This window comes from Oncorhynchus kisutch, unplaced genomic scaffold (genome assembly GCF_002021735.2).
Source record: "Oncorhynchus kisutch isolate 150728-3 unplaced genomic scaffold, Okis_V2 scaffold601, whole genome shotgun sequence".
NCBI lineage: Eukaryota > Metazoa > Chordata > Actinopteri > Salmoniformes > Salmonidae > Oncorhynchus > Oncorhynchus kisutch.
In genome coordinates, this window is record NW_022262546.1 from 144,027 (window position 1) to 287,806 (window position 143,780).

A 143,780-nucleotide genomic window follows, 5' to 3' on the forward strand; every position below is an offset into this window, starting at 1 on the left:
ATATGTTTCTGACTGCCTGGAGAACCACACCTAAACCACAGGTCCTTGTTTACATGGCTTATCTCCTATTACTCTCTCTGAGGGAGGGAGGGAGTGAGGGAGGGAGAGAGAGACCATGCCTCAGGACTACCTGGCCTGATGACTCCTCTCTGTCCCCAGTCCACCTGGCCGTGCTGCGGCTCTAGTTTCAACTGTTCTGCCTGCGGCTATGGAACCCTGACCTGTTCACAGGACGTGCTACCTTGTCCCAGACCTCCAGAATACCCCTTATCCCCCAGAATACCCCTTATACCCCAGCATACCCCTTATCCCCCAGAATACCCCTTATCCCCCAGAATACCCCTTAACCCCAGAATACCCCTTAACCCCAGAATACCCCTTAACCCCAGAATACCCCTTATCCCCCAGAATACCCCTTATCCCTCAGAATACCCCTTATCCCCAGAGTTTAACCGCGCAGCAGCCAGGAACTACTGCAGTTATTTCACTACGGACAGCCTGCCTCTCCGCTGCCACATTCTGATTATTAAATGACACATTTCACAGAGCTCACACACACACACACACACACACACACACACACACACACACACACACACACACACACACACACACGAGGACAACAGGAAAATGACAGGTTGACGGGAACGCAACACACTGCATTAACGGCCAAGCGTTATACTGTATGTAGAACCTCCCTCGACCCTTACTGAAAGCCCCGCTCGACTCTTCCAGAAAGCCCCCCCCCGACCCTTCCAGAAAGCCCCCCCCTCGAGCCTTACTGAAAGCCCCGCTCGACCCTTCCAGAAATCCCCCCTCGACCCTTCCAGAAAGCCCCCCTCGAACCTTACTGAAAGCCCCCCCTCGACCCTTACTGAAAGCCCCCCCTCGACCCTTACTGAAAGCCCCCCTCGACCCTTACTGAAAGCCCCCCCCTCGACCCTTCCAGAAAGCCCCCCCTCGACCCTTCCAGAAAACCCCCCTCGACCCTTACTGAAAGCCCCCCCTCGACCCTTACTGAAAGCCCCCACGACCCTTACTGAAAGCCCCGCTCGACCCTTACTGAAAGCCCCCCCTCGACCCTTACTGAAAGCCCCCCCTCGACCCTTACTGAATGCCCCCCCTCGACCCTTACTGAAAGCCCCCCCTCGACCCTTCCAGAAAGCCCCCCCTCGATCCTTCCAGAAAGCCCCCGCATCACCCTTCCAGAAAGCCCCCCCCCTCGACCCTTCCTGAAATCCCTCGCTCGACCCTTCCAGAAAGCCCCCGCTCGACCCTTCCAGAAAGCCCCCCCTCAACCCTTCCAGAAAGCCCCCCCTCGACCCTTACTGAAAGCCCCCCCTCGACCCTTACTGAAAGCCCCCCCTCGACCCTTCCAGAAAGCCCCCCCTCGACCCTTACTGAAAGCCCCCCCTTCAACCTTTCCAGAAAGCCCCCCCTCGACCCTTCCAGAAAGCCCCCGCTCGACCCTTACTGATGAAAACGTTCTAGAATTCCCGGTAACATTCTAGAACTGCTCAATATTCTACAACACAGAGCGGGAGGTTTGTGAAGTGTAGTGGACTTATCCACCTGTTTAACAGAACAGCATATTGAGGGCGGGCGGAGCGGGGATAACTTCCCCCAAGCAGCATTTAAGAAATGAATGCATAGCGCATGCCAAGACTACGCTCCTGCCTAGCAACACCCCGAGGAACCACCAAAAATAAAGAGGGGCAACGCCACCTTTAACGGTCCATTAGAAAGAGGTCTTACCAGTGTGGGTCCTCAGGTGGGCTTTCAGATGGGAAGACTTGGTGTACACTTTCTTACATCCTGGAAAACAATACACACAGAAGAACAAATTATCAGGATGATGATAATAGGCACAAGTTCAGGAATATGCACAACATACATCAAATGTTCTGTTCCACAATACGAGCCCTCTGATCCACAATACGAGCCCTCTGATCCACAATACGAGCCCTCTGATCCACAATACGAGCCCTCTGATCCACAATACGAGCCCTCTGATCCACAATACGAGCCCTCTGATCCACAATACGAGCCCTCTGATCCACAATACGAGCCCTCTGATCCACAATACGAGCCCTCTGATCCACAATACGAGCCCTCTGATCCACAATACGAGCCCTCTGATCCACAATACGAGCCCTCTGATCCACAATACGAGCCCTCTGATCCACAATACGAGCCCTCTGATCCACAATACGAGCCCTCTGATCCACAATACGAGCCCTCTGATCCACAATACGAGCCCTCTGATCCACAATACGAGCCCTCTGATCCACAATACGAGCCCTCTGATCCACAATACGAGCCCTCTGATCCACAATACTCTCTACAGTATGTGTTCTACAATCTCTCAATGGAATGATGTTATACAATACTATTTGTTCAATACTATGTACATCTGTGGATTCTGCTGTCCTAGAATACTATATATCTGTGGATTCCGCTGTTCTAGAATACTATATATCTGTGGATTCCGCTGTTCTAGAATACTATACATCTGTGGATTCCTCTGTTCTAGAATACTGTATATCTGTGGATTCCGCTGTTCTAGAATACTATACATCTGTGGATTCCTCTGTTCTAGAATACTATACATCTGTGGATTCCGCTGTTCTAGAATACTATACATCTGTGGATTCCGCTGTTCTAGAATACTATACATCTGTGGATTCCGCTGTTCTAGAATACTATACATCTGTGGATTCCGCTGTTCTAGAATACTATACATCTGTGGATTCCTCTGTTCTAGAATACTATATACATCTGTGGATTCCGCTGTTCTAGAATACTATACATCTGTGGATTCCGCTGTTCTAGAATACTATACATCTGTGGATTCCGCTGTTCTAGAATACTATACATCTGTGGATTCCTCTGTTCTAGAATACTATATACATCTGTGGATTCCGCTGTTCTAGAATACTATACATCTGTGGATTCCTCTGTTCTAGAATACTATACATCTGTGGATTCCGCTGTTCTAGAATACTATACTGTGCATTCGGAAAGTATTCAGACACCTTGAATTTTTCCACATTGTTAAGTTACAGCCTCATTCTAAAATATAGAGATTTTTTAAATTCTCAATGGACACACACTACCCCATAATGCAAAAAAAGGTTTCGACATTTTTGCTAATTTATATATAGATAAAAATTATCTGTGTATTCAGACCCTTTAGTCAGTACTTTGTTGAAGCACCTTTGGCAGCGATTACAGTTACAAGCCTTCTTGGGTATGACAACACAAGCTTGGTACACCTGTATTTGGGGAGGTTCTCCCATTCTTCTCTGCAGATCCTGGTTGGATAGGTAGCGTCACTGCACAGCTATTTTCAGGTCTCTCCAGAGATTTTTGATCGGGTTCCAGTCCGGGCTCTGGCTGGGCCACTCAAGGACATTCAGAGACTTGTCCTGAAGCCACTCCTGCGTTCCTCTTGGCTGTCTGCTTAGGGTTGTCGTGCTTTTGGAAAGTGAAGCTTTGCCCCAGTCTGAGGTCTTGAGTGCTCCCAGTCCCTGCCGCTTAAAAACATCCCCACAGCATGATGCTGCCACCACCACCATGCTTCACCGTAGTGATGCTGCCACCATCATGCTTCACCGTAGGGATGGTGCCAGGTTTCCTCCAGATGTGACGCTTGGCATTCAGGCCAAAGAGTTCAACCTTGGTTTCATTAGACCAGAGAATCTTGTTCCTCATGGTCTGAGAGTCTTTAGGTCCCTTTTGGCAAACTCCAAGTGGGTTGTCATGTGCCTTTTACTGAGGAGTGGCTTCCGTCTGGCCACTCTACCATAAAGGCCTGATTGGTGGAGGGCTGCAGAGAGGGTTGTCTTGGTGGGTCCATTTAAGAATGATGGAGGCCACAGTGTTCTTGGGGACCTTCAATGCTGCAGAAAGGTACTGGTATCCTTCCCCAGATCTGTGCCTCGACACAATCCTGTCTCGGAGCTCTACGGGCAATTCCTTCGACCTCATGGCTTGGTTTTTGCTCTGTCATGCACTGTCAACTGTGGGACCTTATATAGACAGGTGTGTGCCTTTCCAAATCATGTCCAATCAATTAAATTTACCACATGTGGACTCCAATCAAGTTATAGAAACATCTCAAGGATGATCAATGAAAACAGGACGCACCTGAGCTCAATTTCGAGTCTCATAGCAAAGGGTCAGAATACTGTAAATAAGGTATTTCGGTTTTTAAATTAGCAGACATTTCTAAGAACCTGTGTTATCTTTGTCATTATGGGTTAAAGAGTAGATTGATGAGGAAATGTTTTTTATTTTAATAAATTAGCAAAAATGTCTAAACCTGTTTTTGCTTTGTCATTATGGGTTATACAACAGTCTCCCTGTTCTGCAACACCGTCTCCCAGTTCTGCAACACCGCCTCCCTGTTCTGCAACACCGTCTCCCTGTTCTGCAACACCGTCTCTATGAGTTCTGCAACACCGTCTCTATGAGTTCTGCAACACCGTCTCCCAGTTCTGCAACACCGTCTCCCAGTTCTGCAACACCGTCTCCCAGTTCTGCAACACCGTCTCCCAGTTCTGCAACACCGCCTCCCTGTTCTGCAACACCGTCTCCCTGTTCTGCAACACCGTCTCCCTGTTCTGCAACACCGCCTCTACCGAGTTCTGCAACACCGCCTCTACCGAGTTCTGCAACACCGCCTCTACCGAGTTCTGCAACACCGCCTCTACCGAGTTCTGCAACACCGCCTCCCTGTTCTGCAACACCGCCTCCCTGTTCTGCAACACCGCCTCTACCGAGTTCTGCAACACCGCCTCTACCGAGTTCTGCAACACCGCCTCTACCGAGTTCTGCAACACCGCCTCTACAGAGTTCTGCAACACCGCCTCTACAGAGTTCTGCAACACCGCCTCCACCGAGTTCTGCAACACCGCCTCTACCGAGTTCTGCAACACCGCCTCTACCGAGTTCTGCAACACCGCCTCTACCGAGTTCTGCAACACCGCCTCTACCGAGTTCTGCAACACCGCCTCTACCGAGTTCTGCAACACCGCCTCTACCGAGTTCTGCAACACCGCCTCTACCGAGTTCTGCAACACCGCCTCTACCGAGTTCTGCAACTCCGCCTCCCTGTTCTGCAACACCGCCTCTACCGAGTTCTGCAACACCGCCTCCCTGTTCTGCAACACCGTCTCCCTGTTCTGCAACACCGTCTCCCTGTTCTGCAACACCGTCTCTATGAGTTCTGCAACACCATCTCCCAGTTCTGCAACACCGTCTCCCAGTTCTGCAACACCGTCTCCCAGTTCTGCAACACCGTCTCCCAGTTCTGCAACACCGTCTCCCAGTTCTGCAACACCGCCTCCCTGTTCTGCAACACCGTCTCCCTGTTCTGCAACACCGTCTCCCTGTTCTGCAACACCGCCTCCCTGTTCTGCAACACCGCCTCCCTGTTCTGCAACACCGCCTCTACGAGTTCTGCAACACCGCCTCCCTGTTCTGCAACACCGCCTCCCTGTTCTGCAACACCGCCTCTACCGAGTTCTGCAACACCGCCTCTACCGAGTTCTGCAACACCGCCTCTACGAGTTCTGCAACACCGCCTCTACGAGTTCTGCAACACCGCCTCTACGAGTTCTGCAACACCGCCTCCCTGTTCTGCAACACCGCCTCTACCGAGTTCTGCAACACCGCCTCTACCGAGTTCTGCAACACCGCCTCTACCGAGTTCTGCAACACCGCCTCTACCGAGTTCTGCAACACCGCCTCCACCGAGTTCTGCAACACCGCCTCTACCGAGTTCTGCAACACCGCCTCTACCGAGTTCTGCAACACCGCCTCTACGAGTTCTGCAACACCGCCTCTACGAGTTCTGCAACACCGCCTCTACCGAGTTCTGCAACTCCGCCTCCCTGTTCTGCAACACCGCCTCTACCGAGTTCTGCAACACCACCTCCCTGTTCTGCAACACCGTCTCTATGAGTTCTGCAACACCGTCTCTATGAGTTCTGCAACACCGCCTCTACCGAGTTCTGCAACACCGCCTCTACGAGTTCTGCAACACCGCCTCTACCGAGTTCTGCAACACCGCCTCTACCGAGTTCTGCAACACCGCCTCTACCGAGTTCTGCAACACCGCCTCTACGAGTTCTGCAACACCGTCTCCCTGTTCTGCAACACCGTCTCTATGAGTTCTGCAACACCGTCTCTATGAGTTCTGCAACACCGTCTCTACGAGTTCTGCAACACCATCTCTATGAGTTCTGCAACACCGTCTCTACGAGTTCTGCAACACCGTCTCTATGAGTTCTGCAACACCGCCTCTACCGAGTTCTGCAACACCGTCTCCCTGTTCTGCAACACCGCCTCCCTGTTCTGCAACACCGTCTCTACCCGAGATCTGCTACCATTTACAACACGCCAGTCCAGACATGCTGAGGAGTTGAGTAACCCTCCAATCCCAGAGCCAGAGGCTATCTGACATCATCTAACATTAGTGAGAGACATGCTGAGGAGTTGAGTAACCCTCCAATCCCAGAGCCAGAGGCTATCTGACATCATCTAACATTAGTGAGAGACATGCTGAGGAGTTGAGTAACCCTCCAATCCCAGAGCCAGAGGCTATCTGACATCATCTAACATTAGTGAGAGACATGCTGAGGAGTTGAGTAACCCTCCAATCCCAGAGCCAGAGGCTATCTGACATCATCTAACATTAGTGAGAGGGCAAGCAGGAGGAGCACATGAGTATTATATTAGCCCAAGAGGAGTTTGTTTATGTGTGTGTGTGTGTGTGTGTGTGTGTGTGTGTGTGTGTGTGTGTGTGTGTGTGTGTGTGTGTGTGTGTGTGTGTGTGTGTGTGTGTGTGTGTGTGTTTCAGTGGACTGACTGGTGTGTTTTTCTAGCTGTGAAACACTGTCAGTTTGATGCAACCAATAAGAATCTGTCTCGGTCGTCCATTTCCTGTGTTTCTCTGACAGATCTCTAGAGCTTGGTTTCATCCAAAACGACACCCTGTTCCCTATATAGTGCACTACTTTTGACCAGGATTCTGGTCACAACGAGGGCACTATGTAGGGAATATGGTGCCGTTTGGGATACATCTTAGAGCTGGCTAAAAGCCTGTCGATTACTGAATTATTCAACATCATTCAGAGGCAACACACACAGAGAATAGTAATGTTTACTAAATTCACTGAGTCAGACCACCGCCCATAACACAGGACACTGAGCTAATCAGACCACCACCCATTACACAGGACACTACAGACACTGAGCTAATCAGACCACCACCCATAACACAGGACACTACAGACACTGAGCTAGTCAGACCACCACCCATAACACAGGACACTATAGACACTGAGCTAATCAGACCACCACCCATAACACAGGACACTACAGACACTGAGCTAATCAGACCACCACCCATAGCACAGGACACTACAGACACTGAGCTAGTCAGACCACCACCCATAACACAGGACACTATAGGCCTACAGACACTGAGCTAATCAGACCACCACCCATAACACAGGACACTGAGCTAATCAGACCACCACCCATAACACAGGACACTGAGCTAATCAGACCACCACCCATAACACAGGACACTGAGCTAATCAGACCACCGCCCATAACACAGGACACTACAGACACTGAGCTAATCAGACCACCACCCATAACACAGGACACTATAGACACTGAGCTAATCAGACCACCACCCATAACACAGGACACTATAGACACGGAGCTAATCAGACCACCACCCATAACACAGGACACTATAGACACGGAGCTAATCAGACCACCACCCATAACACAGGACACTACAGACACTGAGCTAATCAGACCACCACCCATAACACAGGACACTGAGCTAATCAGACCACCACCCATAGCACAGGACACTGAGCTAATCAGACCACCACCCATAGCACAGGACACTACGGACACTGAGCTAATCAGACCACCACCCATAACACAGGACACTACGGACACTGAGCTAATCAGACCACCACCCATAACACAGGACACTATAGACACGGAGCTAATCAGACCACCACCCATAACACAGGACACTACGGACAATGAGCTAATCAGACCACCACCCATAACACAGGACACTGAGCTAATCAGACCACCACCCATAACACAGGACACTGAGCTAATCAGACCACCACCCATTACACAGGACACTATAGACACAGAGCTAATCAGACCACCACCCATAACACAGGACACTACAGACACTGAGCGAATCAGACCACCACCCATAACACAGGACACTGAGCTAATCAGACCACCACCCATAACACAGGACACTGAGCTAATCAGACCACCACCCTAACACAGGACACTATAGACACGGAGCTAATCAGACCACCACCCATAACACAGGACACTACAGACACTGAGCTAATCAGACCACCACCCATAACACAGGACACTATGGACACTGAGCTAATCAGACCACCACCCATAGCACAGGACACTGAGCTAATCAGACCACCACCCATAACACAGGACACTATACACACAGAGCTAATCAGACCACCACCCATAGCACAGGACACTACAGACACTGAGCTAATCAGACCACCACCCATAACACAGGACACTATGGACACTGAGCTAATCAGACCACCACCCATAACACAGGACACTATGGACACTGAGCTAATCAGACCACCACCCATAACACAGGACACTATGGACACTGAGCTAATCAGACCACCACCCATAACACAGGACACTATGGACACTGAGCTAATCAGACTACCACCCATAACACAGGACACTGAGCTAATCAGATCACCACCCATAACACAGGACACTGGGCTAATCAGACCACCACCCATAACACAGGACACTGAGCTAATCAGACCACCACCCATAACACAGGACACTACAGACACGGAGCTAATTGATGGTAAACAACGTATTGCATGTGAGCTAGGAACAAGCACAACATCTTCATGATAAACTGAAATAGACGAGCAACACACAGAAAGTAAACCTAAAGTAAAGCTCTGCAGCTGAGAGAGGGAGGGAGGGAGGGAGGGAGGGAGGGAGGGAGGGAGGGAGGGAGGGAGGGAGGGAGGAGGCCTGACAGTAGAGGGAGGGAGGGAGGAGGCCTGACAGTAGAGGGAGGGAGGGAGGAGGCCTGACAGTACAGGGAGGGAGGGAGGGATAAGTCCTGACAGTAGAGGGAAGGAAGGAATACGTCCTGACAGTAGAGGGAGGGAGGGAGGGAGGGATACGTCCTGACAGTAGAGGGCGGGAGGGTGGGTGGGAGGAGTCCTGACAGTAGAGGGAGGAGGCCTGACAGTAGAGGGAGGGGTCCTGAGAGTAGAGGGAGGGGTCCTGAGAGTAGAGGGAGGGGTCCTGAGAGTAGAGGGAGGGAGGGATAAGTCCTGACAGTAGAGGGAGGAGTCCTGACAGTAGAGGGAGGGAGGGATACGTCTTGACAGTAGAGGGAGGAGTCCTGACAGTAGAGGGAGGAGTCCTGACCTGGGAAGTCACAGTGGTGTATCCTCCTCTTCTCCAGGTCTGGGTTGGTCCTGCGGTTGTAGCGGACCTGCATGGACTGGTTCAGGCTTGGAGCTGGGCCGGAGCCTGGGGCTGGAGTTAGACTTGAGGCTGGGGGCCGAGCCACACCGGTGGGGGAAAGACTGGGGGAGACGCTGACTCCCAGCTTGGAGGCGATAGTGGCGGCATAGGAAGGGGGAGGGGAGAGGTTCTGAAGGAGGTCCTTCTGACGATCTGGGGAGCTGGGCTCTGAGCTGGGAGGAGAGGGGGGCAGGTAGGGGGCCTTGGCCTGATGGTGCTGGGGCTGCTGGAGGAAGTGAGGGTGAGGGTAGGCCCCTCCCACGTTGTGCAGCCCACCACAGTAGCTTGCCTTGGCACTCTGTAGTTGTTGGTGTTGCTGCTGGGCCTGGGCGGCTAAGTGTAGGTCGTGGAAGGTGTGCATGATGGGCGAGGGACCGGAACCTCCGTGATGCTGCCCCGCCCGGTGATGAGCATTGTTGCCATGGTGATGCATGGGCGCGAGAGGGGCGGAGTCCAGCTCCGCAGAGAGCAACTGGAACAGAGAGTCGTCGTGAGGCAGATCGAACGACCCCAGCTCCTCCTTCACGTAAACAGAACCGCCCGTTGCCACGGCGTCAGAGGTCGGGTCACCACCACCCGACGGGCTGAACACGCTAGTGAACTCTGGTAACGAAGAAGACACCGACGTTACCGTGGAAAGGCTGATGCTGTTACTGTGGACGCTACTGCTGGGGCAGTGAGGGTGAGGATGGGTGAAGGGAGAGGAGGCAGGGGGTTCTGTTTTGACCTGCTGGCCCATGCCTCCACCGTTACCCCCAGGCCCTGGGCGTGCCGGCCGACACAAGCCCATCCTCAGGTATGCCAGGTCGGGTAGGAAGACGTTCATGTTGATGCTGTAAGGAGATCCGCCCTGGTCGTCGCCAAAGAAGTGATCCATCACAGAGGCACTGTCCCGCCGAGACTTGTTCTGCTCTGGAGGGTCAGGATGGGACATCAGGAGCGGCGTCTGGGGGGAGAGGTACTTATCCAGTTCACTCTTCCCTGTCTGAGGAGAAAAGACAGACTTACTTAAAAAGGTTGGCTCATTATTAATTCTGAACCAAATCTCTATTTTGGATGTAAATGGTATAAATATTATAACAAATAATCACGATGTTTATGGCAATTTCACTTTGTTTTAATGAACTTAGTAGTGGAAACAATCCTTTAATTGATTGTTTTAATGAACTTAGTAGTGGAAACAATCCTTTAATTGATTGTTTTAATTAACTTAGTAGTGGAAACAATCCTTTAATTGATTGTTTTAATTAACTTAGTAGTGGAAACAATCCTTTAATTGATTGTTTTAATTAACTTAGTAGTGGAAACAATCCTTTAATTGATTATGTTTTAATTAACTTAGTAGTGGAAACAATCCTTTAATTGATTGTTTTAATTAACTTAGTAGTGGAAACAATCCTTTAATTGATTGTTTTAATGAACTTAGTAGTGGAAACAATCCTTTAATTGATTGTTTTAATGAACTTAGTAGTGGAAACAATCCTTTAATTGATTGTTTTAATGAACTTAGTAGTGGAAACAATCCTTTAATTGATTATGTTTTAATGAACTTAGTAGTGGAAACAATCCTTTAATTGATTGTTTTAATTAACTTAGTAGAGAAACAATCCTTTAATTGATTATGTTTTAATGAACTTAATAGTGAAAACAATCCTTTAATTGATTGTTTTAATGAACTTAGTAGTGGAAACAATCCTTTAATTGATTATGTTTTAATGAACTTAATAGTGAAACAATCCTTTAGATTTTTTCTTACATCTTTGATCATCACGTGATACTAATCAGTATGATCAACATGCTGCATTCTGGACGGGAAGAATACGTTCAGGTATCGACTTCAATCATTTACAGTTCAAATGTGTTGGTATCCGTACAGCTCATTGAAATATGGCTTCATTCCTCCTGAAAAGAGGTGAAACTAAAAGCTATTTTATCACGATTACTCGCCTTTGGTGTGTCAGAATAAAGCATAGAAGCTGTGAAAAAGAGATGAATTATCGATTATTCTACAAATATATATATCTTTAAAATGGCCTGGACACATTTGTTGGTACCCCTTAGAAAAGATAATAAATAATTGGATTATAGTGATATATAACTATTTTGTTTCTTTAATTATCATCACACACACACACACACACACACACACACACACACACACACACACACACACACACACACACACGTCTCCAATCATCTTAGTAATCAGTCATTCAGCCTATTGAAATGGAGTAAAGTAGTCACTGTGCTGTTTGGTATCATTGTGTTGCACCACACTGACCATGGACCAGAGTAAAGTAGTCACTGTGCTGTTTGGTATCATTGTGTTGCACCACACTGAACATGGACCAGAGTAAAGTAGTCACTGTGCTGTTTGGTATCATTGTGTTGCACCACACTGAACATGGACCAGAGTAAAGTAGTCACTGTGCTGTTTGGTATCATTGTGTTGCACCACACTGAACATGGACCAGAGTAAAGTAGTCACTGTGCTGTTTGGTATCATTGTGTTGCACCACACTGAACATGGACCAGAGTAAAGCTACGGAGAGATTTGTCTGAGATCAGAAAGACAATAAAAGACAAGCCTGGTAAAAGGCTACGAGACCATCTCCAAGCAGCTAGATGTTCCTGTGACAAACAGTTGGAAATATTATTTAAGAAGACGTTTAAGGTCCGTGGAACTGTGGAACAACCTTCCTGGGCGCGGCAGCAAGAGGGAGAAATCGACCTCAGATTGATCAGGATTGTGGGAATGGTAGAAAAGGAAGAACCAAGGATAACTGCCAAATAGATACAAGCTGAACTCCAACATGTTTCGCTTTTTTTGAGCCAAAGTAGGTTCCATAGAAGAAGCCAGACTGGAATTTGCTAAAATGCATATTGACAAGCCACAATCCTTCTGGGAGAATGTCCTTTGGTACAGATGAGTCAAAACTGGAGCTTTTTGGCAAGTCACATCAGCTCTATGTTCACAGATGAAGAAATGAAGTTTTTAAAGAAAAGAGCACCACTCCTACAGTGAAACCTGGAGGAGGCTGGGTTATGTGTTGGGGCTGCTGTGTTGCGCCTGGCACAGGGTGCCTGGAATCTGTGCAGGACGCAATGAAATCTCAAGACTATCAAGGCATTCTGGAGCGAAACGTACTGCCCAGTGTGAGAAATCTCTGTCTCAGTCTGAATCCTACAGTCTGGAGAAAGCACCCATCAAACCTGAGACAGCTGGAGCAGTTTGCTCAGGAAGAGTGGGCCGAACTACCTGTTAACAGGTGCAGAAGACACCCATCAAACCTGAGACAGCTGGAGCAGTTTGCTCAGGAAGAGTGGGCCGAACTACCTGTTAACAGGTGCAGAAGACACCCATCAAACCTGAGACAGCTGGAGCAGTTTGCTCAGGAAGAGTGGGCCGAACTACCTGTTAACAGGTGCAGAAGACACCCATCAAACCTGAGACAGCTGGAGCAGTTTGCTCAGGAAGAGTGGATCAAACTACCTGTTAACAGGTGCAGAAGTCACCCATCAAACCTGAGACAGCTGGAGCAGTTTGCTCAGGAAGAGTGGGCCGAACTACCTGTTAACAGGTGCAGGAGTCTCACTGAGAGCTACAGAGAACATTTGATTGCAGTGATTACCTCTGAAGGTTGTGCCACAACATATTAGGTTGAAGGGTCCCATCATTTGTGTCCATGTCATTTTCATTGTGTTTTATTATGTACAATATTCTGTTGGAAACAAAACGAATAAAAAAACTGTCTGATTTCTATTAAATGAATAATTAAATATGGAATAATTACTTTAGTAAATGTCAAGTTATTTCAGAGAAAATGTTACCTTTTGGTTTTTTTGTGAAGAGGTACCAACAAACCTGAACATGTCTGTAATACAACTTCATCTATCATGTCAAACCTGAACATGTCTGTAATACAACTTCATCTACCCTGTCAAACCTGAACATGTCTGTAATACAACTTCATCTACCCTGTCAAACCTGAACATGTCTGTAATACAACTTCATCTACCCTGTCAAACCTGAACATGTCTGTAATACAACTTCATCTATCCTGTCAAACCTCATACAGATGGAGGATCATAATTTGACCTATATTGTCACAGCAAAATAATCCTGCAGCAATAGGATCTGAACGTTTGGTCCATAATGTTACTTGATTGGTTGATAGGCTATTAGCTGGCCAGAAAAGCAGACAAATATAATCGTGTGTTAAGTAGTATGGGTTTAGTATGGGTTTAGTATGGGTTTATCGATGGAGGGGGAAATTCTCCGCAAGAAAAGAGAGATCAAATTAAGATACTACATCTGTACAGTCCATTTATTAAGAGTTCAGAACCAGTGTTTGACTGTGTCATGCTGAAACTATGTGGTGGCCAGTGGGATGAGGAGTCCGGTAGTAATGTCTGATAGGACAGACAGAGTCACCAGGCAGACATTTATCAAGTAGCCTTCAGTGAGCTGCTGCCACATTCCCCCCTCAGCTGTAAACTGTACTCACACCAACCAGACCAGAGGGCTTAAAACAGGCACTATCTGCTTCCCAAACGGCACCCACAGGGCTGTGATTAAAACTAGTGCACTACATAGGGAATAGGGTGCCATTAACTTCGGGTTAAAAGTAGTGCACTACATAGGGAATAGGGTGCCATTAACTTCAGGTTAAAAGTAGTGCCCTACATAGGGAATAGGGTGCCATTAATTTCGGGTTAAAAGTAGTGCACTACATAGGGAATAGGGTGCCATTAACTTCGGGTTAAAAGTAGTGCACTACATAGGGAATAGGGTGCCATTAACTTCGGGTTAAAAGTAGTGCACTACATAGGGAATAGGGTGCCATTCACTTCAGGTTAAAAGTAGTGCACTACATAGGGAATAGGGTGCCATTTGGGACAGCAGACTACTGACAGGTGGTCATGATGAAGGAATGAACCTGACTCTCTCTCTCTCTCTCCATTCCCTCTGCTCAGGAGAAAAACAAAACACACACACACCATAATAAATACTATTCGGGCTCCACATAAATAACTCATTAAAGATCATCCAACTAATGGAGGAAATGGTTACTGGACATTGGGAAGGAAAATCACCCTCCCTGTTGGTGCTTCTCCTGTCCCGCAAAGTAACTGCTCTGTCCAGTTCTTTACGCAGAGCTGGCTGAAGGGAAGGTTTTCTATTTCTGTCGTTTAGATCGTCCAGCTGTTAACTGGTCATGTATATGTGCCACAAGTGTTCCGATTAAGGCGGTCGGGCTGTCTGTCTGTCGACATTGCTGGGAAGTTTCTACCTACTATATCGGGTTGGGTCCGGACTCGCACCGTGCGTTAGAGAGTAGATGGGATCGGACGGAGTCAGTTGTTGATGGGAATGGTAGCCAAGAAACCAATTGTGAGCGTGTGAGCAACTGGCACTGTCTGGCATAGCTGCCTGTCCTACCAGTTCCAATGAACTATGAGCTAAATGCGTCTTGCTATTTTTTTTAAACTAGGCAAGTCAGTTAAGAACACATTTTTATTTACAATGACGGCCTAGGAACAGTGGGTTAACTGCCTTGTTCAGGGGCAGAACGATAGATTCAATCCAGCAACCTTTCAGTTACTAGTCCAACACTCTAACCACTAGGCTACCTGCCGTTCCGACGATGTCTCTCGTTCCCAATCATGTAATCTTCCTGCTGTGTCCCGACCCATAGGCCTACACATCGAATGATAAAATACTTACGACCATAACAACATCAGGAGACGTTATTATTACGCACAATTAAAGCGCCAATCTCCTCTACATTTTGTATAATACTATAGAATTCCCCACATCACAGCAACACGAACAGCCTTAGTGCTTTGCAACATGCCAACCAACCTCGCCCATTCTGAGATAAAGAATAGCCTACACCGGGGAGAACATCTCAACACTGACAAACTGCATTACCTGGTGCGCGTATTCACTCTGTCCACTCCTTTCCGTCAGTAGGTTCTTGGTATCGAAACCGAACAGAGCCGATTCCTCGGCCGGGAAGCCTTCCGAAAGCATGGGCTTGAGCAGGGTGTAGAACATCTCGTCCTGCCCGGTCCCGGTCCCAGCGCTCATCGTGATCAGCGTCGCGGCCATATAGATTTACTCCCCACCGGAATAACAAGGTGCGAGCGGCCGCAATAATAATCATATAATAACGACAGAGGCGACAGATGAAACGGGACGGTGCATGAGAGGACTGACTGTAGCGATGTATTCGAGTCTGTGTGTAGTCTAATTAGCGATCTCGTCTGACTGGGTTATCCACTCCACTTGTCTCCCTTCGGTAGGACTGGAGTCTGTTGGGACAGTTCAAAGCTTCTGCTCTTTTCTATCCATGTCAACTCATGCGATGAGAGGAAGCGAGGCGGGCGTGGGGCAGGTTCAGTCGGTTTAGTGTTTCAAAAAAAAAAAGAGTCAGGGCGTGGCCAACAAATAAGACAGAACAGAACGCCTCATACACCGTCAAAAACGCCTTTTGTACAACAACAGTAAACAGCTCCCCGGCACCGAGACCCTTTTCACAGAGGGCTTCTCTCTCCCTAAAGCCCAGTTTACTAAATATGTAGCTAGGTTACACACATACCAAGGAACGCTCATTATTACCCTTATACTCACCATGTTTCGTGTTCTCAAGCTTTGACCTGCATCATTTCACAGGGTTCCCCCCCTGTGCTTCAAGAACATTTTCAATCAAAACCAAATAAAATCATGTTTTATTTATCAAATCAAATCAAATGTATTTATAAAGCCCTTCGTACATCAGCTGATATCTCAAAGTGCTGTACAGAAACCCAGCCTAAAACCCCAAACAGCAAGCAATGCAGGTGTAGAAGCATACATGTATGTACATTCTGTGGAATGTGCCTCTACTGGGAATATTAAACTATAGTCGACACGTTTATTTTCATCCCTTAATTTATTCATATTCTGAATGATTCTTCTCAGAAGTTTACGTCATACATATTTTTATATTGAAGGTATTTTCAAGGTTCATTGTTAAAACTGGACGAAGTTCAGAAAGTGAGTGGCTGACCAGGGTGATACACCCGCTGACCAGGGTGATACACCCGCTGACCAGGGTGATAAACCCGCTGACCAGGGTGATGGAACCGCTGACCAGGGTGATGGAACCACCGACCAGGGTGATAAACCCACCGACCAGGGTGATAAACCCACCGACCAGGGTGATGGAACTGCTGACCGGGGTGATGGAACCGCTGACCAGGGTGACAAACCCACTGACCAGGGTGATAAACGCGCTGACCAGGGTGATAAACCCACTGACCAGGGTGATAAACCCACTGACCAGGGTGATAAACGCGCTGACCAGAGTGATGGAACCGCCGACCAGGGTGATAAACCCGCTGACCAGGGTGATGGTACTGCCGACCCGGGTGATAAACCCGCTGACCAGGGTGATAAACCCGCTGACCAGGGTGATGGAACCACTGACCAGGGTGATAAACCCGTTGACCAAGGTGATAAACCCACTGACCAGGGTGATAAACCCGCTGACCAGGGTGATAAACCCGTTGACCAAGGTGATAAACCCACTGACCAGGGTGATAAACCCACTGACCAGGGTGATAAACCCGTTGACCAAGGTGATAAACCCACTGACCAGGGTGATAAACCCACTGACCAGGGTGATAAACCCGTTGACCAAGGTGATAAACCCACTGACCAGGGTGATAAACCCGCTGACCAGGGTGATAAACCGCTGACCAGGGTGATAAACCCGCTGACCAGGGTGATAAACCCACCGACCAGGGTGATGGAACCGCTGACCAGGGTGATAAACCCACTGACCAGGGTGATGGAACCGCTGACCAGGGTGATAAACCCGCTGACCAGGGTGATAAACCTGCTGACCAGGGTGATAAACCCGCCGACCAGGGTGATAAACCCACCGACCAGGGAGATGGAACCGCTGACTCCAGGGTGATGGAACCGCTGACTCCAGGGTGATGGAACCGCTGACTCCAGGGTGATGGAACCGCTGACTCCAGGGTGATGGAACCGCTGACTCCAGGATGATGGAACCGCTGACTCCAGGGTGATGGAACCGCTGACCAAGGACCGCAGAAGTCTAGGAAGGGAGTGGACCAGGGTGATGGAACCGCCGACCAGGGTGATGGAACGGCTGACCAGGGTCTGCAGAAGTCTAGGAGGGGAGTGGACCAGGGTGATGGAACCGCTGGCCAGGGACCGCAGAAGTCTAGGAGGGGAGTGGACCAGGGTGATGGAACCGCTGACCAGGGACTGCAGAAGTCTAGGAGGGGAGTGGACCAGGGTGATGGAACCGCCGACCAGGGTGATGGAACCGCTGGCCAGGGACCGCAGAAGTCTAGGAGGGGAGTGGACCAGGGTGATGGAACCGCTGACCAGGGTGATGGAACCGCTGGCCAGGGACCGCAGAAGTCTAGGAGGGGAGTGGACCAGGGTGATGGAACTACTGACCAGGGTCTGCAGAAGTCTAGGAGGGGAGTGGACCAGGGTGATGGAACCGCCGACCAGGGTGATGGAACTGCCGACCAGGGTGATGGAACGGCTGACCAGGGTGATGGAACGGCTGACCAGGGTCTGCAGAAGTCTAGGAGGGGAGTGGACCAGGGTGATGGAACGGCTGACCAGGGTCTGCAGAAGTCTAGGAGGGGAGTGGACCAGGGTGATGGAACGGCTGACCAGGGTCTGCAGAAGTCTAGGAGGGGAGTGGACCAGGGTGATGGAACGGCTGACCAGGGTCTGCAGAAGTCTAGGAGGGGAGTGGACCAGGGTGATGGAACGGCTGACCAGGGTCTGCAGAAGTCTAGGAGGGGAGTGGACCAGGGTGATGGAACGGCTGACCAGGGTCTGCAGAAGTCTAGGAGGGGAGTGGACCAGGGTGATGGAACGGCTGACCAGGGTCTGCAGAAGTCTAGGAGGGGAGTGGACCAGGGTGATGGAACGGCTGACCAGGGTCTGCAGAAGTCTAGGAGGGGAGTGGACCAGGGTGATGGAACCGCTGACCAGGGACTGCAGAAGTCTAGGAGGGGAGTGGACCAGGGTGATGGAACCGCCGACCAGGGTGATGGAACCGCTGGCCAGGGACCGCAGAAGTCTAGGAGGGGAGTGGACCAGGGTGATGGAACCGCCGACCAGGGTGATGGAACGGCTGACCAGGGTCTGCAGAAGTCTAGGAGGGGAGTGGACCAGGGTGATGGAACGGCTGACCAGGGTCTGCAGAAGTCTAGGAGGGGAGTGGACCAGGGTGATGGAACCGCTGGCCAGGGACCGCAGAAGTCTAGGAGGGGAGTGGACCAGGGAGGTGGAACCGCCGACCAGGGACCGCAGAAGTCTAGGAGGGGAGTGGACCAGGGTGATGGAACGGCTGACCAGGGTCTGCAGAAGTCTAGGAGGGGAGTGGACCAGGGTGATGGAACGGCTGACCAGGGTCTGCAGAAGTCTAGGAGGGGAGTGGACCAGGGTGATGGAACGGCTGACCAGGGTCTGCAGAAGTCTAGGAGGGGAGTGGACCAGGGAGATGGAACGGCTGGCCAGGGACCGCAGAAGTCTAGGAGGGGAGTGGACCAGGGAGGTCGCCATAAACCCAAAGTTACCCGACTGGCACAGACCATATTCATTTCAAAACAATCCTTCACCTCCAATACACAGAATAAGTTAATGATCCTTCACCACCAATACACAGAATAAGTTAATGATCCTTCACCTCCAATACACAGAATCAGTTAATGATCCTTCACCACCAATACACAGAATCAGTTAATGATCCTTCACCTCCAATACACAGAATCAGTTAATGATCCTTCACCACCAATACACAGAATCAGTTAATGATCCTTCACCACCAATACACAGAATCAGTTAATGATCCTTCACCTCCAATACACAGAATGTTCTGGAATGGATGCTAAGCTCAGAAACATAGAAAGAAAGGAACATTGAGAGGCGGGAGGGAGGGAGGGAGGGAGGGAGGGAGGGACGGAGGGAGGGAGGGAGGGAGGGAGGGACGGAGGGAGGGAGGGAGGGAGGGAGGGAGGGACGGAGGGAGGGAGGGAGGGAGGGAGGGAGGGACGGACGGACGGACGGACGGAGGGAGGGAGGGAGGGAGGGAGGGAGGGAGGGACGGAGGGAGGGAGGGAGGGAGGGAGGGGGAGGGAGGGAGGGAGGGAGGGACGGAGGGAGGGAGGGAGGGAGGGAGGGAGGGAGGGACGGAGGGAGGGAGGGAGGGAGGGAGGGAGGGAGGGAGGGAGGGAGGGAGGGACGGACGGAGGGAGGGAGGGAGGGACGGAGGGAGGGCGGAGGGAGGGAGGGAGGGAGGGAGGGTAGGAGGGAGGGAGGGAGGGAGGGAGGGAGGGAGGGAGGGAGGGAGGGAGGGAGGGAGGGAGGGAGGGAGTAATTTAAGCAATTCAGGCGGACAGACGGGCTCAATAATATGACACCGATAAGAGTCATGAGTCTGAAAACATCAAGGTATGCCTACCATTTCTATTTTTAAAGCCAATGCCTTCTTGCCTTTCGTCTAACAAATCAAATAGCGGAGAGGAGGAGGAGCTACTGCCTGAGCTGCTGTCCCCTCTACTAGATGACTGCTGTCCCCTCTACTAGATGACGGCTGTCCCCTCTACTAGATGACTGCTGTCCCCTCTACTAGATGACGGCTGTCCCCTCTACTAGATGACTGCTGTCCCCTCTACTAGATGACTGCTGTCCCCTCTACTAGATGACTGCTGTCCCCTCTACTAGATGACTGCTGTCCCCTCTACTAGATGACTGCTGTCCCCTCTACTAGATGACTAACAGTCAACCTACTGTCTGAGCTGCTGTCCCCTCTACGAGATGACTAACAGTCAAACTACTGTCTGCTGTCCCCTCTACTAGATGACTAACAGTCAACCTACTGTCTGAGCTGCTGTCCCCTCTACTAGATGACTACTGTCCCCTCTACTAGATGACTGCTGTCCCCTCTACTAGATGACTGCTGTCCCCTCTACTAGATGACTGCTGTCCCCTCTACTAGATGACTACTGTCCCCTCTACTAGATGACTGCTGTCCCCTCTACTAGATGACTGCTGTCCCCTCTACTAGATGACTGCTGTCCCCTCTACTAGATGACTGCTGTCCCCTCTACTAGATGACTGCTGTCCCCTCTACTAGATGACTGCTGTCCCCTCTACTAGATGACTAACAGTCAACCTACTGTCTGAGCTGCTGTCCCCTCTACGAGATGACTAACAGTCAAACTACTGTCTGCTGTCCCCTCTACTAGATGACTAACAGTCAACCTACTGTCTGAGCTGCTGTCCCCTCTACTAGATGACTACTGTCCCCTCTACTAGATGACTGCTGTCCCCTCTACTAGATGACTGCTGTCCCCTCTACTAGATGACCTCTAGGGTCAGGGTTGATTCAGGAGGGCTAGGGTCGGGGTTGATTCAGGAGGGCTAGGGTCACCTCTAGGGTCAGGGTTGATTCAGGAGGGCTAGGGTCAGGGTTGATTCAGGAGGGCTAGGGTCACCTCTAGGGTCAGGGTTGATTCAGGAGGGCTAGGGTCAGGGTTGATTCAGGAGGGCTAGGGTCACCTCTAGGGTCAGGGTTGATTCAGGAGGGCTAGGGTCACCTCTAGGGTCAGGGTTGATTCAGGAGGGCTAGGGTCACCTCTAGGGTCAGGGTTGATTCAGGAGGGCTAGGGTCAGGGTTGATTCAGGAGGGCTAGGGTCACCTCTAGGGTCAGGGTTGATTCAGGAGGGCTAGGGTCACCTCTAGGGTCAGGGTTGATTCAGGAGGGCTAGGGTCAGGGCTAAGGTCAATGCCAAGCAACACAGAGATGTGAAGACGAGTAGAGTGTAGTTTTGACAGATGTTTAATACAAAACATAGCAAGTCAACCGATTACAACAGTACAGCACAACATACACACATCAACTATTACCAGTAGTGTAAATAAAACCATTGGTCATTCAGGTGGCAACTTGACTTTCCTGTACCATTCAGGAGCTTCCTTATTGGTCTGGAAGAGAGAGAGAGGACATGAGTCAGTCCAGGGGTAATGTCACCTTATTTGTAATACGGCTGGTGATGCATTGAGCTTTGTATTACTCAACAATAACAAATCGGATACGGAAGTCACTAGTTTATACCATAATAAATTGGTAGATTTGGTCCTTGGAGACGAATTCTCCACGTAATTGTCGTAACACGGCGGAGCTGAGAATACCAATATCAGCACCAACTAGATGACGAGCACCAGGAAGCTGACAGAGAGGTTGGGGAGAAATGGGTCCACTGGAGGACTGGTCTACTGGAGGACTGGTCTACTGGAGGGTTGGTCTACTGGGGGGTTGGTCTACTGGGGGGTTGGTCTACTGGAGGACTGGTCTACTGGGGGGTTGGTCTACTGGAGGACTGGTCTACTGGAGGACTGGTCTACTGGATGACTGGTCTACTGGAGGGTTGGTCTACTGGAGGACTGGTCTACTGGAGGACTGGTCTACTGGAGGACTGGTCTACTGGAGGACTGGTCTACTGGAAGACTGGTCTACTGGAGGGTTGGTCTACTGGAGGGTTGGTCTACTGGAGGGTTGGTCTACTGGAGGGTTGGTCTACTGGAAGACTGGTCTACTGGAGGGTTGGTCTACTGGAGGACTGGTCTACTGGAGGGATGGTCTACTGGAAGACTGGTCTACTGGAGGGTTGGTCTACCGGAGGACTGGTCTACTGGAGGGTTGGTCTACTGGAGGACTGGTCTACTGGAGGGTTGGTCTACTGGAGGACTGGTCTACTGGAGGGTTGGTCTACTGGAAGACTGGTCTACTGGAGGGTTGGTCTACCGGAGGACTGGTCTACTGGAGGGTTGGTCTACTGGAGGACTGGTCTACTGGAGGGTTGGTCTACTGGAAGACTGGTCTACTGGAGGGTTCGTCTACTGGAAGACTGGTCTACTGGAGGGTTGGTCTACCGGAGGATTGGTCTACTGGAGGATTGGTCTACTGGAGGACTGGTCTACTGGAGGATTGGTCTACCGGAGGATTGGTCTACAGGAGGACTGGTCTACTGGAGGACTGGTCTACTGGAGGTGTTGGTGAGGAGATGGATGTTAACAATCACAAATAGCACCCAAAATGTTGCCCAAATGGCCCCCTATATAGGGCCTTGGTCTAAAGTAGTGCACTATATAGGGAATAGGGTTCTATAGGGCTCTGCAGTGTTAATCTGTGTGGGTGTGTACAGTATCTGTGTGGGTGTGTACAGTATCTGTGTGGGTGTGTACATGGGTGTGTACAGTATCTGTGTGGGTGTGTACAGTATCTGTGTGGGTGTGTACATGGGTGTGTACAGTATCTGTGTGGGTGTGTACAGTATCTGTGTGGGTGTGTACAGTATCTGTGTGGGTGTGCGTGTGAAGGGTTATCACTCACGAACACGGTGGGTTTGGGTCTGTGTCTGTGAGGGTTCTGCTCATCCTCCTCTGTGGTTCTGCTGAGGTTTTTGGGTCTGCTGAAGGCCATCCCCTCCCCAGCCCCGTCAGGATCCAGGAATGGCTCAGTCTTTCTGGACCTCATACTGAGCAGAACCTGCTTCATCACAGATAACTCCTAGAGAGGACAGAGGGGGAGGGGTCAGTCTTTCTGGACCTCATACTGAGCAGAACCTGCTTCATCACAGATAACTCCTAGAGAGGACAGAGGGGGGAGGGATCAGTCTTTAGAGAGGACAGAGGGGGGAGGGGTCAGTCTTTAGAGAGGACATAGGGGGGAGGGGTCAGTCTTTAGAGAGGACAGAGGGGGGAGGGGTCAGTCTTTAGAGAGGACAGAGGACAGAGGGGTCAGTCTTTAGAGAGGACAGAGGGGGGAGGGGTCAGTCTTTAGAGAGGACAGAGGGGGAGGGGTCAGTCTTTAGAGAGGACAGAGGGGGGAGGGGTCAGTCTTTAGAGAGGACATAGGGGGGAGGGGTCAGTCTTTAGAGAGGACAGAGGGGGGAGGGGTCAGTCTTTAGAGAGGACAGAGGACAGAGGGGTCAGTCTTTAGAGAGGACAGAGGGGGGAGGGGTCAGTCTTTAGAGAGGACAGAGGGGGGAGGGGTCAGTCTTTAGAGAGGACAGAGGGGGAGGGGTCAGTCTTTAGAGAGGACAGAGGGGGAGGGGTCAGTCTTTCTGGACCTCATACTGAACAGAACCTGATTCATCACAGATAACTCCTAGAGAGGACAGATGGGGAAGGGATTACAATAGACAATAGGAGACCAGATTACAATAGACAATAGGAGACCAGATTACAATAGACAATAGGAGACCAGATTACAATAGACAATAGGAGACCAGATTACAATAGACAGTATGAGACCAGATTACAATAAACAATAGGAGAGTCTACATGACAGGAGACCAGATTACAATAGGAGACCAGATTACAATAGACAATAGGAGAGTCTACAGGACAGGAGACCAGATTACAATAGACAATAGGAGACCAGATTACAATAGACAATAGGAGAGTCTGGAGAGAGACAGCAAACCAGAATACAATAGACAATAGAAGACCAGATTACAATAGAGATTACAATAGGATTACAATAGGTAATAGGCAAGTCTACATCACAGCAAACCAGATTACAATAGAGATTACAATAGGATTACAATAGGAGACCAGATTACAATAGAGATTACAATCGGAGACCAGATTACAATAGACAATAGGGGAGTCTACAGGACAGGAGACCAGATTACAATAGACAATATAGGAGACCAGATTACAATAGACAATAGGAGAGTCTACATGACAGGAGACCAGATTACAATAGACAATATAGGAGACCAGATTACAATAGACAATAGGAGAGTCTACATGACAGAAGGCCAGATTACAATAGACAATAGGAGACCAGATTACAATAGACAATAGGAGACTAGATTACAATAGACAATAGAGAGTCTACAGTGTAGTGACTACTAGCTAGTTGGTTACAGAGCAGTGTGGTGACTAGTAGCTAGTTAGTTACAGAGCAGTGTGGTGACTAGTAGCTAGTTGGTTACAGAGCAGTGTGGTGACTAGTTGGTTACAGAGCAGTGTGGTGGCTAGTAACTAGTTAGTTACAGAGCAGTGTGGTGACTAGTAGCTAGATGGTTACAGAGCAGTGTGGTGACTAGTAGCTAGTTGGTTACAGAGCAGTGTGGTGACTAGTAGCTAGTTGGTTACAGAGCAGTGTGGTAACTAGTACCTAGTTGGTTACAGAGCAGTGTGGTAACTAGTACCTAGTTGGTTACAGAGCAGTGTGGTGACTAGTTGGTTACAGAGAAGTGTGGTGGCTAGTAGCTAGTTGGATATAGAGTAGTTTTTTAGTTAGTTGGCTAGTAGCTAGTTGGTTACAGAGCAGTGTTTTAGCTAGTTAGTTACAGAGCAGTGTTGTAGCTAGTAGCTAGTTGGTTACAGAGCAGTGTTTTAGTTAGTGGTTAGTAGCTAGTTGGTTACAGAGCAGTGTTTTAGCTAGTTAGTTACAGAGCAGTGTTGTAGCTAGTAGCTAGTTGGTTACAGAGCAGTGTTTTAGTTAGTGGTTAGTAGCTAGTTGGTTACAGAGCAGTGTTTTAGCTAGTTAGTTACAGAGCAGTGTTGTAGCTAGTAGCTAGTTGGTTACAGAGCAGTGTTTTAGCTAGTTAGTTACAGAGCGGTGTTTTAGCTAGTTGGCTAGTTGGTTACAGAGCAGTGTTTTAGCTAGTTGGCTAGTTGGTTACAGAGCAGTGTTTTAGCTAGTTGGTTACAGAGCAGTGTTTTAGCTAGTAGCTAGTTAGTTACAGAGCAGTATTGTAGCTAGTAGCTAGTTGGTTACAGAGCCGTGTTGTAGCTAGTAGCTAGTTGGTTACAGAGCCGTGTTTTAGCTAGTAGCTAGTTGGTTACAGAACAGTGTTTTAGCTAGTAGCTAGTTGGTTACAGAGCAGTGTTTTAGCTAGTTGGTTACAGAGCAGTGTTTTAGCTAGTTGGTTACAGAGCAGTGTTTTAGCTAGTTGGCTAGTTGGTTACAGAGCAATGTTTTAGCTAGTAGCTAGTTGGTTACAGAGCAGTGTTTTAGCTAGTAGCTAGTTGGTTACAGAGCAGTGTTTTAGCTAGTAACTAGTTGGTTACAGAGCAGTTTTGTAGCTAGTTGGTTACAGAGCAGTGTCTAGTTGGTTACAGAGCAGTGTTTTAGCTAGTAGCTAGTTGGTTACAGAGCAGTGTTTTAGCTAGTAGCTAGTTGGTTACAGAGCAGTGTTTTAGCTAGTAGCTAGTTAGTGGCTAGTAGCTAGTTGGTTACAGAGCAGTGTTGTAGCTAGTTGGTTACAGAGCAGTGTTTTAGCTAGTAGCTAGTTGGTTACAGAGCAGTGTTTTAGCTAGTTAGTTACAGAGTGGTGTTTTAGCTAGTAGTTAGTTGGTTACAGAGCAGTGTTTTAGCTAGTAGCTAGTTGGTTACAGAGCAGTGTTTTAGCTTGTTAGTTACAGAGTAGTGTTTTAGCTAGTAGCTAGTTGGTTACAGAGCAGTGTTTTAGCTAGTTAGTTACAGAGCAGTGTTTTAGCTAGTAGCTAGTTGGTTACAGAGCAGTGTTTTAGTTAGTGGCTAGTTGGTTACAGAGCAGTGTTTTAGCTAGTAGCTAGTTGGTTACAGAGCAGTGTTGTAGCTAGTTGGCTACAGAGCAGTGTTGTAGCTAGTTGGCTACAGAGCAGTGTTTCAGGAAAGTTGTGGCTCCGGGTCGGTTGGCTACAGAGCAGTGTTTTAGGAACGTTGTGGCTCTGGCTCGGTTGGCTACAGAGCCGTCAGGAACGTTGTGACTCCGGGTCGGTTGGCTACAGAGCCGTCAGCAACGTTGTGGCTCCGGGTCGGTTGGCTACAGAGCCGTCAGGAACGTTGTGGCTCCGGGTCGGTTGGTTACAGAGCCGTCAGGAACGTTGTGGCTCCGGGTCGGTTGGCTACAGAGCCGTCAGGAACGTTGTGGCTCCGGGTCGGTTGGCTACAGAGCCGTCAGGAACGTTGTGGCTCCGGGTCGGTTGGTTACAGAGCCGTCAGGAACGTTGTGGCTCCGGGTCGGTATCAGCCCTCTATTTCTCGCCATGTGGACACATGCCCTGGCTGTCCCTCTGGCATTTCAAACAGCCAGGCCCTCTCTAATACGCCAGGCCTAATATGAGGAGCAGCTGTCTGCCAGGCCTGAGGGGTACATACTTGATGCCAGTGGGCCAGTGGTAGAATGCTGCGGTTGTGAATAGCGAAGCAGAACATTTCTTGAATCAAGTTCCGTTATCAGCTCTGCGTCTGCGCTGAAATGGAAGGATATGATACGAGAGGCGTCTTGTCAGCATGTCTTATGGGGGGAAACTCGATGGAGGTCGAAAACAATCTGTGTCGTTCTGATGAACTGTGGACGTTTTTATTTTGTCAATTCAAGTGAGAGCAATTACAATTTAAATTCACTCCGAATTGACCCTACGATGGGATTGATATTTGAGATATCAACATAATGTGATACTTTAGTTACTGTACATCATTAGGCAGTAGGCTGTACACTGAGCGGACAAAACATTAAGAACACCTGCCCTTTCCGTGACATACCAGGTGAAAGCTATGATCCCTTACTGATGCCACTTGTTAAACCCACTCCCACTAAGGATGTTTAATCCTTCAGACACGTGGAACATGGACTGTGTGTGTCTGCCGTTCAGAGGGAAAGACGAAGGACTGAAGCAGTAAGGACTGTGTGTGTCTGCCATTCAGAGGGAAAGACGAAGGACTGAAGTAGTAAGGACTGTGTGTGTCTGCCATTCAGAGGGAAAGACGAAGGACTGAAGTAGTAAGGACTGTGTGTGTCTGCCATTCAGAGGGAAAGACGAAGGACTGAAGTAGTAAGGACTGTGTGTGTCTGCCGTTCAGAGGGAAAGACGAAGGACTGAAGTAGTAAGGACTGTGTGTGTCTGCCGTTCAGAGGGAAAGACGAAGGACTGAAGTACTGTTGAACAGGGTTTCGGCAGTAGACGCCAGGCACTGTGTAGTCTAGTGCATTAGACGCCCGGCACTGTGTAGTCTAGTGCAGTAGAGTGTAGTATAACAGTAGACGCCAGGCACTGTGTAGTCTAGTGCAGTAGAGTGTAGTATAACAGTAGACGCCCGGCACTGTGTAGTCTAGTGCAGTAGAGTGTAGTATAACAGTAGACGCCAGGAACTGTGTAGTCTAGTGCAGTAGACGCCAGGCACTGTGTAGTCTAGTGCATTAGAGTGTAGTATAACATTAGACGCCAGGCACTGTGTAGTCTAGTGCAGTAGAGTGTAGTATAACAGTAGACACCAGGCACTGTGTAGTCTAGTGCAGTAGAGTGTAGTATAACAGTAGACGCCAGGCACTGTGTAGTCTAGTGCAGTAGAGTGTAGTATAACAGTAGAAGCCCGGCAATGTGTAGTCTAGTGCAGTAGAGTGTAGTATAACAGTAGATGCCAGGAACTGTGTAGTCTAGTGCAGTAGACGCCAGGCACTGTGTAGTCTAGTGCATTAGAGTGTAGTATAACAGTAGACGCCAGGCACTGTGTAGTCTAGTGCAGTAGAGTGTAGTATAACAGTAGACGCCAGGCACTGTGTAGTCTAGTGCAGTAGAGTGTAGTATAACAGTAGACGCCAGGCACTGTGTAGTCTAGTGCAGTAGAGTGTAGTATAACAGTAGACGCCAGGCACTGTGTAGTCTAGTGCAGTAGAGTGTAGTATAACAGTAGACGCCAGGCACTGTGTAGTCTAGTGCAGTAGAGTGTAGTATAACAGTAGACGCCAGGCACTGTGTAGTCTAGTGCAGTAGAGTGTAGTATAACAGTAGACGCCAGGCACTGTGTAGTCTAGTGCAGTAGACGCCAGGCACTGTGTAGTCTAGTGCAGTAGACGCCAGGCACTGTGTAGTCTAGTGCATTAGAGTGTAGTATAACAGTAGACGCCAGGCACTGTGTAGTCTAGTGCAGTAGAGTGTAGTATAACAGTAGACGCCAGGCACTGTGTAGTCTAGTGCAGTAGAGTGTAGTATAACAGTAGACGCCAGGCACTGTGTAGTCTAGTGCAGTAGACGCCAGGCACTGTGTAGTCTAGTGCAGTAGACTCCAGGCACTGTGTAGTCTAGTGCATTAGAGTGTAGTATAACAGTAGACGCCAGGCACTGTGTAGTCTAGTGCAGTAGAGTGTAGTATAACAGTAGACGCCAGGCACTGTGTAGTCTAGTGCAGTAGACGCCAGGCACTGTGTAGTCTAGTGCAGTAGACGCCAGGAACTGTGTAGTCTAGTGCAGTAGAGTGTAGTATAACAGTAGACGCCAGGCACTGTGTAGTCTAGTGCATTAGACGCCCGGCACTGTGTAGTCTAGTGCATTAGAGTGTAGTATAACAGTAGATGCCAGGCACTGTGTAGTGTAGTGCATTAGAATGTAGTATAACAGTAGACGCCAGGCACTGTGTAGTCTAGTGCAGTAGAGTGTAGTATAACAGTAGACGCCAGGCACTGTGTAGTCTAGTGCAGTAGAGTGTAGTATAACAGTAGACGCCAGGCACTGTGTAGTCTAGTGCAGTAGACGCCAGGAACTGTGTAGTCTAGTGCAGTAGAGTGTAGTATAACAGTAGACGCCAGGAACTGTGTAGTCTAGTGCAGTAGAGTGTAGTATAACAGTAGACGCCAGGCACTGTGTAGTCTAGTGCAGTAGAGTGTAGTATAACAGTAGACGCCAGGCACTGTGTAGTCTAGTGCAGTAGAGTGTAGTATAACAGTAGAAGCCCGGCACTGTGTAGTCTAGTGCAGTAGAGTGTAGTATAACAGTAGACGCCAGGAACTGTGTAGTCTAGTGCAGTAGAGTGTAGTATAACAGTAGACGCCAGGCACTGTGTAGTCTAGTGCAGTAGAGTGTAGTATAACAGTAGACGCCAGGCACTGTGTAGTCTAGTGCAGTAGAGTGTAGTATAACAGTAGACGCCAGGCACTGTGTAGTCTAGTGCAGTAGAGTGTAGTATAACAGTAGACGCCAGGCACTGTGTAGTCTAGTGCAGTAGAGTGTAGTATAACAGTAGACGCCAGGCATTGTGTAGTCTAGTGCAGTAGAGTGTAGTATAACAGTAGACGCCAGGCACTGTGTAGTCTAGTGCAGTAGACGCCAGGCACTGTGTAGTCTAGTGCAGTAGACGCCAGGAACTGTGTAGTCTAGTGCAGTAGAGTGTAGTATAACAGTAGACGCCAGGCACTGTGTAGTCTAGTGCATTAGACGCCCGGCACTGTGTAGTCTAGTGCATTAGAGTGTAGTATAACAGTAGATGCCAGGCACTGTGTAGTGTAGTGCATTAGAATGTAGTATAACAGTAGACGCCAGGCACTGTGTAGTCTAGTGCAGTAGAGTGTAGTATAACAGTAGACGCCAGGAACTGTGTAGTCTAGTGCAGTAGAGTGTAGTATAACAGTAGACGCCAGGCACTGTGTAGTCTAGTGCAGTAGACGCCAGGAACTGTGTAGTCTAGTGCAGTAGAGTGTAGTATAACAGTAGACGCCAGGAACTGTGTAGTCTAGTGCAGTAGAGTGTAGTATAACAGTAGACGCCAGGCACTGTGTAGTCTAGTGCAGTAGAGTGTAGTCTAGTGCAGTAGACGCCAGGAACTGTGTAGTCTAGTGCAGTAGAGTGTAGTATAACAGTAGACGCCAGGAACTGTGTAGTCTAGTGCAGTAGAGTGTAGTATAACAGTAGAAGCCCGGCAATGTGTAGTCTAGTGCAGTAGAGTGTAGTATAACAGTAGATGCCAGGAACTGTGTAGTCTAGTGCAGTAGACGCCAGGCACTGTGTAGTCTAGTGCATTAGAGTGTAGTATAACAGTAGACGCCAGGCACTGTGTAGTCTAGTGCAGTAGAGTGTAGTATAACAGTAGACGCCAGGCACTGTGTAGTCTAGTGCAGTAGAGTGTAGTATAACAGTAGACGCCAGGCACTGTGTAGTCTAGTGCAGTAGAGTGTAGTATAACAGTAGACGCCAGGCACTGTGTAGTCTAGTGCAGTAGACGCCAGGCACTGTGTAGTCTAGTGCAGTAGACGCCAGGCACTGTGTAGTCTAGTGCATTAGAGTGTAGTATAACAGTAGACGCCAGGCACTGTGTAGTCTAGTGCAGTAGAGTGTAGTATAACAGTAGACGCCAGGCACTGTGTAGTCTAGTGCAGTAGAGTGTAGTATAACAGTAGACGCCAGGCACTGTGTAGTCTAGTGCAGTAGACGCCAGGCACTGTGTAGTCTAGTGCAGTAGACTCCAGGCACTGTGTAGTCTAGTGCATTAGAGTGTAGTATAACAGTAGACGCCAGGCACTGTGTAGTCTAGTGCAGTAGAGTGTAGTATAACAGTAGACGCCAGGCACTGTGTAGTCTAGTGCAGTAGACGCCAGGCACTGTGTAGTCTAGTGCAGTAGACGCCAGGAACTGTGTAGTCTAGTGCAGTAGAGTGTAGTATAACAGTAGACGCCAGGCACTGTGTAGTCTAGTGCATTAGACGCCCGGCACTGTGTAGTCTAGTGCATTAGAGTGTAGTATAACAGTAGATGCCAGGCACTGTGTAGTGTAGTGCATTAGAATGTAGTATAACAGTAGACGCCAGGCACTGTGTAGTCTAGTGCAGTAGAGTGTAGTATAACAGTAGACGCCAGGCACTGTGTAGTCTAGTGCAGTAGAGTGTAGTATAACAGTAGACGCCAGGCACTGTGTAGTCTAGTGCAGTAGACGCCAGGAACTGTGTAGTCTAGTGCAGTAGAGTGTAGTATAACAGTAGACGCCAGGAACTGTGTAGTCTAGTGCAGTAGAGTGTAGTATAACAGTAGACGCCAGGCACTGTGTAGTCTAGTGCAGTAGAGTGTAGTATAACAGTAGACGCCAGGCACTGTGTAGTCTAGTGCAGTAGAGTGTAGTATAACAGTAGAAGCCCGGCACTGTGTAGTCTAGTGCAGTAGAGTGTAGTATAACAGTAGACGCCAGGAACTGTGTAGTCTAGTGCAGTAGAGTGTAGTATAACAGTAGACGCCAGGCACTGTGTAGTCTAGTGCAGTAGAGTGTAGTATAACAGTAGACGCCAGGCACTGTGTAGTCTAGTGCAGTAGAGTGTAGTATAACAGTAGACGCCAGGCACTGTGTAGTCTAGTGCAGTAGAGTGTAGTATAACAGTAGACGCCAGGCACTGTGTAGTCTAGTGCAGTAGAGTGTAGTATAACAGTAGACGCCAGGCATTGTGTAGTCTAGTGCAGTAGAGTGTAGTATAACAGTAGACGCCAGGCACTGTGTAGTCTAGTGCAGTAGACGCCAGGCACTGTGTAGTCTAGTGCAGTAGACGCCAGGAACTGTGTAGTCTAGTGCAGTAGAGTGTAGTATAACAGTAGACGCCAGGCACTGTGTAGTCTAGTGCATTAGACGCCCGGCACTGTGTAGTCTAGTGCATTAGAGTGTAGTATAACAGTAGATGCCAGGCACTGTGTAGTGTAGTGCATTAGAATGTAGTATAACAGTAGACGCCAGGCACTGTGTAGTCTAGTGCAGTAGAGTGTAGTATAACAGTAGACGCCAGGAACTGTGTAGTCTAGTGCAGTAGAGTGTAGTATAACAGTAGACGCCAGGCACTGTGTAGTCTAGTGCAGTAGACGCCAGGAACTGTGTAGTCTAGTGCAGTAGAGTGTAGTATAACAGTAGACGCCAGGAACTGTGTAGTCTAGTGCAGTAGAGTGTAGTATAACAGTAGACGCCAGGCACTGTGTAGTCTAGTGCAGTAGAGTGTAGTCTAGTGCAGTAGACGCCAGGAACTGTGTAGTCTAGTGCAGTAGAGTGTAGTCTAGTGCAGTAGACGCCAGGAACTGTGTAGTCTAGTGCAGTAGAGTGTAGTATAACAGTAGACGCCAGGCACTGTGTAGTCTAGTGCAGTAGACGCCAGGAACTGTGTAGTCTAGTGCAGTAGAGTGTAGTCTAGTGCAGTAGACGCCAGGCACTGTGTAGTCTAGTGCAGTAGAGTGTAGTCTAGTGCAGTAGACGCCAGGAACTGTGTAGTCTAGTGCAGTAGAGTGTAGTATAACAGTAGACGCCAGGCACTGTGTAGTCTAGTGCAGTAGACGCCAGGAACTGTGTAGTCTAGTGCAGTAGGGGGGGGTCAACATTAGAGAGGTGTTGTTATACTCAGTGTATAGTAGGATGTACAGGGGGGGGGTCAACATTAGAGAGGTGTTGTTATACTCAGTGTATAGTAGGATGTACAGGGGGGGGTCAACATTAGAGAGGTGTTGTTATACTCAGTGTATAGTAGGATGTACAGGGGGGTCAACATTAGAGAGGTGTTGTTATACTCAGTGTATAGTAGGATGTACAGGGGGGGTCAACATTAGAGAGGTGTTGTTATACTCAGTGTATAGTAGGGTGTACAGGGGGGGACAACATTAGAGAGGTGTTGTTATACTCAGTGTATAGTAGGATGTACAGGGGGGGGTCAACATTAGAGAGGTGTTGTTATACTCAGTGTATAGTAGGATGTACAGGGGGGGGTCAACATTAGAGAGGTGTTGTTATACTCAGTGTATAGTAGGATGTACGGGTGGGGGTCAACATTAGAGAGGTGTTGTTATACTCAGTGTATAGTAGGATGTACAGGGGGGGGGTCAACATTAGAGAGGTGTTGTTATACTCAGTGATTAGTAGGATGTACAGGGGGGGTCAACATTAGAGAGGTGTTGTTATACTCAGTGTATAGTAGGATGTACAGGGGGGGTCAACATTAGAGAGGTGTTGTTATACTCAGTGTATAGTAGGATGTACAGGGGGTCAACATTAGAGAGGTGTTGTTATACTCAGTGTATGGTAGGATGTACAGGGGGGGTCAACATTAGAGAGGTGTTGTTATACTCAGTGTATAGTAGGATGTACAGGGGGGGTCAACATTAGAGAGGTGTTGTTATACTCAGTGTATAGTAGGATGTACAGGGGGGGTTCAACATTAGAGAGGTGTTGTTATACTCAGTGTATAGTAGGATGTACAGGGGGGGGTCAACATTAGAGAGGTGTTGTTATACTCAGTGTATAGTAGGATGTACAGGGGGGGTCAACATTAGAGAGGTGTTGTTATACTCAGTGTATAGTAGGATGTACAGGGGGGGGTCAACATTAGAGAGGTGTTGTTATACTCAGTGTATAGTAGGATGTACAGGGGGGGGTCAACATTAGAGAGGTGTTGTTATACTCAGTGTATAGTAGGATGTACGGGGGGGGGGTCAACATTAGAGAGGTGTTGTTATACTCAGTGTATAGTAGGATGTACAGGGGGGGGTCAACATTAGAGAGGTGTTGTTATACTCAGTGTATAGTAGGATGTACAGGGGGGGTCAACATTAGAGAGGTGTTGTTATACTCAGTGTATAGTAGGATGTACAGGGGGGGGGTCAACATTAGAGAGGTGTTGTTATACTCAGTGTATAGTAGGATGTACAGGGGGGGGGTCAACATTAGAGAGGTGTTGTTATACTCAGTGTATAGTAGGATGTACAGGGGGGGGGGTCAACATTAGAGAGGTGTTGTTATACTCAGTGTATAGTAGGATGTACAGGGGGGGGACAACATTAGAGAGGTGTTGTTATACTCAGTGTATAGTAGGATGTACAGGGGGGGTCAACATTAGAGAGGTGTTGTTATACTCAGTGTATAGTAGGATGTACAGGGGGGGGTCAACATTAGAGAGGTGTTGTTATACTCAGTGTATAGTAGGATGTACAGGGGGGGTCAACATTAGAGAGGTGTTGTTATACTCAGTGTATAGTAGGATGTACAGGGGGGGGGTCAACATTAGAGAGGTGTTGTTATACTCAGTGTATAGGTAGGATGTACAGGGGGGGGGTCAACATTAGAGAGGTGTTGTTATACTCAGTGTATAGTAGGATGTACAGGGGGGGGGTCAACATTAGAGAGGTGTTGTTATACTCAGTGTATAGTAGGATGTACAGGGGGGGGTCAACATTAGAGAGGTGTTGTTATACTCAGTGTATAGTAGGATGTACAGGGGGGGTCAACATTAGAGAGGTGTTGTTATACTCAGTGTATAGTAGGATGTACAGGGGGGGTCAACATTAGAGAGGTGTTATTATACTCAGTGTATAGTAGGATGTACGGGGGGGTCAACATTAGAGAGGTGTTGTTATACTCAGTGTATAGTAGGATGTACAGGGGGGGGGTCAACATTAGAGAGGTGTTGTTATACTCAGTGTATAGTAGGATGTACAGGGGGGGGTCAACATTAGAGAGGTGTTGTTATACTCAGTGTATAGTAGGATGTACAGGGGGGGTCAACATTAGAGAGGTGTTGTTATACTCAGTGTATAGTGGGATGTACAGGGGGGGTCAACATTAGAGAGGTGTTGTTATACTCAGTGTATAGTAGGATGTACAGGGGGGGTCAACATTAGAGAGGTGTTGTTATACTCAGTGTATAGTGGGATGTACAGGGGAGGGGTCAACATTAGAGAGGTGTTGTTATACTCAGTGTATAGTAGGATGTACAGGGGGGGTCAACATTAGAGAGGTGTTGTTATACTCAGTGTATAGTAGGATGTACAGGGGGGGTCAACATTAGAGAGGTGTTGTTATACTCAGTGTATAGTAGGATGTACAGGGGAGGGGTCAACATTAGAGAGGTGTTGTTATACTCAGTGTATAGTAGGATGTACAGGGGGGGGTCAACATTAGAGAGGTGTTGTTATACTCAGTGTATAGTAGGATGTACAGGGGAGGGGTCAACATTAGAGAGGTGTTGTTATACTCAGTGTATAGTAGGATGTACAGGGGGGGTCAACATTAGAGAGGTGTTGTTATACTCAGTGTATAGTAGGATGTACAGGGGGGGTCAACATTAGAGAGGTGTTGTTATACTCAGTGTATAGTAGGATGTACAGGGGGGGGGTCAACATTAGAGAGGTGTTGTTATACTCAGTGTATAGTAGGATGTACAGGGGAGGGGTCAACATTAGAGAGGTGTTGTTATACTCAGTGTATAGTGGAAGGGCCTGGGAACCACGAGGCAGAATGAACCAGTTTGTCCTGTTCAATTATAACACTGACATGTGAGATGGGATGTACAGGGGGGGGGGGGGGGTCAACATTAGAGAGGTGTTGTCTGTTCAAGGAGGGGGGGTCTGTTCAATTATAACACATGACTTTATTATTGTGATTCTACAAACAAGCCTCTCTCTCTGTACTGTACAGTGTGATTCTACAAACAAGCCTCTCTCTCTGTACTGTACAGTGTGATTCTACAAACAAGCCTCTCTCTCTGTACTGTACAGTGTGATTCTACAAACAGGCCTCTCTCTCTGTACTGTACAGTGTGATTCTACAAACAGGCCTCTCTCTCTGTACTGTACAGTGTGATTCTACAAACAGGCCTCTCTCTCTGTACTGTACAGTGTGATTCTACAAACAGGCCTCTCTCTCTGTACTGTACAGTGTGATTCTACAAACAAGCCTCTCTCTCTGCACTGTACAGTGTGATTCTACAAACAGGCCTCTCTCTCTGCACTGTACAGTGTGATTCTACAAACAAGCCTCTCTCTCTGCACTGTACAGTGTGATTCTACAAACAGGCCTCTCTCTCTGCACTGTACAGTGTGATTCTACAAACAGGCCTCTCTCTCTGCACTGTACAGTGTGATTCTACAAACAGGCCTCTCTCTCTGCACTGTACAGTGTGATTCTACAAACAAGCCTCTCTCTCTGCACTGTACAGTGTGATTCTACAAACAGGCCTCTCTCTCTGCACTGTACAGTGTGATTCTACAAACAAGCCTCTCTCTCTGTACTGTACAGTGTGATTCTACAAACAAGCCTCTCTCTCTGCACTGTACAGTGTGATTCTACAAACAGTCCTCTCTCTCTGCACTGTACAGTGTGATTCTACAAACAAGCCTCTCTCTCTGCACTGTACAGTGTGATTCTACAAACAGGCCTCTCTCTCTGTACTGTACAGTGTGATTCTACAAACAAGCCTCTCTCTCTGCACTGTACAGTGTGATTCTACAAACAGGCCTCTCTCTCTGTACTGTACAGTGTGATTCTACAAACAGGCCTCTCTCTCTGCACTGTACAGTGTGATTCTACAAACAAGCCTCTCTCTCTCTGTACTGTACAGTGTGATTCTACAAACAAGCCTCTCTCTCTCTGCACTGTACAGTGTGATTCTACAAACAAGCCTCTCTCTCTCTGTACTGTACAGTGTGATTCTACAAACAAGCCTCTCTCTCTCTGTACTGTACAGTGTGATTCTACAAACAAGCCTCTCTCTCTCTGTACTGTACAGTGTGATTCTACAAACAGGCCTCTCTCTCTGTACTGTACAGTGTGATTCTACAAACAAGCCTCTCTCTCTCTGCACTGTACAGTGTGATTCTACAAACAGGCCTCTCTCTCTGCACTGTACAGTGTGATTCTACAAACAAGCCTCTCTCTCTCTGCACTGTACAGTGTGATTCTACAAACAAGCCTCTCTCTCTGCACTGTACAGTGTGATTCTACAAACAGGCCTCTCTCTCTGCACTGTACAGTGTGATTCTACAAACAAGCCTCTCTCTCTGCACTGTACAGTGTGATTCTACAAACAAGCCTCTCTCTCTGTACTGTACAGTGTGATTCTACAAACAAGCCTCTCTCTCTCTGCACTGTACAGTGTGATTCTACAAACAAGCCTCTCTCTCTGTACTGTACAGTGTGATTCTACAAACAGGCCTCTCTCTCTGTACTGTACAGTGTGATTCTTCAAACAAGCCTCTCTCTCTGCACTGTACAGTGTGATTCTACAAACAGGCCTCTCTCTCTGTACTGTACAGTGTGATTCTACAAACAGGCCTCTCTCTCTCTGTACTGTACAGTGTGATTCTACAAACAAGCCTCTCTCTCTGTACTGTACAGTGTGATTCTACAAACAAGCCTCTCTCTCTGCACTGTACAGTGTGATTCTACAAACAAGCCTCTCTCTCTGTACTGTACAGTGTGATTCTACAAACAGGCCTCTCTCTCTCTGTACTGTACAGTGTGATTCTACAAACAGGCCTCTCTCTCTGCACTGTACAGTGTGATTCTACAAACAAGCCTCTCTCTCTGCACTGTACAGTGTGATTCTACAAACAGGCCTCTCTCTCTCTGTACTGTACAGTGTGATTCTACAAACAAGCCTCTCTGTACTGTACAGTGTGATTCTACAAACAAGCCTCTCTGTACTGTACAGTGTGATTCTACAAACAGGCCTCTCTCTCTGCACTGTACAGTGTGATTCTACAAACAGGCCTCTCTCTCTGTACTGTACAGTGTGATTCTACAAACAAGCCTCTCTCTCTGCACTGTACAGTGTGATTCTACAAACAAGCCTCTCTCTCTGCACTGTACAGTGTGATTCTACAAACAAGCCTCTCTCTCTGCACTGTACAGTGTGATTCTACAAACAGGCCTCTCTCTCTCTGTACTGTACAGTGTGATTCTACAAACAAGCCTCTCTGTACTGTACAGTGTGATTCTACAAACAAGCCTCTCTGTACTGTACAGTGTGATTCTACAAACAAGCCTCTCTCTCTGCACTGTACAGTGTGATTCTACAAACAAGCCTCTCTCTCTGCACTGTACAGTGTGATTCTACAAACAAGCCTCTCTCTCTGCACTGTACAGTGTGATTCTACAAACAGGCCTCTCTCTCTCTGTACTGTACAGTGTGATTCTACAAACAAGCCTCTCTCTCTGCACTGTACAGTGTGACTCTACAAACAAGCCTCTCTCTCTCTGTACTGTACAGTGTGATTCTACAAACAAGCCTCTCTCTCTGCACTGTACAGTGTGATTCTACAAACAGGCCTCTCTCTCTGCACTGTACAGTGTGATTCTACAAACAGGCCTCTCTCTGCACTGTACAGTGTGATTCTACAAACAGGCCTCTCTCTCTGTACTGTACAGTGTGATTCTACAAACAAGCCTCTCTCTCTGTACTGTACAGTGTGATTCTACAAACAAGCCTCTCTCTCTCTGTACTGTACAGTGTGATTCTACAAACAGGCCTCTCTCTCTGTACTGTACAGTGTGATTCTACAAACAGGCCTCTCTCTCTGCACTGTACAGTGTGATTCTACAAACAGGCCTCTCTCTCTGTACTGTACAGTGTGATTCTACAAACAAGCCTCTCTCTCTGTACTGTACAGTGTGATTCTACAAACAAGCCTCTCTCTCTCTGTACTGTACAGTGTGATTCTACAAACAGGCCTCTCTCTCTCTGCACTGTACAGTGTGATTCTACAAACAGGCCTCTCTCTCTGCACTGTACAGTGTGATTCTACAAACAAGCCTCTCTCTCTCTGCACTGTACAGTGTGATTCTACAAACAGGCCTCTCTCTCTGTACTGTACAGTGTGATTCTTCAAACAAGCCTCTCTCTCTCTGCACTGTACAGTGTGATTCTACAAACAGGCCTCTCTCTCTGCACTGTACAGTGTGATTCTACAAACAGGCCTCTCTCTCTGCACTGTACAGTGTGATTCTACAAACAGGCCTCTCTCTCTGTACTGTACAGTGTGATTCTACAAACAGGCCTCTCTCTCTGTACTGTACAGTGTGATTCTACAAACAAGCCTCTCTCTCTGTACTATACAGTGTGATTCTACAAACAAGCCTCTCTCTCTGCACTGTACAGTGTGATTCTACAAACAGGCCTCTCTCTCTGCACTGTACAGTGTGATTCTACAAACAAGCCTCTCTCTCTGTACTGTACAGTGTGATTCTACAAACAGGCCTCTCTCTCTGTACTGTACAGTGTGATTCTACAAACAAGCCTCTCTCTCTGTACTGTACAGTGTGATTCTACAAACAAGCCTCTCTCTCTGTACTGTACAGTGTGATTCTACAAACAAGCCTCTCTCTCTGTACTGTACAGTGTGATTCTACAAACAAGCCTCTCTCTCTGTACTGTACAGTGTGATTCTACAAACAGGCCTCTCTCTCTGTACTGTACAGTGTGATTCTACAAACAGGCCTCTCTCTCTGCACTGTACAGTGTGATTCTACAAACAAGCCTCTCTCTCTCTGTACTGTACAGTGTGATTCTACAAACAAGCCTCTCTCTCTCTGCACTGTAGAGTGTGATTCTACAAACAAGCCTCTCTCTCTCTGCACTGTACAGTGTGATTCTACAAACAAGCCTCTCTCTCTGCACTGTACAGTGTGATTCTACAAACAAGCCTCTCTCTCTGTACTGTACAGTGTGATTCTACAAACAAGCCTCTCTCTCTGCACTGTACAGTGTGATTCTACAAACAGGCCTCTCTCTCTGTACTGTACAGTGTGATTCTACAAACAAGCCTCTCTCTCTGTACTGTACAGTGTGATTCTACAAACAGGCCTCTCTCTCTGTACTGTACAGTGTGATTCTACAAACAAGCCTCTCTCTCTGCACTGTACAGTGTGATTCTACAAACAGGCCTCTCTCTCTGTACTGTACAGTGTGATTCTACAAACAAGCCTCTCTCTCTCTGTACTGTACAGTGTGATTCTACAAACAAGCCTCTCTCTCTGTACTGTACAGTGTGATTCTACAAACAAGCCTCTCTCTCTCTGTACTGTACAGTGTGATTCTACAAACAGGCCTCTCTCTCTGTACTGTACAGTGTGATTCTACAAACAAGCCTCTCTCTCTGTACTGTACAGTGTGATTCTACAAACAAGCCTCTCTCTCTGTACTGTACAGTGTGATTCTACAAACAAGCCTCTCTCTCTGTACTGTACAGTGTGATTCTACAAACAAGCCTCTCTCTCTCTGTACTGTACAGTGTGATTCTACAAACAGGCCTCTCTCTCTGTACTGTACAGTGTGATTCTACAAACAAGCCTCTCTCTCTGTACTGTACAGTGTGATTCTACAAACAAGCCTCTCTCTCTGTACTGTACAGTGTGATTCTACAAACAAGCCTCTATATACGGTACAGTAAGTTAAGTCATGTAGGAAACAGTGGAAACATATAGCAAACATTGGACCTACAGGACCCACAGTCACACCGTCGAGGAGGACCTACAGGACCTTCAGTCACACCGTCGAGGAGGACCTACAGTCACACCGCAGAGGAGGACCTACAGGACCCACAGTCACACCGCAGAGGAGGACCTACAGTCACACCGTCGAGGAGGACCTACAGGACCTTCAGTCACACCGTTGAGGAGGACCCACAGTTACACCGTCGAGGAGGACCTACAGTCACATCGTTGAGGAGGACCTACAGTCACACCGTCGAGGAGGACCTACAGTCACATCGTTGAGGAGGACCTACAGTCACATCGTTGAGGAGGACCTACAGTCACATCGTTGAGGAGGACATACAGTCATATCGTTGAGGAAGACCTACAGTCACACCGTCGAGGAGGACCTACAGTCACACCGTCGAGGAGGACCTACAGGACCTTCAGTCACACCGTCGAGGAGGACCTACAGTCCCACCGTCGAGGAGGACCTACAGTCACACCGTCGAGGAGGACCTACAGGACCTTCAGTCACACCGTCGAGAAGGACCTACAGGACCTTCAGTCACACCGTCGAGAAGGACCTACAGGACCTTCAGTCACACCGTCGAGGAGGACCTACAGGACCTTCAGTCACACCGTCGAGGAGGACCTACAGGACCTTCAGTCACACCGCAGAGGAGGACCTACAGTCACACCGCAGAGGAGGACCTTCAGTCACACCGTCAAGGAGTACCTACAGTCACATCGCAGAGGAGGACCTACAGTCACACCGTCGAGGAGGACCTACAGGACCTTCAGTCACACCGTCGAGAAGGACCTACAGGACCTTCAGTCACACCGTCGAGGAGGACCTACAGTCACACCGTCGAGGAGGACCTACAGTCACACCGTCGAGGAGGACCTACAGGACCTTCAGTCACACCGTCGAGAAGGACCTACAGGACCTTCAGTCACACCGTCGAGGAGGACCTACAGTCACACCGCAGAGGAGGACCTACAGTCACACCGTCGAGGAGGACATACAGTCACACCGTCAAGGAGGGCCTACAGGACCTTCAGTCACACCATTGAGGAGGACCTACAGTCTCTCCCTCCCTCAGTCTCTCCCTCCCTCCATCTGCCTCTCTCTCCCTCCCCCTCTCTCTCCATCCGTCTCTCTGTCTCCCTCAGTCTCTCCCTCCCTCCTTCAGTCTCTCCCTCTCTGTCTCTCCCTCCCTCCCTCCCTCTCTCACTCTGCCTCTCCCTCCCTCACTCTGCCTCTCCCTCCCTCACTCCACCTCTCTCTCACTGACTCCGTCTCAATGTCCCTCTCTCCATCTGCCTCCCTCCCTCCCTCCGCCTCTCCCTCCCTCCCTCCCTACAGGACCTTCAGTCACACCGCAGAGGAGGACCTACAGTCACACCGCAGAGGAGGACCTTCAGTCACACCGTCAAGGAGTACCTACAGTCACATCGCAGAGGAGGACCTACAGTCACACCGTCGAGGAGGACCTACAGGACCTTCAGTCACAACCGTCGAGAAGGACCTACAGGACCTTCAGTCACACCCGTCGAGGAGGACCTACAGTCACACCGTCGAGGAGGACCTACAGTCACACCGTCGAGGAGGACCTACAGGACCTTCAGTCACACCGTCGAGAAGGACCTACAGGACCTTCAGTCACACCGCAGAGGAGGACCTACAGTCACACCGCAGAGGAGGACCTTCAGTCACACCGTCAAGGAGTACCTACAGTCACATCGCAGAGGAGGACCTACAGTCACACCGTCGAGGAGGACCTACAGGACCTTCAGTCACAACCGTCGAGAAGGACCTACAGGACCTTCAGTCACACCGTCGAGAAGGACCTACAGGACCTTCAGTCACACCGTCGAGGAGGACCTACAGGACCTTCAGTCACACCGCAGAGGAGGACCTACAGTCACAGCGCAGAGGAGGACCTTCAGTCACACCGTCAAGGAGTACCTACAGTCACACCGCAGAGGAGGACCTACAGTCACACCGCAGAGGAGGACCTACAGGACCTTCAGTCACACCGTCGAGGAGGACCTACAGTCACACCGTCGAGGAGGGGCCTACAGGACCTTCAGTCACACCGTCGAGGAGGACCTACAGTCACACCGTCGAGGAGGACCTACAGGACCTTCATCACACCGTCGAGAAGGACCTACAGGACCTTCAGTCACACCGTCGAGGAGGACCTACAGGACCTTCAGTCACACCGTCGAGAAGGACCTTCAGACACACCGTCGAGAAGGACCTACAGGACCTTCAGTCACACCGTCGAGGAGGACCTACAGGACCTTCAGTCACACCGCAGAGGAGGACCTACAGTCACACCGCAGAGGAGGACCTACAGTCACACCGTCGAGGAGGACATACAGTCACACCGTCAAGGAGGGCCTACAGGACCTTCAGTCACACCATTGAGGAGGACCTACAGTCTCTCCCTCCCTCAGTCTCTCCCTCCCTCCTTCAGTCTCTCCCTCTCTGTCTCTCCTCCCTCCCTCCCTCTCTCACTCTGCCTCTCCCTCCCTCACTCTGCCTCTCCCTCCCTCACTCCACCTCTCTCTCACTGACTCCGTCTCAATGTCCCTCTCTCCATCTGCCTCCCTCCCTCCCTCCGCCTCTCCCTCCCTCCCTCCCTCCGCCTCTCTCTCCCTCCCTCCTTCCGCCCCTCTCTCCCTCCGCCTCTCTCTCTCCCTCCCTCTCTCTCTCCTCCCTCCCTCAGTCTCTCCCTCCCTCAGTCTCTCCCTCTGTCTCTCCCTCCCTCTGCCTCTCTCTCCCTCCCTCAGTCTCTCCCTCTCTGTCTCTCCCTCCTCCCTCAGTCTCTCTCTCCCTCCCTCTCTGTCTCTCCCTCCCTCCCTCTGCCTCTCTCTCCCCGGCTCTCTCTCTCCATCCGTCTCTCTCCCTCCCTCAGTCTCTCCCTCTCTGTCTCTCCCTCCCTCAGTCTGTCCCTCCTTCAGTCTCTCCCTCTCTGTCTCTCCCTCCCTCTGCCTCTCTCTCTCCATCCGTCTCTCTCCCTCCCTCAGTCTCTCCCTCTCTCACTCTGCCTCTCCCTCCCTCACTCTGCCTCTCCCTCCCTCACTCCGCCTCTCTCTCCCTGACTCCGTCTCAATGTCCCTCCCTCCCTCCGCCTCTCTCTCCCTCCCTCCTTCCGCCCCTCTCTCCCTCCCTCCCTCCGCCTCTCTCTCTCCCTCCCTCTCTCTCTCTCCCTCTCTGTCTCTCCTTCCCTCAGTCTCTCCCTCTCCCTCCCTCCCTCTGCCTCTCTCTCCCTCCCTCTCTCTCTCTCTCTGTCTCTCCCTCCCTCCCTCAGTCTCTCCCTCCCTATCTGTCTCTCCCTCCCTCTCTCTCCCTCCCTCTCTCTCTCCATCCGTCTCTCTCCCTCCCTCAGTCTCTCCCTCTCTGTCTCTCCCTCCCTCCCTCAGTCTCTCTCTCCCTCCCTCTCTGTCTCTCCCCTCCCTCCCTCTCCCCCTCTGCCTCTCTCTCCCTCCCCTCTCTCTCCCTCCCTGTCTCTCCCTCCCTCCCTCAGTCTGTCCCTCCTTCAGTCTCTCCTTCTCTGTCTCTCCCTCCCTCCCTCTGCCTCTCTCTCCCTCCCTCTCTCTCTCCATCCCTCAGTCTCTCCCTCTCTCACTCTGCCTCTCCCTCCCTCACTCCGCCTCTCTCTCCCTGACTCCGTCTCAATGTCCCTCTCTCCCTCTGCCTCCCTCCCTCTGCCTCTCCCCCCCTCCCTCCGCCTCTCTCTCCCTCCCTCCTTCCGCCCCTCTCTCCCTCCCTCCCTCCGCCTCTCTCTCTCCCTCCCTCTCTCTCTCTCCCTCTCTGTCTCTCCTTCCCTCCCTCAGTCTGTCCCTCCTTCAGTCTCTCCTTCTCTGTCTCTCCCTCCCTCCCTCTGCCTCTCTCTCCCTCCCTCTCTCTCTCCATCCCTCAGTCTCTCCCTCTCTCACTCTGCCTCTCCCTCCCTCACTCCGCCTCTCTCTCCCTGACTCCGTCTCAATGTCCCTCTCTCCCTCTGCCTCCCTCCCTCTGCCTCTCCCTCCCTCCCTCCGCCTCTCTCTCTCCCTCCCTCTCTCTCTCCCTCTCTGTCTCTCCCTCCCTCAGTCTCTCCCTCTCTGTCTCTCCCTCCCTCCCTCCCTCTGCCTCTCTCTCCCTCCCTCTCTCTCTCTCTCTGTCTCTCCCTCCCTCCCTCAGTCTCTCCCTCCCTATCTGTCTCTCCCTCCCTCCCTCCCTCCCTCTGCCTCTCTCTCCCTCCCTCTCTCTCTCCATCCGTCTCTCTCCCTCCCTCAGTCTCTCCCTTTCTGTCTCTCCCTCCCTCCCTCAGTCTCTCTCTCCCTCCCTCTCTGTCTCTCCCTCCCTCCCTCCCTCTGCCTCTCTCTCTCTCCATCCGTCTCTCTCCCTCCCTCCCTCAGTCTGTCCCTCCTTCAGTCTCTCCTTCTCTGCCTCTCCCTCCCTCACTCCGCCTCTCTCTCCCTGACTCCGTCTCAATGTCCCTCTCTCCCTCTGCCTCCCTCCCTCCCTCCTTCCGCCCCTCTCTCCGTCCCTCCCTCCGCCTCTCTCTCTCTCTCCCTCCCTCCGCCTCTCTCTCTCTCTCTCCCTCCCTCTCTCTCTCTCCCTCTCCCTCCCTCAGTCTCTCCCTCTCTGTCTCTCCCTCCCTCCCTCTGCCTCTCTCTCCCTCTCTCTCTCCCTCCCTCCCTCAGTCTCTCCCTCTCTCTCCCTCGCTCAGTCTCTCCATCCCTCTCTGTCTCTCCCTCCCTCCCTCTGCCTCTCTCTCCCTCCCTCAGTCTCTCCCTCTCCCTCCCTCCCTCCCTCAGTCTCTCCCTCCTTCAGTATCTCCCTCTCTGTCTCTCCCTCCCTCCCTCTGCCTCTCTCTCCCTCCCTCTCTCTCTCCGTCTCTCTCCCTCCCTCAGTCTCTCCCTCCCTCCCTCCCTCTCTCTCTCCATCCGTCTCTCTCTCCATCCGTCTCTCTCCCTCCCATCTCTCTCTATGGCTGAGGAGAGAGTGGACTCTGGGCACATCTCTCTCCATGGCTGAGGAGAGAGTGGACTCTGGGCACATCTCTCTCCATGGCTGAGGAGAGAGTGGACTCTGGGCATATCTCTCCGTGGCAGAGGAGTGTGTGTGTGTGTGTGTGTGCGTGCGTGTGTGTGTGCGTACCTCTCGGTGGTTGAGCAGTCGCTCCAGGTCGGAGGCCATATTGTTCTTCACCTGTTGGAGAGACGTCTTCTCTTTCCTCAGAGATCTGGACGGACAAACCCAAAACAGAGACTTTCTTTAGTGCTGACTAAATGGGACAGAATAACGACTCCCTCCCATTTCCTCAGAGATCTGGACGGACAATCCAAAATCAGAGACTTTCTCTAGTGCTGACTAAATGGGACAGAATAACTCCCTCCATTTCCTCAGAGATCAGGTGCTGCTGGAACGGCACTGTTACAACACAGAACACAAATCACATCCAAACCTGCACCGAGTGCCATGACCCTGCGGAAACTGGACAATAGAAGTGTGTAATAAATCCATCTCTCTCAAAACAATGACTCAATACATTAACAACCAGGAGCTTGTAAGAGAAATGTTACCCTATATAGGGCACTACTTTTGTCCAGAGCCCTATATAGGGCACTACTTTTGTCCAGAGCCCTATATAGTGCATTACTTTTAGAGCCCTATACAGTGGGACACTACTTTAGGCCAGAGCCCTATATAGTGCACTACTTTAGACCAGAGCCCTATATAGTGCATTACTTTAGACCAGAGCCCTATATAGTGCATTACTTTAGACCAGAGCCCTATATAGGGCACTACTTTAGACCAGAGCCCTATATAGTGCACTACTTTAGACCAGAGCCCTATATAGTGCATTACTTTAGACCAGAGCCCTATATAGTGCATTACTTTAGACCAGAGCCCTATATAGTGCATTACTTTAGGCCAGAGCCTAAAGGGGGAGACTGGAAGGGGGAGACTGGAGGGGGAGACTGGAGGGGGAGACAGAAAGGAGGAGACTGAAAGGGGGAGACTGGAAGGGGGAGACTGGAGGGGGAGACTGGAAGGAGGAGACTGAAAGGAGGAGAATGGAAGGGGGAGACTGGAGGGGGGAGACTGAAAGGAGGAGACTGAAAGGAGGAGACTGGAAGGGAGAGACTGGAAGGGGAGACTGTAGGAGGAGACTGGAGGGGGAGACTGGAGGGGGAGACTGGAGGGGGAGACAGAAAGGGGGAGACTTGAGGGGGAGACTGGAAGGAGGAGACTGAAAGGAGGAGACTGGAAGGAGGAGACTGGAAGGAGGAGACTGGGGGGGGAGACTGGAGGGGGAGACTGGAAGGAGGAGACTTGAAGGAGGAGACTGAAAGGAGGAGACTGAAAGGAGGAGACTGAAAGGAGGAGACTGGAAGGAGGAGACTGAAAGGAGGAGACTGGAAGGAGGAGACTGAAAGGAGGAGACTGAAAGGAGGAGACTGGAAGGAGGAGACTGAAAGGAGGAGACTGGAAGGAGGAGACTGGGGGGGGGGGGCTGGAGGGGGAGACTGGAAGGAGGAGACTGGAAGGAGGAGACTGGAAGGAGGAGACTGGAGGGGGAGACTGGAAGGAGGAGACTGGAGGGGGAGACTGGAAGGAGGAGACTGGAGGGGGAGACTGGAAGGAGGAGACTGCAGGGGGAGACTGGAAGGAGGAGACTGGAGGGGGAGACTGGAAGGAGGAGACTGGAGGGGGAGACTTGAAGGAGGAGACTGGAGGGGGAGACTGGAAGGAGGAGACTGGAGGGGGAGACTGGAAGGAGGAGACTGGAGGGGGAGACTGGAAGGAGGAGACTGGAGGGGGAGACTGGAAGGAGGAGACTGGAAGGAGGAGACTGGAAGGAGGAGACTGGAAGGAGGAGACTGAAAGGAGGAGACTGAAAGGAGGAGACTGGAAGGAGGAGACTGGAAGGAGGAGACTGAAAGGAGGAGACTGGAAGGAGGAGACTGAAAGGAGGAGACTGGAAGGAGGAGACTGGGGGGGGGGACTGGAGGGGGAGACTGGAAGGAGGAGACTGGAAGGAGGAGACTGGAAGGGGGAGACTGGAGGGGGGAGACTGAAAGGGGGAGACTGAAAGGAGGAGACTGGAGGGGGGAGACTGGAGGGGGGAGACTGGGGGGGAGACTGAAAGGAGGAGACAGGAGGGGGGAGACTGGAGGGGGAGACTGGAAGGGAGAGACTGAAAGGAGGAGACTGGAAGGAGGAGACAGTGGTGTGTGTACCTGGTGTCCTCCTCCAGCTGTGTGATGCGTTCTCTGAGGGACAGTATCTGTGTGTCTCTCTGTCTCACCGTGTCGATCAGGTAACTGTAGGGCTGCTGGGCCTGCTGTAGGAGACGGTTAGCTGCTTCCAGCTAGGACACACACACACACACACACACACACACACTTGTTGAACCCGTTTGTTGATTCACGCTACAGTCACTGACTTGGCCTTTGATTGGGAGGGCCCTCTAAAAACACACCTTTCAGGTGGAATATATTTCATGTTGGCAACCCTTCCACCATGATGTCAAACACTGAGACAGGAAGGAAGGTGTGGTAAGGACAGTGTGGGTGAGACCTCACGAGTTAGTTAGGAGTCTATTACACTGTGGGTCTGTCCTGTGTGTTACCTCCTCAGAGATCTGTCCTGTGTGTTACCTCCTCAGAGATCAGTCCTGTGTGTTACCTCCTCAGAGATCTATCCTCAGAGATCTGTCCTGTGTGTTACCTCCTCAGAGATCTGTCCTGTGTGTGTTACCTCCTCAGAGATCTGTCCTGTGTGTGTTACCTCCTCAGAGATCTGTCCTGTGTGTGTTACCTCCTCAGAGATCTGTCCTGTGTGTTACCTCCTCAGAGATCTGTCCTGTGTGTTACCTCCTCAGAGATCTGTCCTGTGTGTTACCTCCTCAGAGATCTGTCCTGTGTGTGTTACCTCCTCAGAGATCTGTCCTGTGTGTGTTACCTCCTCAGAGATCTGTCCTGTGTGTGTTACCTCCTCAGAGATCTGTCCTGTGTGTTACCTCCTCAGAGATCAGTCCTGTGTGATACCTCCTCAGAGATCAGTCCTGTGTGTTACCTCCTCAGAGATCTATCCTCAGAGATCTGTCCTGTGTGTTACCTCCTCAGAGATCTGTCCTGTGTGTTACCTCCTCAGAGATCAGTCCTGTGTGATACCTCCTCAGAGATCAGTCCTGTGTGTTACCTCCTCAGAGATCTGTCCTGTGTGTTACCTCCTCAGAGATCTATCCTCAGAGATCTGTCTTGTGTGTTACCTCCTCAGAGATCTGTCCTGTGTGTTACCTCCTCAGAGATCTATCCTCAGAGATCTGTCCTGTGTGTTACCTCCTCAGAGATCTGTCCTGTGTGTTACCTCCTCAGAGATCAGTCCTGTGTGTGTTACCTCCTCAGAGATCTGTCCTGTGTGTTACCTCCTCAGAGATCTGTCCTGTGTGTTACCTCCTCAGAGATCTTTCCTGTGTGATACCTCCTCAGAGATCTATCCTCAGAGATCTGTCCTGTGTGTTACCTCCTCAGAGATCTGTCCTGTGTGTGTTACCTCCTCAGAGATCTGTCCTGTGTGTTACCTCCTCAGAGATCTGTCCTGTGTGTTACCTCCTCAGAGATCTGTCCTGTGTGTTACCTCCTCAGAGATCTTTCCTGTGTGATACCTCCTCAGAGATCTGTCCTCAGAGATCTGTCCTGTGTGTTACCTCCTCAGAGATCTTTCCTGTGTGATACCTCCTCAGAGATCTGTCCTCAGAGATCTGTCCTGTGTGTTACCTCCTCAGAGATCAGTCCTGTGTGTGTTACCTCCTCAGAGATCTGTCCTGTGTGTTACCTCCTCAGAGATCTGTCCTGTGTGTTACCTCCTCAGAGATCTTTCCTGTGTGATACCTCCTCAGAGATCTATCCTCAGAGATCTGTCCTGTGTGTTACCTCCTCAGAGATCTTTCCTGTGTGATACCTCCTCAGAGATCTATCCTCAGAGATCTGTCCTGTGTGTTACCTCCTCAGAGATCTGTCCTGTGTGTGTTACCTCCTCAGAGATCTGTCCTGTGTGTTACCTCCTCAGAGATCTGTCCTGTGTGTTACCTCCTCAGAGATCTGTCCTGTGTGTTACCTCCTCAGAGATCTGTCCTGTGTGTGTGTTGCGTGTCTCCAGATCTCTCCTCAGCAGTGTGTTCTGTTTCTCCAGCTGCAACAGTCTACGGGCCAGATGGACACTGCAACACACATTAAATAAACTCTCTAACATAAAACCAAACAATAATCATGTATCACAAATTGCACACTATTCCCTATATAGTGCACTACCTTAGACCAGAACCCTATAGAACCCTATGCCCTATATAGTGCACTACCTTAGACCAGAACCCTATAGAACCCTAATCCCTATATGGTGCACTATTTTAGACCAGAACCCTATAGAACCCTATTCCCTATATAGTGCACTATTTTAGACCAGAACCATATTCCCTATATATAGTGCACTACTTTAGACCAGGGCCCTATAGAACCCTATTCCCTATATATAGTACACTACTTTAGACCAGGACCCTATAGAACCCTATATAGCGCACTACTTTAGACCAGGGCCCTATAGAACCCTATATAGTGCACTACTTTAGACCAGGACCCTATAGAAGCCTATTCCCTATTTATAGTACACTACTTTAGACCAGGACCCTATAGAACCCTATATAGTGCACTACTTTAGACCAGGACCCTATAGAACCCTATATAGTGCACTACTTTAGACCAGGGCCCTATAGAACCCTATATAGTGCACTACTTTAGACCAGGACCCTATAGAAGCCTATTCCCTATATATAGTACACTACTTTAGACCAGGGCCCATAGTGAATAAGAGGCCGGACCCCGTCAGATCAGATCTCACCTCTGCCTGAGTCGTCTCTTGGCGGTTGTGGGAACGTTGGCACCGTAACCGTAGGAGAACAGAACTCTCTCTGCTTCCTCCTCATTATCGACTGACCAGAGAGACAACAACCAACGGAAACAATGAATGGATGAAACATGATGAATGGATGAAACAATGAATGGATGAAACATGATGAATGGATGAAACATAACGGAACATATTGCATCAGAGCAGTGTGTGTGTGTGTGTGTGTGTATCACTCTGCTGGTTGTGCAGCATATTTTATAGTCAGATAACTAGTAGTGTCAATCACTGCTACGAGTACTATCCTAACGTCGTGAGAACATGACTATCCTAACGTCGTGAGAACATGACTATCCTAACGTCGTGCCAACATGACTCTAACGTCGTGCCAACATGACTATCCTAACATCGTGAGAACATGACTATACTAACGTCGTGCCAACATGACTCTAACGTCGTGCCAACATGACTATCCTAATGTCGTGAGAACATGACTATCCTAACGTCGTGCCAACATGACTATCCTAACGTCGTGCCAACATGACTATCCTAACGTCGTGAGAACATGACTATCCTAACGTCGTGAGAACATGACTATCCTAACGTCGTGCCAACATGACTATCCTAATGTCGTGCCAACATGACTATCCTAACGTCGTGCCAACATGACTATCCTAACGTCGTGAGAACATGACTATCCTAACGTTGTGCCAACATGACTATCCTAACGTCGTGCCAACATGACTATCCTAACGTCGTGAGAACATAACTATCCTAACGTCGTGCCAACATGACTCTAACGTCGTGAGAACATGACTATCCTAACGTCGTGCCAACATGACTATCCTAACGTCGTGAGAACATGACTATCCTAATGTCGTGAGAACATGACTATCCTAACGTCGTGCCAACATGACTATCCTAACGTCGTGCCAACATGACTATCCTAACGTCGTGAGAACATGACTATCCTAACGTCGTGCCAACATGACTATCCTAACGTCGTGCCAACATGACTATCCTAACGTCGTGCCAACATGACTATCCTAACGTCGTGAGAACATGACTATCCTAACGTCGTGCCAACATGACTATCCTAACGTCGTGAGAACATGACTATCCTAACGCCGTGCCAACATGACTCTAACGTCGTGAGAACATGACTATCCTAACGTCGTGCCAACATGACTATCCTAACGTCGTGCCAACATGACTATCCTAACGTCGTGCCAACATGACTATCCTAACGTCGTGAGAACATGACTATCCTAACGTCGTGCCAACATGACTCTAACGTCGTGAGAACATGACTATCCTAACGTCGTGCCAACATGACTATCCTAACGTCGTGAGAACATGACTATCCTAATGTCGTGAGAACATGACTATCCTAACGTCGTGCCAACATGACTATCCTAACGTCGTGGCAACATGACTATCCTAACGTCGTGAGAACATGACTATCCTAACGTCGTGAGAACATGACTATCCTAATGTCGTGAGAACATGACTATCCTAACGTCGTGCCAACATGACTATCCTAACGTCGTGGCAACATGACTATCCTAACGTCGTGAGAACATGACTATCCTAACGTCGTGAGAACATGACTATCCTAACGTCGTGCCAACATGACTCTAACGTCGTGCCAACATGACTATCCTAACGTCGTGAGAACATTACTTTCAGCAGCCTGCATGGTGACGTCGTCCAGTTCCTGCTCCAGTTTCTCGTAGGTCTGTAGTCTGGCCTGCTGCTCAGCATTCTGGGCCTGGAGTTCCGTTATCTGCTTCTCTGAGGACGCCTGAAGCCTGTACAACTCCTTGGTCATGACCTGATGGAAGACCAGGGGCAGTTAGCAGTTAGCATGTAACACCCTGGACAGGAGCTAAGGGGCTGTATGTAACACCCTGGACCAGAGCTAATGGGCTGTAGGTAACACCCTGGACCAGAGCTAATGGGCTGTATGTAACACCCTGGACCGGAGCTAAGGGGCTGTATGTAACACCCTGGACCAGAGCTAATGGGCTGTATGTAACACCATGGACCAGAGCTAATGGGCGGTATGTAACACCCTGGACAGGAGCTAAGGGGCTGTATGTAACACCCTGGACCAGAGCTAAGGGGCTGTATGTAATACCCTGGACAGGAGCTAAGGGGCTGTATGTAACACCATGGGCTGTACGTAATGGGCTGTACGTAACACCTTGGACCAGAGCTAAGGGGCTGTATGTAACACCCTGGACAGGAGCTAATGGGCTGTATGTAACACCCTGGACCGGAGCTAATGGGCTGTATGTAACACCATGGACCAGAGCTAATGGGCTGTATGTAACACCCTGGACAGGAGCTAAGGGGCTGTGTGTAACACCCTGGACAAGAGCTAAGGGGCTGTATGTAACACCATGGACCAGAGCTAAGGGGCTGTATGTAACACCATGGACAGGAGCTAAGGGGCTGTATGTAACACCATGGACCAGGGCTAAGGGGCTGTATGTAACACCATGGACAGGAGCTAAGGGGATGTATGTAACACCATGGACCAGAGCTAATGGGCTGTATGTAACACCATGGACCAGAGCTAATGGGCGGTATGTAACACCCTGGACAGGAGCTAAGGGGCTGTATGTAACACCCTGGACCAGAGCTAAGGGGCTGTATGTAATACCCTGGACAGGAGCTAAGGGGCTGTATGTAACGCCATGGACAGGAGCTACGGGGCTGTATGTAACACCATGGACAGGAGCTAAGGGGCTGTATGTAACACCCTGGACAGGAGCTAAGGGGCTGTATGTAACACCTTGGACCAGAGCTAAGGGGCTGTATGTAACACCCTGGACAGGAGCTAATGGGCTGTATGTAACACCATGGACAGGAGCTAAGGGGCTGTATGTAACACCCTGGACAGGAGCTAAGGGGCTGTATGTAACACCCTGGACCAGAGCTAAGGGGCTGTATGTAATACCCTGGACAGGAGCTAAGGGGCTGTATGTAACGCCATGGACAGGAGCTACGGGGCTGTATGTAACACCATGGACAGGAGCTAAGGGGCTGTATGTAACACCCTGGACAGGAGCTAAGGGGCTGTATGTAACACCTTGGACCAGAGCTAAGGGGCTGTATGTAACACCCTGGACAGGAGCTAATGGGCTGTATGTAACACCATGGACAGGAGCTAAGGGGCTGTATGTAACACCCTGGACAGGAGCTAAGGGGCTGTATGTAACACCATGGACCAGAGCTAAGGGGCTGTATGTAAACACCCTGGACAGGGTCCTCCTCTGGGTCCTGGTCTAAAGTAGTGAACTATATAGGGAATAGGGTTCTATAGGGTCCTGGTCTAAAGTAGTGCACTATATAGGGAATAGGGTTCTATAGGGCCCTGGTCTAAAGTAGTGCACTATATAGGGAATAGGGCACCATTTGGGACCTCTACCTCTAGCTTCTTCTGGTGTTTCTCTGTCTCCATCTGACACTGTCCCAGGTTCCTGGCGGTCTCCTCTTGTACCATCTGAGAGCGCTCTGTCTCAAAGCTCTTCAGCTTCACCTGGTTCAGGAGCTCTGCCACCCGGCTATCTGTCCCCGTCTGGACACCACGAAACCTGGACACACACACACAGTTCTATATATTTAACCTGGACACACACACACAGTAATATATATTTAACCTGGGGACACACAGTAATATATATTTAACCTGGGGACACACACACAGTTCTATATATTTAACCTGGACACACACACACAGTAATATATATTTAACCTGGACACACACACACAGTAATATATATTTAACCTGGGGACACACAGTAATATATATTTAACCTGGGGACACACAGTAATATATATTTAACCTGGGGACACACAGTAATATATATTTAACCTGGACACACACACACAGTAATATATATTTAACCTGGGGACACACACAGTAATATATATTTAACCTGGGGACACACAGTAATATATATTTAACCTGGACACACACAGTAATATATATTTAACCTGGCGACACACAGTAATATATATTTAACCTGGGGACACACACAGTAATATATATTTAACCTGGGGACACACACACTTTTACATTTGAGTTCTTATCCAGAGACAACACACATGAACTCTTCCCAGTGAATCTTGCATGGGGGCTGTTCAGTTAAACACGTGTGTTAAGTTGGGATAGAGAGAGTAGAGGTCTCCTTACTCTATGTTCTATTGGCCTTGTGTATCACTGACTACAAACCACCTGCAGTGATACTGGACAGGAAATGCTTCCATATTTATCAATGACTACAAACCACCTGCAGTGATACTGGACAGGAAATGCTTCCATATTTATCACTGACTACAAACCACCTGCAGTGATACTGGACAGGAAATGCTTCCATATTTATCACTGACTACAAACCACCTGCAGTGATACTGGACAGGAAATGGTTCCATATTTATCACTGACTACAAACCACCTGCAGTGATACTGGACAGGAAATGCTTCCATATTTATCACTGACTACAAACCACCTGCAGTGATACTGGACAGGAAATGCTTCCATATTTATCACTGACTACAAACCACCTGCAGTGATACTGGACAGGAAATGGTTCCATATTTATCACTGACTACAAACCACCTGCAGTGATACTGGACAGGAAATGGTTCCATATTTATCACTGACTACAAACCACCTGCAGTGATACTGGACAGGAAATGGTTCCATATTTATCACTGACTACAAACCACCTGCAGTGATACTGGACAGGAAATGCTTCCATATTTATCACTGACTACAAACCACCTGCAGTGATACTGGACAGGAAATGCTTCCATATTTATCACTGACTACAAACCACCTGCAGTGATACTGGACAGGAAATGGTTCCATATTTATCACTGACTACAAACCACCTGCAGTGATACTGGACAGGAAATGCTTCCATATTTATCACTGACTACAAACCACCTGCAGTGATACTGGACAGGAAATGCTTCCATATTTATCACTGACTACAAACCACCTGCAGTGATACTGGACAGGAAATGCTTCCATATTTATCACTGACTACAAACCACCTGCAGTGATACTGGACAGGAAATGGTTCCATATTTATCACTGACTACAAACCACCTGCAGTGATACTGGACAGGAAATGCTTCCATATTTATCACTGACTACAAACCACCTGCAGTGATACTGGACAGGAAATGCTTCCATATTTATCACTGACTACAAACCACCTACAGTGATACTGGACAGGAAATGGTTCCATATTTATCACTGACGACAAACCACCTACAGTGATACTGGACAGGAAATGGTTCCATATTTATCACTGACTACAAACCACCTGCAGTGATACTGGACAGGAAATGCTTCCATATTTATCACTGACTACAAACCACCTGCAGTGATACTGGACAGGAAATGCTTCCATATTTATCACTGACTACAAACCACCTGCAGTGATACTGGACAGGAAATGGTTCCATATTTAACACTGACTACAAACCACCTGCAGTGATACTGGACAGGAAATGCTTCCATATTTATCACTGACTACAAACCACCTGCAGTGATACTGGACAGGAAATGCTTCCATATTTATCACTGACTACAAACCACCTGCAGTGTTACTAGACAGGAAATGCTTCCATATTTATCACTGACTACAAACCACCTGCAGTGTTACTAGACAGGAAATGCTTCCATATTTATCACTGACTACAAACCACCTGCAGTGATACTGGACAGGAAATGCTTCCATATTTATCACTGACTACAAACCACCTGCAGTGTTACTGGACAGGAAATGCTTCCATATTTATCACTGACTACAAACCACCTGCAGTGATACTGGACAGGAAATGGTTCCATATTTATCACTGACTACAAACCACCTGCAGTGATACTGGACAGGAAATGCTTCCATATTTATCACTGACTACAAACCACCTGCAGTGATACTGGACAGGAAATGGTTCCATATTTATCACTGACTACAAACCACCTGCAGTGATACTAGACAGGAAATGGTTCCATATTTATCACTGACTACAAACCACCTGCAGTGATACTAGACAGGAAATGGTTCCATATTTAACAACATAATAACGTGATATTGTTTTGACTCATGTTGATCGATGAAACTGTTGTTTCTCAATCTGACTGGTGGGTGTAAGATATGAAACTGGGCCTGTTCAGAAGGGAAACCCAAATGCCCTGCTTCAGGCTGACGCATCAGCTGAGATGGCACCAATTAGCCAAGGCTAGGAACAAATCACACCTACCTGATTGGGTCTATTTAAGCCGACTGAGTCTGCTCACTCATCCTGCTGCCACTTCCTGCTACTATGAACTGGCTTCCTGTTCTGCATCGGCGCTGCTGTGTAACTAGATGTTATGCATACTTCCAAAGCATACTTCCAAAGTAGTGGCAAAATGGCAACAAAGTCAAGGCATTGGAGTGGCCATCACAAAGCCCTGACCTCAATCCTGTAGAAAATGTGTGGGCAGAACTGAAAAAGTGTGAGCAAGGAGGCCTATAAACCTGACTCAGTTACACCAGCTCTGTCAGGAGGAATGGGCCAAAATTCACCCAACCTATTGTGGGAAGCTTGTGGAAGGATATCCATACCATTTGACCCAAGTTAAACAATTTAAAGGCAATTGCTACCAAATACTAATTGAGTGAATGTAAACTTCTGACCCACTGGGAATGTGATGAAAGAAATAAAAGCTGAAATAAATCATTCTCTCTACTATTATTCTGACATTTAACATTCTTAAAATAAAGTGGTGATCCTACCTGAACTAAAACAGGGATTTTTTTTTTACTAGGATTAAAATGTCAGGAATTGTGGAAAAACTGAGGTAAAACATATTTGGCTAAGGTGTAGGTATAAACTTCCTTCTTCAACTGTATAAACTGTTGTTTCTCAATCAGACCGTCGGTTCATATTGTATTCTGTTTGAGGCTGACGCAGAGAGACTAGCTGTGGTGGGGAGTCACCAGTTTACTGTTTTACTCCTGAGTTTCTGGTGGCCTCTTAGACAAGTCCGGACAGGGCATATGGCACCTCTCACACGGGCTCACCACCACACGCTCCAGGGTTTCCGTTAGCCCATAAAGCACCTCTCACACAGGCTCACCACCACACGCTCCAGGGTTTCCGTTAGCCCACAAGGCACCTCTCACACGGGCTCACCACCACACGCTCCAGGGTTTCCGTTAGCCCACAAGGCACCTCTCACACGGGCTCACCACCACACGCTCCAGGGTTTCCGTTAGCCCACAAGGCACCTCTCACACGGGCTCACCACCACACGCTCCAGGGTTTCCGTTAGCCCACAAGGCACCTCTCACACGGGCTCACCACCACACGCTCCAGGGTTTCCGTTAGCACACAAGGCACCTCTCACACGGGCTCACCACCACACGCTCCAGGGTTTCCGTTAGCCCACATCTAATTAGCGCTGGCAAATTGCCTGGTAGAAGAAAGAAAAATCCTGTTGTTTAATGTTTTAATTTATGAAAATACCTTTTACATTTTAGTAATTTACAGAGCATTCGGAAAGTATTCAGACCCCTGGACTTTTCCCACATTTTGTTACGTTAGACTTTTCCCCTCAATCTACACATAATACACCGTAATGATTAGGCAAGAACATGTGTTGACATTTTGGCAAATTTCTTTCTTTAAAAAAAAATATGTTAATCACATTTACATAAGTATTCAGACCCTTTACTTAGTACTTTGTTGAAGCACCTTTGGCAGTGATTACAGCCTCGAGTCTTCTTGGGAATGACCCTACATGCTTGGCACAGCTGTATTTGGGGAGTTTCTCCCATTCTTCTCTGCAGATCCTCTGAAGCTCTGTCAGGTTAGATGGGGAGTGTCACTGCACAGCTATTTTCAGGTCTCTCCAGAGATGTTTGATCAGGTTCAAGTCTGGGCTCTGGATGGGCCACTTTAAGACATTCAGAGACTTGTCCAGAAGCCACTCCTGCGTTGTCTTGGCTGTGTGCTTAGGGTCGTTGTCCTGTTGGAAGGTGAACCTTCGCCCCAGACTGAGGTCCTGAGCGCTCTGGAGCAGGTTTTCATCAAGGATCTCTCTGTTTATCTTTCCCTCGATCCTGACTAGTCTCCAGGTCCCTGCCAATGAAAAATATCCCCCTCAACACACATGATTCACCGTAGGGATGGTGCCAGGTTTCCTCCAGGCGTGACGCTTGGCATTCAGGCCAAAGAGTTTAATCTTGGTTTCATCAGACCAGAGAATCTTGTTTCTCATGAACTGAGAGTCCTTTAGGTGCCTTTTAGCAAACTCCAAGCGGGCTGTCATGTGCCTTTTACTGAGGAGTGGCTTCCGTCTGGCCACTCTACCATAAAGGCCTGATTGGTGGAGGGCTGCAGAGATAGTCTTGGTGGATCCAAACTTCTTCCATTAAAAATGGAGGCCACGGCGTTCTTCGGGACCTTTAATGCTGCCAAACTTTTTTGTTACCCTTCCCCTGATCTGTGCCTTGACACAATCCTGTCTCTGAGCTCTACAGACAATTCCTTCGACCTCATGGCTTGGTTTTTGCTCTGACATGCACTGTCAACTGTGGGACCTTTATATAGACAGGTGTGTGCCTTTTCAAATCATGTCCAATCAATTGAATTTAACACAGGTGGACTCCAATCAAGTTGTAGAAACATCTCAAGGATGATCAATGGAAACAGGACACACCTGAGCTCAATGTCAGGTCTCATAGCAAAGGGTCTGAATACTGATGTAAATAAGGTTTCTGTTTTTAGTTATTTTTAATACATTTGCAAAAACCTGTTCCCACTTCGTCAATATGGGGGTATTGTGTGTAGATTGGCGGCGGGGTATCCTAGTGGTTAGAGCGTTGGACTAGTAACCGAAAGGTTGCAAGGTCGAATCCCCGAGCTGACCTGTCGTTCTGCCCCTGAACAAGGCAGTTAACCCACAGTTCCTAGGGCCGTCATTTGTAAATTAGAATTTGTTCTTAAACTGACTTGCCTAGTTTAATAAAGGCAAAAAAAAAAAAGATTGACGAGGTAAAAAAAATAATTATTTAATCAATTTTAGAATTAGACTGAACAGGAAACAAAAGGTGCAAAAATAAATCAAGGGGTCTGAAAACTTTCTGGAGGTGTAGAAGACTTACGGTGAAGTGCCTTGCTCAAGGGCACAGTGGCAGATGTTCCACGTGGTCAGGGATTCGAACCAGTGGCATTAACACGTTAATAAACCATTGACTTACGGGAGCTATTAAGGTGAAGTGCCTTGCTCAAGGGCACAGTGGCAGATGTTCCACATGTTTCAGGGATTCGAACCAGTGGCATTTCTCTAGTGTTACTGTAACACGGTAATAAACCATTGTGTCTGTCCGCCAAGCCTTTCTCTAGTGTTACTGTATCAATACTGGGCCATAATGTTGAACTACCATAGAAGAAGTCTGTCTGTTTGTGGCATAGTGAAAAGGCAGGTGAAAACGCAGGTGTTGGCCTGCAGAGAAGGAGAATACTTCCACTGAAAACCACATCACTGTTGCTTAATACACTGGAATTATTACCAAATCATATCAGTGTTGGAGTTGGACACCTCTGACATTAGAGACCCGGTATATAATGTGTTCTGTTGGGGGTTCTGGAGGACTGGGACCACTGACATTAGAGACCCAGTATATAATGTGTTCTGTTGGGGGTTCTGGAGGACTGGAACCACTGACATTAGAGACCCAGTATATAATGTGTTCTGTTGGGGGTTCTGTTGGGGGTTCTGGAACCACTGACATTAGAGACCCGGTATATAATGTGTTCTGTTGGGGGTTCTGGAACCACTGACATTAGAGACCCGGTATATAATGTGTTCTGTTGGGGGTTCTGGAGGACTGGAACCACTGACATTAGAGACCCAGTATATAATGTGTTCTGTTGGGGGTTCTGGAACCACTGACATTAGAGACCCAGTATATAATGTGTTCTGTTGGGGGTTCTGGAGGACTGGGACCACTGACATTAGAGACCCAGTATATAATGTGTTCTGTTGGGGGTTCTGGAGGACTGGAACCACTGGCATTAGAGACCCAGTATATAATGTGTTCTGTTGGGGGTTCTGTTGGGGGTTCTGGAACCACTGACATTAGAGACCCGGTATATAATGTGTTCTGTTGGGGGTTCTGGAACCACTGACATTAGAGACCCAGTATATAATGTGTTCTGTTGGGGGTTCTGGAACCACTGACATTAGAGACCCAGTATATAATGTGTTCTGTTGGGGGTTCTGGAGGACTGGAACCACTGACATTAGAGACCCAGTATATAATGGGTTCTGTTAGAGGTTCTGGAACCACTGACACTAGAGACCCGGTATGGTGACAGCCAGTCCAGAAATGTGTTGACGCCATAGATATGTCCTTTTCTTCCCTTATCCCAGAATAGCGGGATGTCGTACATCGTGTGTTTGGTGGGCTGGGCTGCTGGAGCAGCATCTGTCGTTGTTGGCCCCACAACAAGTGCCTGCTGCCTGGGTGAATGGGAGCCGTGGGGGGGGGGGGGGGGTTGAAGCGACTGGGAGCTCCATGCCCCCAGCAGAACAACAGGGGATGGCCAGCTGCTGTACAGGACCTACAGGAATGTGCGGAGGAATGTCTGGCACGCAGCACTGGGGACTAGCTCAGTGACAGTCCTACATCCCTCTGAGATCACTACTGCTCTGCTGGGGAGGACGACTAGGGAAACCAGGCCTGAGATACAGTAGCTGGGACCTAAATACTCCCATTAGGATCTACAACAACCAGGGAGAAATCTGTCATTGATCTACACGGGGGGGGGGGGGGGGGGTCTTCATACTCAAAAAGTCTTCTAAACATTACTGTTACCGTGACGTCCATAGTTACCGTGACACCCATCACACTGACCATTACTGTTACCGTGACGTCCATAGTTACCGTGACACCCATCACACTGACCATTACTGTTACCGTGACGTCCATAGTTACCGTGACACCCATCACACTGACCATTACTGTTACCGTGACGTCCATAGTTACCGTGACACCCATCACACTGACCATTACTGTTACCGTGACGTCCATAGTTACCGTGACACCCATCACACTGACCATTACTGTTACCGTGACGTCCATAGTTACCGTGACACCCATCACACTGACCATTACTGTTACCGTGACGTCCATAGTTACCGTGACACCCATCACACTGACCATTACTGTTACCGTGACGTCCATAGTTACCGTGACACCCATCACACTGACCATTACTGTTACCGTGACGTCCATAGTTACCGTGACACCCATCACACTGACCATTACTGTTACCGTGACGTCCATAGTTACCGTGACACCCATCACACTGACCATTACTGTTACCGTGACGTCCATAGTTACCGTGACACCCATCACACTGACCATTACTGTTACCGTGACGTCCATAGTTACCGTGACACCCATCACACTGACCATTACTGTTACCGTGACGTCCATAGTTACCGTGACACCCATCACACTGACCATTACTGTTACCGTGACGTCCATAGTTACCGTGACACCCATCACACTGACCATTACTGTTACCGTGACGTCCATAGTTACCGTGACACCCATCACACTGACCATTACTGTTACCGTGACGTCCATAGTTACCGTGACACCCATCACACTGACCATTGCTGTTACTATGACACCCATCCTTATCAACGTCTATCAACGGCAGCTTGACATGTAGAGAAGACAGAATGTATATATCATTATTCGTGGGTCACTATGTGGACACATGATGTCAACAGGAAGAGGACCGTTGTACGAGGAGCTCCCCCAGGCTACAGGGATGAAATGTGACTGGAGCAGTTTCAGGAGACCTCTGAACACTGTCACCACCGATAAAGCCACTGCTCTTAAATGCAAGTAAAACTAAACCAATCACTGCACCTGCTCTCCCGTCCAGCATCACCACTCTGGACGGTTCTGACTTAGAATATGTGGACCACTACAAATACCTAGGTGTCTGGTTAGACTGTAAACTCTCCTTCCAGACTCACATTAAGCATCTCCAATCCAAAATTAAATCTAGAATCGGCTTCCTATTTCGCAACAAAGCATCCTTCACTCATGCTGCCAAACATACCCTCGTAAAACTGACCATCCTACCGATCCTTGACTTTGGTGATGTCATCTATAAAATAGCCTCCAACACTCTCCTCAACAAATTGGATGCAGTCTATCACAGTGCCATCCGTTTTGTCTCCAAAGCCCCATACACTACCCACCATTGCGACCTGTACGTTCTCGTTGGTTGGCCCTCGCTTCATACTCGTCGCCAAACCCACTGGCTACAGGTTATCTACAAGTCTCTGCTAGGTAAAGCCCCGCCTTATCTCAGCTTACTGGTCACCATAGCAGCACCCACTCGAAGCACGCGCTCCAGCAGGTATATCTCACTGGTCACCCCCAACGCCAATTCCTCCTTTGGCCGCCTCTCCTCCCAGTTCTCTGCTGTCAATGACTGGAACAAACTGACTGGAACGAATTGCAAAAATCACTGGAGCTGGAGACTCATATCTCCCTCACAGATCACTGCACCTGTACATAGCCCATCTATAATTTAGCCCAAACAACAACCGCTTCCCCTACGGTAGTTATTTATTTATTTTGCACCCCATTATTTTTATTTCTACTTTGCACATGCTTCCACTGCAAATCTACCATTCCAGTGGTTTACTTGCTATATTGTATTTACTTTGTCACCATGGCCTTTTTTGCCTTTACCTCCCTTCTCACCTCATTTACTCACATTGTATATAGACTTGTTTATACTGCATTATTGACTGTATGTTTGTTTTACTCCATGTGTAACTCTGTGTTGTTGTATCTGTCGAACTGCTTTGCTTTATCTTGGCCAGGTCGCAATTGTAAATGAGAACTTGTTCTCAACTTGCCTACCTGGTTAAATAAAGGTGTTCTCAACTAGCCTACCTGGTTAAATAAAGGTGAAATATATATATATATATTTTTTTTAAGTACTGGGATATTACACTGGAGAAACCATCAAACAACATCTATATATTGTAGAGACCTCTAAAGTACTGGGATATTACACTGGAGAAACCATCAAACAACATCTATATATTGTAGAGACCTCTAAAGTACTGGAGAAACCATCAAACAACATCTATATATTGTAGAGACCTCTAAAGTACTGGAGGAACCAACAAACAACATCTATATATTGTAGAGACCTCTAAAGTACTGGAGAAACCAACAAACAACATCTATATATTGTAGAGACCTCTAAAGTACTGGAGAAACCAACAAACAACATCTATATATTGTAGAGACCTCTAAAGTACTGGAGAAACCATCAAACAACATCTATATATTGCAGAGACCTCTAAAGTACTGGGATATTACACTGGAGAAACCATCAAACAACATCTATATATTGTAGAGACCTCTAAAGTACTGGAGAAACCATCAAACAACATCTATATATTGTAGAGACCTCTAAAGTACTGGAGAAACCATCAAACAACATCTATATATTGTAGAGACCTCTAAAGTACTGGAGAAACCAACAAACAACATCTATATATTGCAGAGACCTCTAAAGTACTGGAGAAACCATCAAACAACATCTATATATTGTAGAGACCTCTAAAGTACTGGAGAAACCATCAAACAACATCTATATATTGCAGAGACCTCTAAAGTACTGGGATATTACACTGGAGAAACCATCAAACAACATCTATATATTGTAGAGACCTCTAAAGTACTGGAGAAACCAACAAACAACATCTATATATTGCAGAGACCTCTAAAGTACTGGAGAAACCATCAAACAACATCTATATATTGTAGAGACCTCTAAAGTACTGGAGAAACCATCAAACAACATCTATATATTGCAGAGACCTCTAAAGTACTGGGATATTACACTGGAGAAACCATCAAACAACATCTATATATTGTAGAGACCTCTAAAGTACTGGAGAAACCATCAAACAACATCTATATATTGTAGAGACCTCTAAAGTACTGGAGAAACCATCAAACAACATCTATATATTGTAGAGACCTCTAAAGTACTGGAGAAACCATCAAACAACATCTATATATTGTAGAGACCTCTAAAGTACTGGAGAAACCATCAAACAACATCTATATATTGTAGAGACCTCTAAAGTACTGGAGAAACCATCAAACAACATCTATATATTGTAGAGACCTCTAAAGTACTGGAGAAACCATCAAACAACATCTATATATTGTAGAGACCTCTAAAGTACTGGAGAAACCATCAAACAACATCTATATATTGTAGAGACCTCTAAAGTACTGGAGAAACCAACAAACAACATCTATATATTGCAGAGACCTCTAAAGTACTGGGATATTACACTGGAGAAACCATCAAACAACATCTATATATTGTAGAGACCTCTAAAGTACTGGAGAAACCAACAAACAACATCTATATATTGCAGAGACCTCTAAAGTACTGGAGAAACCATCAAACAACATCTATATATTGTAGAGACCTCTAAAGTACTGGAGAAACCATCAAACAACATCTATATATTGCAGAGACCTCTAAAGTACTGGGATATTACACTGGAGAAACCATCAAACAACATCTATATATTGTAGAGACCTCTAAAGTACTGGAGAAACCATCAAACAACATCTATATATTGCAGAGACCTCTAAAGTACTGGGATATTACACTGGAGAAACCATCAAACAACATCTATATATTGTAGAGACCTCTAAAGTACTGGAGAAACCATCAAACAACATCTATATATTGTAGAGACCTCTAAAGTACTGGAGAAACCATCAAACAACATCTATATATTGTAGAGACCTCTAAAGTACTGGAGAAACCATCAAACAACATCTATATATTGTAGAGACCTCTAAAGTACTGGAGGAACCAACAAACAACATCTATATATTGTAGAGACCTCTAAAGTACTGGAGAAACCATCAAACAACATCTATATATTGTAGAGACCTCTAAAGTACTGGAGAAACCATCAAACAACATCTATATATTGTAGAGACCTCTAAAGTACTGGAGAAACCATCAAACAACATCTATATATTGTAGAGACCTCTAAAGTACTGGAGAAACCAACAAACAACATCTATATATTGTAGAGACCTCTAAAGTACTGGAGAAACCATCAAACAACATCTATATATTGTAGAGACCTCTAAAGTACTGGAGAAACCATCAAACAACATCTATATATTGTAGAGACCTCTAAAGTACTGGAGAAACCATCAAACAACATCTATATATTGCAGAGACCTCTAAAGTACTGGGATATTACACTGGAGAAACCATCAAACAACATCTATATATTGTAGAGACCTCTAAAGTACTGGAGAAACCATCAAACAACATCTATATATTGTAGAGACCTCTAAAGTACTGGAGAAACCATCAAACAACATCTATATATTGTAGAGACCTCTAAAGTACTGGAGAAACCATCAAACAACATCTATATATTGTAGAGACCTCTAAAGTACTGGAGAAACCATCAAACAACATCTATATATTGTAGAGACCTCTAAAGTACTGGAGAAACCATCAAACAACATCTATATATTGTAGAGACCTCTAAAGTACTGGAGAAACCATCAAACAACATCTATATATTGTAGAGACCTCTAAAGTACTGGAGAAACCATCAAACAACATCTATATATTGTAGAGACCTCTAAAGTACTGGAGAAACCATCAAACAACATCTATATATTGCAGGCCTGACCCTGTCAAAGACACACTGACAGCTTAGGGTTAAACATCTAAAAGAAAACTGAGCCAAAACCCAAAGATGTTACCGAACATTGTGAAACTAACTTCCTCGTAAATCATAAATGTTATTCACCTTCAAACTGTAGCTAAACGTTTGTTCACACCGAAGCTGTGACGCCAGTTGACTGACTGTACTTCCATATGAACACCCTTTATTTAAACATCATTAACCACTCAGTCAGGCAGCCAGTCAGCCAGTCAACCAGCCAGTCAGTCAGTCAGTCAACCAGCCAGGCAGTCAGTCAACCTTCAAACTGTAGCTAAACGTTTGTTCACACCGAAGCTGTGACGCCAGTTGACTGACTGTACTTCCATATGAACACCCTTTACTTAAACATCATTAACCACTCAGTCAGGCAGCCAGTCAGCCAGTCAACCAGCCAGTCAGTCAGTCAACCTTCAAACTGTAGCTAAACGTTTGTTCACACCGAAGCTGTGACGCCAGTTGACTGACTGTACTTCCATATGAACACCCTTTACTTAAATATCATTAACCACTCAGTCAGGCAGCCAGTCAGCCAGTCAACCAGCCAGTCAGTCAGTCAGTCAACCAGCCAGGCAGTCAGTCAACCTTCAAACTGTAGCTAAACGTTTGTTCACACCGAAGCTGTGACGCCAGTTGACTGACTGTACTTCCATATGAACACCCTTTACTTAAATATCATTAACCACTCAGTCAGGCAGCCAGTCAACCAGCCAGTCAACCAGTCAGTCAACCAGCCAGGCAGTCAGTCAACCTTCAAACTGTAGCTAAACGTTTGTTCACACCGAAGCTGTGACGCCAGTTGACTGACTGTACTTCCATATGAACACCCTTTACTTAAACATCATTAACCACTCAGTCAGGCAGCCAGTCAGCCAGTCAACCAGCCAGTCAGTCAGTCAACCTTCAAACTGTAGCTAAACGTTTGTTCACACCGAAGCTGTGACGCCAGTTGACTGACTGTACTTCCATATGAACACCCTTTACTTAAATATCATTAACCACTCAGTCAGGCAGCCAGTCAGCCAGTCAACCAGCCAGTCAGTCAGTCAGTCAACCAGCCAGGCAGTCAGTCAACCTTCAAACTGTAGCTAAACGTTTGTTCACACCGAAGCTGTGACGCCAGTTGACTGACTGTACTTCCATATGAACACCCTTTACTTAAATATCATTAACCACTCAGTCAGGCAGCCAGTCAACCAGCCAGTCAACCAGTCAGTCAACCAGCCAGGCAGTCAGTCAACCTTCAAACTGTAGCTAAACGTTTGTTCACACCGAAGCTGTGACGCCAGTTGACTGACTGTACTTCCATATGAACACCCTTTACTTAAACATCATTAACCACTCAGTCAGGCAGCCAGTCAGCCAGTCAACCAGCCAGTCAGTCAGTCAGTCAACCAGCCAGGCAGTCAGTCAACCAGCCAGTCAGTCAACCAGCGAGTCAGTCAGTCAACCAGTCAGTCAGCCAACCAGCCAGTCAGTCAACCAGCCAGTCAGTTAGCCAGCCAGCCAGTCAACCAGCCAGTCAGTCAACCAGCCAGTCAACCAGTCAGTCAGTCAACCAGCCAGTCAGTGAACCAGTCAGTCAGTCAGTCAACCAGCCAGTCAGAGAAAGCACAACACAACCAGGTGTTCTCCCCAACATGTAAAGGTCAAGATTATAACCATGACACCCATGATGTCGAGACAGACATCTCAGTGGAATCCAGTTAGACAAGTTATTATGTACAGAATGATACACCTTTGAAGTGCTACCTAGTTATGTCCTCAGGAAGGAACAAACATGTTAACAGGGTATCATAAAAGTAGCTTTAGTAACGTATACTAACCTGAACTCAAATATAACCTAATCTAAATATAAACATGTACCGGTACAGCCTGTATATAGTCTGGCTGTTGTTATGTTCCTGCTGCCGCCATAACTACTTGGTACTTTCTTTCTTACTCGTATTCATATTGTTGAAACAGCATTGTTGGTTAAGACTTGTAAGTATGCATTTCACTGGGCTACCCTGCCGCCTCTACACTCTAACCACTAGACTACCTGCCTCCTCTACACTCTAACCACTAGGCTACCTGCCTCCTCTACACTCTAACCTAACCACTAGGCTACCTGCCTCCTCTACCCTCTAACCACTAGGCTACCTGCCTCCTCTACACTCTAACCACTAGACTACCTGCCACCTCTACACTCTAACCACTAGGCTACCTGCCTCCTCTACACTCTAACCACTAGGCTACCTGCCTCCTCTACACTCTAACCACTAGGCTACCTGCCTCCTCTACACTCTAACCACTAGGCTACCTGCCTCCTCTACACTCTAACCACTAGACTACCTGCCTCCTCTACACTCTAACCACTAGGCTACCTGCCTCCTCTACACTCTAACCACTAGGCTACCTGCCACCTCTAAACCCCTGAGTGGAACAAGGAGAGATGGTGTCAGCATTTCACTGTAAGGTCAACTACACCTGTTGTATTCAGCATTTCACTGTGAGGTCTACTACACCTGTTGTATTCAGCATTTCACTGTAAGGTCTACTACACCTGTTGTATTCAGCATTTCACTGTAAGGTCTACCTACACCTGTTGTATTCAGCATTTCACTGTGAGGTCTACTACACCTGTTGTATTCAGCATTTCACTGTAAGGTCTACTACACCTGTTGTATTCAGCATTTCACTGTAAGGTCTACTACACCTGTTGTATTCAGCATTTCACTGTGAGGTCTACTACACCTGTTGTATTCAGCATTTCACTGTAAGGTCTACTACACCTGTTGTATTCAGCTTTTCACAGTAAGGTCTACTACACCTGTTGTATTCAGCATTTCACTGTAAGGTCTACTACACCTGTTGTATTCAGCATTTCACTGTAAGGTCTACTACACCTGTTGTATTCAGCATTTCACTGTGAGGTCTACTACACCTGTTGTATTCAGCATTTCACTGTAAGGTCTACTACACCTGTTGTATTCAGCATTTCACTGTAAGGTCTACTACACCTGTTGTATTCAGCATTTCACTGTAAGGTCTACTACACCTGTTGTATTCAGCATTTCACTGTGAGGTCTACTACACCTGTTGTATTCAGCATTTCACTGTAAGGTCTACTACACCTGTTGTATTCAGCATTTCACTGTGAGGTCTACCTACACCTGGTGTATTCAGCATATCACTGTAAGGTCTACTACACCTGTTGTATTCAGCATTTCACTGTAAGGTCTACCTACACCTGTTGTATTCAGCATTTCACTGTAAGGTCTACCTACACCTGTTGTATTCAGCATTTCACTGTGAGGTCTACTACACCTGTTGTATTCAGCATTTCACTGTGAGGTCTACCTACACCTGGTGTATTCAGCATATCACTGTAAGGTCTACTACACCTGTTGTATTCAGCATTTCACTGTAAGGTCTACTACACCTGTTGTATTCAGCATTTCACTGTGAGGTCTACTACACCTGTTGTATTCAGCATTTCACTGTAAGGTCTACTACACCTGTTGTATTCAGCTTTTCACAGTAAGGTCTACTACACCTGTTGTATTCAGCATTTCACTGTAAGGTCTACTACACCTGTTGTATTCAGCATTTCACTGTAAGGTCTACTACACCTGTTGTATTCAGCATTTCACTGTAAGGTCTACTACACCTGTTGTATTCAGCATTTCACTGTGAGGTCTACTACACCTGTTGTATTCAGCATTTCACTGTAAGGTCTACTACACCTGTTGTATTCAGCATTTCACTGTAAGGTCTACTACACCTGTTGTATTCAGCATTTCACTGTAAGGTCTACTACACCTGTTGTATTCAGCATTTCACTGTGAGGTCTACTACACCTGTTGTATTCAGCATTTCACTGTAAGGTCTACTACACCTGTTGTATTCAGCATTTCACTGTGAGGTCTACCTACACCTGGTGTATTCAGCATATCACTGTAAGGTCTACTACACCTGTTGTATTCAGCATTTCACTGTAAGGTCTACCTACACCTGTTGTATTCAGCATTTCACTGTAAGGTCTACCTACACCTGTTGTATTCAGCATTTCACTGTGAGGTCTACTACACCTGTTGTATTCAGCATTTCACTGTGAGGTCTACCTACACCTGGTGTATTCAGCATATCACTGTAAGGTCTACTACACCTGTTGTATTCAGCATTTCACTGTAAGGTCTACTACACCTGTTGTATTCAGCATTTCACTGTGAGGTCTACTACACCTGTTGTATTCAGCATTTCACTGTAAGGTCTACTACACCTGTTGTATTCAGCATTTCACTGTGAGGTCTACCTACACCTGGTGTATTCAGCATATCACTGTAAGGTCTACTACACCTGTTGTATTCAGCATTTCACTGTAAGGTCTACCTACACCTGTTGTATTCAGCATTTCACTGTAAGGTCTACCTACACCTGTTGTATTCAGCATTTCACTGTGAGGTCTACTACACCTGTTGTATTCAGCATTTCACTGTGAGGTCTACCTACACCTGGTGTATTCAGCATATCACTGTAAGGTCTACTACACCTGTTGTATTCAGCATTTCACTGTAAGGTCTACTACACCTGTTGTATTCAGCATTTCACTGTGAGGTCTACTACACCTGTTGTATTCAGCATTTCACTGTAAGGTCTACTACACCTGTTGTATTCAGCTTTTCACAGTAAGGTCTACTACACCTGTTGTATTCAGCATTTCACTGTAAGGTCTACTACACCTGTTGTATTCAGCATTTCACTGTAAGGTCTACTACACCTGTTGTATTCAGCATTTCACTGTGAGGTCTACTACACCTGTTGTATTCAGCATTTCACTGTAAGGTCTACTACACCTGTTGTATTCAGCATTTCACTGTGAGGTCTACCTACACCTGGTGTATTCAGCATATCACTGTAAGGTCTACTACACCTGTTGTATTCAGCATTTCACTGTAAGGTCTACCTACACCTGTTGTATTCAGCATTTCACTGTAAGGTCTACCTACACCTGTTGTATTCAGCATTTCACTGTGAGGTCTACTACACCTGTTGTATTCAGCATTTCACTGTGAGGTCTACCTACACCTGGTGTATTCAGCATATCACTGTAAGGTCTACTACACCTGTTGTATTCAGCATTTCACTGTGAGGTCTACCTACACCTGGTGTATTCAGCATATCACTGTAAGGTCTACCTACACCTGTTGTATTCAGCATTTCACTGTAAGGTCTACTACACCTGTTGTATTCAGCATTTCACTGTGAGGTCTACTACACCTGTTGTATTCGGCATTTCACTGTAAGGTCAACTACACCTGTTGTATTCAGCATTTCACTGTAAGGTCTACCTACACCTGTTGTATTCAGCATTTCACTGTGAGGTCTACTACACCTGTTGTATTCAGCATTTCACTGTGAGGTCTACCTACACCTGGTGTATTCAGCATATCACTGTAAGGTCTACTACACCTGGTGTATTCAGCATATCACTGTAAGGTCTACTACACCTGTTGTATTCAGCATTTCACTGTAAGGTCTACTACACCTGTTGTATTCAGCTTTTCACAGTAAGGTCTACTACACCTGTTGTATTCAGCTTTTCACTGTAAGGTCTACCTACACCTGTTGTATTCAGCATTTCACTGTGAGGTCTACTACACCTGTTGTATTCAGCTTTTCACTGTAAGGTCTACCTACACCTGTTGTATTCAGCATTTCACTGTGAGGTCTACCTACACCTGTTGTATTCAGCATTTCACTGTGAGGTCTACTACACCTGTTGTATTCAGCATTTCACTGTGAGGTCTACCTACACCTGGTGTATTCAGCATATCACTGTAAGGTCTACTACACCTGGTGTATTCAGCATATCACTGTAAGGTCTACTACACCTGTTGTATTCAGCATTTCACTGTAAGGTCTACTACACCTGTTGTATTCAGCTTTTCACAGTAAGGTCTACTACACCTGTTGTATTCAGCTTTTCACTGTAAGGTCTACCTACACCTGTTGTATTCAGCATTTCACTGTGAGGTCTACTACACCTGTTGTATTCAGCTTTTCACTGTAAGGTCTACCTACACCTGTTGTATTCAGCATTTCACTGTGAGGTCAACTACACCTGTTGTATTCAGCATTTCACTGTGAGGTCTACCTACACCTGTTGTATTCAGCATTTCACTGTGAGGTCTACCTACACCTGTTTTATTCAGCTTTTCACTGTAAGGTCTACTACACCTGTTGTATTCAGCTTTTCACTGTAAGGTCTACCTACACCTGTTGTATTCAGCATTTCACTGTGAGGTCTACTACACCTGTTGTATTCAGCTTTTCACTGTAAGGTCTACCTACACCTGTTGTATTCAGCATTTCACTGTGAGGTCAACTACACCTGTTGTATTCAGCATTTCACTGTGAGGTCTACCTACACCTGTTGTAGTCAGCATTTCACTGTAAGGTCTACTACACCTGTTGTATTCGGGAGCATTTGACAAATACATTTTGATTTTGATTTAAAAGCGTTAAAAAGTGTTGGTTTCATGTTTCATGAGCTGAAATAAAAGATCACAGAAATGTTCCATATGCCAAAAAAAAATGAATTCTCTCAAAATGTTTTCCACAAATTTGTTTACATCCCTGTTAGTGAGCATTTCTCCTTTGCCAAGATAATCCATCCACCTGACAGGGGTGGCCTATCAAGAAGCTGATTAAAACAGCATGATCATTACACAGGTGCACCTTGTGCTGGGGGACAGTAAAAAGGCCACTTTAAAATGTGCAGTTGTCGTCACACAACACAACGCCCACAGATGTCAGTGGTTTTGAGGGAGCACTTAGCATGCTGACGGCAGGAATGTTCACCAGAGCTGTTGCCAGAGGATTTCATGTTAATTTCTCTACCACAAGCTGCCGACAACGTAATTTTAGAGAATTTGGAAGTACGTCAAACCGGCCTCACAACTGCAGACCACGTGAATGGCTTGGTGTGGGCGAGCAGTTTGCTGACGTCAACGTTGTGAACAGAGCGCCCCGTGGTGGCGGTGGGGTTATGGTGATGGGCAGGCATGAGCTACGGACAACGAACACTGTTATATTTTATAGGTGTCAATTTGAATGCACACAGAGATACCGTGGCGAGATCCTGAGGCCCCGTTGTCGTGCCATTCATCCACCGCCATCACCTCATGTCTCAACATGATAAGGCACGTGTCGCAAGGATTTATATGAAATTCTCAGAAGCTAAAAATGAAGACTTCCATGGCCTGCGTACTCAACAGTCATGTCACTCATTGAGCATATCTCAACTCACTAGTCATGTCACTCATTGAGCATATCTCTCCTCCCAGTCAGGTCACTCATTGAGCATATCTCTCCTCCCAGACATGTCACTCATTGAGCATATCTCTACTCATCAGTCAGGTCACTCATTGAGCATATCTCTCCTCCCAGACATGTCACTCATTGAGCATATCTCTACTCACTAATCATGTCACTCATTGAGCATATCTCTCCTCCCAGACATGTCACTCATTGAGCATATCTCTACTCATCAGTCATGTCACTCATTGAGCATATCTCTCCTCCCAGACATGTCACTCATTGAGCATATCTCTACTCACTAGTCATGTCACTCATTGAGCATATCTCTACTCACTAGACATGTCACTCATTGAGCATATCTCTACTCCCAGACATGTCACTCATTGAGCATATCTCTACTCACTCATTGAGCATATCTCTACTCATCAGTCATGTCACTCATTGAGCATATCTCTACTCACTCATTGAGCATATCTCTACTCATCAGTCATGTCACTCATTGAGCATATCTCTACTCACTAGTCATGTCACTCATTGAGCATATCTCTACTCACTAGACATGTCACTCATTGAGCATATCTCTACTCACTAGACATGTCACTCATTGAGCATATCTCTACTCACTCATTGAGCATATCTCTACTCAGCAGTCATGTCACTCATTGAGCATATCTCTACTCATCAGTCATGTCACTCATTGAGCTTATCTCTACTCACTCATTGAGCATATCTCTACTCATCAGTCATGTCACTCATTGAGCATATCTCTCCTCCCAGACATGTCACTCATTGAGCATATCTCTACTCACTAGTCATGTCACTCATTGAGCATATCTCTACTCACTAGTAATGTCACTCATTGAGCATATCTCTCCTCCCAGTCAGGTCACTCATTGAGCATATCTCTCCTCCCAGTCAGGTCATTCATTGAGCATATCTCTCCTCCCAGTCAGGTCACTCATTGAGCATATCTCTCCTCCCAGTCAGGTCACTCATTGAGCATATCTCTCCTCCCAGTCAGGTCACTCATTGAGCATATCTCTACTCACTAGTCATGTCACTCATTGAGCATATCTCTCCTCCCAGTCAGGTCACTCATTGAGCATATCTCTCCTCCCAGTCAGGTCACTCATTGAGCATATCTCTCCTCCCAGTCAGGTCACTCATTGAGCATATCTCTACTCACTCATTGAGCATATCTCTCCTCCCAGTCAGGTCACTCATTGAGCATATCTCTCCTCCCAGTCAGGTCACTCATTGAGCATATCTCTACTCACTAGACATGTCACTCATTGAGCATATCTCTACTCACTAGACATGTCACTCATTGAGCATATCTCTACTCACTCATTGAGCATATCTCTCCTCCCAGTCAGGTCACTCATTGAGCATATCTCTCCTCCCAGTCATGTCACTCATTGAGCATATCTCTCCTCACTCATTGAGCATATCTCTCCTCCCAGTCAGGTCACTCATTGAGCATATCTCTCCTCCCAGTCAGGTCACTCATTGAGCATATCTCTCCTCCCAGTCAGGTCACTCATTGAGCATATCTCTCCTCCCAGTCATGTCACTCATTGAGCATATCTCTCCTCACTCATTGAGCATATCTCTCCTCCCAGTCAGGTCACTCATTGAGCATATCTCTACTCACTAGTCATGTGAAATCCATAGATGAGGGCCAAATACATTTATTACAATGACTGATGTCCTTATATCACTCAGTAAAATCTTTGAAATGGCAGCATGTTGTGTTTATATTCTTATTCTGTATATATATATATATATATATACTCACTCATTATATATATATATATATATATAGACCAGGGCCTGTATGTATCAAGTGTCTCAGAGAGTGCTGTCCCAGACCATCCACCCGCTTCAACATCAACTTAGTCATTTTAGTCGAATACACTAACTATTGTATTGGAACCAGGCTGGTAGTATCTGGTCTCTCTCTCTTACTGTTCTAGTAGCTGGTAGTATCTGGTCTCTCTCTCTCTTACTGTTCTAGTAGCTGGTAGTATCTGGTCTCTCTCTTACTGTTCTAGTAGCTGGTAGTATCTGGTCTCTCTCTCTTACTGTTCTAGTAGCTGGTAGTATCTGGTCTCTCTCTTACTGTTCTAGTAGCTGGTAGTATCTGGTCTCTCTCTCTCTTACTGTTCTAGTAGCTGGTAGTATCTGGTCTCTCTCTCTTACTGTTCTAGTAGCTGGTAGTATCTGGTCTCTCTCTCTCTTACTGTTCTAGTAGCTGGTAGTATCTGGTCTCTCTCTCTTACTGTTCTAGTAGCTGGTAGTATATGGTCTCTCTCTCTTACTGTTCTAGTAGCTGGTAGTATCTGGTCTCTCTCTCTCTTACTGTTCTAGTAGCTGGTAGTATCTGGTCTCTCTCTCTCTTACTGTTCTAGTAGCTGGTAGTATCTGGTCTCTCTCTCTCTTACTGTTCTAGTAGCTGGTAGTATCTGGTCTCTCTCTCTCTTACTGTTCTAGTAGCTGGTAGTATCTGGTCTCTGTCTCTCTTACTGTTCTAGTAGCTGGTAGTATCTGGTCTCTCTCTTACTGTTCTAGTAGCTGGTAGTATCTGGTCTCTCTCTCTTACTGTTCTAGTAGCTGGTAGTATCTGGTCTCTCTCTCTCTTACTGTTCTAGTAGCTGGTAGTATCTGGTCTCTGTCTCTCTTACTGTTCTAGTAGCTGGTAGTATCTGGTCTCTCTCTTACTGTTCTAGTAGCTGGTAGTATCTGGTCTCTCTCTCTTACTGTTCTAGTAGCTGGTAGTATCTGGTCTCTCTCTCTCTTACTGTTCTAGTAGCTGGTAGTATCTGGTCTCTCTCTTACTGTTCCAGTAGCTGGTAGTATCTGGTCTCTGTCTCTCTTACTGTTCTAGTAGCTGGTCGTATCTGGTCTCTCTCTCTCTTACTGTTCTAGTAGCTGGTAGTATCTGGTCTCTGTCTCTCTTACTGTTCTAGTAGCTGGTAGTATCTGGTGTCTCTCTTACTGTTCTAGTAGCTGGTAGTATCTGGTCTCTCTCTTACTGTTCTAGTAGCTGGTAGTATCTGGTCTCTCTCTTACTGTTCTAGTAGCTGGTAGTATCTGGTCTCTCTCTTACTGTTCTAGTAGCTGGTAGTATCTGGTCTCTCTCTCTTACTGTTCTAGTAGCTGGTAGTATCTGGTCTCTCTCTTACTGTTCTAGTAGCTGGTAGTATCTGGTCTCTCTCTCTCTTACTGTTCTAGTAGCTGGTAGTATCTGGTCTCTCTCTCTCTTACTGTTCTAGTAGCTGGTAGTATCTGGTCTCTGTCTCTTACTGTTCTAGTAGTTGGTAGTATCTGGTCTCTCTCTCTTACTGTTCTAGTAGCTGGTAGTATCTGGACTCTCTCTTACTGTTCTAGTAGCTGGTAGTATCTGGTCTCTGTCTCTTACTGTTCTAGTAGCTGGTAGTATCTGGTCTCTGTCTCTTACTGTTCTAGTAGCTGGTAGTATCTGGACTCTCTCTCTCTTACTGTTCTAGTAGCTGGTAGTATCTGGTCTCTCTCTCTCTCTTACTGTTCTAGTAGCTGGTAGTATCTGGTGTCTCTCTTACTGTTCTAGTAGCTGGTAGTATCTGGTCTCTCTCTTACTGTTCTAGTAGCTGGTAGTATCTGGTCTCTCTCTTACTGTTCTAGTAGCTGGTAGTATCTGGTCTCTCTCTTACTGTTCTAGTAGCTGGTAGTATCTGGTCTCTCTCTCTCTTACTGTTCTAGTAGCTGGTAGTATCTGGTCTCTCTCTCTCTTACTGTTCTAGTAGCTGGTAGTATCTGGTCTCTCTCTCTTACTGTTCTCGTAGCTGGTAGTATCTGGTCTCTCTCTCTCTTACTGTTCTAGTAGCTGGTAGTATCTGGTCTCTCTCTTACTGTTCTAGTAGCTGGTAGTATCTGGTCTCTCTCTTACTGTTCTAGTAGCTGGTAGTATCTGGTCTCTCTCTCTTACTGTTCTAGTAGCTGGTAGTATCTGGTCTCTCTCTCTTACTGTTCTAGTAGCTGGTAGTATCTGGTCTCTCTCTCTCTTACTGTTCTAGTAGCTGGTAGTATCTGGTCTCTCTCTTACTGTTCTAGTAGCTGGTCGTATCTGGCCTGTGTCTCTCTCTCTTACTGTTCTAGTAGCTGGTCGTATCTGGCCTGTGTCTCTCTCTCTGCCGTCGTCGCTCTGTCCTTCTCCAGCACTGCGTTGTCCCGCGTCTCACGGAGGTTCCTAGAGGACAGACAGAAGCAGTAAGAATTAAAACCAGAATCAGAATTAACAAACAATCGACTTCATGTAAAAAAGAAAAAGTCTCCCAATCAAACTGTCTCAAATGGTACCTATGGGTCCTAGTCAAAAGTAGTGCACTATCGAATAGGGTACATAGAGCACTACTATCGAATAGGGTGCATAGCGCACTACTTTCGACAAGGGCACTAAATAGGGAATAAGGTGCATTTTTAGGGGCACTGAATCACCCAATTTGTTGAATATCTGAATACATGGTCTGAGTGAAGTACAGCACTGTATTCAGAACACAGTGAAAGAGCCCCCTCTAGAGGACACGGGCGGTATCTCTATAATCTCACCTGTTCTCTCTCTGGTTCATCTCTATAATCTCACCTGTTCTCTCTCTCTCTCTGGTTCATCTCTATAATCTCACCTGTTCTCTCTCTCTCTCTGGTTCATCTCTATAATCTCACCTGTTCTCTCTCTGGTACATCTCTATAATCTCACCTGTTCTCTCTCTCTGGTTCATCTCTATAATCTCACCTGTTCTCTCTCTGGTTCATCTCTATAATCTCACCTGTTCTCTCTCTCTCTCTGGTACATCTCTATAATCTCACCTGTTCTCTCTCTGGTTCATCTCTATAATCTCACCTGTTCTCTCTCTGGTTCATCTCTATAATCTCACCTGTTCTCTCTCTGGTTCATCTCTATAATCTCACCTGTTCTCTCTCTGGTTCATCTCTATAATCTCACCTGTTCTCTCTCTGGTTCATCTCTATAATCTCACCTGTTCTCTCTCTCTGGTTCATCTCTATAATCTCACCTGTTCTCTCTCTGGTACATCTCTATAATCTCACCTGTTCTCTCTCTGGTTCATCTCTATAATCTCACCTGTTCTCTCTCTGGTTCATCTCTATAATCTCACCTGTTCTCTCTCTCTCTCTGGTACATCTCTATAATCTCACCTGTTCTCTCTCTCTCTCTGGTACATCTCTATAATCTCACCTGTTCTCTCTCTCTCTGGTACATCTCTATAATCTCACCTGTTCTCTCTCTCTCTCTCTCTGGTACATCTCTATAATCTCACCTGTTCTCTCTCTGGTCCATCTCTATAATCTCATCTGTTCTCTCTCTCTCTCTGGTACATCTCTATAATCTCACCTGTTCTCTCTCTGGTACATCTCTATAATCTCACCTGTTCTCTCTCTGGTCCATCTCTATAATCTCATCTGTTCTCTCTCTGGTACATCTCTATAATCTCACCTGTTCTCTCTCTGGTACATCTCTATAATCTCACCTCTTCTCTCTCCGGTACATCTCTATAATCTCACCTGTTCTCTCTCTGGTACATCTCTATAATCTCACCTGTTCTCTCTCTCTGGTACATCTCTATAATCTCACCTGTTCTCTCTCTCTGGTACATCTCTATAATCTCAAATGTTCTCTCTCTCTCTCTGGTACATCTCTATAATCTTACCTGTTCTCTCTCTCTCTCTGGTACATCTCTATAATCTCACCTGTTCTCTCTCTGGTACATCTCTATAATCTCACCTGTTCTCTCTCTCATACATCTCTATAATCTCACCTGTTCTCTCTCTCGTACATCTCCTTTGAGGTCCTCTGCAGGCTGTCGATCTCCTGGCTGGTCTTCAGACGAATGTTCTCCAGCTCCTCAGCAAGTTTATTCTCGTACTCTGTCTTGTAGTGGTCTCTGTGGAAAAACCCTTATATTATACCTGATTGTAGCCATCCTTTGCCTTGATGACAGCTTTGCACACTCTTGGCATTCTCTCAACCAGCTTAATGAGGTAATCACCTGGAATGCATTTCAATTAACAGGTGTGCTTTGTTAAATTGTGGAATTTCTTTCCTTCTTAATGCGTTTGAACCAATCAGTTGTGTTGTGACAAGGTAGGTGTGGTATACAGAAGATATCCCTATTTGGTAAACGACCAAGTCCATATTATGGCAAGAACAGCTCAAATAAGCAAAGAGAAACGACAGTCCATCATTACTTTAAGACATGAAGGTCAGTCAATACGGAACATTTCAAGTACTTTGACAGTTTCTTCAAGTGCAGCCGTAAAAACCATCAAGCGCTATGATGAAACTGGCTCTCATGAGGACCGCCACAGCAATGGAAGACCCAGAGTTACTTCTGCTGCAGAGGATAAGTTCATTAGAGTTACCAGCCTCAGAAATTGCAGCCCAAATAAATGCTTCACTGCTTCACTGTTCAGAGGAGACTGCGTGAATCAGACCTTCATGGTCGAATTGCTGCAAATAAGCCAGTACTAAAAGACACCAATACGAAGAAGAGACTTGCTTGGACCAAGAAACACGAGCAGTGGACATTAGACCGGTGGAAACATGTCCTTCGGTCCAAATATGAGATGTTTGGTTCCGAGCACTGTGTCTTCGTGAGATGTAGAGTAGTTGAACGAATGATCTCTGCATGTGTGGTTCCCACCGTGAAGCATGGAGGAGGAGGTGTGTGGTGCCCACCGTGAAGCATGGAGGAGGAGGTGTGATGGTGCTTTGCTGGTGACAGTGTCAGTGGTTTATTTAGAATTCAAGGCACACTTAACCAGCATGGCTACCACAGCATTCTGCTGCGATACATCAACCCATCTGGTTTGTGATTAGTGGGACTATCATTTGTTTTTCAACAGGACAATGACCCAACACACCTCCAGGCTGTGTAAGGGCTATTTGACCAAGAAGGAGAGTGATGGAGTGCTGCATCAGATGACCTGGCCTCCACAATCCCCCGACCTCAACCCAGTTGAGATGGTTTGGGATGAGTTGGACTGCAGAGTGAAATAAAAGCAGCGAACAAGTGCTCAGCATATGTGGGAACTCCTTCAAGACTGTTGGAAAATAATTCCAGGTGAAGCTGGTTGAGAGAATGCCAAGAGTGTGCAAAGCTGTCATCAAAGAAAAGGGTGGCTACGTGGAAGAAACTAAAATATAAAAAGTATTTTAATTTGTTTAACACTATTTTGGTTACTACATGATTCCATATGTGTTATTTCATAGTTTTGCTATGAAAATAGCAAAAATTTTAAAAAAACCTTGAATGAATTAGGTGTGTCCAAACTTTTGACTGGTACAGTATATACAAAAGTATGTGGACACCCCATCAAATTAATGAATTTGGCTATTTCAGCCACAACCGTTGTTGACAGGTGTATAAAATCGAGCACACAGCCATGCAATCTCCATAGACAAACATTGACATTAGAATGGCCTTACTGAAGAGCTCAGTGACTTTCAACGTGGCACCGTCATAGGATGCCACCTTTCCAACAAGTCAGTTTGTCACATTTCTGCCCCGGGTCAACTGTAATTGCCTCTATTGTGAAGTGGAAAGTTCCAGAACTCACGACAGAGTTCCAAACTAAGTCAGTTATTCAACTGAATTTATTCAACTGAAATGTGTCTAACCGCATTTAACCCAAATTAAATGAAATGGGTTTCCATGGCCGAGCAGCTGCACACAAGTCTAAGATCACCATGTGAAATGCCAAGCGCCGGCTGGAGTGGTGTAAAGCTCACCGCCATTGGACTCTGGAGCAGTGGAAACTCCATCGTCTGCAGTGATGAATCATACTTCACCAACTGGCAGTCCGACGCACGAATTTGGGTTTGGTGGATGACAGGAGAACGTTACGAGGCTGAATGCATAGTGCCAACTGTAAAGTTTGGTGGAGGAGAAATAATGGTTTTGGCCCCTTAGTTCCAATGAAGGGAAATCTTAACACTACAGCATAACAATGACATTCTAGATGATTCTGTGCTTCCAACTGTGTGGCAACAGTTTGGGGAAGGCCCTTTCCTGTTTCAGCATGACAATGCCCCCGTGCACAAAGCGAGGTCCATACAGAAATGGTTTGTTGAAATCAGTGTGGAAGAACTTGACTGGCCTGCACAGAGCCCTGACCTCAACCCCATCGAACACCTTTGGGATGAATTGGAAAGCAGACTGCAAGCCAGGACTAATCGCCCACATCAGTACCCGACCTCACTAATGCTCTTGTGGCTGAATGAAAGCAAGTCCCCACAGCAATGTACCAACATGTAGTGGAAAGCCTTCCCAGAGGAGTGGAGGCTGTTATAGCAGCAAAGGGGGGACCAACTCCATATTAATGACTTCCCAGAAGAGTGGAGGCTGGTATAGCAGCAAAGGGGGAACCAACTCCATATTAATGACTTCCCAGAAGAGTGGAGGCTGTTATAGCAGCAAAGGGGGACCCAACTCCATATTAATGACTTCCCAGAAGAGTGGAGGCTGTTATTGGGTTGGGGAGGGGTACTGACCTAGAAGGGTTAGGGAGGAGTACTGACCTAGGAGGGTTAGGGAGGAGTACTGATATAGAAGGGTTAGGGTGGGGTACCGACCCAGAAGGGTTAGGGAGGGGTACTGACCTAGAAGCGATGTATTTGTGATAGACCTCCTCCCTGGCCCTCTGGGCGCCGTCCAGCTGGGTCTGCAGCCTCTCTAGACGGTCTTCCTGGTGGGCACAGCGCACATTCAGCTCCATGCTCTGTCTGTGAACATATTCCTTATCCTTCTGGAGGAGGGTCACCGTCTGCTGCAGAGTAGACACCTGGAACACAGAGGGGTTAGAGGTAGTCAATCCATCTGGGGGAGGGTCACTGACTGCTGCAGAGTAGACACCTGGAGGACAGAGGGGTTAGAGGTAGTCAATCCATCTGGAGGAGGGTCACTGTCTGCTGCAGAGTAGACACCTGGAGGACAGAGGGGTTAGAGGTAGTCTTTATCCATCTGGAGGAGGGTCACCGTCTGCTGCAGAGTAGACACCTGGAGGACAGGGGGGTTAGAGGTAGTCTTATCCATCTGGAGGAGGGTCACCGTCTGCTGTAGACACCTGGAGGACAGAGGGGTTAGAGGTAGTCAATCCATCTGGAGGAGGGTCACTGTCTGCTGCAGAGTAGACACCTGGAGGACAGAGGGGTTAGAGGTAGTCAATCCATCTGGAGGAGGGTCACTGTCTGCTGCAGAGTAGACACCTGGAGGACAGAGGGGTTAGAGGTAGTCTTTATCCATCTGGAGGAGGGTCACCGTCTGCTGCAGACACCTGGAGGACAGAGGGGTTAGAGGTAGTCTTTATCCATCTGGAGGAGGGTCACTGACTGCTGCAGAGTAGACACCTGGAGGACAGAAGAGTTAGAGGTAGTCAATCCATCTGGAGGAGGGTCACTGACTGCTGCAGAGTAGACACCTGGAGGACAGAGGGGTTAGAGGTAGTCTTTATCCATCTGGAGGAGGGGCACCGTCTGCTGCAGAGTAGACACCTGGAGGACAGAGGGGTTAGAGGTAGTCAATCCATCTGGAGGAGGGTCACCGTCTGCTGCAGAGTAGACACCTGGAGGACAGAGGGGTTAGAGGTAGTCAATCCATCTGGAGGAGGGTCACCGTCTGCTGCAGAGTAGACACCTGGAGAACAGAGGGGTTAGAGGTAGTCTTATCCATCTAGAGGAGGGTCACCGACTGCTGCAGAGTAGACACCTGGAGGACAGAGGGGTTAGAGGTAGTCAATCCATCTGGAGGAGGGTCACTGTCTGCTGCAGAGTAGACACCTGGAGGACAGAGGGGTTAGAGGTAGTCAATCCATCTGGAGGAGGGTCACTGTCTGCTGCAGAGTAGACACCTGGAGGACAGAGGGGTTAGAGGTAGTTAATCCATCTGGAGGAGGGTCACCGACTGCTGCAGAGTAGACACCTGGAGGACAGAGGGGTTAGAGGTAGTCTTTATCCATCTGGAGGAGGGTCACCGTCTGCTGCAGAGTAGACACCTGGAACACAGAGGGGTTAGAGGTAGTCTTTATCCATCTGGAGGAGGGTCACCGTCTGCTGCAGAGTAGACACCTGGAACACAGAGGGGTTAGAGGTAGTCTTTATCCATCTGGAGGAGGGTCACCGTCTGCTGCAGAGTAGACACCTGGAACACAGAGGGGTTAGAGGTAGTCTTTATCCATCTGGAGGAGGGTCACCGTCTGCTGCAGAGTAGACACCTGGAACACAGAGGGGTTAGAGGTAGTCAATCCATCTGGAGGAGGGTCACTGTCTGCTGCAGACACCTGGAGGACAGAAGAGTTAGAGGTAGTCTTTATCCATCTGGAGGAGGGTCACCGTCTGCTGCAGAGTAGACACCTGGAACACAGAGGGGTTAGAGGTAGTCAATCCATCTGGAGGAGGGTCACTGTCTGCTGCAGACACCTGGAGGACACAGGGGTTAGAGGTAGTCTTATCCATCTGGAGGAGGGGCACCGTCTGCTGCAGAGTAGACACCTGGAGGACAGAGGGGTTAGAGGTAGTCTTATCCATCTGGAGGAGGGGCACCTTCTGCTGGAGGACATTTAACGTGACATGTTGTCATTTAGCAGATGCTGTAATTCAGAGGGACTTCCAGTCAGTATCTTCCACTAAGGAAGGTGAGACAACATCTATCAGCCAATCAGTGGTACTGTGAAAAGTCCCGTGTTGGCAACATCAAGGTGTTAGGCAGGTAGCAGTAGTATCCAGGTTGGTGTTGTACCTCTCGACTCAGCTCATTCCTCTCCCTGGTCTGGACCTCATGAGTCATCTCCAGCAGCTCCAGCCTCTTCCTCAACTCTCCCACCTCACACTCAAACGCATCCCGCTCACTGGAAAGGAAGGGAGGATCGACGTTTAGTTTCTAAATGTCTAAACACACAAATACATTTTTCAAAGTGAAAGAGTCCATTTTGTAAATCCTTCTCCAGACATTTGATCTGACAGGGACACTTGCTGAAAACCGAGGTGGTCTTTCCTCCCTCTCCCTCTCTCTCTCTTACCGTTTGATGTTAGAGTAGTTGTCCCGCTTGAAGTCTCCCTCCTGGATGAGCCCTTTAGTGTCAGCCAGCTCCAGAGTTAGTCTCTGGTTCCTGATCACCAGCTCTGACCTCACCCTGCGCTCCTCCTCGTAACTCTACACCACAGGAGGAAGGTTACAATACAATCACATGGACCGACACTGCTCTAAGACAAACAGTACCTGCATGAAGGCTCTGATCTGTCCTCTCTGTCTGTACCTCCATGAAGGCTCTGATCTGTCCTCTCTGTCTGTACCTCCATGAAGGCTCTGAGCTGTCCTCTCTGTCTGTACCTCCATGAAGGCTCTGATCTGTCCTCTCTCTGTCTGTACCTCCATGAAGGCTCTGATCTGTCCTCTCTCTGTCTGTACCTCCATGAAGTCTTTAATCTGTCCTATCTCTGTCTGTACCTCCATGAAGGCTCTGATCTGTCCTCTCTCTGTCTGTACCTCCATGAAGGCTCTGATCTGTCCTCTCTCTGTCTGTAGCTCCATGAAGGCTCTGATCTGTCCTCTCTCTGTCTGTAACTCCATGAAGGCTCTGATCTGTCCTCTCTCTGTCTGTAACTCCATGAAGGCTCTGATCTGTCCTCTCTCTGTCTGTAGCTCCATGAAGGCTCTGATCTGTCCTCTCTCTGTCTGTAGCTCCATGAAGGCTTTAATCTGTCCTCTGTGTGTGTGTGTGTGTGTGTGTGTGTGTGTGTGTGTGTGTGTGTGTGTGTGTGTGTGTGTGTGTGTGTGTGTGTGTGTGTGTGTGTGTGTGTGTGTGTGTGTATACCTTCATAAGGGCCTTGATCTCAGTCCTGTGAGTCTCCAGGTCGTCTGTCAGGCTGTTCCTCTTGACATGGAGCTCAGAGAGCTGGGCTTTGAGAGGACTCACCACCTCATAGAAATAAACCTGGGAGAACACCACACAGCATTAACACACCTGGGAGAACACCATTAACACATTAACACACCTGGGAGAACACCATTAACACATTAACACACCTGGGAGAACAACACACTGCATTATAACACAACACACTGCATTATAACAACACACTGCATTAACACACAACACACTGCATTATAACAACACACAGCATTATAACACAACACACTGCATTATAACACAACACACTGCATTATAACAACACACTGCATTAACACACGACACACTGCATTATAACACAACACACTGCATTATAACACAACACACTGCATTATAACACAACACACTGCATTATAACAACACACTGCATTAACACACAACACACTGCATTATAACACAACACACTGCATTATAACACAACACACTGCATTATAACACAACAGACTGCATTATAACACAACACACTGCATTATAACAACACACTGCATTAACACACAACACACTGCATTATAACAACACACTGCATTAACACACAACACACTGCATTATAACACACCACACAGCATTATAACACAACACACTGCATTATAACACAACACACTGCATTATAACACAACAGACTGCATTATAACACAACACACTGCATTATAACAACACACTGCATTAACACACAACACACTGCATTATAACACAACACACTGCATTATAACAACACACTGCATTAACACACAACACACTGCATTATAACACAATACACAGCATTATAACACAACACACTGCATTATAACACAACACACTGCATTATAACACAACACACTGCATTATAACAACACACTGCATTATAACAACACACTGCATTAACACACAACACACTGCATTATAACACAACACACTGCATTATAACACAACACACTGCATTATAACAACACACTGCATTAACACACAACACACTGCATTTTAACACAACACACTGCATTATAACACAACACACAACATTATAACAACACACTGCATTATAACACAACACACTGCATTACCACAACACACTGCATTATAACACAACACACTGCATTATAACAACACACTGCATTAACACACAACACACTGCATTATAACACAACACACTGCATTATAACACAACACACTGCATTATAACACAACACACTGCATTATAACACAACACACTGCATTATAACACACCACACAGCATTAACACACAACACACTGCATTATAACACAACACACTGCATTATAACAACACACTGCATTATAACAACACACAGCATTATAACAACACACTGCATTATAACAACACACTGCATTATAACACAACATACTGCATTATAACAACACACTGCATTATAACAACACACTGCATTAACACAACACACTGCATTATAACACAACACACTGCATTATAACACAACACACTGCATTATAACAACACACTGCATTAACACAACACACTGCATTATAACACAACACACTGCATTATAACAACACACAGCATTATAACACAACACACTGCATTAACACACAGCGCACTGCATTATAACAACACACTGCATTAACACACCACACTGCATTAACACAACACACTGTATTAACACACAGCACACTGCATTATAACAACACACTGCATTAACACACCACACTGCATTATAATACTACACACTGCATTATAACAACACACTGCATTAACACACAGCACACTGCATTATAACAACACACTGCATTAACACACCACACTGCATTAACACAACACACCACATTACACTGCATTAACACACTGCATTAACACAACACACAACACACTGCATTAACACAACACACTGCATTAACACACATCATTACCACACCACATTAGCAGGATCTCTCCCCAGTTCTCACCGCTACGTATTCAGTGATAGAGAGTCTCTCCTCTGGGATATCTCGGAGCTCCTTGTATTTGTCCTCGGTGAGCTCCAGGTCCCTGAGGCTGCGTCGCAGGTCTCCTGCCTTGTCACACAGCCGTCTGTTAGTCTCCTCCAGCTGCTTCTGTCTCAGTAGGATCCCATCCATCTCCTGCTTCCTCAGAGCCTGCTGCTTCCTGCAGGACAGACAGAGAACCACACTGACTTGAGGCAAATATAAAAAGAGGGGACCCTTTCCATGCCTGCTTGGTTGAACATCTTTCAATCTTTTAGAGGTTCTGGGTTCAGCAAGGTGATCCTGTGTTGACCTACGACCCCTACGACTGATCAGAGAGACTTGGTTGAACATCTTTCAATCTTTTAGAGGTTCTGGGTTCAGCAAGGTGATCCTGTGTTGACCTACGACCCCTACGACTGATCAGAGAGACTTGGTTGAACATCTTTCAATCTTTTAGAGGTTCTGGGTTCAGCAAGGTGATCCTGTGTTGACCTACGACCCCTACGACTGATCAGAGAGACTTGGTTGAACATCTTTCAATCTTTTAGAGGTTCTGGGTTCAGCAAGGTGATCCTGTGTTGACCTACGACCCCTACGACTGATCAGAGAGACTTGGTTGAACATCTTTCAATCTTTTAGAGGTTCTGGGTTCAGCAAGGTGATCCTGTGTTGACCACGACCCCTACGGTTCCTACCTCCTCTCATCCTGGGTGAGATGCAGCTGTCCAGTCTCAGATCTGTTCCTACCTCCTCATCCTGGGTGAGTTGCAGCTGTCTGTCCAGTCTCAGATCTGTTCCTACCTCCTCCTCATCCTGGGTGAGTTGCAGCTGTCTGTCCAGTCTCAGATCTGTTCCTACCTCCTCCTCATCCTGGGTGAGTTGCAGCTGTCTGTCCAGTCTCAGATCTGTTCCTACCTCCTCATCCTGGGTGAGTTGCAGCTGTCTGTCCAGTCTCAGATCTGTTCCTACCTCCTCATCCTGGGTGAGTTGCAGCTGTCTTTCCAGTCTCAGATCTGTTCCTACCTCCTCTCATCCTGGGTGAGTTGCAGCTGTCTGTCCAGTCTCAGATCTGTTCCTACCTCCTCTCATCCTGGGTGAGTTGCAGCTGTCTGTCCAGTCTCAGATCTGTTCCTACCTCCTCTCATCCTGGGTGAGTTGCAGCTGTCTGTCCAGTCTCAGATCTGTTCCTACCTCCTCCTCATCCTGGGTGAGTTGCAGCTGTCTGTCCAGTCTCAGATCTGTTCCTACCTCCTCTCATCCTGGGTGAGTTGCAGCTGGCTGTCCAGTCTCAGATCTGTTCCTACCTCCTCATCCTGGGTGAGTTGCAGCTGGCTGTCCAGTCTCAGATCTGTTCCTACCTCCTCATCCTGGGTGAGTTGCAGCTGTCTGTCCAGTCTCAGATCTGTTCCTACCTCCTCTCATCCTGGGTGAGTTGCAGCTGTCTGTCCAGTCTCAGATCTGTTCCTACCTCCTCTCATCCTGGGTGAGTTGCAGCTGGCTGTCCAGTCTCAGAGCCAGGACTTGTTTCTGGTGCAGGGCAACATTCAGCCTCTCCTCCAGCTCCTCCGTCTAGGGAAGAGAGCACAGAACAAGTAGAGGGATACATAAGCGTGTCCCCAATGGCCCCTAATTATCTTTCCTATTATAGTGCACTACTTCAGCCGGGGCAGGACATACCCCGTTCTGGTGATATCTGGTGTATAATGTAAATAAATCTAAAATGGCCGTTTTTGGACTCCTTTATCAGTTCCTACCTGATTAAGTACAATACCATGGGAAATTCATGTTGAAAGGACAGGTTGTGTTTGGAGTTAAAAGGGTGGGACGAAAAACAACAAGATAATGAAATGCAAATTATACTGGGTCTGGAAAATGTATTTAGGTTCACAACCTTTTGTGAAACAGCACAGTTAAAAAATGATATGGCATAGTTTTTCAATAGGACAATGACCTAACACCAAGAAGGAGAATGAGGCATCAGATGACCTGGCCTCCACAATCACTCAACCGCAACCCAATTGAGATGGTTTGGGATGAGTTGGACCGCAGAGGGAATGAAAAGCAGCCAACAAGTGCTCAGCAAGACTGTTGGAAAATTATTCCAGGTGAAGCTGGTTGAGAGAATGCCAAGCGTGTGCAAAGCTGTCATCAAGGCAAAAGGGTGGCTACTTTGAAGAATCTAAAATATAAAATATATTTTGATTTGTTTAACACTTTATGAGTAAATGTTTTTTAAACTATTTTTTTAACTTTAGCTGACGTGGGCTAGTTGAAATGTTATTATTTTTTTACTTTAGCTGACGTGGGCTAGTTGAAATGTTAATATTTTTTAACTTTAGCTGACGTGGGCTAGTTGAAATGTTTTTATTTTTTAACTTTAGCTGACGTGGGCTAGTTGAAATGTTATTATTTTTTAACTTTAGCTGACGTGGGATAGTTGATCTGGACATCTCTGACACGTTATGAATACTGTATTGACTGACATGACAAGAGGACCTGATTATGCACCACCCAATTTAGAAATTGCACCTTGTGCATTCTACTATTAAAACTGCCAAGAGTAACTTTAAAGCGGGACAGATGGGTTTTTTAGGGGGGGGGGGGGGGTCTAGAGGAGTGTCCATAGGGTCTGTGCAGCAAGTCACATTTTAAGTCACATTCTTCATAGACAAGTGTAAACTAACAGTGAAATGCTTTACTTAGAGATAACATAAAGATGCAGGCTGAACCTCGTTTGACGTCCCTACTTTAGGGCCCTCTAGTCATAAGTAATAGAATAGGAGCCTATTTGAGAAGCAACCCCACATGTATGCTGATGTGAAGGTTTGGTAGCTCGATAGAACATCTTTGAGATCCTAGCTAACTACCTTTGTCAAGTGGTCCACTTTCATGTTATCTATGATGAGATTTTTCTGCGACATCTCTATTTTTAACAGCTGTAAGTTGTGCAGTAGCTCTTTCCTCTCGATGAGCTGTCGGGTGACTTTCTGTGTCCCGGTGCGGTCCCGTTCGTCCGACGACGAGATGTCTTCCGTAGGCACCGTGGTCTCCAGACTGAATTCTTCCGACTCCTCTAGCGAGCTGGAGATATTCACCGACGGGTTTTTCTGCTTCTTCGGAGGCATTTTGAAGATAGATAACGTTAGCTACCTCGCTTTTGTCAAACAAGTAGTGATCTGCTTTTTGCCAGCTAACTACTGAGCATATAATTTGAGTATTACCGAAGATTAAGGATTAGTGAACTCAATAGTTCAAGGACAGTTAAGGCGTTAGCTAGCTAGTTGCATGATTGTACTAACTAGCTAACAACGTCGACTGTTGCACGACATATACTGGTAACTAGCTCCTTGTCTGTGGTTGCATTAACTGTTAGCTACTGTACTGTACTAGTTAGTTACATAGTTATAGTTAGCTAACGTCGAATAGTTCACTGTCCAACAGGTAGCTTCATAGCTAGCTGGCTAATTCCTTACAAATGATTCTGTTTTTTTGTTGTAATATCCATAAATTAAATGGGGTTTAGAATTTACTATTTATATTCGCGAACAACCCTGTGTTCAGTGGTCGCTGTTTTCATAATTTCAACGGTCCCGCTTCGAATCGCATAGAAACCGCCGCTAGCGGATCACAACAAACAAACGGAAGTGACATCCGAGTCACTTCCGTTTGTTTTGCAACCACATAAAATGTCCGCCAGAAACAGCAACTGTTAATTATAATTTATTCAACTTTTATAGCGTTATTCATTACATAAAGAATCTCAAAGCGCTTTAAAGCACCAAAACAAGACATAATGAGATTGACAGTCAATAGAAAATTCATGGCTTTGAGTGGTCATCTGAGGGAGATGGTTAAGAGGGGAGAGAAAGTTCAGAGGCAGGCAGAGGCAGCACGGTTTTCTTCTTCTACATCCCAAAATGGTACATTGCCACCACCTACTGGGTGGGGTGAAAACAAACATTTTAACAACAAAAAATAAAATAATAATAATGTATAAAGATTTTAATCCCAGAAACAGTTCAGCTACATTAACAATTATATCGATCTTTCTTGACTTACATTCAACTTGTGCAGTTCCGTCTATCACCAATGCTTTAAATGACACAGAGTCCACTAGAGTCCTGCTGTTGATTCTCAGCCTGTGCTGAAGGCTCCAATGTAGGCATACCGTTCTACACTACCGCAGGACCTTCAGATATACTCACTCTTTCAACCCTTTTGCCAGCCTCTGCATAGGAGACTCTCAACTGCCTTTGATTTGAGCAATCTCAGTCTCTTTCACCCTACATCGGGAACTCCAATGATTGCTCTGCATGCTCCCCACCACAGTTGATTGCTCTCCATGCTCTTCATGCTCCCCACCACAGTTGATTGCTCTTCATGCTCCCCACCACAGTTGATTGCTCTTCATGCTCCCCACCACAGTTGATTGCTCTTCATGCTCCCCACCACAGTTGATTGCACTTCATGCTCCTCATGCTCCCCATCACAGTTGATTGCTCTTCATGCTCCCCATCACAGTTGATTGCTCTCCATGCTCTTCATGCTCCCCACCACAGTTGATTGCTCTTCATGCTCTTCATGCTCCCCATCACAGTTGATTGCCCTTCATACTCCCCACCACAGTTGATTGCACTTCATGCTCCACACCACAGTTGATAGCTCTTCATGCTCTTCATGCTCCCCACCACAGTTGATTGATCTTCATGCTTTTCATGCTCCCCACCACAGTTGATTGCTCTTCATGCTCCCCACCACAGTTGATTGCTCTTCATGCTCCCCACCACAGTTGATTGCCCCTCATGCTCTTCATGCTCCCCACCACAGTTGATTGCGCTTCATGCTCCACACCACAGTTGATTGCACTTCATGCTCCCCACCACAGTTGATTGATCTTCATGCTCTTCATGCTCCCCACCACAGTTGATTGCACTTCATGCTCCCCACCACAGTTGATTGATCTTCATGCTCTTCATGCTCCCCACCACAGTTGATTGCTCTTCATGCTCCACACCACAGTTGATTGCTCTTCATGCTCCCCAACACAGTTGCAACATGTTGCTCCTTGTCTATTCTCTTCTACTAAACATTTAACATCTCCTTCATAGTGGTCTTTCCCACACATCACACATCTCAGCTTCTCCCGTCTGCAGACACTTCTTCCATGCTCACACATTTGGCAGAAAGAACATTGTAAAAGGCCTTTTTACAGAAGCTCCAACAGTACATACATCCCTGGTACACTGGAGTAGGGAGAGATTCCACATCTAAACATACATCCCAGGTACACTGGAGTAGGGAGAGATTCCACATCTAAACATACATCCCAGGTACACTGGAGTAGGGAGAGATTCCACATCTAAACATACATCCCAGGTACACTGGAGTAGGGAGAGATTCCACATCTAAACATACATCCCAGGTACACTGGAGTAGGGAGAGATTCCACATCTAAACATACATCCCAGGTACACTGGAGTAGGGAGAGATTCCACATCTAAACATACATCCCAGGTACACTGGAGTAGGGAGAGATTCCACATCTAAACATACATCCCAGGTACACTGGAGTAGGGAGAGATTCCACATCTAAACATACATCCCAGGTACACTGGAGTAGGGAGAGATTCCACATCTAAACATATCACTAGAACAGACTAACTCTTCTCCTTCTTGCCATTAGCCATATGTGAGACTCCAGAAATTACTTACTAGACAGGTGTCCTCCTAGACAGGTGTCCTCCATAGACAGGTGTCCTCCTAGACAGGTGTCCTCCCTAGACAGGTGTCCTCCCTAGACAGGTGTCCTCCTAGACAGGTGTCCTCCCTAGACAGGTGTCCTCCTAGACAGGTGTCCTCCCTAGACAGGTGTCCTCCTAGACAGGTGTCCTCCTAGACAGGTGTCCTCCTAGACAGGTGTCCTCCCTAGACAGGTGTCCTCCCTAGACAGGTGTCCTACTAGACAGGTGTCCTCCTAGACAGGTGTCCTCCCTAGACAGGTGTCCTCCCTAGACAGGTGTCCTCCTAGACAGGTGTCCTCCCTAGACAGGTGTCCTACTAGACAGGTGTCCTCCCTAGACAGGTGTCCTCCCTAGACAGGTGTCCTACTAGACAGGTGTCCTCCTAGACAGGTGTCCTCCTAGACAGGTGTCCTCCCTAGACAGGTGTCCTCCCTAGACAGGTGTCCTCCTAGACAGGTGTCCTCTCTAGACAGGTGTCCTCCTAGACAGGTGTCCTCCTAGACAGGTGTCCTCCCTAGACAGGTGTCCTCCTAGACAGGTGTCCTCCCTAGACAGGTGTCCTCCCTCGACAGGTGTCCTCCCTCGACAGGTGTCCTCCCTAGACAGGTGTCCTCCCTAGACAGGTGTCCTCCCTCGACAGGTGTCCTCCCTAGACAGGTGTCTTCCCTAGACAGGTGTCCTACTAGACAGGTGTCCTCCCTAGACAGGTGTCCTCCTAGACAGGTGTCCTCCCTAGACAGGTGTCCTCCTAGACAGGTGTCCTCCCTAGACAGGTGTCCTCCCTCAACAGGTGTCCTCTCTAGACAGGTGTCCTACTAGACAGGTGTCCTCCTAGACAGGTGTCCTCCTAGACAGGTGCCCTCCCTAGACAGGTGTCCTCCCTAGACAGGTGCCCTCCCTCGACAGGTGTCCTCCCTAGACAGGTGTCCTCCCTAGACAGGTGTCCTCCCTCGACAGGTGTCCTCCCTAGACAGGTGTCCTCCCTAGACAGGTGCCCTCCCTAGACAGGTGTCCTCCCTCGACAGGTGTCCTCCCTAGACAGGTGTCCTCCCTCGACAGGTGTCCTCCCTAGACAGGTGTCCTCCATAGACAGGTGTCCTCCCTAGACAGGTGTCCTCCCTCGACAGGTGTCCTCCTAGACAGGTGCCCTCCCTAGACAGGTGGCCTCCCTAGACAGGTGTCCTCCCTAGACAGGTGTCCTCCCTCGACAGGTGGCCTCCCTAGACAGGTGTCCTCCCTAGACAGGTGTCCTCCCTCGACAGGTGCCCTCCCTAGACAGGTGTCCTCCCTAGACAGGTGTCCTCCCTAGACAGGTGTCCTCCCTCGACAGGTGTCCTCCCTAGACAGGTGTCCTCCCTAGACAGGTGTCCTCCCTAGACAGGAGTCCTCCCTAGACAGGTGCCCTCCCTAGACAGGTGTCCTCCCTAGACAGGTGTCCTCCCTAGACAGGTGGCCTCCCTAGACAGGTGTCCTCCCTAGACAGGTGTCCTCCTAGACAGGTGTCCTCCCTAGACAGGTGTCCTCCCTAGACAGGTGTCCTCCTAGACAGGTGTCCTCTCTAGACAGGTGTCCTCCTAGACAGGTGTCCTCCCTAGACAGGTGTCCTCCCTAGACAGGTGTCCTACTAGACAGGTGTCCTCCTAGACAGGTGTCCTCCCTAGACAGGTGTCCTCCCTAGACAGGTGTCCTCCCTAGACAGGTGTCCTCCTAGACAGGTGTCCTCCCTAGACAGGTGTCCTACTAGACAGGTGTCCTCCCTAGACAGGTGTCCTCCCTAGACAGGTGTCCTACTAGACAGGTGTCCTCCTAGACAGGTGTCCTCCTAGACAGGTGTCCTCCCTAGACAGGTGTCCTCCCTAGACAGGTGTCCTCCTAGACAGGTGTCCTCTCTAGACAGGTGTCCTCCTAGACAGGTGTCCTCCTAGACAGGTGTCCTCCCTAGACAGGTGTCCTCCTAGACAGGTGTCCTCCCTAGACAGGTGTCCTCCCTCGACAGGTGTCCTCCCTCGACAGGTGTCCTCCCTAGACAGGTGTCCTCCCTAGACAGGTGTCCTCCCTCGACAGGTGTCCTCCCTAGACAGGTGTCTTCCCTAGACAGGTGTCCTACTAGACAGGTGTCCTCCCTAGACAGGTGTCCTCCTAGACAGGTGTCCTCCCTAGACAGGTGTCCTCCTAGACAGGTGTCCTCCCTAGACAGGTGTCCTCCCTCAACAGGTGTCCTCTCTAGACAGGTGTCCTACTAGACAGGTGTCCTCCTAGACAGGTGTCCTCCTAGACAGGTGCCCTCCCTAGACAGGTGTCCTCCCTAGACAGGTGCCCTCCCTCGACAGGTGTCCTCCCTAGACAGGTGTCCTCCCTCGACAGGTGTCCTCCCTAGACAGGTGTCCTCCCTAGACAGGTGCCCTCCCTAGACAGGTGTCCTCCCTCGACAGGTGTCCTCCCTAGACAGGTGTCCTCCCTCGACAGGTGTCCTCCCTAGACAGGTGTCCTCCATAGACAGGTGTCCTCCCTAGACAGGTGTCCTCCCTCGACAGGTGTCCTCCTAGACAGGTGCCCTCCCTAGACAGGTGGCCTCCCTAGACAGGTGTCCTCCCTAGACAGGTGTCCTCCCTCGACAGGTGGCCTCCCTAGACAGGTGTCCTCCCTAGACAGGTGTCCTCCCTCGACAGGTGCCCTCCCTAGACAGGTGTCCTCCCTAGACAGGTGTCCTCCCTAGACAGGTGTCCTCCCTCGACAGGTGTCCTCCCTAGACAGGTGTCCTCCCTAGACAGGTGTCCTCCCTAGACAGGAGTCCTCCCTAGACAGGTGCCCTCCCTAGACAGGTGTCCTCCCTAGACAGGTGTCCTCCCTAGACAGGTGTCCTCCTAGACAGGTGTCCTCCCTAGACAGGTGTCCTCCCTCAACAGGTGTCCTCTCTAGACAGGTGTCCTACTAGACAGGTGTCCTCCTAGACAGGTGTCCTCCTAGACAGGTGCCCTCCCTAGACAGGTGTCCTCCCTAGACAGGTGCCCTCCCTCGACAGGTGTCCTCCCTAGACAGGTGTCCTCCCTAGACAGGTGTCCTCCCTCGACAGGTGTCCTCCCTAGACAGGTGTCCTCCCTAGACAGGTGCCCTCCCTAGACAGGTGTCCTCCCTCGACAGGTGTCCTCCCTAGACAGGTGTCCTCCCTCGACAGGTGTCCTCCCTAGACAGGTGTCCTCCATAGACAGGTGTCCTCCCTAGACAGGTGTCCTCCCTCGACAGGTGTCCTCCTAGACAGGTGCCCTCCCTAGACAGGTGGCCTCCCTAGACAGGTGTCCTCCCTAGACAGGTGTCCTCCCTCGACAGGTGGCCTCCCTAGACAGGTGTCCTCCCTAGACAGGTGTCCTCCCTCGACAGGTGCCCTCCCTAGACAGGTGTCCTCCCTAGACAGGTGTCCTCCCTAGACAGGTGTCCTCCCTCGACAGGTGTCCTCCCTAGACAGGTGTCCTCCCTAGACAGGTGTCCTCCCTAGACAGGAGTCCTCCCTAGACAGGTGCCCTCCCTAGACAGGTGTCCTCCCTAGACAGGTGTCCTCCCTAGACAGGTGGCCTCCCTAGACAGGTGTCCTCCCTAGACAGGTGTCCTCCTAGACAGGTGTCCTCCCTAGACAGGTGTCCTCCCTAGACAGGTGTCCTCCTAGACAGGTGTCCTCTCTAGACAGGTGTCCTCCTAGACAGGTGTCCTCCCTAGACAGGTGTCCTCCCTAGACAGGTGTCCTACTAGACAGGTGTCCTCCTAGACAGGTGTCCTCCCTAGACAGGTGTCCTCCCTAGACAGGTGTCCTCCCTAGACAGGTGTCCTCCTAGACAGGTGTCCTCCCTAGACAGGTGTCCTACTAGACAGGTGTCCTCCCTAGACAGGTGTCCTCCCTAGACAGGTGTCCTACTAGACAGGTGTCCTCCTAGACAGGTGTCCTCCTAGACAGGTGTCCTCCCTAGACAGGTGTCCTCCCTAGACAGGTGTCCTCCTAGACAGGTGTCCTCTCTAGACAGGTGTCCTCCTAGACAGGTGTCCTCCTAGACAGGTGTCCTCCCTAGACAGGTGTCCTCCTAGACAGGTGTCCTCCCTAGACAGGTGTCCTCCCTCGACAGGTGTCCTCCCTCGACAGGTGTCCTCCCTAGACAGGTGTCCTCCCTAGACAGGTGTCCTCCCTCGACAGGTGTCCTCCCTAGACAGGTGTCTTCCCTAGACAGGTGTCCTACTAGACAGGTGTCCTCCCTAGACAGGTGTCCTCCTAGACAGGTGTCCTCCCTAGACAGGTGTCCTCCTAGACAGGTGTCCTCCCTAGACAGGTGTCCTCCCTCAACAGGTGTCCTCTCTAGACAGGTGTCCTACTAGACAGGTGTCCTCCTAGACAGGTGTCCTCCTAGACAGGTGCCCTCCCTAGACAGGTGTCCTCCCTAGACAGGTGCCCTCCCTCGACAGGTGTCCTCCCTAGACAGGTGTCCTCCCTCGACAGGTGTCCTCCCTAGACAGGTGTCCTCCCTAGACAGGTGCCCTCCCTAGACAGGTGTCCTCCCTCGACAGGTGTCCTCCCTAGACAGGTGTCCTCCCTCGACAGGTGTCCTCCCTAGACAGGTGTCCTCCATAGACAGGTGTCCTCCCTAGACAGGTGTCCTCCCTCGACAGGTGTCCTCCTAGACAGGTGCCCTCCCTAGACAGGTGGCCTCCCTAGACAGGTGTCCTCCCTAGACAGGTGTCCTCCCTCGACAGGTGGCCTCCCTAGACAGGTGTCCTCCCTAGACAGGTGTCCTCCCTCGACAGGTGCCCTCCCTAGACAGGTGTCCTCCCTAGACAGGTGTCCTCCCTAGACAGGTGTCCTCCCTCGACAGGTGTCCTCCCTAGACAGGTGTCCTCCCTAGACAGGTGTCCTCCCTAGACAGGAGTCCTCCCTAGACAGGTGCCCTCCCTAGACAGGTGTCCTCCCTAGACAGGTGTCCTCCCTAGACAGGTGGCCTCCCTAGACAGGTGTCCTCCCTAGACAGGTGTCCTCCCTAGACAGGTGGCCTCCCTAGACAGGTGTCCTCCCTTGACAGGTGCCACTACATTATATCCATCAGCTTGTTTGATGTCCAACAGACATTTCTTCTGTACCTCAGAAACACAAGAAATCAAAACTAACCCACTTTACCCAATGCTTTTGCCATACTTCGGAAAACGGGATCCACAAGTCAGACATATGCCGCTCTTTCAAATCAAATCCATTTTTATTGGTCACATACACATATTTATCAGACAAATGTTTATTATTTTGGTATTATTATTATTGCAGCAATAATACCAATATATTACACATCAATACAGGGACATTCCTCTGAATACAATAAATAAAAAACACCGGGCGATGTATATAAACCCTAGATGTATTTAAACCATGGATTGATGATTCTATACATTGGCCATTGAGAGACTTTGAAGCCACTGGTCGGCCATATTGCCACTCCCCAGTAGGCGCAGTCTTCCATTGGAGTGAATGTAATTCTAAAGTATTTCAATTAAATATGCACTATGCAGAAATCACTCCACCATTTCCTGGTTGCTAACATTTAGAATAGTTCGACCTCATTTCAGTTTATGTGACAAAACAAGCAAGTATAGTGTAGAGAATCATTGTACCATCTCAACCGCTGTGAAATATATTAGCCATAACCAAAAAATATATATTTTCAGTGGTTTGAAGCTGGTGTACAAAACCTAAAGTAAAGGACACAAAAATGAAAACACTTACGGGAAGCATAGAAATAGCACACATCTACTGATTCTTAGACTTGTTTTCAATGAGAATGACAGATCTATAGCACACATTTCTATGTGAATTTGGTGGGGTTTTCCAAAAACGTTTATATTGCAGCTTTAAATGTTTCAAGGACAAAATTACATGTATTTAAGTATTTGGGAACAATAACATAAGTAATCTAAAACAATTATACTTTTAAGGAATTTAAAAAATATATATTTTATGTTTCGCTAACATAATATAATTTAAAAGTATGCATTAAGGTGTTTGTAATATAATAAACGTGTCAAAAAACGAATGTAGAATATTTAGCTAGCAACCTCCAAGGAAATTCGCTATTAATTGTGCTAATTTTGTTAGCATTCTGATAATAGAAGCCCAATGGGCTTTTTAGCGTTTTTTGGAGCACCCTTTCTATAGCTTCCAAAATATGCTTTACAACGGTGGGGGAGTGTCAAGATGGAGGCACTGTGGCTTCAACACAGCGCCCCCTATCAAATCAAATCAAATCAAATTTTATTTGTCACATACACATGGTTAGCAGATGTTAATGCGAGTGTAGCGAAATGCTTGTGCTTCTAGTTCCGACAATGCAGTAATAACGAACAAGTAATCTAACTAACAATTCCCAAAAAAACTACTGTCTTATACACAGTGTAAGGGGATAAGGAATATGTACATAAGGATATATGAATGAGTGATGGTACAGAGCAGCATAGGCAAGATACAGTAGATGATATCGAGTACAGTATAACATATGAGATGAGTATGTAAACAAAGTGGCATAGTTAAAGTGGCTAGTGATACATGTATTACATAAGGATGCAGTCGATGATATAGAGTACAGTATCTACGTATGCATATGAGATGAATAATGTAGGGTAAGTAACATTATATAAGGTAGCATTGTTTAAAGTGGCTAGTGATATATTTACATCATTTCCCATCAATTCCCATTATTAAAGTGGCTGGAGTAGAGTCAGTGGCATTGACAGTGTGTTGGCAGCAGCCACTCAATGTTAGTGGTGGCTGTTTAACAGTCTGATGGCCTTGAGATAGAAGCTGTTTTTCAGTCTCTCGGTCCCAGCTTTGATGCACCTGTACTGACCTCGCCTTCTGGATGACAGCGGGGTGAACAGGCAGTGGCTCGGGTGGTTGATGTCCTTGATGATCTTTATGGCCTTCCTGTAGCATCGGGTGGTGTAGGTGTCCTGGAGGGCAGGTAGTTTGTCCCCGGTGATGCGTTGTGTAGACCTCACTACCCTCTGGATAGCCTTACGGTTGAGGGCGGTGCAGTTGCCATACCAGGCGGTGATACAGCCCGCCAGGATGCTCTCGATTGTGCATCTGTAGAAGTTTGTGAGTGCTTTTGGTGACAAGCCGAATTTCTTCAGCCTCCTGAATCATACAAACTGCAATTAAGGTCCACTCTTGGTGGAGGGGTCCGGGGCTCGGCGGTTCCACCCCTCCACCTCCATCAGCTGGGACACAGTGTTCTCCACCTCGCGACGCGTCATCTGCTGTTCGTAGGACATATCGAACACCAGCGGCTTAGTTTATAGTCACCTAGTTTATATACGAACCATTGAGCAGGACTCAGGTGAAGTTTAAACTCAGTTGGTAGTTTAGGGTAATTTCCGGTTCCAAATTGTCTCTTGCATTAAACGTTGTTTACTATGTATTGACGTGGGAAAATAACATATATTTTTTGTATGATTGGTGAAATGTGAGACAGTCTTCTGTACAAATTGTTATGCCCAGAACATTAATCCCGGAACAAATATTTTTTGCACTTGCATCAGCACGACTGAATAATGGCGTTGCACACGTTTTCAACGTGACCTTTCAACATTCTTTTCGATGAGCACGGATGTAAAATTGAATTCAGACTGACACAAATGTAAGACATTCAATGGAATACTACCACGATTATATGATCCATTCTGTCCTTGTTGAGAGTGGACCTTAATTGCAGTTTGTATGATTTTTTCTCTTCTCGTGATTATGGAACATAAACACAGTCGCTTTCTATCTTGTCTGCACGTCGAACGGTATTTCCTCCTCTCCGGATGGACACTTCTGGAACTTTAAATATAACGACGTGAGTGTCAACATCTTGACTCCATTTGCATGTATCATCAAACCATTGAAATGATGAGGTTTCTCACCCCACCGCTTTTGAACGAGCTGCGTCGGCGTATCCCGCTGGTATCCACTGTCGCAAATAAACAGCTACCACTCACCTGCCTTCTCCCACCCCACCACTCTGCACCCCTAAACCGGCCTCTCTATACTGGGGCCACACTAAGAAAAGATGTACCCCTCCCTCAGACTAAAGAAGATCAGACTGAAGAGAAACTGGACCTGGACATATGGAAATCTGTGATGAGGTTTCAGGTCCCAGCGATGGAGGAGGAGAAACAGGGAGGTGAGGAGGGAGGTGGTGGTGCTGCTCCTTCAGGACCAGGAGGAGGTGTAGCAGGGCAGGAGGAGGTCTCCCCACTGGAGGCCACCAGAGAGCTGGTAGTGATGTGGCGTCAGGCTGGGAAGCTGGTGCCAGAGATCATGACTGACGAGGAGCTGGGGATCCTGGCTGAGTTCCAAACCAAGTCCTCCAAGAAGAAGTACCTGAAATACCTGGCCATCAAGGAGGGCCACAAGAACAACCACAAGCAGAAACAGGAGAAGAAGAAGGCAGAGAGGAGTGAGAGGTTTCTGGAGGACGATAGGATCAGGCCTGGCGGTGTGAGAGGAGAGGAGGGGGAACTGAGGAACACTTTCCTTCTCCAGTTCTGGGGTCGTTCCCTGGACAAGCTGCTGGGGTGGAGGTCGGCCCAGGCCGTGGTGTTCGGCCAGCCGCTGGTGTTCGATATGTCCTACGAACAGCAGATGACGCGTCGCGAGGTGGAGAACACTGTGTCCCAGCTGATGGAGGTGGAGGGGTGGAACCGCCGAGCCCCGGACCCCTTCCACCTACACTTCTGTAACTTGCAGCCGGACGGGGGTTACCACAGGGAGCTGGTTAAACGCTACGGCGCCGAGGCCTGGGAGCGCCTCCTCATCACCTCCACAGAGCAACGTCACGTGGACCTGTTCCCCCGGGACGACCTGGTCTACCTGACGGCTGACTCCCCCAACGTCCTCCGTACCTTCGACAACTCTAAGGTCTACATCGTGGGCTCCATGGTGGACCGCTCCATCCAATCAGGGCTCTCCTTGGCCAACGCCAAGCGTCTGAAGCTGAATACGGCCCGTCTGCCGCTTGATGACTTCCTCCAATGGGAGACGGGGGCCAAGAACCTGACCCTGGATCAGATGATACGCATCTTGCTGACACTGAAGGAGAGTGGGAGGTGGGAGGAGGCGCTGGAGCACGTACCCAAGAGGAAACATGATGGATTCTACCAGGACAGAGACTCAGATAAGGACAGGAGGTTTAGTGGCAGAACCAGAGGAGACACAGGGTTCAGGGCTGGGGACAGAGACTGTGATAGAACATTCAGAAGTGGGGACAGAGAGAGGTCATTTAGTAGAAGAGACAGTGTATTGAAGAGAGGAGACAGTGACAGAGCAATCAGGACTGGAGACAGAGGAGACAGTGACAGAGCAATCAGGACTGGAGACAGTGACAGAGCAATCAGGACTGGAGACAGAGGAGACAGTGACAGAGCAATCAGGACTGGATACAGAGGAGACAGTGACAGAGCAGTCAGGACTGGAGACAGTGACAGAGCAATCAGGACTGGAGACAGTGACAGAGCAATCAGGACTGGAGACAGTGACAGAGCAGTCAGGACTGGAGACAGAGTAGACAGTGACAGAGCAATCAGGACTGGAGACAGAGGAGACAGTGACAGAGCAATCAGGACCGGAGACAGAGATGGTATGGAGGAGTGGAGACAGAAACAGATGAATGGTGTGGTCAGAGAGAGAGGATCCACTAGCAGACATAAAGACAGTGTATTCAGTAGCAGAGACACAGTAGCAGTCAGTAAGGAAGCAGCAGGGGATGCAGAGAACAGACAGAACACACAGACCACCACCAGGGTACGGACATCACTAAAAACCAAGATGGAGGATCGGAACAGTACAGCCAAGAGCGGGAAGAAATTGCAGGAGGAAGAGTAGCCTTATTGGGCCAAATATTCTGAGACATTTCTCCTTTGAATGTTCTTCAGTTTCACCCTGTTGTGTTAATGGATTCAGAGCACTTCTAAATGCCTTGAACACCTGACAGGTGTGGCATATCAAGACGCTGATTAAAACAGCATGATCATTACACAGGTGCACCTTGTGCTGGGGGACTATAAAAGGCCAGTTCGGCAACAGCTTCAGGTGGACCATGAACAGAAACATTTTTTGATAAGCAACTCAGTGAGACTGTTGATTGTTTGGAATCGTTGGCGTATTTGCTACTTCGTGTCAATGAGGGAAAACATATATAAAATATATAGTGAAGTGTTTGTCCCATGTTTGACGAGCTGAAATAAAAGATCCAGAACATTTTCCACATGTACAAAAAGCTTATTTCTCTCAACATTTGTTTTACATCCCCTGTTAGTGAGCATTTTTTATTTGTCAAGATGATCCATCCACTTGACAGGTGTGGCATATCAAGAAGCTGATTTAAACAGCATGGTTGTTACACAGGTGCACCTTGTGCTGGGGTACAATAAAATACCACTTTGGCAAAAGCTCCAGGTGGACATTCCTGCAGTCAGTCAGCCAATTCCAACGCTCCCTCAAAACTGGAGACATCTGTTGCATTGTGTTGTGTGACAAAACCACACATTTTAAAGTGGCCTGAGGGAGTGTGCAGTTGGCATGCTGACTGCAGGAATGTCCACCAGAGCTGTTGCCAGAGATTTTAATGTTAATTTCTCTACCATAAACTGCCTCCAAAATCGCTCCCTCCATGCGTCTAACCGGCCTCACAACCACAGACCAAGTGTAACCACGCCAGTCCAGGACCTCCTCATCCGGCTCACTAAACAGTAAATAGATTTAACTCATCTTTAATTTTGTTTTCTGACATTAAGGAATTTAGAAAAATCTTTACAAAGTGAAAATGGTCAACATCAACAACTGTGAACCCCCCCCAAAAAAACATTCTTATTTATACTTTCATCTACTTTCGTTTTCTTAAAAGTGAAATGTTTTCAGGTTCTTCATCGGGGAGATACAATGCCTTCAGAAAGTACAGTAGTCATAACCTTTGACCCTTTGACCCTGAAATCAAAATGGATTCAATTTATATATTTTTTTTATCTCACCCATCTACACACAATACTCCATAATGACAAGGTGAAAATGTGTTGAGAAATTTTTGCAAACGTGTTGGAAAAAGAAATTTGCTGAAATATCTCACGTATTCACACACCTTAAACACAAGATCAAATCTACACTAGAGTTGCGACCAAGACAGTGGATGTTCCTGACTAGATAGTTTAGACTTACTTGAACATCTATGGAAAGACCTAAAAAAAAAATGGCCGTCTAGCAATGATCAACAACTAATTTGCCAGAGGGTGAATAATTCTCACCCATCTACACACAATACCCCATAATGACAAAGTGAAAACCTTAATGGTCAATACCTTAGATAAGCACCTTTGGCAGCCATTAAAGCTGCTAGGCTTTCTGGGTAAATCTCTTAAGAGCTTTTCCACACCTGGATTGTGCAACATTTGCCCATTTATTATTTTCAAAATTCTTCAAGCTCTGTCTGTCAAATTGGTTGTTGATCATTGCTACTCAACTATTTTCAGGTCTTGACATAGATTGTGAAGTAGATTTAGGTCAGCAGTAACTCGACCACTCAGGAACATTCACTGTCTTCTTGGTAAGCAACTCCAGTGTAAATGTGGCCTTGTGTTTTAGGTTTATTGTCCTGATGAAAGGTGAACTCATCTCCCAGTGTAGATGTGGCCTTGTGTTTTAGGTTTATTGTCCTGATGAAAGGTGAACTCCTCTCCCAGTGTCTGGTGGAAAGCAGACTGAACCAGGTTTTCCTCTAGGATTCTTCCTGTGTTTAGCTCCAGTCTGTTTATTTTTTATCCTGAAAAACTCCCCAGTCCTTAACGATTACAAGCATACCCATAACATGATGCAGCCACCACTATGATTGAAAATAAAGAGATGGTACTCAGTAATGTGTTGTATTGGATTTCCCCAAACGTAACACTTTGTATTCAGGACAAAAAGTTCATTTCTTTGCCACATTTTTTTGCAGTATGACTTTAGTACCTCGTTGCAAACAGGAAGTATGTTTTGGAATATTTGTTATCCTGTACAGACTTCCTTCTTTTCATTCTGTCATTTAGGTTAGTATTGTGGAGTAACTACAACCATGTTGATCCATCCTCAGTTGTCTCCGATCACAGCCATTAATCTCTAACTGTTTTAAAGTCACCATTGGCCTCATGGTGAAATCACTGAGTGGTTTCCTTCCTCTCCGGCAACTGAGTTAGGAAGGACACCTGTATCTTTGTAGTGACTGGGTGTATTGATACACCATCCAAAGTGTAATTAATAACTTCACCGTGTTCAAAAGGATATTCCAATTTTCACCCATCTACCAATAGATGACCTTCTTTGTGAGACATTGGAAAAACCTCCCTTGTCTTTGTGGTTGAATCTGTGTTTGACATTAACTGCTCGACTGAGGAACCTTCCGATAATACAGAGATGAGGAAGTCATTAGAAAATCATGTTAAACACTATTATTGCCCACAGCGAGAGTCCATGCAAGTAATGTGACTTGTTAAGCACATTCTCACTCCTGAACTTATTTAAGCCACAACGAGAGGGGTTGAACACTCGATACAGTAACTGAAAGGTTGCTGGATCGAATCCCCGAGCTGACAAGGTACAAATCTGCCATTCTGCCCCTGAACAAGGCAGTTAACCCACTGTTCCCCTGAACAAGGCAGTTAACCCACTGTTCCCCTGAATAAGGCAGTTAACCCACTGTTCCCCTGAACAAGGCAGGTAACCCACAGTTCCCTGGGCACCGAAGAAGTGGATGTCGATTATGGCAGCCCCAGCCGCACCTCTCTGATTCAGAGGGGTTGAATGCGGAAGACACATTTCAGTTGAATGCATTCAGCTGTACAACTGACTAGGTTTCCCCCATTTCCCTTATTGACTCGACATTCCAGCTTTTCATTTTTTATTCATTTGTAAACATTTCTGAAAACATAGTTCCACGTTGACATTATAGAGTACTGAGGACAGTGACAAACAATGAATTTAATCCATTTTAAAATTCAGGCTGTAACACAACAAAATGTGGACAAAGTCCAGGGGTCCTTCCTGAAGTATTCCACACAAATATAGATCTAATATCATTGGGTATCAGATGATTTCTGCTCGAATCTCACTGGACAGCAGAAACGCTGCCTTTCTGCCTCCTCCCAGTGCAAACGGACGATACAGCAACATCTTCGGGTCACTTCCCCTCTGCAAAGAATCCAGAAACACCTTGAATATGTAGGGAACCTTTTACCTTTCAACTAAAAACCTTCTGTCTGTCAGAAACATCCTCTGACCACAGCCCTGCCTCTCCTGTTTCCACACATCTACAACCTTCTGTCTGTCAGAAACATCCTCTGACCACAGCCCTGCCTCTCCTGTTTCCACACATCTACAACCTTCTGTCTGTCAGCAACATCCTCTGACCACAGCCCTGCCTCTCCTGTTTCCACACATCTACAACCTTCTGTCTGTCAGAAACATCCTCTGACCACAGCCCTGCCTCTCCTGTTTCCACACATCTACAACCTTCTGTCTGTCAGCAACATCCTCTGACCACAGCCCTGCCTCTCCTGTTTCCACACATCTACAACCTTCTGTCTGTCAGAAACATCCTCTGACCACAGCCCTGCCTCTCCTGTTTCCACACATCTACAACCTTCTGTCTGTCAGAAACATCCTCTGACCACAGCCCTGCCTCTCCTGTTTCCACACATCTACAATACTCATCAGATCAATTCAATAAATATAACCCTCAGAATAAATAAAAAACCTGATGGTGAATCAATCATACTGCTTGGGAGGCAGGTAGCCTAGTGGTTAGAGAGATGGGCAAGTAACCGAAAGGTTGATGGATCGAATCCTCGAGCTGAACAAGGTTAAAATCAGTCGTTCTGCCCCTGTAGGTCGTCTTTGTAAATAAGAATTTGTTCTTAACTGACTTGCCAAGTTAAATAAAGCTTTCACAATCATAACACCATTGAGGAATGCATTTCTATATACACGACATTTCATTTGATAAATAGCATCTTAGCCTGAGTTCAAGTCTTCAGCAGGGTTCTCTCAATAGATGCAGTCTAACACTGAGGGAATCATGACTCACTAGTCTTCAGCAGGGTTCTCTCAATAGATGCTGTCTCTAACACTGAGGGCATCATGACGTCATGACTCACTAGTCTTCAGCAGGGTTCTCTCAATAGATGCAGTCTAACACTGAGGGAATCATGACTCACTAGTCTTCAGCAGGGTTCTCTCAATAGATGCAGTCTAACACTGAGGGAATCATGACGTCATGACTCACTAGTCTTCAGCAGGGTTCTCTCAATAGATGCAGTCTAACACTGAGGGAATCATGACTCACTAGTCTTCAGCAGGGTTCTCTCAATAGATGCAGTCTAACACTGAGGGAATCATGACGTCATGACTCACTAGTCTTCAGCAGGGTTCTCTCAATAGATGCTGTCTAACACTGAGGGAATCATGACTCACTAGTCTTCAGCAGGGTTCTCTCAATAGATGCTGTCTAACACTGAGGGCATCATGATGTCATGACTCACTAGTCTTCAGCAGGGTTCTCTCAATAGATGCTGTCTCTAACACTGAGGGCATCATGACTCACTAGTCTTCAGCAGGGTTCTCTCAATAGATGCAGTCTAACACTGAGGGAATCATGACTCACTAGTCTTCAGCAGGGTTCTCTCAATAGATGCAGTCTAACACTGAGGGAATCATGACGTCATGACTCACTAGTCTTCAGCAGGGTTCTCTCAATAGATGCTGCCTAACACTGAGGGAATCATGACTCACTAGTCTTCAGCAGGGTTCTCTCAATAGATGCAGTCTAACACTGAGGGAATCATGACGTCATGACTCACTAGTCTTCAGCAGGGTTCTCTCAATAGATGCTGTCTAACACTGAGGGAATCATGACGTCATGACTCACTAGTCTTCAGCAGGGTTCTCTCAATAGATGCTGTCTAACACTGAGGGAATCATGACTCACTAGTCTTCAGCAGGGTTCTCTCAATAGATGCTGTCTAACACTGAGGGCATCATGACGTCATGACTCACTAGTCTTCAGCAGGGTTCTCTCAATAGATGCTGTCTAACACTGAGGGCATCATGACTCACTAGTCTTCAGCAGGGTTCTCTCAATAGATGCAGTCTAACACTGAGGGAATCATGACGTCATGACTCACTAGTCTTCAGCAGGGTTCTCTCAATAGATGCAGTCTAACACTGAGGGAATCATGACTCACTAGTCTTCAGCAGGGTTCTCTCAATAGATGCTGTCTAACACTGAGGGCATCATGATGTCATGACTCACTAGTCTTCAGCAGGGTTCTCTCAATAGATGCTGTCTCTAACACTGAGGGCATCATGACGTCATGACTCACTAGTCTTCAGCAGGGTTCTCTCAATAGATGCTGTCTCTAACACTGAGGGAATCATGACGTCATGACTCACTAGTCTTCAGCAGGGTTCTCTCAATAGATGCTGTCTAACACTGAGGGCATCATGGCTCACTAGTCTTCAGCAGGGTTCTCTCAATAGATGCAGTCTAACACTGAGGGAATCATGACGTCATGACTCACTAGTCTTCAGCAGGGTTCTCTCAATAGATGCTGTCTAACACTGAGGGCATCATGGCGTCATGACTCACTAGTCTTCAGCAGGGTTCTCTCAATAGATGCTGTCTAACACTGAGGGAATCATGACTCACTAGTCTTCAGCAGGGTTCTCTCAATAGATGCAGTCTCTAACACTGAGGGCATCATGACGTCATGACTCACTAGTCTTCAGCAGGGTTCTCTCAATAGATGCTGTCTAACACTGAGGGCATCATGACGTCATGACTCACTAGTCTTCAGCAGGGTTCTCTCAATAGATGCTGTCTCTAACACTGAGGGCATCATGATGTCATGACTCACTAGCTAAAAGCTAGTCCCAACAGTCTTAAAATGTTTCTCCCTCCCTCCCTTATGAATGACTGTCTAATGACAGGTCTGGTGTAACCTCTCTCAAAGAGTTAGACAACCAGGTGAGGGCAGTTCCTTACTAATTAGTAGCCTAGACAACCAGGTGAGGGAAGTTCCTTACTAATTAGTAGCCTAGACAACCAGGTGAGGGCAGTTCCTTACTAATTAGTAACCTAGACAACCAGGTGAGGGAAGTTGCTTACTAATTAGTAGCCTAGACAACCAGGTGAGGGCAGTTCCTTACTAATTAGTAACCTAGACAACCAGGTGATGGAAGTTGCTTACTAATTAGTAGCCTAGACAACCAGGTGAGGGCAGTTCCTTACTAATTAGTAACCTAGACAACCAGGTGAGGGAAGTTGCTTACTAATTAGTAGCCTAGGCAACCAGGTGAGGGCAGTTCCTTACTAATTAGTAACCTAGACAACCAGGTGAGGGCAGTTCCTTACTAATTAGTAACCTAGACAACCAGGTGAGGGAAGTTGCTTACTAATTAGTAGCCTAGACAACCAGGTGAGGGCAGTTCCTTACTAATTAGTAACCTAGACAACCAGGTGAGGGAAGTTGCTTACTAATTAGTAGCCTAGGCAACCAGGTGAGGGCAGTTCCTTACTAATTAGTAACCTAGACAACCAGGTGAGGGAAGTTGCTTACTAATTAGTAGCCTAGACAACCAGGTGAGGGCAGTTCCTTACTAATTAGTAACCTAGACAACCAGGTGAGGGCAGTTCCTTACTAATTAGTAACCTAGACAACCAGGTGAGGGCAGTTCCTTACTAATTAGTAACCTAGACAACCAGGTGAGGGCAGTTCCTTACTAATTAGTAGCCTAGACAACCAGGTGAGGGGAGTTCCTTACTAATTAGTAACCTAGACAACCAGGTGAAGGGAGTTGCTTACTAATCAGGTACCTCAATTCACCAGTCAAGTACAAGGAAGGACCAGAAACCCACAGACACTCGGCCGTCCGTGGAATGACTTTGACACGTGCTATATAATTTTGACCATATTATTTTTGGGAAGCCCAATTGATTCTAAGATGGAATACTTTCAGATTCTCCGAACTCACTTCCTTGTTTAAATCACTTGCTCTGCTCACGTTCTGAAGCCCACAATGTCGTGGGAGGTTCTAAGAGTTATGAGACGGTGACGGACTGAGACATCAGCCAATTAAAATCAACGGTTGTTTCGTCAGCTTCTGCCGTGCTTCCAGTCAAGTCCCGCTCTGAGGCCGCTGTGAAACCAGACGGTTCGACGGAGAGAGAGCCGACTGGTGTTCCTCACAGCGGCCTGCGTTGACCTGTCCAGGTTAAAGGTCACGACCCCTGCCCTCTGACCCCTAGAGTACCAGGATGTCTCCGCTGCAGCGCTCGCAGCAGTTGAAGGTGATGTTCTCATAGCGAGTGTAAGGGTGGAACCGGCCGATGCTCTTCTTATTGGTCAGGAAGGCCGAGGGGGAGGAGTCAGAGATAGAGAGGGGGGAGGTTTCTTCCTCGTTGTCTGAACAGGAAATAGGGTCCAGGATCTTCAACACCTGAGAAGGGAAGGAGGAGAGAAAGACAAAAAGAGTGAGCGGGTTGTTTCTGGATAGAGGCCAGTGTGAGAGTCCTGCTGGGGAGTCCCACTCCACTTCCTACCTTCTCAGCCATCTTCTCAGCCGGCGTGTGTGAGGTGTTAGGGAGCTCTGAGGCCTGTCTTCCTTTTCCCAGCCCGGCTCCACTGCTGCTCCCTGCTGGCCCAACCTTCCCCAGCAGGCGGGAGTTGATGGCGTCCGCCAGCTTGTGATTGGCTAGGGCTAGTTCTCCCGTGCTGAGTGGCTGGCCACTGGGGTAGTAGGTCTGCTGTCGACCCCACTGGAGAGAGACCAGCAGCTGCTCCAGAGACCTGGGAGAGAGACACACATACACATCCTCTGTATCGCTGGTACTGTGGTGGGTATCTCAATTACTTTATGTTCCTATGTGAGTTTTACCACTAGTGTGTTGTATAGAAGTCCTACTGTACCTGTGGGTTAGCGTCATGTCTGTGTGTTGTACCTGTGGGTAGGCGTCATGTCTGTGTGTTGTACCTGTGGGTTAGCATCATGTCTGTGTGTTAGCATCATGTCTGTGTGTTGTACCTGTGGGTTAGCATCATGTCTGTGTGTTAGCATCATGTCTGTGTGTTGTACCTGTGGGTTAGCATCATGTCTGTGTGTTGTACCTGTGGGTTAGCATCATGTCTGTGTGTTAGCATCATGTCTGTGTGTTGTACCTGTGGGTTAGCATCATGTCTCTGTGTTGTACCTGTGGGTTAGCATCATGTCTGTGTGTTAGCATCATGTCTGTGTGTTGTATAGAAGTCCTACTGTACCTGTGGGTTAGCATCATGTCTGTGTATTAGCATCATGTCTGTGTGTTAGCATCATGTCCTACTGTACCTGTGGGTTAGCATCATGTCTGTGTGTTAGCATCATGTCTGTGTGTTAGCATCATGTCCTACTGTACCTGTGGGTTAGCATCATGTCTGTGGGTTAGCGTCATGTCTGTGTGTTGTATAGAAGTCCTACTGTACCTGTGGCTTAGCGTCATGTCTGTGTGTTGTACCTGTGGGTTAGCGTCATGTCTGTGTGTTGTACCTGTGGGTAGGCGTCATGTCTGTGTGTTGTACCTGTGGGTAGGCATCATGTCTGTGTGTTGTACCTGTGGGTTAGCATCATGTCTGTGTGTTGTATAGACGTCCTACTGTACCTGTGGGTTAGCATCATGTCTGTGTGTTGTACCTGTGGGTTAGCGTGATGTCAGTGTTATACCTGTGGGTTAGCATCATGTCTGTGTGTTGTACCTGTGGGTTAGCATCATGTCTGTGTGTTGTATAGAAGTCCTACTGTACCTGTGGGTTAGCATCATGTCTGTGTGTTGTACCTGTGGGTTAGCGTGATGTCAGTGTTATACCTGTGGGTTAGCATCATGTCTGTGTGTTGTATAGAAGTCCTACTGTACCTGTGGGTTAGCATCATGTCTGTGTGTTGTACCTGTGGGTTAGCGTGATGTCAGTGTTATACCTGTGGGTTAGCATCATGTCTGTGTGTTGTACCTGTGGGTTAGCATCATGTCTGTGTTGTACCTGTGGGTTAGCATCATGTCTGTGTGTTGTACCTGTGGGTTAGCATCATGTCTGTGTTGTACCTGTGGGTTAGCATCATGTCTGTGTGTTGTATAGAAGTCCTACTGTACCTGTGGGTTAGCATCATGTCTGTGTGTTGTACCTGTGGGTTAGCATCATGTCTGTGTTGTACCTGTGGGTTAGCATCATGTCTGTGTGTTGTACCTGTGGGTTAGCATCATGTCTGTGTGTTGTACCTGTGGGTTAGCATCATGTCTGTGTGTTGTACCTGTGGGTTAGCATCATGTCTGTGTGTTGTACCTGTGGGTTAGCATCATGTCTCTAGAGAACTCGTCTCTCTCACTCAGCAGGTCTGTGATGGCGCTCTGAGCCTCTCTGGTCTGGTGCTGGAGAGAAACCCTGGCATTGGTCAGCTCCTCCGCCATCACTCTTGAAGAGATACCACACACACACACAACAGTCAGTCGATACACACCGACACACACACACTCCTTCCCTCCGTCACCCCCTCACCCCTACCTGGACGCTAGGAACTTGCTCCTCCAGACATCACATTGTATAGACATGCGTTCCAGCTGTTCTGCTGTGAAGGCCCGGCTGCGACCCAAAGCCTCGTTCTCTAAGATCAGCTGGTTCTTCTCTCTGGCCAGACGCTCAAAATGGTACTGCAGGTCATCACCTACAGAGGCTACCAGCAGCTTCTTCAACTCTCTGTTCACCTATAGGACAATACAGAGCTGTGTCGGTTCAAATATGGACCAGAGTACTGCAGGTCATCACCTACAGAGGCTACCAGCAGCTTCTTCAACTCTCTGTTCACCTATAGGACAATACAGAGCTGTGTCGGTTCAAATATGGACCAGAGTACTGCAGGTCATCACCTACAGAGGCTACCAGCAGCTTCTTCAACTCTCTGTTCACCTATAGGACAATACAGAGCTGTGTCGGTTCAAATATGGACCAGAGTACTGCAGGTCATCACCTACAGAGGCTACCAGCAGCTTCTTCAACTCTCTGTTCACCTATAGGACAATACAGAGCTGTGTCGGTTCAAATATGGGCCAGAGTACTGCAGGTCATCACCTACAGAGGCTACCAGCAGCTTCTTCAACTCTCTGTTCACCTATAGGACAATACAGAGCTGTGTCGGTTCAAATATGGGCCAGAGTACTGTATTTCATGTGCCAACAGATTCTGAAAACACAAGTACTATCCTTATCGGGACAAAGGCAAGTGCTGAAAACTCAGGATCCAGATGAACTCCTACAGTCACTGAACAAAACTCAGGATCCAGATGAACTCCTACAGTCACTGAACAAAACTCAGGATCTAGATTAACTCCTACAGTCACTGAACAAAACTCAGGATCCAGAATAACTCCTACAGTCACTGAACAAAACTCAGGGTCCAGATTAACTCCTACAGTCACTGAACAAAACTCAGGATCCAGATGAACTCCTACAGTCACTGAACAAAACTCAGGATCCAGATGAACTCCTAGTCACTGAACAAAACTCAGGATCCAGATGAACTCCTACAGTCACTGAACAAAACTCAGGGTCCAGATTAACTCCTACAGTCACTGAACAAAACTCAGGATCCAGATTAACTCCTACAGTCACTGAACAAAACTCAGGATCCAGATTAACTCCTACAGTCACTGAACAAAACTCAGGGTCCAGATTAACTCCTACAGTCACTGAACAAAACTCAGGGTCCAGATTAACTCCTACAGTCACTGAACAAAACTCAGGGTCCAGATTAACTCCTACAGTCACTGAACAAAACTCAGGATCCAGATTAACTCCTACAGTCACTGAACAAAACTCAGGGTCCAGATTAACTCCTACAGTCACTGAACAAAACTCAGGGTCCAGATTAACTCCTACAGTCACTGAACAAAACTCAGGGTCCAGATTAACTCCTACAGTCACTGAACAAAACTCAGGATCCAGATTAACTCCTACAGTCACTGAACAAAACTCAGGATCCAGATTAACTCCTACAGTCACTGAACAAAACTCAGGGTCCAGATTAACTCCTACAGTCACTGAACAAAACTCAGGGTCCAGATTAACTCCTACAGTCACTGAACAAAACTCAGGGTCCAGATTAACTCCTACAGTCACTGAACAAAACTCAGGATCCAGATTAACTCCTACAGTCACTGAACAAAACTCAGGATCCAGATTAACTCCTACAGTCACTGAACAAAACTCAGGGTCCAGATTAACTCCTAGTCACTGAACAATTCCAAATAATGTGTTTCATAGTGGTAAAGAACCAAATGCATCTGTTTTTTAAATTTATCTCAATATCAAATAGCCCACCTATAATTTAGCCCAAACAACTACCTCTTTCCCTACTGTATTTAATTTATTTATTTATTTTGCTCCTTTGCACCCCATTATTTTTATTTCTACTTTGCACATTCTTCCACTGCAAATCTACCATTCCAGTGTTTTACTTGCTATATTGTATTTACTTTGCCATCATGGCCTTTTTTGCCTTTACCTCCCTTCTCACCTCATTTGCTCACATTGTATATAGACTTGTTTATACTGCGTTATTGACTGTATGTTTGTTTTTACTCCATGTGTAACTCTGTGTCGTTGTATGTGTCAAACTGCTTTGCTTTATCTTGGCCAGGTCGCAATTGTAAATGAGAACTTGTTCTCAACTTGTCTACCTGGTTAAATAAAGGTGTTCTCAACTAGCCTACCTGGTTAAATAAAGGTGTTCTCAACTAGCCTACCTGGTTAAATAAAGGTGTTCTCAACTGGCCTACCTGGTTAAATAAAGGTGTTCTCAACTGACCTACCTGGTTAAATAAAGGTGTTCTCAACTAGCCTACCTGGTTAAATAAAGGTGTTCTCAACTGGTCTACCTGGTTAAATAAAGGTGTTCTCAACTAGCCTACCTGGTTAAATAAAGGTGTTCTCAACTAGCCTACCTGGTTAAATAAAGGTGTTCTCAACTGGCCTACCTGGTTAAATAAAGGTGTTCTCAACTAGCCTACCTGGTTAAATAAAGGTGTTCTCAACTGGCCTACCTGGTTAAATAAAGGTGTTCTCAACTAGCCTACCTGGTTAAATAAAGGTGTTCTCAACTGGCCTACCTGGTTAAATAAAGGTGTTCTCAACTAGCCTACCTGGTTAAATAAAGGTGTTCTCAACTAGCCTACCTGGTTAAATAAAGGTGTTCTCAACTAGCCTACCTGGTTAAATAAGGTGTTCTCAACTAGCCTACCTGGTTAAATAAAGGTGTTCTCAACTAGCCTACCTGGTTAAATAAAGGTGTTCTCAACTAGCCTACCTGGTTAAATAAAGGTGTTCTCAACTAGCCTACCTGGTTAAATAAAGGTGTTCTCAACTAGCCTACCTGGTTAAATAAAGGTGTTCTCAACTAGCCTACCTGGTTAAATAAAGGTGTTCTCAACTAGCCTACCTGGTTAAATAAGGTGTTCTCAACTAGCCTACCTGGTTAAATAAGGTGTTCTCAACTAGCCTACCTGGTTAAATAAAGGTGTTCTCAACTAGCCTAACCTGGTTAAATAAAGGTGTTCTCAACTAGCCTACCTGGTTAAATAAAGGTGTTTCTCAGCTGGCCTACCTGGTTAATAAAGGTGTTCTCAACTAGCCTACCTGGTTAAATAAAGGTGTTCTCAGCTGGCCTACCTGGTTAAATAAAGGTGTTCTCAACTAGCCTACCTGGTTAAATAAAGGTGTTCTCAAGCTGGCCTACCTGGTTAAATAAAGGTGTTCTCAACTAGCCTACCTGGTTAAATAAAGGTGTTCTCAACTAGGCCTACCTGGTTAAATAAAGGTGTTCTCAACTAGCCTACCTGGTTAAATAAAGGTGTTCTCAGCTGCCTACCTGGTTAAATAAAGGTGTTCTCAACTAGCCTACCTGGTTAAATAAAGGTGTTCTCAGCTGGCCTACCTGGTTAAATAAAGGTGTTCTCAACTAGCCTACCTGGTTAAATAAAGGTGTTCTCAACTAGGCCTACCTGGTTAAATAAAGGTGTTCTCAACTAGCCTACCTGGTTAAATAAAGGTGTTCTCAACTAGCCTACCTGGTTAAATAAAGGTGTTCTCAGCTGGCCTACCTGGTTAAATAAAGGTGTTCTCAACTAGCCTACCTGGTTAAATAAAGGTGTTCTCAGGTGGCCTACCTGGTTAAATAAAGGTGTTCTCAACTAGCCTACCTGGTTAAATAAAGGTGTTCTCAGCTGGCCTACCTGGTTAAATAAAGGTGTTCTCAACTAGCCTACCTGGTTAAATAAAGGTGTTCTCAACTAGCCTACCTGGTTAAATAAAGGTGTTCTCAACTAGCCTACCTGGTTAAATAAAGGTGTTCTCAACTAGCCTACCTGGTTAAATAAAGGCCTACCTGGTTAATAAAGGTGTTCTCAACTAGCCTACCTGGTTAAATAAAGGTGTTCTCAACTAGCCTACCTGGTTAAATAAAGGTGTTCTCAACTAGCCTACCTGGTTAAATAAAGGTGTTCTCAACTAGCCTACCTGGTTAAATAAAGGTGTTCTCAACTAGCCTACCTGGTTAATAAAGGTGTTCTCAACTAGCCTACCTGGTTAAATAAAGGTGTTCTCAACTAGCCTACCTGGTTAAATAAAGGTGTTCTCAACTAGCCTACCTGGTTAAATAAAGGTGAAATTAAACAATTTAAATAAAAGTAAAATTCTGGGGAACAATTAAGGTCCTTACCGTGATTGTCTTCAATTAAAAATAGATTTATTAAAAGAAACAGAAATAGCTTCTTAGCTATGAGTAATTTCTCAAGCAATAATTTAGTTTGGACTGTCTGGGAGTGGCCTGAGTGGTGAAGGGAACAATAGCTGTTATTGGCAGAGAGGTTTGGAACTCTTTCTTATTGGTCTATTAAATTATTAGTCTGTCACCAGGCAGATTTTAACTTTACCTCCTGGTGATGTCACCAGGCAGGCCAAACCTCCACCCCACCAAAACAGGAAGTCTTTTCCAACAGCTCTTACACTAAAAGGGCCTTATCATAATTTTCACAGTAGTTCTCCAAACTCAGTGTGGAAATATATATAAAACACAGTAATATGATGTTTTTGATGGCACTGAGCCTTTACGTTAACTCATTTACGCACCTCAGTCTGCACGTGGAGCTGGTTGAGGAGCCCCTCCTTGTCCTGCAGCAGTCTTCTCTCTGAGTTCTGCAGCTTCTCCATGGCTCCTCTCAGGTCCTCCAGAGGAGGGGAGGGAGAGGGGGGCCGCTCCTCCATCTGCTGCCCAGCCCAGGCCTCTCCTTTCTCCTCAGCCGGACCCACATGACCCCCACTCCGGCTGATGGCGGCACGGGGAACAACGATCCTCACCGCCTCCACCACCATGCAGGCCTCCCGGGGAACCTTCCCCAGGTGGAGCACCCCGTGGGGCTGGGGGGCAGACGGGGTGGCTCTGGGACTGGCTCTGGGGCTCTGTTGGGGGGTGGAGTGGGGGCTGTGCTGGAGGCTGGCGGGGGCAGGGTGCGTCTTCTTGGGGCTTTGTTTGGGACTAGCTACCTTAAGTAGTGGCACCGAAGACAGAGGTGTATCCATGGCACCGATCTCCTTAGCGACTGGGGGCTTGTCTGTCTCCATGCCGTCGCCGGGGCCCCTGACTGGACGGACGGAACCTGGCAAACATTCTGGAATGTTATCTCTCTCTCTCTCAATGTATTGGCTGGAGGAGTTATCAGGTCTCAACATGGCTGTGTGTGATTGGCTGAGAGGATGCAGGGGGAGGATGTAAACAACAGTCTGTGGAATGATAGGGGTGATAACGGCTTACCTCTGTCTGCTACTGCAGCGGTAGACATGATGGTAGAGGAAGTCTTCACAACAGTCCAGTCGAATGGCAGAGGGACAGGGCGGTGGATGACTTCCAGGATGGCAGTTAGATCTCTCTCCCGAAGACAGACAGACAAATGTTGATTCTGAGTTTACCACCCTGTTAGACATGTTAAATTAATCAAATAAAATAAGAAAGTAGCGAGAGAATCTCGACACAGCTCCTGTAACTAGCTAATGGACTTTTTTCTGCCTTCAATTATTTATTTTTTAATATGTTTTGAATTGGTAAAATGAAGAGTCAAAACAGCTGCCCTTTCCAACTAGTTGTTTACTTGGCTAGTTCAGTCTCTGGCTGAGCTCCAGGGATAAAATAACTCACCTGTTATCTGTGGAGGAGCTTTAACAGCAGTGTCAACACATGATCAACACCCAGCCGGTTAGATAAGGATATAAGAGAACGGAGTTCAGCTTTCCTCAACTAACAGTAACTAACAACAACGCAAACCGAGTAGGAAACAACAAACCCTGGACATAAACATTGATAACTAGCATGAGTGTAACGTAGAGAGATATCAAAACGGTATCAGAATAAACATGCACATACTGTTGTTTACCCGATAAAAAATATTTCCTATGTTAAATCTTGGTCGCCATCTTGTTTGTGTTCTCACCGACCGGACACTGTTGGCTTGGCGGACGTGGAGGGGTGTCTGACAGGGAACCGACTCTGAATCAGCTTGGACGATTTCTCATCCATAGTGGGGACAGTAAACAGATATCCCAAATCTGATTCACGATCAGTAAACGGAAGTTGAGACGACAGCGTTACAAAATTACCACACCGCGGAATAATAATAATAACCGGAACTATTATCCGCACTACTGTGTTCCACCGTAGGAAATAAAATATTGTTACACCCACAGAAGACAACTTTTAAAAAATGTACCGAAGATAATCAATTCTGGTTAAACTATTGTCCTCTAGTACAGGTGAGTTTGATATCCACGTGTGTGTATTTGAATCGAGCTTTTCAAATAGCTTCTACGATATGGGTGATTTGCTATAGTCTTATTTTGGTCTTGATGTTGTCTAGGCTGTCACTCGGAGAGCAATGGGGGTACACGGGCTGTGGAAGTTGCTTGAGACCACCGGGAAGCCCATCAACCCCGAGACGCTCGAGGGCAAGATCCTGGCTGTCGGTATCCTTCCGGACACCACAAGGAGCCCTCCACCTATCGCTCTCTTAAACTCTTTCTCTCTCCTTGTTCTTGACTTCTTTAAAGTAGGGTTCCCTACTTCTTCCCCTCAATCTCCCACCCATACCTACTGCACATCCCAGTCATAACATGTGTCTGCATCTTACATAGAGTTAGTGTCTAGTGTATTGTGCAGTAAACCAAATGACTCCATGTGTAACTCTGTGTTGTTGTCTGTTCACACTGCTATGCTTTATCTTGGCCAGGTCGCAGTTGTAAATGAGAACTTGTTCTCAACTAGACCTACCTGGTTAAATAAAGGTGAAATAAAAATAATTTTAAAAATTGGTCACATGGTTAGCAGATGTTAATGCGAGTGTAGTGAAATGCTTGTGCTTCTAGTTCCGACCATGCAGTAATAACCAACAAGTAATCTAACTAACAATTCCACAACTACTACCTTATACACACAGGTGTAAAGGGATAAAGAATATGTACATAAAGATATATGAATGAGTGATGGTACAGAGCAGCATAGGCAAGATACAGTAGATGGTATCGAGTACAGTATATACATATGAGATGAGTAATGTAGGGTATGTAAACATTATATAAAGTGGCATTGTTTAAAGTGACTAGTGATACATGCATTACATCAAGATGGCAAGATGCAGTAGATGGTATAGCTGTTCAGTATATACGTATGAGATGAGTATGTAAACATTATGTAAAGTTAGCTAGTTGTCTGCCTGTGTCTGTAGAGATCCTTGACCTGTCCCTCTCCCAGACATCAGTATCTGGTTGAACCAGGCAGTGAAGGGTGTGAGAGACAGGGAGGGTAACAGTGTTCAGAACGCCCACCTCCTCACCCTGTTCCATCGTCTCTGTAAATTGCTCTTTTTCCGCATCAGACCTGTCTTCGTGTTCGATGGAGACGCTCCTCTGATCAAGAAACAGACCCTGGTGTGTGTGTTTATGTCTGTGTGTGTGTGTTTTCATGTTGTCTGTCTGTGTGTGTGTGTTCATGTTGTCTGTGTGTGTGTGTGTGTGTGTGTTTATGTCTGTGTGTGTGTGTTCATGTTGTCTGTGTGTGTGTGTGTGTTTATGTCTGTGTGTGTGTGTTTTCATGTTGTCTGTCTGTGTGTGTGTGTGTGTGTTCATGTTGTCTGTGTGTGTTCATGTTGTCTGTGTGTGTTCATGTTGTCTGTCTGTGTGTGTTCATGTTGTCTGTGTGTGTGTGTGTGTGTGTGTGTGTGTGTGTGTGTGTGTGTGTGTGTGTGTGTGTGTGTGTGTGTGTTAACCCTGTGCTTTCCTCCAGGCCATCAGAAGACAGAGAAAGGAGGAGAAGACTATGGAGTCCAAACAGACCAATGACAAACTCCTCAAGACCTTCCTGAAGAGACAAGCCATCAAAGCTGCTCTGGGAGAGAGGAGGTGAGGTGAGGAGAGGAGGAAGGGAGAGGAGGAGAGGAAGGGAGAGGAGGAGAGGAAGGGAGAGGAGGAAGGCCATGACCTAAATGAAAGGCAAAGCCCTCTCAGAGCTTCATAACAGATCTACAAGCACTAAGATCGTGATGGATGAACACGGACCATTCCACGTTTATAGAGGTCTGGTGTGTAACCATAGAGATCTGGTCTGTATATAGGCCTGTAACCATAGAGGTCTGGTCTGTAACCATAGATGTCTGGTGTGTAACCATAGAGATCTGGTCTGTGTATAGGTCTGTAACCATAGAGGTCTGGTCTGTATATAGGCCTGTAACCAAAGAGGTCTGGTCTGTAACCATAGAGATCTGGTCTGTGTATAGGTCTGTAACCATAGAGGTCTGGTCTGTGTATAGGTCTGTAACCATAGAGGTCTGGTCTGTGTATAGGCCTGTAACCATAGAGGTCTGGTCTGTGTATAGGCCTGTAACCATAGAGATCTGGTCTGTGTATAGGTCTGTAACCATAGAGGTTTGGTCTGTATATAGGCCTGTAACCAAAGAGGTCTGGTCTGTAACCATAGAGATCTGGTCTGTGTATAGGTCTGTAACCATAGAGGTCTGGTCTGTGTATAGGTCTGTAACCATAGAGGTCTGGTCTGTGTATAGGCCTGTAACCATAGAGGTCTGGTCTGTAACCATAGAGGTCTGGTCTATATATAGGTCTGTAACCATAGATGTCTGGTCTGTGTATAGGTCTGTAACCATAGAGGTCTGGTCTGTGTATAGGCCTGTAACCAAAGAGGTATGGTCTGTGTATAGGTCTGTAACCATAGAGGTCTGGTCTATATATAGGTCTGTAACCATAGATGTCTGGTCTGTATATAGGTCTGTAACCATAGAGGTCTGGTCTGTAACCAAAGAGGTCTGGTCTGTAACCAAAGAGGTCTGGTCTGTAACCAAAGAGGTCTGGTCTGTGTATAGGTCTGTAACCAAAGAGGTCTGGTCTGTAACCATAGAGGTCTGGTCTGTATATAGGTCTGTAACCAAAGAGGTCTGGTCTGTAACCATAGAGGTCTGGTCTGTATATAGGTCTGTAACCATAGAGGTCTGGTCTGTATATAGGTCTGTAACCAAAGAGGTCTGGTCTGTAACCATAGAGGTCTGGTCTGTATATAGGTCTGTAACCATAGATGTCTGGTCTGTGTATAGGTCTGTAACCAAAGAGGTCTGGTCTGTAACCATAGAGGTCTGGTCTGTATATAGGTCTGTAACCATAGAGGTCTGGTCTGTATATAGGTCTGTAACCATAGAGGTCTGGTCTGTATATAGGTCTGTAACCATAGAGGTCTGGTCTGTGTATAGGCCTGTAACCATAGAGGTCTGGTCTGTGTATAGGTCTGTAACCATAGAGGTCTGGTCTGTGTATAGGCCTGTAACCATAGAGGTCTGGTCTGTAACCATAGAGGTCTGGTCTGTAACCATAGAGGTCTGGTCTGTGTATAGGTCTGTAACCATAGAGGTCTGGTCTGTGTATAGGCCTGTAACCATAGAGGTCTGGTCTATATATAGGTCTGTAACCATAGATGTCTGGTCTGTGTATAGGTCTGTAACCATAGAGGTCTGGTCTGTGTATAGGCCTGTAACCAAAGAGGTATGGTCTGTGTATAGGTCTGTAACCATAGAGGTCTGGTCTATATATAGGTCTGTAACCATAGATGTCTGGTCTGTATATAGGTCTGTAACCATAGAGGTCTGGTCTGTAACCAAAGAGGTCTGGTCTGTAACCAAAGAGGTCTGGTCTGTAACCAAAGAGGTCTGGTCTGTAACCAAAGAGGTCTGGTCTGTGTATAGGTCTGTAACCAAAGAGGTCTGGTCTGTAACCATAGAGGTCTGGTCTGTATATAGGTCTGTAACCAAAGAGGTCTGGTCTGTAACCATAGAGGTCTGGTCTGTATATAGGTCTGTAACCATAGAGGTCTGGTCTGTATATAGGTCTGTAACCAAAGAGGTCTGGTCTGTAACCATAGAGGTCTGGTCTGTATATAGGTCTGTAACCATAGATGTCTGGTCTGTGTATAGGTCTGTAACCAAAGAGGTCTGGTCTGTAACCATAGAGGTCTGGTCTGTATATAGGTCTGTAACCATAGAGGTCTGGTCTGTATATAGGTCTGTAACCATAGAGGTCTGGTCTGTATATAGGTCTGTAACCATAGAGGTCTGGTCTGTGTATAGGCCTGTAACCATAGAGGTCTGGTCTGTGTATAGGTCTGTAACCATAGAGGTCTGGTCTGTGTATAGGCCTGTAACCATAGAGGTCTGGTCTGTAACCATAGAGGTCTGGTCTGTAACCATAGAGGTCTGGTCTGTGTATAGGTCTGTAACCATAGAGGTCTGGTCTGTGTATAGGCCTGTAACCATAGAGGTCTGGTCTATATATAGGTCTGTAACCATAGAGGTCTGGTCTGTGTATAGGCCTGTAACCATAGAGATCTGGTCTGTGTATAGGTCTGTAACCATAGAGGTCTGGTCTGTGTATAGGTCTGTAACCATAGAGATCTGGTCTGTGTATAGGTCTGTAACCATAGAAGGTCTGGTCTGTATATAGGCCTGTAACCATAGAGGTCTGGTCTGTGTATAGGCCTGTAACCAAAGAGGTATGGTCTGTATATAGGCCTGTAACCAAAGAGGTCTGGTCTGTATATAGGCCTGTAACCATAGAGGTCTGGTCTGTAACCATAGAGGTCTGGTCTGTAACCATAGAGGTCTGGTCTGTAACCATAGAGGTCTGGTCTGTAACCATAGAGGTCTGGTCTGTAACCATAGAGGTCTGGTCTGTAACCATAGAGGTCTGGTCTGTGTATAGGTCTGTAACCATAGAGGTCTGGTCTGTGTATAGGCCTGTAACCATAGAGGTCTGGTCTGTAACCATAGAGGTCTGGTCTGTAACCATAGAGGTCTGGTCTGTGTATAGGTCTGTAACCATAGAGGTCTGGTCTGTGTATAGGCCTGTAACCAAAGAGGTATGGTCTGTGTATAGGTCTGTAACCATAGAGGTCTGGTCTGTAACCAAAGAGATCTGGTCTGTGTATACGTCTGTAACCATAGAAGGTCTGGTCTGTATATAGGTCTGTAACCAAAGAGGTCTGGTCTGTAACCAAAGAGGTCTGGTCTGTAACCAAAGAGGTCTGGTCTGTAACCATAGAGGTCTAGTCTGTGTATAGGTCTGTAACCATAGAGGTCTGGTCTGTATATAGGTCTGTAACCATAGAGGTCTGGTCTGTGTATAGGCCTGTAACCATAGAGGTCTGGTCTGTAACCATAGAGGTCTGGTCTATATATAGGTCTGTAACCATAGAGGTCTGGTCTGTATATAGGTCTGTAACCAAAGAGGTCTGGTCTGTAACCAAAGAGGTCTGGTCTGTAACCAAAGAGGTCTGGTCTGTGTATAGGTCTGTAACCATAGAAGGTCTGGTCTGTGTTGTGTGTCTCCTCCAGTCAGGATCATCTGCCCAGCCTGTCTGCTGTGAGGAGAGAGGAGGACATGTTCATGCTGCCTGCCCTGCCAGCCCAGGAGGAGGAGAGAGAGAGGAGCAGCTCAGAGGAGGAGGAGCAGGAGGAGGAGGACAGCCGTCACATCTACCAGGTGAGGTCAACACCCACGTCATGTGACGGAGGAGAAAACAGAGAGGGTGGTGCTTTATGGTCTTGTCCAATAAGAACACTGGATTCCTTTTTGTTTCATTAAGTTTTGCTACCGTGTGACACCTGTCTGTCTGTCTGTCTGTCTGTCTGTCTGTCTGTCTGTCTGTCTGTCTGTCTGTCTGTCTGTCTGTCTGTATCTGTCTCTGCCTCTGTCTGTCTGTCTGTCTGTCTGTCTGTCTGTCTGTCTGTCTGTCTGTCTGTCTGTATCTGTCTCTGCCTGTCTGTCTGTCTGTCTGTCTGTCTGTCTGTCTGCCTGTCTGTATCTGTCTCTGCCTCTGCCTGTCTGTCTGTCTGCCTGTCTGTCTGTCTGTCTGCCTGCCTGTCTGTCTGCCTGTGCGTATGTCTCTGTCTGTCTGTATCTGTCTCTGCCTCTGCCTGTCTGCCTGTCTGCCTGTCTGCCTGTCTGTGTCTGTATCTGTCTGCCTGCCTGTCTGTCTGCCTGCCTGTGCGTATGTCTCTGTCTGTCTGTATCTGTCTCAGCCTCTGCCTGTCTGCCTGTCTGTGTCTGTATCTGTCTGCCTGCCTGCCTGTCTGTCTGCCTGTCTGTCTGTCTGTCTGCCTGTCTGTCTGTCTGTGTCTGTCTGTCTCCTGTCTGCCTGTCTGTCTCCTGTCTGCCTGTCTGTCTGCCTGTCTGCCTGTCTGTCTGTCTGTCTGTCTGTCTGTCTGTCTGCCTGTCTGTCTGTCTGTCTGTCTGTCTGTCTGTCTGTCAGGGGGATTTCTATGAAGACTCTAACTCTGTGGACATCAACTCTGAGGAGTTTTCTGCCATGCCTCCTGAGGTGAAACATGAGATCCTTAAAGACATGAAGGAATTCAGCAAGAGACGACGCACCATGTACCACACACCTCCTGAGGTACCACACACACACCCCCTGAGGTACCACACACACACCCCCTGAGGTACCACACACACACCCCCTGAGGTACCACACACACACCCCCTGAGGTACCACACACACACACCCCCTGAGGTACCACACACACACACCCTGAGGTACCACACACCATGTACCCCACACCCCCTGAGGTACCACACACCCCCTGAGGTACCACACACCCCCTGAGGTACCACACACCCCCTGAGGTACCACACACCCCCTGAGGTACCAGACACCTCCTGAGGTACCACACACCATGCACCACACACCCCATGCGGTACCACACACCATGTACCACACATCTCCTGAGGTACCACACACCTCCTGAGGTACCACACACCTCCTGAGGTACCACAAACCTCCTGAGATACCACACACCTCCTGAGGTACCACACACCTCCTGAGGTACCACACACCTCCTGAGGTACCACACACCCCCTGAGGTACCACACACCATGTACCACACCCCCCCCTGAGGTACCACACACCTCCTGAGGTACCACACACCATGTACCACACCATGTACCACACACATCCTGAGGTACCACACACCTCCTGAGGTACCACACACCCCCTGAGGTACCACACACCATGTACCCCCCCCCCCCTGAGGTACCACACACCTCCTGAGGTACCACACACCATGTACCACACACCTCCTGAGGTACCACACACCTCCTGAGGTACCACACACCTCCTGAGGTACCACACACCATGTACCACACACCTCCTGAGGTACCCCACACCTCCTGAGGTACCCCACACCTCCTGAGGTACCACACACCATGTACCCCACACCTCCTGAGGTACCACACACCTCCTGAGGTACCACACACCTCCTGAGGTACCACAAACCTCCTGAGATACCACACACACCATGTACCACACACCTTCTGAGGTACCACACACCTCCTGAGGTACCACACACCCCCTAAGGTAACACACACCATGTACCCCCCCCCCCGAGGTACCACACACCTCCTGAGGTACCACACACCATGTACCACACACCTCCTGAGGTACCACATACCTCCTGAGGTACCACACACCATGTACCCCCCCCCCCCCCTGAGGTACCACACACCATGTACCACACCTCCTGAGGTACCACACACCATGTACCACACACCTCCTGAGGTACCGCGCACCTCCTGAGGTACCGCGCACCTCCTGAGGTACCACACACCTCCTGAGGTACCACACACCTCCTGAGGTACCACACACCATGTACCCCACACCTCCTGAGGTACCACATACCTCCTGAGGTACCACACACCATGTACCACACACCATGTACCACACACCTCCTGAGGTACCCCACACCTCCTGAGGTACCCCACACCTCCTGAGGTACCCCACACCTAAAGTCCTGAGGTACCCCACACCTCCTGAGGTACCCCACACCTCCTGAGGTACCACACACCTCCTGAGGTAACACACACCTCCTGAGGTAACACACACCTCCTGAGGTAACACACACCTCCTGAGGTAACACACACCTCCTGAGGTAACACTCTCTCTGTGTGTGTGTCATGCACCCTAACCCAGTCCCCCCCTCTCCCAGCGGTCAGGGGACTTCTCCCAGTACCAGCTAGCAGGGCTGCTGCAGAGGAACAAGCTGAACGTGCGTCTGGAGGGGGTGGAGAGAGAGATGTCCAACCGTAGTGCTGGGAACGCCCCGGGGGTGGAGCTATACAATCAGGGGGAGGGGCACAGTGTGGAGACACGACGCCTCCTCTCAGAAGACTCCACCCACTACATCCTCATCAAAGGTTAGAGGTCGAAGTGGGTCAGCGATCAAATTGAGCGAATCTCCGCATTAGACCTGTTCAAACTCATCCCCTCGTGTCTGTCTGCCTGTCTGTCTGCCTGTCTGTCTTGTCTGTCTTGTCTGTCTGTGTGTTTGTGCCTGTGTGTGTGTGTGTGCCTGTGTGTGTGTCTGTGTCTGTGTGTGTGTGTTCCTCAGGTCCGAAGAAGACCGACAACAGTGAGAGGGTGCCAGACATCCAGCCTGCGGCCTCTCCCTGGTTGGGTGGTCCCCTGTCAGGGATGGTTAGGACGGGGGGAGGGGAGAGACCTGAGCCCCTTTGGAGACCCATCTCAGAGGAGGAGAGCCTGGAGGAGGGCCCCTCATCATCGTCTAAACATCCCCAGGACCCGAACCCGATCCTGGGGGATACAGCACCCATCTCCCCCCGGACACTGAAGGCCATCCAGGCTGCCATGGATAGCAGCTTCTCAGACGAGGAGGAGGAGGATAGCTCCTGGGGTAGGGGAGGGAGTAGGGCTGAGGAGGAGGAGGAGGAGGGGGGTGGCAGTGTGTCTCCTCGTACCCTCCTGGCCATTCAGCGAGCCACGGGAGAAGAGTTGGACGTAGGCCTGTCCCCATACGCCACCATGATTGGCAGTTCTCCTGTTAAGCCCCACCCTCCCAGTCCTCTGCGTCCTGCGAACCGACTGTTCGTCATCAGCAGCTCAGAGGAGGAGACTGAAGGGAAGGACACTCCCCTGAGGACAACTCTGACCAATGAGGACATGCTTGGGGTGGAGAAGGGGGATGAGCAACAGTCGCCCCTCCCCCTTCGCCTCCCCATTCCTCCTGCGGACAGGGTGCTCCTCAGCATGGAGGAGGAAACCGTCACCAGGAGGAGCAGCGAGGAGGAGATTCTGAGGAGGAACAGAGAGGAGTTAGAGCAAGCCATCGACAACAGGAACAGAGCTTTCCGCTCTGCAGTGGGTCAGGGGGACAGTTTGGGTCAGGCTCTCTGTGTTATTCCCCCATCAGGCCTTGGTCTAAACAGAGAGGAGGAGACTGGGAGGAGCAGCCTAGTGACTGGGCCTTTACCTCCATCGCAGGAGGAGAGGAATGGACAGAACACCGGGGAGGAGAGGAATGGACAGAACACCGGGGAGGAGAGGAATGGACAGAACACCGGGGAGGAGAGGAATGGACAAAACACCGGGGAGGAGAGGAATGGACAGAACACCGGGGAGGAGAGGAATGGACAAAACACCGGGGAGGAGAGGAATGGACAGAACACCGGGGAGGAGAGGAATGGACAAAACACCGGGGAGGAGAGGAATGGACAGATTCTGAAGATGGAGGACGGCAAGGAGCACAGTGAGGACAGTGATTCAGAGAGCTTCGTTGACGTGTCTGAGGGGGAGGAGCTAAAGGAGGAGGAGACAGATGATTCGCTGATAGAGGTTGTGGGCGGTACTCCAGCTAAGGCACAAGAAGACGTGGCCAAGAAGGAGGAAGAGGAAGAGGCTTTAAGTAGCAGAGCTATCCCTTTGGAAGAGAGGGAGGAGGAGGAGCCCCAGCCTCCCACAGAGCCCAGCCCAGCTCCTCCTGCCCCAGCGTCTTTTCCTCTACTCAACGAGTGGGAAGACATCAACGTGGTAAGATAAGTACTGCTTACATGTAGTGGTGAAAAGACAGAGCATGGGGATGGAGATGACCAGGAAATAGACAGGAAAATGTCTTTCTCTGTGTGTTGTTGGAGCTGTTTGTTCAGTAGAGATTTGAGGATGCTGTACCTGGGTTGTCCTGTAGGGGGAGCTGTTTGTACAGTAGAGATTTGAGGATGCTGTACCTGTGTTGTCCTGTAGGAGGAGCTGTTTGTACAGTAGAGATTTGAGGATGCTGTACCTGTGTTGTCCTGTAGGGGGAGCTGTTTGTACAGTAGAGATTTGAGGATGCTGTACCTGTGTTGTCCTGTAGGGGGAGCTGTTTGTACAGTAGAGATTTGAGGATGCTGTACCTGTTGTCCTGTAGGGGGAGCTGTTTGTACAGTAGAGATTTGAGGATGCTGTACCTGTGTTGTCCTGTAGGGGGAGCTGTTTGTACAGTAGAGATTTGAGGGTGCTGTACCTGGGTTGTCCTGTAGGAGGAGCTGTTTGTACAGTAGAGATTTGAGGATGCTGTACCTGTGGTCCTGTAGGAGGAGCTGTTTGTACAGTAGAGATTTGAGGATGCAGTACCTGTGTTGTCCTGTAGGGGGAGCTGTTACTGTGTACAGTAGTGGAACTGGGTTGATGCGGTCCCTGTGTTGTCCTGTAGGAGGAGCTGTTTGTACAGTAGAGATTTGAGGGTGCTGTACCTGGGTTGTCCTGTAGGGGGAGCTGTTTGTACAGTAGAGATTTGAGGATGCTGTACCTGGGTTGTCCTGTAGGGGGAGCTGTTTGTACAGTAGAGATTTGAGGATGTAGTACCTGTGTTGTCCTGTAGGAGGAGCTGTTTGTACAGTAGAGATTTGAGGATGCTGTACCTGGGTTGTCCTGTAGGGGGAGCTGTTTGTACAGTAGAGATTTGAGGGTGCTGTACCTGTGTTGTCCTGTAGGGGGAGCGGTTACTGTGTACAGTAGTGGAACTGGGTTGATGCGGTACCTGTGTTGTCCTGTAGGAGGAGCTGTTACTGTGTACAGTAGTGGAACTGGGCTGATGCAGTACCTGTGTTGTCTACCAGGATGAGCTGGTGGCGCTAGAGAGCAGTCTTGGAGAGCAGCAGTCCAGGCTGAGGGAACAGAAGCAGCAACAGGAACGCATTGCTGCCACGGTTACCGGACAGATGTGTCTGGAGAGCCAGGTAGGGGAGACGGTCAACACACATTTAGTCAGTCTGATAAAGGAGACAGTCAACACACACATTTAGTCAGTCTGATAAAGGAGACAGTCAACACACACATTTAGTCAGTCTGATAAAGGATACAGTCAACACACATTTAGTCAGTCTGATAAAGGAGACAGTCAACACACATTTAGTCAGTCTGATAAAGGAGACAGTCAACACACACATTTAGTCAGTCTGATAAAGGACACAGTCAACACACATATTTAGTTTTCCCGTCCTGCTCCAACAGGGTTCATAGTGGGTGTGTTAAACACTATCTGATGGATGTGGCTGACCCTGACTCTTCCTCTGCCCCTGACTCTTCCCCTGACCCAGACCCCAGACCCTTACCGACTCTGACCCTTACCCTGACCCCAGACCCTGACCCTGCCCCTGACCCTGACTCTTCCCCGGACGCTTCCCCTGACTCTTCCTCTGCCCCTGACTCTTCCTCTGCCCCTGACTCTTCCTCTGCCCCTGAGTCTTCCACTGCCCCTGACTCTGACCCTGACTCTTCCTCTGCCCCTGACTCTTCCTCTGACCCTGACTCTGACCCTGACTCTTCCCCTGACCCAGACCCCAGACCCTTACTGACTCTGACCCTTACCCTGCCCCTGACCCTGACTCTTCCCCGGACGCTTCCCCTGACCCTGACTCTTCCCCGGACGCTTCCCCTGACCCTGACACTTCCCCTGCCCCTGACTCTTCCTCTTCCCCTGCCCCTGACACTTCCCCTGCCCCTGACTCTTCCCCTGAATCTTCCCCTGCCCCTGACTCTTCCCCGGACTCTTTCCCTGCCCCTGACACTTCCCCGGACTCTTTCCCTGCCCCTGACACTTCCCCGGACTCTTCCCCTGCCTCTTCCCCTGCCCCTGACACTTCCCCGGACGCTTCCCCTGCCCCTAACTCTTCCCCTGCCCCTGACACTTCCCCGGACTCTTCCCCTGCCCCTAACTCTTCCCCTGCCCCTGACACTTCCCCGGACTCTTCCCCTGCCCCTGAATCTTCCCCTGCCCCTGACTCTTCCCCTGCCCCTGACACTTCCCCGGACTCTTCCCCTGACTCTTCCCCTGCCGCTGACACTGCCCCTGACTCTTCCCCTGACACTGCCCCTGACTCTTCCCCTGCCCCTGACTCTTCCCCTGCCCCTGACTCTTCCCCTGACTCTGCCCCTGACTCTTCCCCTGACTCTGCCCCTGACTCTTCCCCTGCCCCTGACTCTTCCCCTGCCCCTGACTCTTCCCCTGCCCCTGACTCTTCCCCTGCCCCTGACTTCCCTGCCCCTGACTCTGCCCCTGACTCTGCCCCTGACTCTGCCCCTGACTCTTCCCCGGACCCTGCCCCTGACTCTTCCCCATGCCCCTGACTCTTCCCCGGACTCTTCCCCTGCCCCTGACTCTTCCCCTGCCCCTGACGCTTCCCCTGCCCCCGACTCTTCCCCTGCCCCTGACCCTTCCCCTGCCCCCGACTTTTCCCCTGCCCCTGACTCTTCCCCGGACTCTTCCCCCAGACTTTTCCCCTGCCCCTGACTCTTCCCCGGACCCATACCCTTCCCCTGACTCTTCCCCAGACCCTTCCCCTGACGCTTCCCCTGCCCTGACTCTTCCGCTGACCCTTCCCCTGACCCAGACCCTTCCCCTGACCCTTCCGCTGACCCAGACCCTTCCCCTGACCCTTCCTCTGACCCAGACCCTTCCCCTGACTCTTCCTCTGACCCAGACCCTGCCCTGACTCTTCCGCTGACCCAGACCCTGACTAAGCCCCTTTTTTATCCAGGAAAAACCCTGGGTCTATTTCAGTGCTTATAATGGTCCATATTCTACTGCTGAGTTTATATCTGTCTATAGCAGGGCATTGTTGAATACATGTTTCTGATTGGCTTGAAAGGGCATTATTTCCATGTGACGGTAGAATTCAGAGGCTACAGTTCATTCTTACATGTTCTGTTTTGAGCTGCTTTTGAAAGCAAAAGTCAATTTGAAAACATTTATTGGCGTTGTTGAACTAGATTTTCATAATAGCAAGCTATAGGACTGATAGTTTGGTTAGCTAAACTAGCTAGGACTGATAGTTTGGTTAGCTAAACAAGCTAGAACTGATAGTTTGGGTTAGCTAAACAAGCTAGGGCTGCTAGTTTGGTTAGCTAAACATGCTAGGACTGATAGTTTGGTTAGCTAAACAAACTAGGACTGATAGTTTGGTTAGCTAAACTAGCTAGAACTGCTAGTTTGGTTAGCTAAACTAGCTAGGGCGGCTAGTTTGGTTAGCTAAACAAGCTAGAACTGCTAGTTTGGTTAGCTAAACAAGCAAGGACTGATAGTTTGTTTGGTTAGCCAAACAAGCTAGGACTGATAGTTTGTTTGGTTAGCCAAACAAGCTAGGACTGATAGTTTGTTTGGTTAGCCAAACAAGCTAGGACTGATAGTTTGGTAGCTAAACTAGCTAGGACTGATAGTTTGGTTAGCCAAACAAGCTAGGACAGATAGTTTGGTTAGCTAAACTAGCTTGGACTGATAGTTTGGTTAGCTAAACTATTACCACGGAAACTACTGTAGCTATCTAGTAAACATGCTAACGACTTCAGTGAATGTTGAACACATGTTTAGCTGCAAATGTGTTAAATTATAGCCATGTTATAAAAGGATTAATAATCAACTCTGGGCTCTGTGTTTAATACAACTCTATTTTCCATAGAAAGCCCCCCCCCCCCCCCCCATGTCGTCGTCGATGACGATCCCTTACCGGGTCTAATGTTCCGTGTGTCTTGTCCGTCAGGAGCTGCTGAGGTTGTTTGGTGTACCCTTCCTGGTGGCTCCCGGTGAGGCCGAGGCCCAGTGTGCAGCCCTGGACCGGACCGACCAGACCCACGGAACAATCACCGATGACAGCGACGTATGGCTGTTCGGAGGACGACACGTCTACAAGAACTTCTTCAGCCAGAACAAATACCTAGAATACTACCAGTACGTAGACCTACAGAACCAACTGGGTACGTAGACCTACAGAACCAACTGGGTACGTAGAACCCTAGCAGTACGTAGACCTACAGAGAACCCTAGCAGTACGTAGACCTACAGAACCAACTGGGTACGTAGAACCCTAGCAGTACATAGACCTACAGAACCAACTAGGTACATAGACCTACAGAACCAACTGGTCAGAACACTACCTACCCCCCCCAACCCAAACCACTAGACGCCAACCCCCCCACCCAAACCACTAGACGCCAACCCCCCACCCCAAACCACTAGACGCCAACCCCCCCACCCAAACCACTAGACGCCAACCCCCCCACCCAAACCACTAGACGCCAACCCCCCCACCCAAACCACTAGACGCCAACCCCCCCCACCCAAACCACTAGACGCCAACCCCCCCCACCCAAACCACTAGATGCCAACCCCCCCACCCAAACCACTAGACGCCAACCCCCCCACCCAAACCACTAGACGCCAACCCCCCCACCCAAACCACTAGACGCCAACCCCCCCACCCAAACCACTAGATGCCAACCCCCCCACCCAAACCACTAGACGCCAACCCCCCCACCCAAACCACTAGACGCCAACCCCCCCAAATCAAATCAAATTTATTTATATAGCCCTTCGTACATCAGCTGATATCTCAAAGTGCTGTACAGAAACCCAGCCTAAAACCCCAAACAGCAAGCAATGCAGGTGTAGAAGCACGGTGGCTAGGAAAAACTCCCTAGAAAGGCCAATACCTAGGAAGAAACCTAGAGAGGAACCAGGCTATGTGGGGTGGCCAGTCCTCTTCTGGCTGTGCCGGGTGGAGATTATAACAGAACATGGCCAAGATGTCCCACCCAAACCACTAGACGCCAACCCCCCCACCCAAACCACTAGACGCCAACCCCCCCACCCAAACCACTAGACGCCAACCCCCCCACCCAAACCACTAGACGCCAACCCTCCCACCCAAACCACTAGACGCCAAGCCCCCCAAACCACTAGACACCAACCCCCCCACCCAAACCACTAGACACCAAGCCCACCACCCAAACCACTAGACACCAACCCCCCCCCACCAGACCACTAGACACCAACCCACCCCCCACCCAAACCACTAGACACCAATCCCCCCACCCAAACCACTAGACACCAACCCCCCCCACCAGACCACTAGACACCAACCCCCCCACCCACCCAGACCACTAGACACCAACCCCCCCACCCACCCAAACCACTAGACGCCAACCCCCCCACCCACCCAAACCACAAGACACCAACCACCCCCCCACCCACCCAAACCACTAGACACCAACCACCCCCCCACCCACACCACTAGACTACTCTCTCTAACCCTAACCCTCGTCCCTCCCCAGGCGTGGACCGTACCAAGCTGATTAACCTGGCCTACCTGCTGGGTAGTGACTATACGGAGGGAGTCCCGGGGGTGGGCTATGTGACGGGCATGGAGATACTCAACGAGTTCCCTGGACCTGGCACGGAACCAGTCAGCATGTTCAGGTCAGGACCGGGGGGTGACTGGGGGAGGGGGGGGGTGTCTGGTGGGGGGGTTGGTGTCTGGTGGTCTGGTGGGGGGTTTGTGTCTGGTGGGGGGGGGGGGTTGTTTTCTAGTGGTCTGGGGGGGGGGTTGGTGTCTAGTGGTCTGGTGGGGGGGTTGGTGTCTAGTGTTCTGGGTGGGTTCAGGGTATTGTGTGGTGATGAATAGTGAATGAGTGGTCCTGTGTGACTCAGTTGGCCAGTGTGACTTTAGCTATGGTTGTGGGTTCAATTCCCTCAGAGATCACAGAGACACAGCTGTTTTGCTTGACTCGGTCTGTCTGTGCTTTCTGTCTCCGTTTACCCTTCCAGTGAGTGGTGGTCCTTGGCCCAGCAGCAGCAACGTCTGACCTCTGACCCCCGTGACTCCAAGGTCAAGAGGAAACTGAGAGGGCTTCAGCTGCGGCCGGGCTTCCCCAACCCTGCTGTGGCGACTGCCTACCTGCAGCCCAGCGTCGACCTATCAGAAAGCTCCTTTAGCTGGGGCCGCCCACACCTCGACCTCCTCAAGGAATATCCTCTAGGAGAGTGTGTGTGTGTCTCTGTGTGTCTCTGTGTGTCTCTGTGTGTCTCTGTGTGTGTCTCTGTGTGTGTCTCTGTGTGTGTCTCTGTGTGTGTGTGTGTCTCTGTGTGTGTGTGTCTCTGTGTGTCTCTGTGTGTGTCTCTGTGTGTGTGTGTCTCTGTGTGTGTGTGTGTGTGTCTGTGTGTGTGTGTCTCTGTGTGTGTGTCTCTGTGTGTGTGTGTGTCTCTGTGTGTGTGTGTGTGTGGGGGGAGATGTTCTGTGTCGTCTTTGGGACCAGTTTTCCTCAACCCTCAGCCTACGTTCTGTGAGAGTCGTTTTGGTTGGAACAGCAGGAAGACAGAAGAGACTCTACATCCTGTTATCAAACAGCTCAACACACAACAGGTATTAGTCTGGATCAATAGGTATTAGTCTGGATCAATAAGTATTCGTCTGGATCAACAGGTATTAGGTATTAGTCTGGATCAATAGGTATTAGTCTGGATCAATAAGTATTAGTCTGGATCAACAGGTATTAGTCTGGATCAATAAGTATTCGTCTGGATCAACAGGTATTAGGTATTAGTCTGGATCAATAGGTATTAGTCTGGATCAATAAGTATTAGTCTGGATCAACAGGTATTAGTCTGGATCAACAGGTATTAGTCTGGATCAATAGGTATTAGTCTGGATCAACAGGTATTAGTCTGGATCAATAAGTATTAGTCTGGATCAACAGGTATTAGGTATTAGTCTGGATCAATAGGTATTAGTCTGGATCAATAGGTATTAGTCTGGATCAACAGGTATTAGTCTGGATCAATAGTTATTAGTCTGGATCAATGGGTATTAGTCTGGATCAATGGGTATTAGTCTGGATCAATGGTTGGTAGTAATTATTGCAAGTAGAGATTGAGAATGACTTGGGTATAATAGTGAATTTGTCTCAATTTGCCTCTGTCCTGAATACCTCCGTTCCTCTCCCCTCCTCCACCCTTCTCTCCATCCCCTCCGTCCTTCTCTCCCCCCTCCCTCCTTCTCTCCTCCATCCTCTTCCCTCCTCCCTCCCCTCTCTCCTCCTTCCTCCCCCCCTCCTTCTCTCCCCTCCTCTCTCCCCCCCTCCGTGCTTCTCTCCCCCCTTCTCTCCCCTCCTCCCCCCCCCCCTCCCTCCTCTCCCCTCCTCCCTCCCTGTAGACCCAGCTGCGTATCGACTCGTTCTTCCGTCTGGAGCAGCAGGAGAGACAGGCCATCAAGAGCCAGCGCCTCCGCCGGGCTGTCACCTGTATAAAGAGGAAAGAGAGGGAGGACGGAGGGAGGGAGGAGAGGGAGGACGGAGGGAGGGAGGAGAGGGAGGACGGAGGGAGGGAAGAGAGGGAGGACGGAGGGAGGGAAGAGGAAGAAGAGGGGACTGGCTCTCCATCCAAGGCTAAAAGAGGGAAGGGGTCAGAGCCAAAGCAGAGGAAGGGAGAGGTGGAGGGGACAGGGGGGTTCCTGGGGTAGAGGTCAGTAAGCCTGCTCAAGAGGATGTGGGAAGAGCCAACCATGATGTGGGAGTGGCCAGCCAAGAAAGAGAGAAAGTAGGAGTGGTTAGTCAGAATATGGGAGGGGCCAACCTGGCTGTGGGAGGAGCCAGCCAGCAGAGGAAAGAAGTGCTTCCTCCTCCTAATAATGGAGTACCTCAACCTAAACTCCTCCCTAATAGGACGGAGCAGAATGACAGCAGCAGTTCCGGGGACGACAGTGACGGTGACAGCGGGGTCGCCATGGTAACGGCCCAGTCAGTGTTTAGGGGCCAACCGAGAGGTGGGAGGGGGGGTAAGAGAGGTGGGAGGGGGGGAAAGAGAGGCGGGGGGGGGGGAAAGAGAGGCGGGAGGGGGGGAAAGAGAGGCGGGGGGAGAGGCAGAGGAAGGAAGACACTGTGAGAACTATCAACTTTAAACTCTCGACCGTCTCTTGGTGATGATGTCATCAGAGGGATATATGTGACCAATAAACAGGCGCCGAAAACACTGTGATGCGTTTTCTGAATGATGTTTAGAATGATGAGGGATGATGTTTGATCATTTCAACGAGGCGTCTCTGGCTGTTTGTTGGTGTATTTTCTATGTTTGTGATGAATATTTGGAAAAATTTAAATGTTTTTGTATTACAAAGGCAGTCTTGTTATTTGTTTACATCGTTCTTTAACACCTAGAAGGCAGCAGGAAGGGATGCCTCAGAGAGACAGCATCGTTCTTTAACAGGAAGAGAACAGCAGGTAGGGAGTAGCAGGTAGAATGCAGCAGGTAGGATGCAGCAGGTAGGATGCAGCAGGTAGAATGCAGCAGGTAGGATGCAGCAGGTAGGATGCAGCAGGTAGAATGCAGCAGGTAGGATGCAGCAGGTAGAGAACAGCAGGTAGAGATCAGCAGGTAGGGAGCAGCAGGTAGAGAACAGCAGGTAGAGAACAGCAGGTAGGGAGCAGCAGGTAGAATGCAGCAGGTAGGGAGCAGCAGGTAGAGAACAGCAGGTAGGGAGCAGCAGGTAGAGATCAGCAGGTAGGGAGCAGCAGGTAGAGAACAGCAGGTAGAGAACAGCAGGTAGGATGCATCAGGTAGGGAACAGCAGGTAGGATGCAGCAGGTAGAGAACAGCAGGTAGGATGCAGCAGGTAGAGAACAGCAGGTAGAGAACAACAGGTAGGGAGCAGCAGGTAGAGAACAGCAGGTAGGATGCAGCAGGTAGAGAACAGCAGGTAGGATGCAGCAGGTAGAGAACAGCAGGTAGGATGCAGCAGGTAGAGAACAGCAGGTAGGATGCAGCAGGTAGGGCGCAGCAGGTAGGGAGCAGCAGGTAGAGAACAGCAGGTAGAGAACAGCAGGTAGGATGCAGCAGGTAGGATGAAGCAGGTAGGGAGCAGCAGGTAGAGACCAGCAGGTAGGATGCAGCAGGTAGGGAGCAGCAGGTAGAGAACGGCAGGTAGAATACAGCAGGTAGGATGCAGCAGCCCTTCCTTCTAGCCCTTCCTCCCAGCCTTCTCTCTCTCTAGCCCTTCCTCCCAGCCTTCTCTCTCTCTAGCCCTTCCTCCCAGCCTTCTCTCTCTCTAGCCCTTCCTCCCAGCCTTCTCTCTCTCTAGCCCTTGCTCCCAGCCTTCTCTCTCTCTAGCCCTTCCTCCCAGCCTTCTCTCTCTCTAGCCCTTCCTCCCAGCCTTCTCTCTCTCTAGCCCTTCCTCCCAGCCTTCTCTCTCTCTAGCCCTTCCCCCTAGCCTTCTCTCTGTCTTCCTCCCCCTAGCCTTCTCTCTCTCTAGCCCTTCCCCCTAGCCTTCTCTCTGTCTTCCTCCCCCTAGCCTTCTCTCTCTCTAGCCCTTCCTCCCAGCCCTCTATCTAGCCCTTCCTCCCAGCCTTCTCTCTCTAGCCCTTCCTCCCAGCCTTCTCTCTCTAGCCCTTCCTCCCAGCCTTCTCTCTCTAGTCCTTCCTAGTCTTCTCTCTCTCTCTAGTCCTTCCCAGTCTTCTCTCTTTCTCTCTCTAGTCCTTCCCAGTCTTCTCTCTCTCTCTCTAGTCTTTCCCAGTCTTCTCTCTCTCTCTAGTCCTTCCCAGTCTTCTCTCTCTCTCTCTAGTCCTTCCTAGTCTTCTCTCTCTAGTCCTTCCTAGTCTTCTCTCTCTCTCTCTAGTCCTTCCCAGTCTTCTCTCTCTCTCTCTCTAGTCCTTCCCAGTATTCTCTCTCTCTCTCTAGTCCTTCCTAGTCTTCTCTCTCTCTCTAGTCCTTCCCAGTCTTCTCTCTCTAGCCCTTCCTCCCTCTAGCCCTTCTCTCTCTCTAGCCATTCCTCCCAGCCTTCTCTCTATCTAGCCCTTCCTCCCAGCCTTCTCTCTCTAGCTCTTCTCTCTATCTAGCCCTTCCTCCCAGCCTTCTCTCTATCTAGCCCTTCCTCCCAGCCTTCTCTCTCTCTCTAGCCCTTCCTCCCAGCCTTCTCTCTCTCTAGCCCTTCCTCCCAGCCTTCTCTCTCTCTAGCCCTTCCTCCCAGCCTTCTCTCTCTCTAGCCCTTCCTCCCAGCCTTCTCTCTCTCTAGCCCTTCCTCCCAGCCTTCTCTCTCTCTAGCCCTTCCTCCCAGCCTTCTCTCTCTCTAGCCCTTCCTCCCAGCCTTCTCTCTCTAGCCCTTCCTCCAGCCTTCTCTCTCTAGCCTCCCAGCCTTCTCTCTCTAGCCCTTCCTCCCAGCCTTCTCTCTCTCTAGCCCTTCCTCCCAGCCTTCTCTCTCTCTAGCCCTTCCTCCCAGCCTTCTCTCTCTCTAGCCCTTCCTCCCAGCCTTCTCTCTCTCTAGCCCTTCCTCCCAGCCTTCTCTCTCTCTAGCCCTTCCTCCCAGCCTTCTCTCTCTCTAGCCCTTCCTCCCAGCCTTCTCTCTCTCTAGCCCTTCCTCCCAGCCTTCTCTCTCTCTAGCCCTTCCTCCCAGCCTTCTCTCTCTCTAGCCCTTCCTCCCAGCCTTCTCTCTCTCTAGCCCTTCCTCCCAGCCTTCTCTCTACTAGCCCTTCCTCCCAGACTTCTCTCTATCTAGCCCTTCCTCCCAGCATTCTCTCTCTACTAGCCCTTCCTCCCAGCATTCTCTCTCTACTAGCCCTTCCTCCCAGCCTTCTCTCTCTCTAGCCCTTCCTCCCAGCCTTCTCCCTCTAGCCCTTCCTCCCAGCCTTCTCTCTCTCTAGCCCTTCCCCTAGCTTTCTCTCTCTCTAGCCTTCCTTCCTATTCTTCTCTCTCTAGCCTTCCTCTATTCTTCTCTTCTCTAGCCCTTCCTTCCTATTCTTCTCTCTCTCTAGCCCTTCCTTCCTATTCTTCTCTCTCTCTAGCCCTTCCTTCCTATTCTCTCTCTAGCCCTTCCTCCTATTCTTCTCTCTCTAGCCCTTCCTCCCAGCCTTCTCTCTCTCTAGCCCTTCCTCCCAGCCTTCTCTCTCTCTAGCCCTTCCTCCCAGCCTTCTCTCTCTCTAGCCCTTCCCCTAGCTTTCTCTCTCTCTAGCCCTTCCTTCCTATTCTTCTCTCTCTCTAGCCCTTCCTCCCAGCCTTCTATCTAGCCCCTCCCCCTAGCCTTCTCTCGCTCTTCCTCCCTCTAGCCCTTCTCTCACCTGTTTTCTTCATTCTCTCTAATCCATGTTTCCCTCTCTCTCTGGCTGGCCCATTCTCTCTCTGGCTGACCCACCAGGCAGTATGCCAACAGAGGGAGGGAGGGAGGGAAGGAAGGAAAGGAGAGAGGGAGGAGAGTAACATACCCAGTATGCCAACGGGGGGAGGGAAGGAAAGGAGAGAGGGAGGGAAGGAAAGGAGAGAGGGAGGAGAGTAACATACCCAATATGCCAACGGAGGGAGGGAAGGAAAGGAGAGAGGGAGGGGGAGTACCATACCCAGTATGCCAACGGAGGGAGGGAATGAAAGGAGGGAGGGTTGGAGAGGGAGGGGGAGTACCATACCCAGTATGCCGAGAGAGGTAGGGGAGTACCATACCCAGTATGCCGAGGGAGGGGGGAGGGAGGGGAGTACCATACCCAGTATGCCGAGGGAGGGAGGGGGGAGGGAGGGGAGTACCATACCCAGTATGCCAATGGAGGGAGGGAAGGAAAGGAGAAAGAGAACCATATACCAACCCCTCACAACACACAGCCAACCGACCTGACTCAGACTAGAGCCCATTGAGACCCGGAGCACCTAGACTAAGGACCGACTGTTTCCCTGGACATCCAACACACCACTCTGGAGCAACACGGTCAGATTGTTACTGCTACTACCCACAAACCCCTCACCCCTACTCCAGGACAGGACAGAAACATGAACCCCCTCCTGACCCAGGCTGTCCAGACTGAGGAAGATGCTGAAACGGAGGGTAGGTAGCTAGAGCTGTCAGATCCACACGCGTACAGAACAAATGTGTCAACTGTGGGACGACTCACTATGTCAACTTTGTTGGTTATTTCTGTACGTATCAAAAGCGTCGATAGTTGAAGTCTTGGTCGATTGGTTGTTATTCATTCATTGATGGTCACTATGAGCGGTAAGTCAGGTTTTATAGGGCTGCATAGACGTGTTTATAGCATTGTAACTGGGTACATTGACACACACACACACACACACACACACACACACACACACACACACACACACACAGGCTGTGAAGTGATTTAAGAGCTCTTCTCTGTCTCTCCCCTCACTAGCTTACATAACTGGTATACCAGCTGCATGTCTGTGTCCGAGAGGCCGCAAATAACCTGCCAGGTGCTAATCGACTACATAGAGGGGTTATGTTTCTACTGGGGGGCTAGGCTACTGAGGGACTAGGTTACTGAGGGGCTAGGATACTGAGGGGCTAGGATACTGAGGGGCTAGGTTACTGAGGGGCTAGGATACTGAGGGACTAGGTTACTGAGGGGCTAGGTTACTGAGGGGCTAGGTTACTGAGGGGCTAGGTTACTGAGGGACTAGGTTACTGAGGGACTAGGATATTGGGGGGGTTAGGCTACTGGGGGGCTAGGTTACTGAGGGACTAGGTTACTGAGGGGCTAGGTTACTGAGGGGCTAGGTTACTGAGGGGTTATGTTTCTACTGAGGGGCTAGGATACTGAGGGGCTAGGTTACTGAGGGACTAGGTTACTGAGGGACTAGGTTACTGAGGGACTAGGTTACTGAGGGACTAAGTTACTGAGGGGTTAGGTTACTGAGGGACTAAGTTACTGCGGGACTAGGTTACTGAGGGACTAGGTTACTGAGGGACTAGGTTACTGAGGGACTAGGTTACTGAGGGGTTAGGTTACTGAGGGGCTAGGTAACTGAGGGGCTAGGTTACTGAGGGGCTAGGCTACTGAGGGGCTAGGTTACTGAGGGGTTATGTTTCTACTGAGGGGCTAGGTTACTGAGGGGCTAGGCTACTGAGGGACTATATTACTGGGGGGCTAGGTTACTGAGGGGCTAGGTTACTGAGGGGCTAGGTTACTGAGGGGCTAGGTTACTGAGGGACTAGGTTACTGAGGGGCTAGGTTACTGAGGGGCTAGGATACTGAGGGGCTAGGCTACTGAGGGGCTAGGCTACTGGGGGGCTAGGCTACAGGGGTCTAGGTTACTGAGGGGCTAGGCTACTGGGGGACTAGGTTACTGAGGGGCTAGGTTACTGAGGGGCTAGGATACTGAGGGGCTAGGATACTGGGGTGCTAGGCTACTGGGGGGTTAGGTTACTGAGGGGCTAGGTTACTGAGGGGCTAGGATACTGGGGTGCTAGGCTACTGGGGGCTAGGTTACTGAGGGGCTAGGCTACTGAGGGGTTAGGTTACTGGGGGGTTAGGCTACTGAGGGACTAGGTTACTGGGGGGTTATGTTACTGGGGGGCTAGGATACTGAGGGGCTAGGTTACTGAGGGACTAGGCTACTGGGGGGTTAGGCTACTGAGGGACTATATTACTGGGGGGCTAGGTTACTGGGGGGCTAGGCTACTGGGGGGTTAGGTTACTGGGGGGTTAGGCTACTGAGGGACTAGGTTACTGAGGGACTAGGTTACTGAGGGACTAGGTTACTGAGGGACTAAGTTACTGAGGGGTTAGGTTACTGAGGGACTAAGTTACTGAGGGACTAGGTTACTGAGGGGTTAGGTTACTGAGGGACTTGTTTACTGTGGGACTAGGTTACTGAGGGACTAGGTTACTGAGGGGTTAGGTTACTGAGGGACTAAGTTACTGAGGGGCTAGGTTACTGAGGGGTTATGTTTCTACTGAGGGGCTAGGTTACTGAGGGACTAGGTTACTGAGGGGCTAGGCTACTGGGGGGCTAGGTTAGTGAGGGGCTAGGTTACTGAGAGGCTAGGTTACTGAGGGGCTAGGTTACTGAGGGGCTAGGTTACTGAGGGGCTAGGTTACTGAGGGGCTAGGTTACTGAGGGGCTAGGATACTGAGGGACTAGGTTACTGAGGGGCTAGGTTACTGAGGGGTTAGGTTACTGAGGGGCTAGGTTACTGAGGGGCTAGGTTACTGAGGGGCTAGGCTACTGAGGGGCTAGGTTACTGAGGGGTTATGTTTCTACTGAGGGGCTAGGTTACTGAGGGGCTAGGCTACTGAGGGACTATATTACTGGGGGGCTAGGTTACTGAGGGGCTAGGTTACTGAGGGGCTAGGTTACTGAGGGACTAAGTTACTGAGGGGTTAGGTTACTGAGGGACTAAGTTACTGAGGGACTAGGTTACTGAGGGGTTAGGTTACTGAGGGACTAGGTTACTGTGGGACTAGGTTACTGAGGGACTAGGTTACTGAGGGGTTAGGTTACTGAGGGACTAAGTTACTGAGGGGCTAGGTTACTGAGGGGTTATGTTTCTACTGAGGGGCTAGGTTACTGAGGGACTAGGTTATTGAGGGGCTAGGCTACTGGGGGGCTAGGTTACTGAGGGGCTAGGTTACTGAGGGGCTAGGTTACTGAGGGGCTAGGTTACTGAGGGGCTAGGTTACTGAGGGGCTAGGTTACTGAGGGGCTAGGTTACTGAGGGGCTAGGATACTGAGGGACTAGGTTACTGAGGGGCTAGGTTACTGAGGGGTTAGGTTACTGAGGGGCTAGGTTACTGAGGGGCTAGGTTACTGAGGGGCTAGGCTACTGAGGGGCTAGGTTACTGAGGGGTTATGTTTCTACTGAGGGGCTAGGTTACTGAGGGGCTAGGCTACTGAGGGACTATATTACTGGGGGGCTAGGTTACTGAGGGGCTAGGTTACTGAGGGGCTAGGTTACTGAGGGGCTAGGTTACTGAG

The 143,780-nt window shown here is 48.2% G+C and overlaps 6 protein-coding genes across 9 annotated transcripts in view; 3 read left to right on the forward strand and 3 right to left on the reverse strand.

Annotated features, from left to right (window-relative positions):
- Positions 1-15,995, reverse strand: part of LOC109886627 (Krueppel-like factor 5) — a 36,986-nt gene extending 20,991 nt beyond the window's left edge. The window contains exons 1-3 of the mRNA XM_031815755.1: positions 15,533-15,995; positions 9,499-10,582; positions 1,756-1,815 (exon numbers count right to left, since the gene is read on the reverse strand). Of these exons, the coding sequence (XP_031671615.1) occupies positions 1,756-1,815; positions 9,499-10,582; positions 15,533-15,712 (1,324 nt within the window). The 5' untranslated portion in view covers positions 15,713-15,995. The remainder of the gene's footprint in view (positions 1-1,755; positions 1,816-9,498; positions 10,583-15,532) is intronic.
- A 5,470-nt stretch (positions 15,996-21,465) lies between these two features.
- On the reverse strand, positions 21,466-91,197 carry LOC116360840 (progesterone-induced-blocking factor 1-like). The gene is made up of 17 exons (XM_031815754.1): positions 90,419-91,197; positions 89,020-89,120; positions 87,531-87,729; positions 85,545-85,664; positions 84,750-84,883; positions 84,470-84,578; positions 82,336-82,517; positions 79,493-79,618; positions 77,809-77,907; positions 53,966-54,131; positions 52,213-52,363; positions 50,524-50,614; positions 49,747-49,849; positions 47,865-47,995; positions 45,778-45,862; positions 23,038-23,214; positions 21,466-21,629 (listed from the first exon to the last, which is right to left on the reverse strand). Exons 1-17 carry the CDS (start codon positions 90,674-90,676, stop codon positions 21,576-21,578), a joined length of 2,286 nt encoding a protein of 761 aa, XP_031671614.1. The 5' UTR covers positions 90,677-91,197; the 3' UTR covers positions 21,466-21,575.
- Positions 91,198-100,851: 9,654 nt separating this feature from the next.
- On the forward strand, positions 100,852-103,566 carry LOC109885862 (tRNA methyltransferase 10 homolog C-like). 2 transcript variants are annotated; one of them, XM_031815757.1, is made up of 2 exons: positions 100,859-102,628; positions 102,692-103,566. In XM_031815757.1, the coding sequence occupies exons 1-2, from the start codon at positions 101,181-101,183 to the stop codon at positions 103,176-103,178; spliced, it is 1,935 nt and encodes a 644-aa protein (XP_031671617.1). In that variant the 5' UTR covers positions 100,859-101,180; the 3' UTR covers positions 103,179-103,566. The 2 variants fall into 2 exon arrangements, with proteins under 2 accessions (XP_031671616.1, XP_031671617.1); XM_031815756.1 differs by having other exon boundaries at positions 100,852-103,566.
- A 2,638-nt stretch (positions 103,567-106,204) lies between these two features.
- Positions 106,205-118,893, reverse strand: LOC116360839 (golgin-45). 3 transcript variants are annotated; one of them, XM_031815737.1, is made up of 8 exons: positions 118,821-118,876; positions 118,586-118,603; positions 118,205-118,315; positions 117,523-118,049; positions 112,907-113,106; positions 112,688-112,816; positions 110,920-111,166; positions 106,205-110,816 (listed from the first exon to the last, which is right to left on the reverse strand). In XM_031815737.1, exons 3-8 carry the CDS (start codon positions 118,230-118,232, stop codon positions 110,622-110,624), a joined length of 1,326 nt encoding a protein of 441 aa, XP_031671597.1. In that variant the 5' UTR covers positions 118,233-118,315; positions 118,586-118,603; positions 118,821-118,876; the 3' UTR covers positions 106,205-110,621. The 3 variants fall into 3 exon arrangements, with proteins under 3 accessions (XP_031671597.1, XP_031671595.1, XP_031671596.1); XM_031815735.1 differs by having other exon boundaries at positions 118,205-118,363; positions 118,821-118,871; XM_031815736.1 differs by lacking the exon at positions 118,586-118,603 and having other exon boundaries at positions 118,205-118,363; positions 118,821-118,893.
- Positions 118,894-119,067: 174 nt separating this feature from the next.
- Positions 119,068-137,342, forward strand: LOC116360838 (DNA repair protein complementing XP-G cells homolog). The gene is made up of 14 exons (XM_031815734.1): positions 119,068-119,196; positions 119,301-119,406; positions 120,191-120,366; positions 120,722-120,837; positions 124,326-124,473; positions 125,243-125,386; positions 126,975-127,182; positions 127,377-128,812; positions 129,880-129,999; positions 132,799-133,012; positions 134,369-134,513; positions 134,862-135,062; positions 135,372-135,456; positions 136,246-137,342. The coding sequence occupies exons 2-14, from the start codon at positions 119,319-119,321 to the stop codon at positions 136,549-136,551; spliced, it is 3,387 nt and encodes a 1,128-aa protein (XP_031671594.1). The 5' UTR covers positions 119,068-119,196; positions 119,301-119,318; the 3' UTR covers positions 136,552-137,342.
- Positions 137,343-140,595: 3,253 nt separating this feature from the next.
- Positions 140,596-143,780, forward strand: part of LOC116360842 (protein-lysine methyltransferase METTL21E-like) — a 19,155-nt gene continuing 15,970 nt past the window's right edge. The window contains exon 1 of the mRNA XM_031815759.1: positions 140,596-140,886. Coding sequence (XP_031671619.1) covers positions 140,832-140,886 — 55 coding nt within the window. The 5' untranslated portion in view covers positions 140,596-140,831. The remainder of the gene's footprint in view (positions 140,887-143,780) is intronic.

Excerpts from the sequence above, each read along its gene's own strand:
- LOC116360840 (XM_031815754.1), bottom strand. The coding sequence starts at position 90,676 with ATGCCTCCGAAGAAGCAGAAAAACCCGTCGGTGAATATCTCCAGCTCG. Across the intron at positions 79,619-82,335 it reads CACAAATACATCGCTTCTAG|AGACCACTACAAGACAGAGT; the intron begins GTCAGTACCCCT and ends GTTTTTCCACAG. Across the intron at positions 50,615-52,212 it reads CACCATGCAGGCTGCTGAAA|TCGATAATGAGGAGGAAGCA; the intron begins GTAATGTTCTCA and ends CTCTCTGGTCAG.
- LOC109885862 (XM_031815756.1), top strand. The coding sequence starts at position 101,181 with ATGTATCATCAAACCATTGAAATGATGAGGTTTCTCACCCCACCGCTT.
- LOC116360839 (XM_031815736.1), bottom strand. The coding sequence starts at position 118,232 with ATGTCTACCGCTGCAGTAGCAGACAGAG. Across the intron at positions 118,050-118,204 it reads CGCTGCAGTAGCAGACAGAG|GTTCCGTCCGTCCAGTCAGG; the intron begins GTAAGCCGTTAT and ends AATGTTTGCCAG. Across the intron at positions 112,817-112,906 it reads AGCAAGTTCCTAGCGTCCAG|AGTGATGGCGGAGGAGCTGA; the intron begins GTAGGGGTGAGG and ends TATCTCTTCAAG.
- LOC116360838 (XM_031815734.1), top strand. The coding sequence starts at position 119,319 with ATGGGGGTACACGGGCTGTGGAAGTTGCTTGAGACCACCGGGAAGCCC. Across the intron at positions 125,387-126,974 it reads TGTACCACACACCTCCTGAG|CGGTCAGGGGACTTCTCCCA; the intron begins GTACCACACACA and ends CCCCTCTCCCAG. Across the intron at positions 127,183-127,376 it reads CCACTACATCCTCATCAAAG|GTCCGAAGAAGACCGACAAC; the intron begins GTTAGAGGTCGA and ends TGTGTTCCTCAG.